We start from the raw sequence: 144,179 nt of genomic DNA, 5'->3' as shown, positions 1-144,179 counted from the left end.
GAGGACTCAATTATTTCCTCCTGGGAGCGCCTGCAGGGCCCTCGCAAAGCCAATCTAATAGGAACTTCTGTAGGTAAATTGTGTGGACAGATGGAAAAAATTGACCTCAAACTCAAGACTGCTTTTTCACAGCAATAACATCATACTATTTCATAAATTATCCTAGTTCCATTGATTTCAGTTTGTATCAGCCAAGAACCTAGCTTAGTGCTTTGAGCAATATCTGAGTGATTTCCTGTGTTAAGATAATGGGCAGGAAAATATAACAGAGTTGTTAATTTCCATGCATTGTAGAAACACAATAGCAGCACAATCATCAGACTAACAGACTGCCTCATGGAATTTCTTGCCACAGGATGTTGTGGATGCTGGAAAATGGCAAAGGCTTGCAAGGGATTGAACAAATTCATTCAAGAAACATCTAATAAAGGCTTTTAAACACAAAGATGGTCCTCTGGCTCAGAAAGTCCCTGAATATAGAATAATTTTGGCAGTTGATTATTCTGGGAATGTATCACTATGCTTGTTCTGTTCTTCAGTATCTACCAGAAGCTATTATCTTTCAGTTGTTGCTGTTTTGCTTTCAAATGATGAGTAAAATCATTTAGAAGTAAGAATTCCGATTATATCTGTCTTTTACTATGAGCTGAAAAGACTTTGTGAGAAGAAAAAAAAAGTTCATTGGGAGACTAAGGAGGCTAAAAGCACAGGATAGCCATTTAAGGGCTTGGTCCAGAGCACAGTTGAAAGGTTTCAAACTCAAAGATATTTCTGGGTCTCTAGTTCCTTAAGATGTTGACATTTTAAGCTCACTGAGATGGTGTGCAGGCCTGGGAAGAGATGCTACCTGGCTGACCCCCTCCCAGCATAATGGTTTAAAAATTAAGTCAACAGGCTTGGACTTCTATATATTGAGGTAAAAGCAAGAAATTTAGTCCTATAGAGGACAACAGCAAATGAAGCCTAGTGGGCTTTTGGTCTGCCCTGATCTGAGCCCACCACACCACCACACAGATAAGGAGCTTGCTTTTCTTCTTCCCTTTTTTTTTTTTAAACTTGATGTTTGGAATTAAAGGAATATAGGGACAGACTTGCTTTATGCCATTCCTCTGATGCTTCCCCCAATGCTCAGCAGCACTCTTCTAGAAAACCATGAAAAAGCCATGAAATTAAAATAAAAATTGCAGGGGAAAGTGATACCATGTCTCAGTTAAATAGTACAAGTTTGTGTACTGTTTTTATATGGTATTCAGTATTTAATGATATAAATTAATGGTTGGGAAATATGCTTCCAGAACCCAACAAAGTGAAACAATAGTTTGGGTTTGGATTGAGCATTTGGCATGGCAAAGATTATACCAATTTTCATTGCTATGAGGTTTGCTTTGATGTAGGGTTTTTTACTAGAAAGCAACTTCTACAAATTTACTTTGTATTACATCATCCTTTGTATCATACCCCTTTCCAAAGACAGCTGATAGTCACTGATCCATATAATGCTAAAACAGGCTACATGTTACAGATCTTTTTCTCAATTTAAATACTACTTCACATCTGGAGTTACTGTTTTCAGGCAACCTGCCCCCTTTCATCTACCCCTACCGAATCTTCTACGAGGTCTAAGAAAACACTAAGCAACAACATTTAAAACAGCTTGTGGTGTGTTACTACTTTTCCTTTTTTGGAAAATTTGCAGGAGGAAATTTTTTATTATTTTCCTCATATTTTCAAAAGAATACATTTTGTAGTCAGTTCTTTACACATCGGGAATAATGCTTTCTCCTATCACTATGTAAAAGTGCAGCTATTTTGAAGGATCCTGAGCAAGCTTCCACCCTGTGCCTCTATCTTATTCAGGCATACCATTTAATATTTTTATTCAGTTCACTGGAAAACTAACATCTGGAAATGTGAGGCAATTAATCCTAATTCAGACTTGAATCTAATTAAAGGGTTTACTTAAACTATTTGCATAAATAGCTAAGTAAAATGTGCTAGTTACAAGCAAAAAATCAGCAATAAACAATGGTTACCATATGCATGATACCACATGTTTTCTTATGGTTATCTAAGACAACCACTGGCAGTTTCCAACTCTTAGGGGTTGACGTGGTTTGGAGCTCACAGCATCAACTCCTTAAATTTTGATATCATCATGGGAGATGGCTTCAATTCTGTTCCTGAATATGGCAAACAATACACTGTGCTAACAATTGCATTCATTCAGAGGACTAATTAATAGACTTGAAAGAGCAATGAATTTTAAGAATTACATTGCAGCCTTCTTTTGGAGAGTTGCAACCTTTATGAATGAGTTGTGCTCAGCATCTCATCTACATTATGTTAGGGGCACTTCATCTAGTTTCGCATGATGATAAAGTTAAGCCATAAATTGTATTCCTCTACAGACAGGTTTTATCTCTCACCAACAAGCAAAAATTTAGAAATTAAAGAAAAAATGAAATCTCAAGAAAACATGCATTTGGGTCCAGACCTGGGTTTAGCTATGTCAATTGCCAACTGAAAAAAAATCAGTGGATCACTAACACTTTGGAAGGCTTCCCTTAAAATTGCACAGATGTTTTTATCTGACTAAATAGAAAGGGTGGTTGAAAGGATGCAGTCTGCGTCTGAACCTACCTTTCAAAATTCCTCATTTTGGAATCAGCAATGGCTGAAATGTTAGAAAGGTAATGAGAAATTAGACTCCATTTGAGACAAATCTAGTTCATGGCAACATTTCCAAGAGCAGAAATATCTTGCTGCCTTTGATAAATGAAAGGTAACCTCCTCCCCCATAAGTGAAGAGGACGCTAAAAGGAGGCAAATATTCATTTACTGCAAAGGAAATGTCTGTGAAAACACAACTTTCTCTTCTTATTTTCTTGAGTAGTTAAACCTTTATTTTTTATTTCTCTAATCTAGCTTCTAATACAGTAGATGGAAAATATTTCACATTATTTAAGTCATAAACCACTAGTTCAGGTGGATTTGATTACCAATTGCAGGAGGTGGCACATTTCCAACATGGTAACAAGTAAACTTACATGCTTGTTACTCATGAATTCTTCATCTTGTGGAATCTTATCATTTGATTTATGGACTGTTTGGGTTTATAGCTTTTAGACTTATGTTCAGGTTTGTTTAGGTTTTGCCTTTTGTACTTTGGCCACTATTTATAAAATCAGAGCTCTAAGTAGGATTTGGGTAGCATATCTGCCACTCTCACAGGGTTGGGGGAAGGTTCCTGAGAGGGCACACGCTTTTCACTTGCAACTTGGAAATGCTATGCTTTTTTCCAGCAAACATCACCAGGAACAGGCAATGAAAAACCAGATGCTACGTGAAGATTTTTCCCAATAAAACCACAGCTGTGGAACAAAGCAAACCTCGAAGAGAAAAAACCACCACTGACACCAAACAGTCTAAAAAATGTTACCCTGAATCCTGTGGTTTCTTGGTAAAATCAGTTCTTAAAAAGCCTCACAAAGTGAATGTCAGACACTTAGATACACCAAATAATTAGTGATGGGATAAACTATAAAAGAATTGCTATATGATTTAGATCAGGCAAACCCTGGAAAGTCTGTGGGCCTGGAGTAAACCTGAGTAGATTTCCCTGAATTCATGGCATCTTCTCAGATCTACTCCAGCTGAGGTCTAGCCGTTTTGTTTATTCAGACATCTTGATGTCTTCCATGACCCTCGTATCTCTCTCTCCTCTTTTGTGCCAAACCAGAATGGTCTCTGCTCTCCTGATCCTATCATTCCAGTCCTGTGACTCCCAGCTGGTTCAGAGTGAAACCATTTCAGATTTCATCCAGTAAGCATAATTCCTTTTCCCACCACCTCAGAAACTAAGGCAAGATGTGATTGTGCTGGTTAACACACAAAAAAAACTTTGCACAGGAGAGAATTATCTTCTTATTACTAACTTTTTGCTTGTTATGAGCATATTGATGTTAGAATGCTTCACTCCCTGACTGAAACTAAAGAGGCAGCAGTGAAAGTGTCTGTGTGTATGTGCATGTGTGATAGGATGTGGGAATACAGGTATTTCTGCTGCAAAACTGGAATAAAGCATTTTATCATAGTCTGAAAACTGCAACTTCAGCTGATAGGCAAAGAGCAAAATAGTAGTCATTCATAACAGAGTATTTTCCCAATGGGAGGACATAGTTAAACACACCATGTGCCCTGTCTAAGCTGGATAGCAGGTAAATCCTGTTACCTGCAGAGCTGAAGTGTTCAGAAAACACTTCTACACAATGTACACTGTTCTCACAGCCGAAGTCCCAGTGTGCTATATTGCTAGAGAGGACAGTGGACGCCCCGCTCTCAGCTGACTCAGCAAGCTGAGAGTGAACTCCGTGTTGAAATGACTACGGTGCTCCCTGTTTGGGTTGGCAGGGAGCAAGACCAGCTTGCAGTTGAGTCTGCCTCCACTTCTGTGATTTTTTTGCATGAATTCCACTTTGTGTTTCTTCTCTAAATGGTAGAATGAAGACTCAGCATAAACTTGTCTCCTCTAGCATTGTTTATTCTGGGGGAAAAAGGATTCTGTTCCCATACTATCTGCATAGATTCAAGCTTAAGAATTGTCTCATAGAACTGCTATGACCCACTTTTAAACTGAGTCATTAAGCACAATGATAACCATATAGTGAATGTTTATATACTGTCATTCACAATGAGATCTAATTTTGATGCTGTCAGTGCTAATACACTGAATATCCAGAATCCTATTGATACTGCTCAAAGCACAAATACCTGCTGTTGTGATTTGACATTTAAATGGACTGGTGAAGCCTCGATTCCTCTGAAATCAAGTAGTCTTGCCATTGATTTCAGCAGAACCAGATTTTTATGCATCACAATGGTAGTTCTTATTATCCTAACACAGACACTTTATTTGCTGTAGGAAAGAAACCCATTTAGTTAAAGTGCAGCTGAACACTTACTGTTATGCTGCAGATGAAAGTAAAAGACCTCTCTCTATAAAAAACTGTGCATTCTTCATCCCTGAAGCCAACATTGACATTAGAGATTCTCATCCCATTATAGTGGCTTGGCTGCTCACCATCTGCTACAGAACTATGGTTAAGTACTCGAGAGCTCCTACACTCCAGGGAAGCAAACACTTACAACGAAGACATTTTTATCCCATTACTCTTCTTTCAAATATGACTCAAACATTTTATGCAGACAATACAATGACCTTTGGGGCATAGAGGCCAGCATAAATGCTGCACTACAAGCCCAGTTTGTAGTTAATTTTACTGGAAAAATGATAAAATTGTATTGTTTTACATGAATTATGGCAATGAGTTACTCAGTGGTGGAATCTACAGACTAGACATCTTGTACTGGGGCTTGTCACACAGCCAGCATAAGCATTATCATCTTTTAAACCAGACTTCATTTCCAATATTATTTTTAGGATAATTTTTTCCCTGTGCTAATTAACTGCATTCACAGTTATACCACTATAAAATACTGCTTAATTTATATTGCTTAATTTTCTTCTCTAAGCATTGCAAACAAGAAAAAATTAGTATATGCACAAAGGAGCTTCCATACTGTTTCCTGATACTCTGACAATTAGTTTTTTGCTTTTGAGTTGTATCCAATGCAGTACTTTTATCATTAGTTGTTTGCATTACAACATAAGATCACCTTACATTAAGATCATCTACTCACTAGCCAAAGACAGTCCCCGTCCTGAAAAGTTCACTGTCATTTGAGAGCAGGGAAAAGACGCTTCCCATAAAATGAATAAAGACAAAATTTCCAGAGGTAGTCATAGGAAATCAGAGAGCCTGGCACACACACATACCTTTAAGAACTTAACCTTGAATTAGTAGGCCCAACTTCCACAGTGCACATGAGAAGATAAATTTAGAAATGTCACTCTTGTATTAGTTGACTCAAGAGCCATCAGCCTAGTTTCCCTAGAATTAGTCACTACCTCCTCTGTATCTGTCCACATTAGGTATTAGCAAGCGGGCAATTACTCTTTTTGATTTCATTGTGTTAGCTTGCTGATGGCCTTTCTGAAGCAGTACAAGAGGAAAGAAAATAAGACATTGACTTCCTGCCTAACAATATGAAGTTGGTTCTTAATTTGTGTCTGCACTTTGAGCAATGCAGAGGGTGCAATCTAAGTATATAGAGAAGGAACAGAACAAACTGGGAAAGGAATAGAAATTTCACTGTATGCTGAAAAGCTGAGCTAGCTGGGCCCATAGGGAAAAGCAAACATTCAAAAGTTGATCAGAAAATACTTGCTTCCTTTTGCTTTTGGAACAGGAGAAGAACCTGGTCTGCCTTTGGCACATATCTAACGCAGTAACGTCTCAATAGCACAGTCATAGATTGCTCCTCAGATAGAATTTTCAGTCCGTCTTATAAGACCAGATACTGAGTCCACATATACATATTGTAACACAGACAGACTAACTCCTTATTCATGAGTAGACATATTAAGAAAACTGTAACTATCTGTAGTGTCAGTTAAAGAAAGATACTAGAATGTGGCCCAAAGTTATCACTAACTATGACTAAAAGGGATTAGGTCAATCCCTGTATTACGGTACAGGTTTGTCAGAGACAATCTGTAGCACGCGGAGTCTTCTCTTTGGATAGCAATAAGGCAGTTTATCCAGAGATGTTCAAAAAAACACATAAATTAGTATCTATGCCCAAAACCTGAGAACCAGACACATGATTCAAAAAGAAAGAAAAATCTTTTATTACCTTCAAATCAGCACTGAAGAAAACCATGGAAAGGGAATAAAAAATTAATGTCATACAATGTGACAAGTTACATTAGAAATGACAGAAAAATTGGTCACCATATAAATTATTTGTTGGATATTCTTTTTTATTCCTGTTCCTTAGATACTGGTTTTGAAATTCTCTTTTGCATATATTATCTCACATTTCTCAGTAGGTACCATGCAAAGTTTCTCTTATAGGACTATTTCAGTTTTGAAGTTTGCACTGCTGTGATAAGTCACAGGAGCCACTGGAAACCTGCCTACCTCCCAGCCCCTAACTGAAATGATTTCTGTAATTAGACATTTTTCCTATATGGCTGTGTCTCTGGGCTGGCAATACAACAAATGGAAAAGGATTTTTGGTACATTTCAGTACTCTGGGTCTGAGCTAGTAAGAGGCCTCAGAAGCAGGGATACACAGTGTGGACACTCCCCAAGAAGTTGAACGTAGCCTATTTCTAACAGGGTCACTGCTAAGCTGCAGCAAAACTGAACTAACTGTGCAGACAGAGTTCCTGGGGAATCTCTGCATTGAGATCTCACAATACCTGCATGATGTCTGTTTTCCATTACCTGACCTATCCTAGTTCCCCATTATCCTGAATAATACACCTGACTGCACATATATGAAAGATTACTCCTTCACACAAATAAAAATGGAAAAGTAAGTAATTCCCCCAAAATTCTTTTCAAAGGTTGTTGTACATGGATGCAGGACACAAAAATTCATATAAAAGACTCTGCTGTATCCCAAGTTCACAGTCTACAGCAGGGAAAAATCTATGTTAATGAAAGATTAAGTTGGTCTTTTTCATATTCTTTCTGAATAATGATAAAAGAAAAAAAATCTGGATAGGAATATAAATGACATCTCTGACAATGCTTGGGAGGTATGTAGTTCACTAGATACTTGAGAGATATATATGCTTTCTGTTAACTTTATGATGATGGGCTGTCTGAACATGCCTACAGTAAGAATAATTGTTCTAGTGATCTTTCAGCATATACGAAGACACGAATCCAAACCAGCTGCCCTGTTCTACATCATGCCATTTATCTTCTCGCTTCCTCTGAAGATACATAGCTGTGGAAGCATCTGATGGAAACAAATTAGATTCTGGTTAACCAATTCAAAGCCTCAGTGCTAAACCTGAATGGTTAATGTCATATCTGAATTTTTGGAAATGACTATTTCCTCTATGGTTTGAACAGATTTTGCGTGATCTCATAACTCTTGTGCTAGAGTAAATAAAACTCCTTTTTGCTCTTCTTTTCCAGTCTTTCAGATATCTATTTCAAATATGCACAGGTATTACATAAAAAACTATCAAAGGTGGGTCTCATTTGTGATTTTCTCTTCTGGTTAACTCTAAGCATGACTTTTCTGAGCTTCTTTAAAGAGAAAACCTCCTGCAGTTTGGGTCCCCTGACATGTGGCCTGTGTCAGGGCCCTGTGTGCACCAATAGGCCTTACTGGTCATGGCCAATCTCACCTGGGACCTCCACCAGCACCCTCTGGCCATGGGCCCAGTGGTTCCATTTAAGCTCAGGACTGGGCTTTCAGTCCTTGTCAGAGCTATATCATATGTGTACCTGTCTCCAGCTCAGCTGGATCTGTTTTGTTGCTGTGGACTTGCCTAGTGATCACTGGACATGACCTGTGGATTGACTTCCCAGCTTGACCTCATCATGACCTTTTCTGGTGATTTGGACTCCTGGTTGACCCCAGTCCCATCCCCAGGCCTGTCTTGTTCACCTCAGTCAGGTACTGTGGGACTAAGCCCTGCCTGGTGAGGCCCCTGCCCTGCCTGCTATGTTACCATGCTTGGCTTCTTGTCCTTTAAGCAGCAGTTGTTCCTTGCTGCTCCCTGACAGCCCATTCCTCAACCTTTTCTAGCTTCCAGAGAAAAAACACAGCTTGAGATGATGGATTTTTTTAAAAATACACTTAAGCATAACAACATACTGTGTGTTTTAACTCAACGCAGAAGCCTTTGCTCTGAGCCCATTGACACAGCTGTGTGAGAGTACTATTATACCCCCTAGCTGTCCAAAACTTATTTTTCTTTTAATAGCTTGTCTTGTTTTTCCTGGGTAGACTCACTATATGCACGCTATTATCCATACAAAAACTTCGCTATTACAGCCTCTTACTGACAGTGTCTTTGTGGATTTTTTTCTGAAAATATGAAGATCTTAATGTCTCAGTTTCTACCTATGACACACAGACAACCCTCCCTTCTGCCACTCCACAATGCAGCTGTCACAGACATTCTCTTAGAAGAGGAGAGGCTGCAAAGCTGCATATGAGATTTTTTCAGTTCCAGTTTACTCTATGCATGAATCATTCTAACTTCTTTAGTTCCACGACTGAAGCCAGACTGAAGCCTTAGTACATGCCTGAAATCAAGAATGGTTTTAGCTATTGCCTTCTGTAGGGATATTCCTTAATGCAGACTTTTGTGCTTTCCTAAACTGGAACCCAACTGATTAAAATTAATTTTTGAAAAGCCAATCATGGTGGAAGGTGTTTTAAAATGGAAGCTGTTTAAGAAGAGAATTAAAAGAATAATTGCTATAATGAAAATTTAACATGTCTGGAAATGACCAAAATTATCACAGCTGTCTTCCATGAGCTTAACTTTCTTCTTTTCTGTTAGTAAAAGCCAAGATGTTAGAGATTTTCCAGCTTTACCATAGAGTGGTGCATTTTTAGATTTGTGGCTAGACTGAGTGATCTTCAGCCAGCATCTGAGCCCACAGTCTTACATTCTAGTTTCTCTTGATTACCACTGCATCATATCTTCTACAAAGTCATCTTTTTTTCAGTCAGTGCTGGATAGCACTTTCTGAAATACCTGTTAACAGCAACAAAGCAAAAAGAAAATTAAGTTGCTATGTCATGAGGGCATCACAGAATGTTATGTAAGATGGCTCCCTCTTAGTTATTGGTTTTATGTCAGTTTTGGCATACACTCAAATGAAATGTTGAAAAGACTAGTTAAGGAGTGAAGAATGTATGCTGTTTGCCTTCATTAATATTCAACCATGGTTTTTAGCTTCATTATGACATACTCTTGTGAATGGCAAACAGCAAAAAACAGTTGCTGTGTCCACTGTGCCATAAAAACTTGCATGGCTCTTCCTTATTAATAGGCTTGGAAGATCTTTTTGATGACATAAAAGCTTTCTGCTCTAAGCCAAGGTGCTTCTAGGAGAGTTGAAAACAAACCTTACTTGTCCTTGTTGCATAACACACTCACTGTCATTATGAGAATGAATAGGAAATTAATTTCACTGAGTTTGGGGCATATAACAAACAGCTGTGCTAGTCCAGCAATACATCAAAACAGGATAAACAGGTTTAGATGAAACAAGACTGTTTATAAATGAAAAATTTGGATTTTATCAATCTCTTTCAAACAAACCAATTTGATATAAACAAGCATAAGCCTTAACTATTACATTTTAAATATTAGTATTATTTGAGGGTTAAAACTTAGATAACATTAATTCCACTCTTTAAACAGCCTATGGCATAGGTTTAACTATCAGTGAATACGCATCTTAAAGTAGACGTAAATTAATAATTTTCAACAATTCTGGTTTTATAACTTTTCTCACAGATCAAAGCCATTATACTAGCATAAGGAAACTGTGAAACAATGTGTTTCATTAAAAATCTTTTATATATCCTACTAATTTCTGTGTATTCACAAAACTACATACTCATTTTTCAAATTCTGGTCAGAGTAAAGGTGACATTCAAATACGTAGGCCTGAAAACCTGAGGCATAATGAATTGGGAGTAGAAGCTGACTGTCAGTGGAAGGCTAGTATCTTCAGAAGTGCTGAGAGTTGTACATCTAGTTTGCTTAAATCCCTTAAAAACCTATCTGATTTCAATGAGATGGCTTCTAGCAAATATTCCAGATTTGGTCTTATGTAAAATGTATGGTTTTTCATAGAATAAATCAGTAATTCACATTTGACTTTTTTGTGACAGGAGATTTAACCTGTAACTCTTTATACATTTTACATAAACAAGACTTGGCCTTGCACTAGGTTAGAATGATGACTTCGAAAGGAAAGCAGAGCTAAAGACACTTGTTACAATGATGATTGTTTTCTTGCACCTTTTCAAAACACTAGCAAAAGACTTTTGAAAGGGCAAATAAATCAGTTTCAGAACTATCAGTGCTGAAAACTTATCCTTTTTCAGAATTACTGCTTTCAAAAAAATTTGCCTAAGGAGGCTTCATGAGAAATCTGAATTATTTTATTAACACTGAAGGATTTACTTGAGAGTAATCCAAAACTAAACATAAGAAGCCTCCAGCATAACATCTTTCCAACTTCCTGACTTCTTTCAGTAACAGCTGTCAAGTGCCATGAACCAGCCATGTTTAGTTTTTAGGCTGGCAAAATATATGTATTAAATATATATAAAATCTGCCAGTCTGGGATACAGGTTGTATAAGACTGAAGAGAAAGCAATTACCTGAATTACGGTATATGTGCAGGATAGAAATGTGGTGAACTACTCTGAATCTCTGGAGGCTTTTGCTGCAGAGGTAGTAGAAATAACTGGATACAATAATTACAACAATACAATAATTCACACCATCCATCACAGCACCAAATAAAAAATTAAATAACAAATTATGTAAACATAGTGTGATGTGCATTGAGGGCATAATCCATTCATTTCAATTAAGGAAGGACTTTTTATTATCTCTGATGGGGATAAAAGTGAATTATGTTGAAAGTAGATCTTGTTTATTTTTGTGTTATAGCTTTCCCTCATAAAAGAAAATGTGAGATAAAATAAAATATGTTAGAAGAGATCAGAAACTGTTGAGTGGAAAGAGATAATGAAATCAAAAGCAAAACAAGGACAAGTGTTCAGGGAGGAAGACATTAACCAGGTCAAAAGCTGCCATGAGTCCAGAATTAAGAAATGAGAGCCCTAACATTTCCCATGAGCATAACTCAGTGAATGGAGAGAAATTAGAGTTGATGCGTGATGGGAGAATAGAAAGAAGGTAGCTGATGAAGAGGATGAGAATATGCTTTTACAATGGAAAAGCTGTAATACTATTTGTGAGATGCAAGAACCAGGTGGAAACGAATTCAGCGAATAAGGTGACAGGATATTAGGACAAGGGAAGTTCTTCTCTCATTACCAGAATAGGAGGAAATTTGCAAGGAGAGTGAAGGCATGAAACCTGAGTGCTGGAAGTGGAAAAAAGACAAAGTTTTCAGCAGTATGAAAAAGGCATATTATAACATACTGGAGAGGGTCCAAAGGAGGGCCACAAAGATCATCAAAGGGCTGGAGAACTTGCCCTGTGAGGACAGACTTAAGGAGTTAAGGTCTTTTCTCCCTGAAGAAGAGAAGGCTCAGGGGGGACCTCATCACCATATTCCAGTACTTAAAGGGCGTCTACAAAGAGGATGAAGGCTTCCTCTTCACAAGGTGCTGCATGAAGACATGGGGCAATGGATACAAGTTGCACCAGGAGAGGTTTCATCTTGATATAAGAAAGAAATTTTTTACATTGAGAACTATCATTCACTGGAACAACCTCCCCAGGGATGTGGTAGAGTCCCTGTCACTGGAGGTTTTCAAGATGCGATTGGACGGGGTGCTAGATAATCTCATCTAGGCTCCCTGTCCCACAGAAGGTTGGGCCAGATGATCTTTCAAGGTCTCTTCCAACCTGGGCTGTTCTATGATTCTGTGAACATCTTTACTAGGATTTACTGACTTTACAATGGTGCAGGCCCCCTATGGAATTCAGATGCTCAACTATGTAAACAGATTCCAAAGAGTCATCTATCCCATCAGATTCAATAGGCAGTAACTGGAGTACTTTGATGGAGATCTGAGGAAGGAATTGAAAACTTGAGAATCAGTAACAGAAGCTTTCTCTTTATTCCCTCCATTGTCTTATGAAACGGTGCTGACCAGCACTGAATTTCCTTTTTAGATTGTGGGCAAGCCTGCACAGCAAATGCACACTAGCAGTGGTTTTCACTGCCAGCTGCCAACCACTGGAATCACCTATAAGTAAACATATGTAGCAGCAGTAAAATCTTTCTAAGCAAGCTTATACAAAAGTGTCACCTTCATTATTCAACATCTCAACAAAAGGCATTGGCAACACTGAAATAGCTGGGTTTATAAAACTGAGATTGAGAGATGAGCTATCTTTATTTGAATGCAGTAATTGCATGGTATTTTAAAAAGGCATTTTTTTTATTTTACCAAAATGCATAGTCCACATTTTTCTTACATGCTGTTATGGGAAGATGACACTTAGCTTTTCTAATAGTCAAACGTGGCTTTGCAGAACAGAACATTGTTAACAATTAAAAATAGTGATTAGAAAAAACTAGAGGGAAGAATTTTAGAATATTTTAAAATGTGGCCCCTCTGTGGTATGTAATTTTATAGAGTTTCAAGGTCTCAAGTAATAGAAAAATCACAGAAAGGTAATACAAGTAATCTGAAATCCACTACATGCAGTTCTATTTTAACTCAGCAATTCACACCAAATTCTTTCACCACATTAAGAATGAATTCAGGAAAATAAATATCCAAGGAGGAATATGGATTTAATTGTTATTGCTGTTACATTGCTAAAATAAAACAGCTGTGATCACACACTCAGATAAAGCCATTGTTCAACAAATATTTTTATTAAACATCTCCGTAGTGAAGATGAGTCCAGCTCCCCAAGAGCAGAGCAGACTGCTTCCTGGACCACCCATTGCTCCCTAGGTAAAACAATTCATCCAGCTGTTGGGGGGGGGGTGGAGGAACTTGATCAGACACACTGGACACTATGGCAGTTATGGAGCAACTCATGTTTGCTCACTGACACACTAAACTATAACAACTGTATTTTAACATTCAAGTAAATAGACCACAATCTTTTTTTAAATCATTAATTTGACTACTAGCTAATGACAGCAACAGTCTTTCTTAAATGGCACCTTCCCAACAATAACAATGACCTGCACAGCCCACAGGAGAGAAGTCTCAGAAAACTAAGGTCAGCTGATTACAGGAGGAAAGGGGTGAAAAGCAGGCACATGGGAAGGTCAGAGGTACAACAGGAGCAGTCAGGAAAATAAATTGGCCATGGTTGTACAGCAAATAAACTGTGTGTCAGAGTTGTGAATAAAATCCAGAAGTCCTGATTTCTTGTCTCTCTGCTCTACTGCCCTAGTTTTAACCAGATCCTCTCTCAAAATTACTTTCTAATATAGACAGTCCAAGAGACTGAAACATTTTTCCTATCTACAAAACAAATGTGGCAAAATGTATATAAAGGTTTCCTTCACACAGTCACTCCACCATTTATGTCATGACCAGAAAGGCTTTGTTAATAAATATTATACACTTCTTCCAGGTCAGCAATCAGAATGTCTGAGTCTGGAGAACTTGTCATTCGTCTGTTTAAGAATTGGTGTCAGGGTATTTTCAAGAATTAGTCAAACTTAAATCTAAGTCACCTTTTACAGGGGTGTTTCCTTCAAGTTCTGCCATCAGTCTGTGTTTGCCAGATGTTGGGGGTATTAGAGGAGTTGTAAATCAGAAGACCTTTTCAAGCACAACATTTATAAATATCCAATATTGGTCAACACTTAGATCACTTTTCTGCTTCAGTAAAATAATAAAAATCTCATACTCAGACCAGATAGAAAATAGCCAAGTAAAATTATGAAGGTTCATACTCATGAGATTTTCTATGTAAAAGAGCTACATAATCTACAGGAGTACATATGTCAAAGACTTAAAATTGTGAAATTGTTTCTAATTTCTAATTGTAAACATGCACTGTTTACCACAGGATGTCCAGTGTAGTTCTTCCAAATGGCTTTTCAGCAAACCAATTAAGCAGCTGGTCTTATCTAAGACTTAAGTGCCAAACGAAAAACAGATTTAGGATGGGCTCCAAATTACTGAAGTCGAGCCATTTCAAAGTGTATTAATCAGGTTTCCTAATAACACATTAGTCACTGAATACAAGTGCTCAGTTTTAATTTAAGGCTTTATCAGCCACTTGGAACATGGAGCCCATGGGTGAAGTCTTCAGTGGTGCAAATCAGAGCGGTTTTCTTGTAATCCACAATTATACAAGTGCAGAACTGGTCTAAATATTTAAGATGCCTATTTTAAATTACCTGATTGTATTTGCATTTCGGTGAGATATCTGTATACTTATTAAATTAATTAAATAAAGAGTTTCTTAGTCTAGAAAGTTTGCTTCATAAAATGTAGGTTTTTCTTCCCCTTTGGCAAATATTGTCTTCCATGGTAGAGGCTTCCCTCTAGTGGACACTTTATCTGATGTTTTATTTGTAAGGTTTTAGTAATCTAATGGGACAGTTGTACAGTACCTCCAATATCAGGTATTTGCTTTCTGATTTAAAATAATTAAAAGGAAATGCCTGACAGAACTTAATTAGTGCCTATACAACGTTTCCTGAGGACCTTTAAAATTATTGCAGCAGTCTCAAGACCAGTTACTTCAAATTGTAATACAGTGTAAAACTGTTTAACAAACTTAGGTATGTAAACAGCAAAATCATGTCCTGAAGAAACTAATTATTGATTCAGTAGTTCAGGGAATAGATACAAGGACAAGAGCAGTGTTGTTCTGTATTGACTGGCTGCTGATTTTACCAAGCTTTTACCAAGCTATCAGTACTGATCTAATTAATCTCCAGTCTGTTTGTGGGGGATACACTTACTGGCTCTTTCAGTATCCTGTTATTTAGAGAAGGGCAATAGATTGATAGCTGACTTGCTGGGTGCACTGGCTTCTTCAAAGCATTTAACTTTAAAAAGATGCACTTGGGGCTCCTATATGGAACAAATAATTAAACGTTTTTGTTCTTTCCTATGGAAGTATGATCACATAATTTACAACTGAGAAACCATCTAAGGATGCCAACTGGCTACATTCTATTTTCATTATTCAGCATGACAACGGGCTGTCTTAGCATGAACTTTCAGCTGTGAATTTTTCTTTCTTCAGAATGTAACATTAAAAGCATTCATAGTAGCAGTAACTCTCATAATGCAAATCTCAGCCCGCTAATTGAGACCACTAACACATTTATTTTGATTTTCAAGTACTTGCCAGGTGATAGTGGTATGTGGTTACTATTATGGTTCTATGGAATTTACTGAGAATCCTAAATTCATTCAAACAAATATGATCTGGGAAGTAGTTTTCTGAGTTTCAGATAGAGTAAGTAGAGGCTTCTTGAAACAGCTTAAAGTTTAATGAAAGTGTATGTTTTTCCCAACACTAAACTTTTCTATTCCAAGTCTCCCAGAGTGCCAAAATCTACTTTTTTCCCCACATGGGCTGTTGACCTGACTATTTCTCATTAATCCTTTAATAAAATTTTGGAGGCCACATGGTAGCCTGTCTGACATTTTCCATCTGTGGGGATTTTAGTAGAATACACTTATTTTCCCAGTTCAATTAGAGGAATCTCATTCCAGCTGAACAGATGCCCACATCACAAAGCAATGTCACAACAGTCTCTTTTTTTGTCAGTTTCTCTAAAGAGAAATCAGTACTTGTTAAGAAAATTTAACAATAATATAACTATATAATACATGCATATATATGCATGCATCCCTTATGAATGAAATTCTTCTGCTCTTTCTAAACATAGACTCCAGTCAAAAAGTCACTGCTTATTTGTAGCTCAGACAAGACTCCCAATGCAGCAAAAACTCAGAAATAAAGTCACTGGGGGGGATTTTCTGCAATCCTTTTATGAAACAGAATTAAACAGGACTTCAGAACTGGGCCCGGTTCAAATAAGATCAAACAGTATGGTGTGCCTAAAGGAGACACAGAGATTTGCAAGGTCCAGTGTATAATTTATAAAAATGTCAGTAATGTCGAATCAAACTTGTCTCAAGTAAAGACGTCAGGGATTTATAAAAGTAATTTACATAACAGAGGTGTTCTTCTAATAGACAGAACCAAAGAATACATATTACATTTGAGAATATTTTAAGGTGGCCTGTTCAGAGAGAAGGCTGCCTAGTATGTGTGATCTGCAGTCAAGGTTTCCCTATACAGAGATTAAGCATGCCAAAAATTACATAATAGAGAAGAACAGAGCATTTAAAAGAAGGGTAGAGCTAAATTCAGTGCTACAGATCATATCAGATATGCACACAAGATTTATTTCTTCACTGTAATTTCAGTGACTGTGCTCAGTTAGACTGCTGGAAATTGTAAACTGAGATAGTGCCAATAATTAACCCCTTCATTAGAAAGAGGTTTAAAACAAGTACTCTCACCCATACTGTTGATTATAGCAAAACTACACAAAATTCTGTTTAAATGTGGAAAACTACATGAGAATCAACAAACAAGTGTGAAACCCGTAAGTGTCTTTTTTTCCTGCAAATAATTAGAAAAAAATAAATTCTTTAAATCCTAGAACTAGTCATATAAAGCTGTAAGTGTGATACATGGGCAATTGATATGAGCAATATTGCAGCACTTAGTATTCTAGCATGGCTTCATCCTCTCAGGGCTCTCTAGAGCACCAACCTCCTTTCAGGACAGCTAAATTACACTAGGTTGAAAAGCTCAGGAGAGGGGAAACATACAAACTAGTCCAGGATTCCTCCCCTTTTCTTTCTCTCACTTCTCCACAAACACTTACAAAGGCAATGTATGCTTGCATGAGCTCCTGAGCAGTGCTGCTGTTTACCTTCATTTTGGCACCTGAGAATAAGGAAGGGAGAGTATCTCTGCTCAAGCAATAGCCATCACTGTTTACATGTATGGTTTTTGTTAATGTTTCTTTTCAAAGGAGGATTTTGTTGAGGAAATTCTCCAGGTTTTTGAACATAACTTACTACCAGCTAGAAAGGAGTGCTTTACACTAGGAATTAGAAAAGCAACGCTTTTCACAAGATAGAGAGCTCACATATATAAGGTAGGGAATATGACAGGGAATTCATAGAAGGAGGGTATTGCTAAGTGCATAAAATAGGGGCCAGGTAGCCTTAAGGCATTAATATTTCCCAAATAGTACTACTATTTAATGTATGACTGAAAGTTGTGGATATGCCTATTAATCCACTTGGAAGAACATTTCTGCATTATCCCAAGTGTTATCAGACACAACCTGAAGAGCATCTGTAAGACTACAAAGAAATGAGAAAAATTTTCTTTCATTAATGTGCCCTCTCCCCAAGAAAACACTGAACTAGTTGAATTAATAAAATGTACCCAATCTGGTAAGAACATTCTGTAACATGTTGTATGCAAGCTGGCTTTAGCTCTTTTTGTTAGTAGGATTAATTTTTAGAAATCTAAGACTTTCATGTTAATCCCAGATAATAGTGCAGTTTGGTACACTAAAATAATCAGATTACAGTGAATGTCAGCACGATTTGATTTTAAATTACGTGAAGCATGTTACTGGAACTATCACCCCCTCATTTTATGAAAGGATGACCTGCAAGAATGTCAGACAGGGTTCACCATGTCTCAACAGCTGCAGACCTCTGCTTCAAGTCATTTTTAAAAATATGGTTGTGTTTATTCAAATACTGACTTTTTGGGTGCAAGTTAGCACAAGAATTTTAAAAGATGTGGGCTTTATCACAACAATGGATGTGCAAATATTATGTAAGAAACTGGTATATAAAATTACCTTCTATACATATACCACTGAGTTACCACCTGCTACAACCAAATATCTGATTTGTGGTTTCAGTTAAAAAAATACTATCCTACCTAGACCTTCCAACTAATTGATTGATGAACCTCCTTTTCACATCTCCCTCGTTCCCCATATCTTTACTCTGATTGGTTGCAGCAGGGCTCATGCCTATTTTATTTCTGGTTAATCTGATTAAGTAAGAACCTGGGATTGTGATGTCAGGGCATTAGCAGAAGGAAGTAATGCTTCCTGTAGGAAGGATGACAATTTTGACCTTTTAGAAGCAGGTCATGATCTGACTGCAAGATGAAAATAGAGCAAGACAAATAATACCAACTCATTCTCCGATAGGATAGTTTAAGTAAGATTATGGCTCGTGGACTGCAGGTAAGAAAGCATAATGCACTCATTTGGTTATTTGATTGAAGGAAGCTTTGGGTGTGGGGCAAGAGGTTAGCTTCAGCAAAAATAGTAGAACGTTAGAAATACTGACTAATGAAAGGCCTTGTTTCTTATATTTACTCAGGAGAAAAACTGGCTTTCAGAACAGAGGCATCTTAACAGACCTAATTTTTTTACAAACTTAGGACATTATTTATTTGATTTTAATGTACCTATATTCATATTCTTTCATTCTGTGCTGATGAAACAATACTTATTTACGAATCTCTTTATTGTACAAAATTGATGTAGTTAATTTTGTTGGTTTTTTCCCCCCTTAAATTCAGAAGCCTACATCAGTAAATGAGCAACAGATGAGACTGAATCTAAATTAAACAACTAATTTCTCAAGTTATAAGCTCATGATTTAAAAATTTAATGACTTTGTGTGATAGTTTAGTAGACTGCTTTATTATAATGGGATGCTGCTGTATTATTTAGCATGTGCCACAAAACAAATGCTTTTTATGAGCCTGTAAGGTATATGCAGCATGTTGCTATGGTGATGTGGTGCTCCAACTGATGCAATCCTTAAGGTTCTGTTCATGAACCTTTCAGCAGACCATAAAAAATGTTTCACACATAGCAACAAACAAGATAGTAATGTAGCAGATATTGTTTGCACAAAATAGTCTCAATGAGCATAGTCGTTAACCAAATAAAGGTACTAAACTGCACTGTTGGAGTAGCTATAAGCAGTGATCACTACGCACACCTGTATGCTTCAAGATTAGCTTTATTCAATAGTTACAGTAACATGGACAAAGCTCATCCCTCACTTGAGCTGAACAAGTTGTGATGCCTCTCATCAAATGCAGCAAGAAGCTAAATTCTGAAGTTTAACTTGCTGTGCGATGAAAGCCCAATTTATAGCTGCAAAAGCAAACTGTAAGGCTGAAGTCCATTAAATATGGCAATCAGTATCATGTTTGGGCAAAAGAAAAACTGCTCAAATCGCAGGTAGGGTAGTTATTGCATTTAAGCTGCAGTTATGCATAACGCAACAGAGGTGGGGCTCTTGCAAAAAAACCCAAACACCAAAATCCAACAATAAAACAACCAACCCACCCTACAGCACTTTTGAAACTGTTTGTCATGTCAGTGACTATACTTAAAGGTGCTTTTTCTGTACTCCAAATGAAAATGATGCTTGTGTGTTCTAGTAGTCTCAAACACTGTCTTTTAACTTTGGCCAATGCTTATCATTAGGTCCTATCATCACTTCTTCTTGTTGACAGAATCCCATATCCTGTGTGTGTATTTTGTCTGTCACCACTAGCAACCTCACACAGGCAGAAATTAGCCCATTTCAAACTGGCCAACTGGGTTAATATAACATGCAAACAACAATAAGCAGTTCCGCACTGCATTAAAGCCTGCTCATAGATGCTAGTGTCTAGCCTGATCTACAGCTGATACCAGTGTAACTGCCAGTATCTCTTCCAAGATTAATAAAGGACAAACAAACTTAATTTAAAAACAATCCTTCACCTAAGCTTTCACTTTGCTGACTTCAGCCACGAAGAAAATAGTAACTAAACCAGGCAAAATAGTACTCCTGACACTCCAAACAGTGCTCAACTGCAAGACTATTCTGTAAGTCTAACTTGGAACATCAAGGCCTATCAATTCTGAGTACTTGCAGAATACAGTTAGTTCAGCCAGGATGAGATTCTATATGCATTGCCTTGTACTATGATAATCTGTTCTTTGAAATTCTTGTTCACACCTGTCTCTCTAGTTTTAACTTTAAATGAAGTAGGCTTTCATGGCCAATTTAAAATAAACAGCAGTAATTGGTTATCTCATTTTTGTGGCTGCTGTGAGTTTTACAAGTAATAACCTACTCCTGTTCCCTACAGTCTATTTTTCATTTCTTCCTAAGCACTCACTTCTCCTATGCCAAAAAAGGAGAATTAAAAACAATTCATCTGCCTAAAGAGTTTGCAGGTGTTAACTTGTTTGTTAGCAATACTTTATGCTGTTACTGCCTAGTTCATAGCTCTGTGCTGTCTATTAGCAAGCCACTGTACTGAGCTCTGTTGAATGCAACTGGTGTGTAGTTAACCTGTTTTGCACTAGTGAAGCTCTGAGCCAGCTTTGTATTTTTCTTTCAATTAGTTCTGTAATTTTTTAACAATAACAGGGCAATATTAGATGTGACAATCTCACTAATTCGAGTTTTTTCTTAACTTATTTCTAATACTTACATATTAGTCCTCTTATTGCCAATTGTTTCTACGTCATTATATTTCTTTCTTGCCTGCTTTTATACCACCACTTCATAAATGAACAAAGACCAAAGCATCCATTATGGTCTTGAAGGGTGGTAGAATCCAAAACCACAATCTGTTTGGGGCCAAAAGACTAGTCAGAAGAGAAGCCCAAATGGAGAACTTCTAGGCATCCAGACACCCCTGGGTGCAACAGCCTGGAGCCAGCATATTGAAGAGAGAACTGTAATTCTGAACCCTGGTGGCAAGTAGCTATGGCCTGTCCCCAACCATGCTGAGGAGCAATTTGCTAGCAGGGCAAACAGCACAACGAGCTGAACTGCAGCACAGCAGGTCTCTGGTTCCCACCTATGGGCACTTCTCTTCCCACTACCATCTCAAAGTTTCTCCTTTGGGGTAAGTCATCTCCCCTGTCCTCTGAGACAGCTGATGGTTGGTATGTGCTTAACTCTTGTCAAAAATTCAGTTGTGAATTCACACTTAGGAGACAGAATTTTCTCTTCTACACAATGGAAAATGATGGTCAATGCAGTGCAGCATCCCAAAGTCACCTGCTGACTGGAGATCAAGCTGTAATCCCAATCTACTTGCCTTAAATTTTAATTTTTGCTTGTCTACCACATGAACAAGCTACCGTGCTCTGCAGAAGGGGGAATGGAGAATACAAGAGGAAGTTTTGTTCTTTTGGGTTTTTCATGAGTTGATGATGGTTGGGAATTTCTTTTATAATGACTGGGACAAAGTAGTTATCTATCCATTCACATCTCAGACAAGCACACTAGCTCCTGAATTATCAGACAGATTGTAAATTGTATTGTTCTATCAAAAAGTTCAAAAACTTTCAGATATATTTTTATTTTGACACATTATTGAGGGGTGTGTGGGCAGAGGAGTCTTTCTCCACATTATCAGACACTGGAAGGTATGGCTCTGTTTTTACTCTTAGAGCTATTTCCCTTTCATTTGCAGATAAGAGATGAAGAAAGTGGCTATAACAAAAATCTATTTTGCATTCCTAAGCATTACGAAGAAGATTTAGAAAGAGTCTTCATTCCTCATGGACTCATCCTGGACAGGTATGAGGGTAAACAACAAAGAGTAGAGACAGTGATGCCAATGATCCATTTCCCTCCAAATGAAAAGACTGAGGCCCTACCCTGCATAGCCCATGAGAAACATGGAAACCCTGCAGCTGTAACACTTGTGTTATGGAGTTTAATACAAAAGGAGTTTTACAGAGAGGATTCCTCTAGATGCCAGTTAAGTTTCCATGTTATCTCAAATATCTTTAAACTTTCCTATCCTGCCTTGTTTAGATATATAGATTAAATCAACAGTATGTCAAGTGGAGTAGGCATCATCTTGTGAACTGCAAATATGTAACTAACTTTCCTGTGTCTTAATGTGGTCACAATTTACTGGTTACAAAAACCTAACAGCAAGATCAAAATTTAATATATGGACAAACAAATATGACATACAAAACAATTTAAAGGATTTGGTTGTTTGGTTTTTTTTTTCCTTCCAGGACAGAACGTTTGGCTAGAGATATCATGCAAGATATGGGAAGCCATCACATTGTTGCTCTCTGTGTCCTTAAAGGAGGCTATAAGTTCTTTGCTGATTTGCTGGACCGTATAAAAGCACTGAATCAAAATGGTGATAAATCTGTGCCTATTACTGTGGATTTTGTTAGAATAAAAAGCTACTGTGTAAGCAACTCTCTTTTCTTTGGAAAATCAACTCTTCCCATAGATTGACATTCTGAATACTGGTAGTTTACATGAAAACTCCACAAAAATTGAGTTTATGCATATATCCTGTTCAAAGCAATTCAATCTATTACACACTGAAAAGCAACTGACTTACCAATCTGCCCCAACAATCAGATGGATATTGTATATTCACTGGAATGAACCTATAGCAGAACACTTAACACAACAAAGCCAGGGTCAGGTCTCCTATGTCCTCCTCTCCAGCCCAAAGCTTCCATACAGGTTCTACTCTGTCTTTACCATGGCACCCTTTGGTGGGAGGGAGTATGGAGAGGAGCTTAGCATCACAGACTTGCTTATTGTCTTTCTCTGCATTATTTTTTTTATTCTGTATAGATAGTAATGGAGAGACTTGTTTTCATAATCTGTGTGTTGGGGAACAGGTAACTTCTGCCTGAACCAATCGTAGTTGGTCCAAGCCAATTACTGTAAAGCAGTGACTTATGCTATTTTTTTCTGGTTTATCTTCTCCCCTCTTTGAAGGCTACAGCTCTGTGCACTGATCAAAATTTACCCCATGCTAAATACAACAGTTTACAATATCCTATAAATTTTTCATGGAATTCTAAAACCAATCTGGGGTAACAAAAATAGCTGAAAGCAATGGTATCTATTCCATGAATATGGATGCACTCTTATTCCATGCAAACATCTGTCTGCACTGACACTTTACTCTCTCCTCTTGCTCTCAGCTACTTAAAAGCTGTTTTACTAAAGGAGTGCTGTGTAAAGCTGCAAGTGTCATTTGATAGGCGAAAAGCAAGAGCAGCACAGCGTTCATACACATACAAGATAACACTTTTGAGCATGTTTTATGTGACTTCCCTCTCTTCTTTCTCCTTCTAGAATGATTTACCTACAGAAGAAATCAGTATTGTTGGTGAGGAACTGTCTACACTAAGTGGGAAGGTATGAATTAGCATCTTCAGCTTTTAAGGGGAAAGAACAGTTCTTGTGTATCTTCCAGGAAGTCCATCTTTATTAAGATATTGATACTACATATTTACAGTCATTTAACTCTGGTTTAAAATGCCATGCTTTGAAACAGTGAGTAATTCCCACTGATCCCAGTGGAAACTTAATGGGATCAGTACTGAATGCTTCTAAAGATCCTATTCTACATTTTATCCCACAGCCCCCAGAAATGAACTATCTTAAACTGACTCATGCAGTATGGTTCTAGAATGCCATTGTTATACATAGAATAATATATAAAACGTGACATAGGTGGCTTTCTCACAGTATTTTATGCTTCCATAAATACTTACAGAAAGACTCTTCAGAAGGCACTAAAATAATGTGAGCAGTTAAGTGACAAGCTCCTTTGAAAATCAATTGCAATTTACCTGTAACTGAAGCTTGTAGTGCAAACTTTTCCTGGCTGTATAATTCACTGAATGTTGCCATGTAAATATTTTCTTTTCTTTCTCTCCCTACATGATCTTCCAGAATGTGTTAGTAGTAGAGGTAAGTAAAGATTGGAGTGTGGGGGGAGGGAACAACATGGACTTTTTTCTCCCCATTTTGCAAGTTAATACCTTTTGCATACAAAACAATTAATTATGTTACTGTGCTGCCACGGTTGCTGACTGGTTTTTATGCTTTAAATTAATCCACTGACAGTGTGGGTTTTTTTCTTTCAGACTTGGAGGATAATATATCTTTTTATCTCTTTCAGGACATTATTGAGACTGGCAGAACAATGAAAGCGCTACTTTCAAAACTAAGAGACAACGAACCAAAGATGGTAAAAGTTGTAAGGTATAATGATATGGCCATTTACTAATGTATTGCTATGAGAAGATACAAAAAAATCATTTAGGTGAATAGTCAGTGTATGCTAGTGGGTGTCTGTTTATTTTTGTTTGAAGTTTGGAGGAAGAGGAAGTAAAAGCAGGAAGCAATCCTTATCCAGCTGGTGAAAAACTAAGTATTTATTAAACTGGAAATTTACATATGCACTACCACCTTCATTGTTAAAGTGAATAAAAAAGGTTTCCTGGCTCTTTTTGCATAGTCCATAAAGTCTGACGGATTCCCTTTTTCTTACCTCCTTATGTTTGAAGGAAATTCAGCTCCTTCCATAGGTTTCATAACACCTTCTCAGTTGCCTCAATACTAGAATGACAACACTCAGAATTTTTCTTAATATCCTCAGCCATACACATTTTCAGAGTCTAAGAGTTTGTCAGCACTTGCAAGATGACTTCAAGTAGCATTCTAGATCTGCTTTTAGATGATCTCTAAAAGGAATTTTTTTTTAATATCCCTGTCTCTGTCAAGTAATCACGATGCTTTGAAAGAACACTTCTTGTTTTATGTACCGGCTATGCTCCTCCTAGTGACTGCCCAGGAAGTTCTCAGTTTCTTCAGAAGCACACAGGAAAAGCAAGAATGGATATGATTTTGTGGAAGAAATCGTAGTGGTGTTGCACAGCTTGTGCTCTTCTCTCTCCCTCCCTGCTAAAATCTTTACATGCCACTTGAACTTGCTTACCTGTCTGTGCTATTCTAGTTTGCTGATACATTGCTACATGAAAAGATAATGATTTGGGATACAGAATTGAAGAGAACTAAATGTAAAACAACAGAGTCGTTTGGACCTTCAGAATGAACCTAGATCAGAGCCTTCGCTTCCTCCTCAATTATAAGGCTACTTCTTTCTGTTACAATAATCTCATTGTTTTAATTTAACTGCATGACTGTAGAAGCTTATGAGGAGGGGTGGGAGAAGTGAAGTATACAGCTTAGAGCAAGACATATTCTAAAAAACATAACCACCTCTGCTCTGCCCTACAGCCTGCTCATTAAAAGGACACATCGAAGTCCAGGTTACAGACCAGACTGTAAGTATTGCTTTTTTCTGGTTGTCCAAAATATGATCTCATAATTTCACTTCATGCAGTAAGTCTGACAACTAGCATATAAGTTTCAGGAAGGCCAAGAGAAATGGGGAGAAAAAAAAAAATGTTTTAAACTGACAACCAGCTGTCCCATGCTGAAACCTCACAATGCCTTTTTTCTTTTTTTCTTTTTTCTCCCCCCCACCCCCCCCCCCCCCACCCCCCAGCTGGTCTGAGTGCAGGTTTGGCGATTTGTTAGCAGATACCAGAAACAGAATCAATCTTAACTTTGTATTGTTTGGCTTTGACCGTAAAAGGCATTTGTTTTGAGTCTGCGTTAAACTTGCCTTGTTTTCAAACTGAAAATCCCTACTGAGTTGCAGTGCATCTACTATTACACTTCTGTAAAATCTCAGTCCTTGTCTCCCTCTCCCAGGACTACTTCCTAAGTAGGTTTTAAATAATTATTTTGTTCTTAAAATGCATTCTCTTAACATTTTAATTGTATTACTTAACTGATGGGGATAGTATAGATTCTAACCTTTGTCATCAATTTACGGCTCTGATTCTTAAAGAAGCATGCTAAGTACCTTGAAAGCAACATGATGTATTTGTTAAGTATTACACTTAAATAGCTGAAGCATTTGTTGAATACAAACTGTGTACTTAAAAGCTATTTACACCACCCAAGTATAAAAAGAATTGTATTTTCTTACAGATATAGGCTTTGAAATTCCAGATAAATTTGTTGTTGGATATGCTCTTGATTATAATGAATACTTCAGAGATCTAAATGTAAGTACATACATGTGTGCCTTGACTGTTACATATATGACTGTTACCACAGGTAAACAGCAAGAATATTAGCTTATACTAGGAGCTTCTCAACAATTAACAAAACTTCAAATCTGACTAGAAACTTCCATTAAAAGGGCAAAAACATTATTAATGTGCCAAGCTGATAATTCAATGTAAATGCGTAAGAACTTGTTTATGCCTCACCTTTTTATGAATCTACTCCACAAGTCTCATGGCCCACCTGTGTTGTAAGATATTTTGAATCCTCCAGGATGGCTGACAGCATACAATCTGCTGGCCCCATCTGAAAAGAAAGTAACTTGTAATTTGGCTTTAATTTGATGTTTGTCTGTCTTAGTGAAATCCTATGTTGCTCTCTTCTAGCCAAGTCTTTAAGATGGCTGTGTGTGGACTGTGTGTGAAGGTTTTTCCTACACTGAGTAACATGTCCATCAGGATCTCTTTTCCTTTATTCCATTGCAGTCTCCTTAGGCTGAACCGAGTAATAGACTTGGAAAGAGCGTAACTGATAGAAAGAGCTGATCTTTTTTTCCCTCCTTAGTTTTCAAAAGTACTTTCTTAAATCTGGTTAAGTGGAAAAGTTTTCCACTTCAAAGTCTTTTTAATAAGACAAACCAGTTCTGTTAAAAGACATATAATGGATCTATGCTATTGCAAAGCAATATGAAAAGGATACAATAATTGAACAAACCTGACCTCTTCAGAATATACAAATGTATAAATTACAGATGAGCTTGGAAGCAATATTCACATCTCAATTTTACTGCAAATAGTAAACTTGCAACCAAACTCACAAACATTACTGTTCTGGTGTGTTTTCCTTACAATGCCACGAATACGACTGAAAATCATTCTTGCATTTTCTTTGAAGGTACAGATTGACTAAAGTTGTACTTTTATTTTTTTAGCACATCTGCATTCTGAAAGAGAAAGCCAAAGAGAAATATAGGATCTGATAACATCAGTCTTCTGCAACAATAGTTCAGTGGCATGTACAGCTGTGTGGATGAATAATAAGTAATCTACTAATTGTGCTCTTTTCACTGGAGAACTACATTTTCTGATGATACTACTCTATTTTTTTTTTCCTGTAGCAATTACGTAAAACAGCTTAAGGGTGAATGAGTTCTGTTCAGGTTTCACTGAAACTTGAACAGAACTCTGGCCATAAAATGGATATTATATTCTCCTGGAATGCAGCCAGGACCTGTACATGTGTATGTAATTATGCTTGGGTTTTAATTTACTACATGAAGTAACACATTATGCATACTGTATATAAACTGCACTTATTTTTACATGTGAGCTTGTGTGTGTAAATATATACAGCAGTACTTTATGTAACAAATTATGTAACAAATAGGATGAATAAGCATTTAAGGGCTTGAGGTTAAGTCAACTCTACAAAGCACATACCACATGGAAAACACATTTGGTTCTTTAGCTTAATGGAACAAAAAAAAGTAAACATTAAGGTAATTACACTGAGATTAGTTCTTATACATTCCATGTAATGTGGGGTGTTGTGTCTTGTTTTTTGAGTGATCCCATGTTGATTGTACCATTGTGGTGTTACCCTGAATGCAGGTTAACGCTCATTACTAGCTGTTAAGACTGGATGATAAACCACTATAGCAGGAAATTGTTTCTGCTACTTGTGTGTCCCTAATGAGAACTGGAAGCTAAATTTTACTGCCCAGAAACTGCGCCAAGCTTAAGGCAGTCTCCGACACCTCACTGCTTCCTACCTGGACTAAATGATTAAACAAACTCTTGAGACCTTGGGTTCTGTTGTTTGTTTTTTTTCTCATTAAGAGTACCGAGCTAGGTGTCTGTGTTCCAAGAAGGTCTGTTGATATCCTTTAGCTTTTAAGAGTCCTGTGCTACAGGTGACTAGGCTTTGACAGGTGCGCCATGCTGCTTTCCGGAGCCCCCCGATAGCTGGAGGCTGTGCTCTGTCATGTTGGCCGCCCCTTAAAGCGATGCTAGCGCCTGTATGAATGGACTGGCAGCTAACGCCGCCGTTCTCCGGGTAAACCTAGGCAGGGGAAGCTGTCGCCGACTGCTCGCCGGCCCTGGGAAGGGACCCCGGCCGCGGCGGCCGTTCCCGCTGAGCCCTCTCCTCAGAGCCCGGAGCGCCCTCGCCTCAGCGCCCGCCTCGGGGCGCCTCACGATCCCCAGCGGCAGCGGGAAAATCGCGCGCAGGCGTCCCGTGAGGGCCCCCTCGCGTGGCCTGCCCATCGCCAATCAGACGGCGGAGCCCGGCGATCTCGCGTGTTGATTGGAGGGACTGGCCGTCGGTCACGGCGCGGGGCGGGGTGTGTGTGTGTTGGCGGGGGGAAGGCGACGGGGAATAGGAAAGTCTGCTCTCGGGTCAGGGGTGTCAAAGATGGCGGCCGCCGAGCGGGAGGACGGGCTGGGAAGGTAGCCGTCGTCCCTGGCCTTTCTTCCGCTGTCCGTGGGTGATGCCCCCGCCCGCAGCGGCGTCCGCAGCCCCCGCTCGCCCCGCCGGCTGCGGGGAAAGCCCGGCAGGAACGCGGCAGGGAGGAGAGCCCTTCCTGGGCCTTGCGGGAGGCCGGGGCGGGGGGGAGCGTCTACAGCGGTCACCTCTCGGCCGGGGGCGGACAGCCGCCGCCGAGCCCTGCCCGGGTCCGCCGGCAGCAGGCCCGGGCGGAGGGGGAGGCGGTGAGCGGTGTGTCAGCGGCCGAGCCGGTGGGGCTGCCGGCGCCCGTTAAGGTTCCGCCTTGTGGAGAAACACGTCCCCGTTGCCCGCGGGGTGCCGGGGTACAGCCTGGGGGTGTCACGGCGGTCCTCTCCGTTTGCTTCTAGAGAGAGCATAAAAGAGAAAGCCAGGCTCCGCTTGAGGGAGTTCGATGTCGGAGACAGATTTTCCCACTTGCCGCTGCCCAAAGCCTCCGTCCTCCTGCCGCTGATGGTGAGGGAGGGGAAGCTGCACTTGCTGCTGACGCTCAGGTCGATGCAGGTGGGTGAGCGGGGGCCGGGGCCCGCCGTGCGCGGAGCCGGGCTCTCGGCGGGATGGCGTACGGGCACATCCTCGCCGGGTTCTCACTCGGGGGCTTGCGCAGGTCCCATCCTCACCACGTCTTCTAGAGCCTGCTTTCCAAACTTCAGTCCAGGCGGCGTGCCGAAGGGTACAAGCAGGTGTTTTTACACGCCGATGAGTCTGGGACTTGGGTGCCAGAAAAACGCTGGATACCCAGAAACCTGTGACAGTAAAAGATGATTTCCAGATCAGAAAAGGAAATTTTGATTGCTTACTATGAGTTAAATAAGAAAACTGACAATGCGGTGCAGCTTTTGTTAAAGTGACTTTTGAATCTGCATTTAATGTTACTCTTCTCTCTCCTTTCATCTATGAAAGGAAAGGCAACAACCTAAGTCCCCCAGAACTCTTCTGCCAGCATTTTGTTTTCTTCTACAACTCTTTGCTTTCCACCCCACCCCCAGCCTGATCATCCGCCTGTATTTAGAGATTATTTACTTGTCTGTTTTTCTGTTGCTGCAAAATGGAAGGTTTTGGGGGTCTTAGAAATTTTAAGACCCTAATAATTACAGTTACTTAGCTGATAAACTGTAAATGGGCTTTTTCTGATCTTTGATGCGCAAGCCTATTACTATAACGTACTTAAGGGTACATTATTTAAATGTGTATTTCAGAAGTTCTTGCTCTTACCTTGAGTGTTTTAATCTCACTGTTCTAGTTGTCGTTCTAGATTCATCCGTCAGTCTCTTATGCAAGCAAGATGATGAAAAATATAAATTTCGAAGTATTAAGGCAGAATGTATGGTATGAATTACACAGTAGTGTACAAGTGATATATGTATTTCTGATAGTGAGTGTTTATGGATTAGTTGGGTATAGGCCCAACTTTTTCGTGTGTAGCTCTTGATAAGGCACGTTTCTTCTGACCTGCAGAAACCTCTTAGCACCATTTCCAGCTTCTTTGACTGGAAAGATAAATCAAACATAAAGTGATACTGCAATATGAACAAGCGTCTGTGTGGATCTAGGAAGAAATGTAAAACTTGGTATGTTTAACAGTAGTACTGCTTTAAATTCTAGCTGAGAAGATCACCAGGGCAAGTGTGTTTTCCAGGAGGGAAAAGTGAAGCAATTGATAAAGATGAAATTGATACTGCTCTCCGAGAAGCTAAAGAAGAAGTGGGACTCCAGCCAGAGAAGGTGGAAGTCATCTGTAGGCTTGTGCCTGGAATTGATAAAGTAAGCAATAAACTAAGCAAGTCAGCATATCATTAGAAAATAAGCTTGGGTTATTTTCTTTTGTAAGGTTAATAGTGACCTTTTCAAACCTGTAACTGTAAATAAGCACCGCTTCTTAGAGCGTGCAGCCTGTGTTGCCAGCAAAGCGAAGGGAAGAGATTCTTGCTTCGCATTTGGTATTTGTGAGACCACATTTGGTGTACCACATCCAGTTCTGGACACACTGGAGTACCAGAAAGACGGTGCTAAGCTGGCGAGAGTTTAGCGGAGAGCCACGAAGATAGTAAGGGGGCTGGAGCACACGGATTATGAGGAGAGGCTGAGAAGTGGGTTTGCTCAGCCTGAAGAAGAGAAAGCTAGTAGGGGATCTAGTTGGTCTCTTCAAGTACCTCCTGGGTGGTTATAGAGAAGATGGCACCAGGTTCTTCTTGAGACAACAGACACAAGCAGCAATAAATGAAATTTTGATGAGATGCAAGGAAAATACTCTTTACCATGAGGTTAGCCAAACACTGGAACAGATTGTCCTGACAGACTGTATAATCTCCATCCCTGGAGATACACAGAACTGATCCAGACAACTCCCTCAGCAGCCTGATGTAACCTCAAAAGTTTTCTCATTCAATATCCTGCTGAAAGCAGGGTTAATTCAGGCAGAAAGGGACCTCTGGAGGTTTTGTGGACTGTGATTCTGTATGGAACTCTAGCAAGGAGACTTCTATTCTGGAGGTGTGGTCTTTGGAGTGTAAGTCACTGTAAATTAACAGGCTGCCAATTTCAATAACAATATTCAGTGTTAATAGGATCAGTTATCCCATAGTAAAGGGGGTTACTGACTTTATTTTTGTTCTTCAGGTAACAGTTTCTCTTTATTAATATGCCTACTGTTTGGGTTTGTATCTGTTAGCCACTTACTGTTAGCAATATCCTCCCCCATTAAAAAACGAAAGAACTAGTTTTAAAATTGTATTGCAAAACGCTTTGTTTCTTAAATTATATTTTCTGTACCGATAACTTTAAAGCCACATAGTTCAAAGGCTATATGTAAAAAGGATCAATTTAGTTTTTATAACTCGTTTTAGTGTTTTCCAGCAAATGGCCTCAGTCAGTAAAAAAGATCATGTGGTTTTGGACCACAAAAATTTTACCCGTCGGATTCTACTTTGTCTTCTCTGTGCGTACATTCCAAGTGATTCTGACTTGGGTGGAGTCTCTCCAGACTGGCATCAAATAGCACAAATGTTGAGTTTTGCTGTTACTGCTTTCCGATGAACAGTGATGCTTTGTTGGTATGCATAAATAGAAGCAGCAACGTATCTTAAAAAATTTTGGTGTCCTCTTTATGCAAGCTACTATTTCAATAGATTTTGCCTCCCTATGGAAGAAGGGATTATATTTAAAATAAAAATGTCCATAAATGAGCCGTTCCAAAAAGTGTATATATTTTGTAACTAAATATACTTTTATCATATTTCTGTATCTGTAGGAAAATATTTCTATATCCTAGGAAAATAGATAGAGAAATATGATAAAGCATAGGTGATTTGGGAAATTTGAATTAATATTGGAACTCACCCAAGTAAATAAGGAAGACTTGTGAGAGAGCATGCATGTTTTTTATTTCTGTAGCAGATTGACAAACCTTTTTAACTGCTATATGATTATACAGGATGAACAGAATATTGTTTATCATGTTTAACAAATATAAAAAGAAAATCTAAAATTGATTAAAATATATTTAAAATCAAATATAAATATCTTGCCATTAGAGGGACTAAATTGCATTACAGTTAAGAATATTTCATAGGTTTCTTGTACTCATTTTGTAACATCTGAAGTGTCTTTATTTTAAAGAACATTCTTTTGCTTGGTACAAACTTAGTGTTTGGGGGGTTTTTGTTGTTTTTTCTTCCTTTTAGATGAATCACTTGGTAACACCAGTTGTAGGATTTATAGAGGATACATTCCAGGCCACTCCTAATCCAGATGAAGTGAGCGATGTTTTTGTTGTGCCATTGGAGTACTTTGTCAAGCCCTTAAATTACAAGACCTTGCCTTATAAAACTTCAACTGGTTACTTAAGTCAGATGCACTGCTTTATATATGATGACCATGAACATAAAATGTCGTTCAAGATATGGGGACTTACTGCACACTTTGCTGTATTTCTTGCTCTTGTAATTTTTGGAAAGAGACCTACCTTTGAAGTTGATTATGATCTTGACGACTTAATTGCATCCTCTGAGAAAAACTTCATGAATTTATATGCATCCTTATACAAAAGAAAGAAGAATAATTTATGACAAACTGGTCTGGCAATTTATATTGAAGGAGGAAAAGGGTTTTTGTTACTTTCCTTTGTACCTATGATTTGTTTGAATGTCACACTTGAACTTTTTCTGAATTGGGGACTTACTAAAATTTATTTTTAAATAATACTTTTTAAGCTGACAAACCGTAACTAGATTCATATAATTTTAAATCTGTTTTAGAGTTGCCACAAGCACATGGTATTTTTGATGGACTTTATATACAGTTTTGGAAGATCTGTTTCAGTTTCTGCCTTTGTTTTGTGTGATCTAAGTCACTTCCTGTGGTTTGCCTTCTGTATAATGAGATAATACTATTTTATCTGATTTTTGTCTGTTTGAATTAGAATGTGAAAACTTTTGGGGGTCTGTCTGTCTGTCTCTCGCTGTGTGGCATACTACGTATGGACAACATAATGCATACAGTCTTTTGTGGTATCTTCAAGCACTTACAAAATGCACAATAAAAATATAAAAGGTGGCAAGTGCTTTCACAATCTTGTTTTGTTTTGGTTGGGCTTGTGGAGGGAAGAGGGAGGTTTAATGAGTTCTATTGCTCTTGCTCAATTTAACATTTCTCACGAGGAAATTCTGTAGGCTATGGAAAACTTAGTATACAGGCAACAGTACTGAACTTTGCTTCTCAGCATCTTGTTAGCATCACTCACTGAGCTCCTATAGGGAGTCATCTTAAGGAAAGAAAAGTAGAGTTTGAGTATTCATGAGGACTAAAATGCTTATCTAGAGTTGAACCTTTACCAGTCAGCCTGGCAATGTCGGATACACGGTGTTCTTTGTGCTGTGAATCCTTGTTTCCTCACTGCTGGTGAACTAGAAGCTTATTCGTAGTGGTCGTGATCTTACTGCCAAATGGTTAAGTTTTTAAAGGCGCACTCGACTTAGGCTGGATTTGAGATGTAGTTTGCAAGTAAACAAGTTACCAGTCCTTAAACGGCTGATCTTCTCTGAGTAAGAAGTGTGAGTTGAAAGCATTCAGTGTCTACCATAATCCTGTGCCCTAGTGCTAGTCTTGAATAAGATGAAGAACACCACTCAGTTGTTCTGGGTGTTTGCACTTTGTGCTCCCCCCCTCCATTCACTAACGGATACAAATGTGATAAAAAAGTTGCTGACAATTCCTATGAACTGTGCTGTAATTGAGCAGAAGTCAGATTTTTACATTAAGCAGCTTTTGTATACTTGAAGTTGGCTGTGACTTCAGCAAAATGCATCCTTTTTACAAATAAATATTTCCCAAGTATGGCTTGAATAGCTAATTATGATTTTCTAGGAAACCAAATTTTGGTTTGTTGTTTTTTTTTTTTTTTTTTAAGCTTCTCCTAATTGCATCCATAACATTCTCCGGCTGCTGTGCTAGGACAGTAGCATTTAGGCACTGAAACACCAGCTTGTGATTGGTTGGTAACAGCAGCATGACCTTTTACTGAAGAAGAGAAAGATGCTGGAGTTGCACTCGGCTGACAGATGTGTACCAAAACAAATCAAGGCTAAAATCAGTGCAAATCTTCTTGCAAGGACTGAGTTTCCCTTTGCCTCCTCTCCCTGCTGTAATTGCGCAATACTTTAGTATTTGTCTCTTCCCAGAGGTAATTCAGTGGTAGGTATTCTACTACAGTATTCTGCCTGAAACATTCTTTATGCTGTGGCATTAAAGAAGTACAAGATTGGCAGTCAGAATACTGGGTTGGAAAAGGCCTCAAGAATTAGCCTCATCTCTTGCCACCTAAAGATGGAATCAGATACGTGATATTCTGATAAATACCTAATTTTTTCTTAAGCTTCCCTGGACAATCCATTGTGGTCCTTTAGCCACGCTTTACAAAGTTTTTAGTTGTACCAAGGAACACTTGATTCTTGTTCTGTACATAGCAGAATGGTGAACAGCTCACTTCCTTAGTTACTTTCTGCACTCCTGAAAACTATATTACTGTGTCTTCCTAAGGCATCTTGAAACTTAATGATCAGATTCCCTCAGGGGTTTTTTTGTCAGTCACTTTTTCTATATGTCTTGTCATTTTTGTTGCTTTCCAGAATCTTGAGTGAACCTTCCTCCCCCATTTTCCCCCCCTATCAAATATGTGATAATCAAACCTGATCTTAGTATTCTAGTTAACCATTTATTTGGGTTGGACAGGACAGGATTACTTCACTGCTCCTTTTTATATATCCCACTGTGATTGCTATTTGTGAAGCAGCATATTGACTCATATTCCACTTCTTCCACTAAAGTTGTCTCATCCTTTTCTGAAAACACCACCAATTGTTCCTGTATTTCTATTTATTGCATTCCATATTTGAACAGTTGATTATTCCTACCAAACATACCACTTTGCACTTGTCCTTATTGAATTACATCCTGATTTTTTCAATGATCTACTAGTGTGTTTTTCAGACATTTCCATTTTGCTGTTATCCTCAAGTTTAATGAATATATTTTCTGTTTCATTTACAACTTAGAGTAAGCACACTCAGAATGGCTCTCTGCAGAATCCCAATTGGTAATTGCCACTTTGACAATGAACTACTAACTACCACGTGTGGTTTTCTAACCAGCTGTGTAACATACTGCTATTGGTTTCATGTAGACCAACCCTTCTTAGGTTGCACAGAGGAACGTTAGGCAGGGCTATATCAAAAACTCGAGTATTTGTAGTTCTCCTTATACACCAAGCCTGCTACCTGCCCCACAGAGGAGGTAAACACATTTGTCAAAAAGTTCATATGAAAAAGACAACAGTTGCTACATATGTTCTTGTTAATTAAAGTACTTACGTAAAGGTTATTTGTTCTGATATCTTCCCAGGAATTGGAACAATTTGTATGAGTTCCCCAGTTCTTTCATAGGGCACTGTTTGCCTTTTCCCAGCCTCTGACAGGGAAGAGGATAAAGTTCCCTAAGTTTCAAAGATAATTGCTAATAATGTTGAGATTGGTTCTTAAGAGAATGGCTGTCACATTGGGACATTTCAAAAGATTTGGCCAGCTTGAACATTTTAGCATATCTAAATACTATCAAACCTTTCATATTCCTACATTAGCTCTTTTGGCGCCTATGTTAATTATACTTGGTATCAGTTGACTTTTTAAGTTTAAAAAGTTCTTTTTTTTGCTAGGATGAAATCCTTGGAGAAGTAGTAGCCACATTTATGAAGAACAGCTTTATTTTTCGTTATTAAACACTTGTGAAATTGTTAAAACATTTTTAAAAGCTTAACTTTAAATCCTTCATCATATTATTCATATCCTCAGTGTTTTCTCTCAATGCTAATGTATGCAGGAAAAGTAACTAATTAAAATAAGAACATTGTTAATTAAAATAGAGCAAAGCAATTAGCCCTTTGATTAGTAAACAAAGCAGGTACCAAGAGACATAATTACTAACTTACTATCCGCCTCTGTTCTCAGCAGACTTTTTTCTTTTTCATCTCTCCACCAGATCTGGCACAGAAATTGTACAAATTGTACAAATTCAAACCTTAGTTTGTTTTTATTTCTCCTTTTTTTAAACGTTATTGTGTAGAACTGTAAGGAAAACAACAAGTTACAGCTGTTGCTCCTTTTAGCTGTTGCTCCTTTTAGCAAATGAAAATCTTGTTGATTTTTGAATCAAATCAACCATTTGAACTACCTGAAAAACAAAACTTACAGAGGTCCAACCAAAAACCCTTGAGTGATTTGCAGTAAAACCACTGGGCCCTCATGCTTCACGTTATGCATCCTACATAATTTTACTGAGATAAGTTTTGAAATTAGGGAAGTACTTTCTTAACTCAAAATACTCGTTCTTTATTTAGATATCCATCTGGGATTTGCCCAAAAAACTTGAGCACAAAAAGAATAGAAGGAAATTTAAGTGCTTGTTACTAAAACTGCAATTCTGCAAGTCCCACATTTACTAATGGGACATTGTTTCCTTGTGCAATCTTTGGATAAAATTCTTCCACAGTTCTTGAGGCAGGAACTAGAATATGACTCCCTCCAACCTAGGCAGCCCTCCTAACCAATCCAGGTCATGTTTGTAGTCTCTTTCCTACTTTTAAGAGGTAAGGAGTGGAAAGTGCCCCAAGCAGAGTATCATGAAGTCTGGCGATACAGGCATTTCTCAGGATACTACCTCTGAAGTATGAGAGAACTGAAAGTGTGTAACCCTCACCCCTCCTGGGTAAGTGCCCTGTGTAGTTAAATAGTGTATTAAAGGGAAGTTGCAACTGCTCTGCATCTCATGTTTTTGAAGCAGAGTGTGACTGTGCGTTGTTTGTGTGAGATCAAACTCATGAAAAGGTGGATCCTCCGCGGAGATGAATCCTTCCCTGCGCCTTGGGCTTCAGGGAAGCTGTGTGAACAAAGGGACCATATCAAAGTGCTCCTGGAGCAAGACGGGAGGGCTCTCCGCAGGCAGACCTATTTCGGAGGCCGTCTTATTATTTGTTCCAGAAACTGCAATTTGTTTCTTCATTATCAATGGGAATGCTCGGCCGGGTTGTTCTTTGCAAACTTTTATGTTGTAGCGTCTGGGATAGGTATCGAATTTACTGACTCCTGATTTGGAGCTGCGGGGAGACTTTCTGTAATGGAGGACGCAGCAAAATTCAAAATTTAAATCTTCTCCTGATTAGGCAAAGTAGCTTTCTGAGTAGCTTTCTGTGAATTTTTTCCTTTTTTCAAAGGGAAAAGATCTAGCAAGTGTGCTGTTCTGAGAATTTCCTATTGGAAAATGCTGTATTCTGCCCTTAAACTGGTTCATGACCTCGGACACTTAGCTCTCCCTTTTACTGTATACAAAAGTTTAAGAATCATAGAATCATAGAATCATTTAGGTTGGGGAAGACCTTCAAGATCATCAAGTCCAACCATCATCCATGCCCACTAAACCATGTTCTGGAGTACCTCGTCTACGCGCTTTTTGAATACCTCCAGGGATGGTGACTCAACCACTTCCCTGGGCAGCCTATTCCAATACGTGAGAACCCTCTCAGTAAAGAAATTTTTCCTAATATCCAACCTAAATCTCCCTTGCCACAACTTGAGGCCATTTCCTCTTGTCCTATCTCCAGCCACCTGACAGAAGAGACCAGCACCCACCTCACTACAACCCCCCTTCAGGCAGTTGTAGAGAGCCATAAGGTCTCCCCTCAGCCTCCTCTTCTCCAGACTAAACAGCCCCAGCTCCCTCAGCCACTCCTCACAAGACTTGTGCTCCAGGCCCCCCACCAACTTGGTTGCCCTTCTCTGGACACGCTCCAGCACCTCAATGTCTTTCCTGTAGTGAGGGGCCAAAAACTGAACACAGTACTCGAGGTGCGGCCTCACCAGTGCCGAATATAGGGGAAAATACAGCATCTAAAAAAGGCCCTGTTTTTGTTCAATGGGACAGGTGCTTTGCAGTTTGACACTGCAGTGTTATAGTGCCTCAGTTCCTTTTCAGATCTGTCTTTAAAGTCATGTAACAAAGCACTTATCAAGGCCTGGGTGTCCCAGTGTTCTCTCTTACTGGTCCTGTGTTATACCTGAATATTATTAAAACAGGTTTGTATCTGCTTTTATTTTGAATGGGGTGATTTAAAGGACTCCTTTACTTCAAATTATTGATTGCAAATGCATGTATGCCTTGTTTGTTGGTATGTGAATATAGCTCCCAATCTGAAAAGGTGTTTTATACATATATATTTACTCTTTGCACTTTTTCTTACAAACAAATCACCAAGACCATTGCTCAGTTAAAAAAAGGTATTAAAAATATATTCCAAATTATATTTTCTAGCTACAGGATAAGTAATGCTAGCATGACAGTAAAATGAGTGCAAAGGCTTGTATCAGAACAAGAAAATTACTGACATGATATAAAGTTAACTAAAAATAAGTGGCATACAGTTTAATGTGAGTTGTTAGTCATTCTTTTAGTTAATGTGCAGTGATTCAGCATTTAACATTTCTATATTTTTGAGTGCTCGAATAATCTGGCTTTTGGTATTTAACAGTTATGTGAACATTTAACATTTTTATGTATTTGATATGTAAATTGGTATTTAACAATTAAAACCATATAAAAAAATAATGAAAATTACTGTAGAAAGGATATAGTGTATATACTAGTTTACAGCACTTCTGCGTGGGGAAAAAACGTAAAATGTTCATTTCATTTCAAGTTCAGTGTACACTGCTCAGTTAAAATGCCTGTCACTTTTGCATAGCTAGAGTTCATGCAGGGTTAAGGCAGTTATAGTTAGATGAGAATGTAAATATTCAAGAAAGGAGATTATTTATATTCAGCCTATGCCTAAATCACATTTATAAAATAGAAAATCTGGGGATGTTTTTGTCTTTTAAGGAAAACCTCATACGACTGCTTACATGTCAATATGTATGTGATGTACCTACAGCGATTCTTTTTTTTGGTAGGTTGCCATAGCAATGCAGTTTTCACAATAGTACATGTTAAACCATCTCCAGTAAAAAAAAAAAAAAAAAAAGTTATAGTAAAAAAGGTCATTAGGTAATCCCTTTGTCCCTCTAATTTTATCTCTTCCCAACATGGAATCTAAGAAATAAGGAAGACAGAAAAAGGAATCACACTTGTTTCTGATTCCTTGCAGAAACTATAATTCTGTAGTCAGAATGCTCACTTAGTGTATGGGATTCTGAGTTTCAACATAGATTTCTTTATGCTTCATGATGTTAATTAAATTTACTATACTATATGGTTGCCTGTTACTTAGTACTTCACATTTAGGGTAGGTTTTGCTTGTTTTTCAAAATGGAAAGTACGTGCGGTAGGAAGGAAAACATCCAAGTAACAATGACACATTAATGAAGAATAATCATCCTGTTTGTCAGAATCTGCTGCAGGGGAAAGGTTGTTCACTGGCTAGCAATAGACTCATTATTTTGGGCACATTTACCTCTTCTCATCCTGAATTCTGTAATCCTTTAGACTGTCCAGTCATGACCATTTATTGACCTATGTCTGTCTTGATCTCCACTCTTATAAAGTACATTTGGACATATATTGCATTCATCCTGCAGCTGCTGCAGTGCTTGACTGCTAGCACAGCTGCTTTAAAATATTTCCATATCTGTTCGTAATGAAGTGCTGGCATGCCCTTTTATGCCTATAGTAAAATCCAGAACTACTGGCAGCAAACAGGAACTGTTCTTCAGAGGAAAGTTAAATTTGTCTTTGAGCCCTGTGGTAGATCATAATGCTCCTCCAGAGCCCCAGTAAGAGTCAGATATCCAGTTGTTGAAATGAATATGAATAATTCCAGGCAAAGAGCTCTGTATATGTTTGAAGGATTAAGGCCATAGTGATGTAAATCTGTATTCAGAGGGATTTGTATATAGAAGCAAACACCTGTAGAAAAGGGGTTGACAAACAGGACATTTAAATAGTGTTTATTTTATTCTCTGTTTTAGAGAAATTAATGAAACTATTTTATTTTTCTAGTAATTTAATTGCTGCAGATCTGTAGCTGACATAAATCACAGTAATTTCATTGACCTTAGCACAGTTGTGCCAAAGTACATGCTCTGAGGCTTTAGTTTATACTGCACACTTACTTTAACTGATAATGTATAGTATCTCGATTATATTTTATCTTGTATCTTTCATTATTTCTTAACATTTGCATAGCAGGTGTTATCAATAGTTCTACTTAATAAATCAGTACTTTCTTTAGAAGCCTAAGCTTGTTTAGAATGTGGTGTTAGTTGTTCTTAAAATATTAGGGTGTAATGCTAAATCTAAGAGCAACATCTTTTTAGATCATCTACAGTAGTGATTTGCAGATATTTATGGGAAACAAACTGAATAAAATGGGAGTACTATAGTTCATTGCCAGGTTTCATTGCTAAAAATGGAAGTCATACAGAATGCATTATTTGTGGATTTCAGCTATTAACTGTTAAATTAGAAATGCAGTAACTGATGAATTAATAACTAATGTAAACAAAGGTCCACCAATGCTTGGAAAACAGAGTACTGTTAACAGAAAGGAAGTCGGTGTTATACAGCTGGCATCAAATTGTTTCTTACTTGAGGAAAAGAAAAAAGGTGTGTGCAGTGGATGGAGCACAGTCTCTACAATCATCGGGCTAAAAACAGCTAAAAGTCAGCTGATCTGATTGAGACCTTTGTATCTGCGAAAGCCTGTTAACCTGGACAGAGCTCTGGAAGGCTGCAAAAAAAGACTGAGAAAAAAATGAGATGATTTGGATGTAAAAGCACAAGAGTTCTGTGATTAAGAAACAGAATCTATATGGTGAGGGGAAATAGCAAGTGGTTGCTCTAGCAGGGGCTGTAGTTAGATCTCCCTTCCAGTAAGGGGAAAAGACCAAAGAATTAGAAAGGTGCCGTGCCTCATGTCAAGGAAGCGATGTGTGCCTGGAGAAAAGAAGGGATGAGCAGCCAGCATCTCAGCGTACCGCCACGAGAGGGTGCCACCTCCCAGGTGCTTCAGAGCAAGCCGGGTTCAGCCTCCAGGCCAGCCCAGGTAACCCTCGGGTAGCAACTGGTTAGAACTACCTTAGACTGGCTCTTGTGTTCCGTGGGGTGGCTAGATACAGGCTTATCCAAACAACAGGATTTACAGGTGTTTAGAATGGGACTATATTCGTGTATCTTCTCAGCATTGCACGACTGACCACATACAACTTTCTGTTTTGCTCACATGATGACATCTGGACCAATGGGTTCACTAAGTAATTCTCCTGGAATGTGTTCTAATGTGCTAGAAATAATGCTATTCTTCCGATTCATTCAGACTGACTGTACATCAATGGCTGCGCAACATTAAGATACACTATAAACCTGGGATTCGTGCTTTTCTTCAAGACTGAATGAATAGCAGATCTCAAATATCCCTAGCCCGCCTTGTTCACTCTGTCTTACTAGTCCATTATATGGCTGTTCAGTGAAGCCATGCAAATTGATAATTGGTTTTCTTAAGACCTAGAAATGAACAAGAAAGAGTGCTCTGCTAGGAAAAAATATTTCTCTCAAGTAGAAGAAAAAATCTCTTTGGTCTGAGAACCATCTTCCAAATATATTCCTGTTATTTAAAACTATAACACTGATTTTAATTATTAGAATTTCCTGTGCTATTTACTCTAGCTTTGACTAAAGATAACTGATTACCGTACTAATTTACGTACTGTATAAAACATTGCTCTGAATTTAAGAGCATCAGTCCAAATAAATGCTCCAGTAAAACTTTACTGAGTAGTGTTGCTTGTTAGATTCTTCTCAGATAGGCCAGATGGGGGCTGGTATCTAATATTGCTAACAGGCCACGTTTAGATACATCCTTTGGTCTTAACTGCCAGTACGGAAGCTGTTCTGACATCCTCCAAGTTGTGTCTTTTACATCTAAACTGGTTATTCACAGATGTCCAAGCTGAAAAGTTTTAGGTGAGCATTTTTACCCGTTTATGTTGTGAGTGTAACATGAAGAAAAAGAAGTGAATTTCAAATTCAAAGAGACAAGCAGGGAAGGATGGAGGATGGTGAATGGGAACAGAAAGAGGGGAAAAAAGTTTCTCAGTTGCTTGAACTATTGATCCTATTTATTAATACATACATTTGTGTCCAGAGGCCCTGCTTAAAATACAAGTGTCCTTCTGCTGAACAAAAGCATAGGAAAACTTTCTGCTCTTGAAGCTTGCTCATTAATAAATGTTAATTTCAGGAAGTGTCTGGCATCAGAGGAGTTCCTCAGCTACATCCACAGAGGCAGAAATGCAGCTGTGTACGTTCTGTTGGCCATTTTGCACTTGGCAACTGCGCAGCCTGCAGCCTGATTACTGTAAATATTAAATATTTCATTTACTTATTAAACATTAAGGCTTATTAAGCAGGACAGACAGATGGTTCACAATTTTGTGTGGTGGGCAGTCATATGGTTCCTGAAGATGTATTGCAGAACTCAGGATGTAAAGACATTTCAGTCACATTTAGGCACTGTGAGTCAGATCTGTATCTGGTGGAAATTACTGCAGTTCCAGAGATACTGATGATTTGTCTACTGTGTGGAGTTGTCCATTAGAAAAGCAGGCATGGTAAATTTAAGCTTTATTCAGTACAAAAAAAAATGTGATTTGTTCAAAAGCTTGAAGAAACTTTCCTTGCTTTCAATAAGACTGATCAGATAAATAGGATCAGAGCTCGTACTGAATTGGTAATCCAAATTTTCTCCCAGGTGCCTGTCAGTATGAGTCCTTTTACACTTGCACAGAAGTCAGTGTCTTTCAGCCATCAGGGACACAGAGTCCTGGGCTACCTTGCAAAGGTAGACAAAGGAGAGGAACACCCATTTCCCTCACACCAGCCTGGGCAGCAAAACTAAAACTCTTCACAATTTCTCATAATATTTCTGAAATTCTTCAGAATAACCTTTGTCTTTTATTTCCACTCTGTGTAATTAAACCTTCTCTGGACTGAATTCCTTCAATTTGGCACCTTCTATTGACTTTCAGGTATGTGTGCCTGAGAACAACAGACTCTGAATCCTTAGGCTTCAAGCTTTCACAGTAGTACAATGGGATGATGCACCTCAAAAACAGTCATAACATATGTCTATTCTCCTAAAGTGAGGGCTGTATCTTAAGTAAATGCTGACTTAGTTCATCCATCATTCTCTGCTTGAATCTGACAGCCCAGAAATGTGATACTGAAATGTTATCTTTTCAGAATACACTATTTAAGCTTGGGGGGGGGGGGATGATTGTTGCTGGGGTTTTGAGGAAGGAGTTGGCACTTACTCTCTATCTATGTGTTTTAAAAGCAGGAAAAATATTAAAGGTAGAATTCTTTCCTTTTTCTAATTTTTAAGAATTTACAATTAAACAGAGCAGAATGTTTAAAACTTTACTAGTTGAATCACTAGGGACTTGAGAGAAAAAATCTCTATTAAAAAAATTTATGTTTAATTTTAGGCATGAACTTATATCCCATTAGAAATACACCAAAGCCAAGAAGAACAAAAGTAAGTGGCTTAAATGCTTTCCTGAATGAGATCCTATATTATATTCTTTCAAATTTCCTATCAGATTCAATATTGGATAAAATTCACCCCGGTGGAAACTATTCTGCACAGAGTAATGCAAACCAGACAAGGGCCACTTAAGTCTCTTCTTAAAATTCCAATGTGGTTTAACTGAACACTTCCCTGGGCTAAATAGGACTTTGTCATAGATCTGATGCTTCTTTCAAGATCAAAAATCAGTCTGGGCACTACCAGGATGTGACAGGGATGAAAATAATGATGATGATGCTAACAGTTAAAGTCTATCAGGTGCTCTGTTAGGACTATGGCATGTACCTTTGTGCTTTGTTTTGTTATTTCTCATCCATCTTCCTTCTGGTTTATGCCTTACTTACCTGGGCTCTATTTATTGCTATTGTTAAGACCCTCACAATATGTTCTGACAGATAAATATACAGTAGGTAAAAGATGGAACATGAAAATAGATGTTCTAAAACATAAAAAAAACCATTGGTGCTAGATGATTGCAGGTGGATGTTACCTGTTCTTTATATTGCATTTAGGACCTCAACCTGCAGTAATCTCAACAACTTTCTAATACGGGACCCTTCTGTTTTATCTATTCTTTTCCTTGGTGCTTTGTGTTTTGAGGGAGGTATTGGAACAGTTATTGCTTTATGAAGCAACATTACATTCCTTTTGTAGTGACGGCAATTAAAACTTAGTTGTGACCTGAGCATTCACTTAGATATGTCAATTATTTCAGAGCCCATAGATCTTTGGTGAGTTGTGCTATCTGAGTAACTTAAGTTGCTATGCTACATATTTCTAAAAAAGCATGCGTTACCAAAACCTGCTGATTTAAAGACAACCTCAGGCTGGTTGTCATATTTGATTGTGCTAGTTCTTTGTGTGAAAACACAGTGGCAAGCAAGTAGTTTACTGTGTATTTATCCACAAACTGTCCTCTTTTCCTTTAATTATAGTAGAACTAGAAGCCAATTCTGGAAAGGTGACCTAATCAGCTGACCTCAAGGGGAGAATGGGGAGGAGTCAGAGGAAAAGGAAGATGACAATGACTTGACCTGGATTTCTGCCCTGTCAGAAGCAGCTACACTCCTGTAACTATTGCAGTTGAGGTGCTCAGGAGTGGTGAGCAGTACTGTGTGGTACCTCATTTTCATCATTGCCTGGTTGGGAGGGGAGGAGGAGAGGCAAACAGGTGGGGGACAGATTCATTTGCACGTATACTCAAAACGCTTTGTGCTGAGGTAAAGATGACGCAGAGGACATGAGCTGCTGCTGCATACAGATATGTTTATTAAGTTAATTGAGTTGTCATGACAACTACTTCATCTAAACTGCTACAGTGTTTAGGTTGTCATTGGCACCTGATGACTCTACACAAACCATTATACTTTCCAACAAAATCAGCAAACTGTGTTCAGTCTACTTAAACCTAGTGTTAAAGAATGTAGTTTTAAATGTTAAAAAAAAGAAAAAAAAAAAAACAGAAAAAAGGACTTACTTCTTAATAGTAGGTCACCACAGCTTAATTTTAGTGACTTCAGCTTTAGGCTGGAAGCACTCTTCTGGCTCATCCAAAAGAGCTGGCATTTCATCTTGTAACCCACAAAATATGAAACAACAGTTGTTCAGAACCTACAAAAGAAGCCAATAAAGAATCGTAAGAGACTGATGCTCAGAAGAGCCTCTGAGTATATAATGTAGATGACTGACTGCTCAATGTTAAATACACCGTAACCTGAAGAAAAGATAGAGCATTTTAAATTTGAGTAAAGAAATAAAATACTATCATTTTTCACATGAAGTGAATATTGTGTCATTTACAGGGAGCTAGGATTCGTTGTGATAATGCTTACCACTGAACAAAGTGCAACTGGAATATCCCTGTCCTAGCAAATCTAGCAAGTGTTCACAGCTAGAAATCCACGTTCCTTGGCATGACTGGCACGTCTGCAGTTAAGAGTCCAGAGCTAGACAGCATGCAAAAATAGGTGCTCGTGGGGATGCTCCTCTTGTTAAGCTCAGAAGCAAAGGGCACAAGTTATGGCAGTGATTTTCACTTTAGAGCATCCTTGCCTTTGGGAGTGCACCTTACTGAGGCTCGTCCCCTTGAGTTTGAAATCTCAGTATTGACTGATGGGAAAGTATCTGGAAGGTAGAGGCAGAGTTGCAGCATCAGGCCCAGTCCTGGCTGAAGGGTACCTTTGTAACTGCAGAGAGGAGGAAAATATTTAACAGCAGGAATCCCATACCTTTGCTTGTCCTCAGCTTGGCACATAAGGTGACATATCTTATGGAAGAGGGTCTGTGGTACGGCATGGGAAATGAAAAGGTCTGGGAAAGAGATCATTGAGTGATAAAGTATGGAAACTGTTCCTCTAAGCTCTTGTTGCATGGACATTTATTTTCCTATAGTTGACACTCTGGGGCGTTTTAAGTCCCAGCAGTTCCCTGGTGTGTCTCACAGTGTGGCCACATAAGCCGCTGGGCCAGCCCAGCTGAGGAGGCAACACCTTGCAGCAGGTTGTGGGAATGAGCAGCGAGCAGCTGAACATGGAGTAAGCGAGAATACCCTAAACTGCTGGAAACTTTGTCTTCATGAGTTGCAGCTTTATTTATAGTTAGTTAGTTCCTGACAGCTAATCTTCCATAAGTCTTTGTGGACTAATAATGTGCTCTTTTCCTACCCAGCTGTGAGGCACAATGTGTTGGGCTGGTTGAAAAAGAGATTTACCTCACAGACTGGGTGATCTGTGGATGTGAAAAATCCGTTACAGCAGCTCAGATGATAGGAAGTTAACTGAGCGAGGCATAATATCGATCACAGGTATAAATCAATAAGAGGAGGACTGGAAGTTGTGACTTAGGGGTTGTTTTAAGCTCTGTCACTCATTAGCAGCATATGCATGTTGTGTAGGTTGATACAGGCATCATGAATACACTGGATGGTGTGTTACAAGATCTACTGCACAAGCACTTCCTTCCTAGATGGCACAATTCAAAGGAGAGAGCAATGATAAAGGGGAGTTACTATCAGAATGCATCATTAACCATATCCTGTAATTCTATCAAGGACCATGTATGTTCAGGGTAAGGATATGCTGCTATTAGGCTGGACTAACCTTTCAGAATGGCTTTTTTCCTGATGAAGGTATCTCCTGTTCTCCATCCTGGCAAAGAAACCAGCTCCTGGCTGAGGTGCTCAAGCAGAAAAATCAGAGCCTGGCAGGCACCTATTCCTTCTGGGGCCATTCTGTCTCTTGTGCAGCAATACTGTATGATGGGGCTAATGTACTGTCACTGTTTTTGACATTGATGTGTCTATGTCACAGTTTCCCAATTAAAGGCCTCTTAATTTCCTCTAATTTTACTGATGAAAATGATCTCTTCCCTTTTAACTTCAGTCGTTCCATTTCTGATGTTGCTCACCAGCAGCATGGGCTGTGATCACCGTAACTATCCGTCAGAATCTTTGCTAAAGTTCTTGGCAGTTCCCTCCAAAATCTGACAAGACTTGGCTCTGTATTTTTATTTGAGGAGGGCTTTGGTCACTAAATTCATGGCTGCCTAGTCATCCAGGAAGCTTGCTGATAGGTGTTCTGTTCAATTGCTTCTGTATAACATTTGAAGTCTCCTGCAGAGGTCAGTCTTGGCAGTCATGAAGCTGGAGCATCACTAAAAGAAGTATTGTTCTGTGTCCCTGATGGTTCTCACCCACAGTACTTCAGACCACTGAGCACTCATCCTGCTATGTAAAAGATTTCTTGCCTGCCTTAAAGGAATGTTTTATTTGGATAGGGCATGCATTTTCAAAAGTAACTCATGAACCTTTTTTTAACAGCCTCACATGGATTTCTGTTTTGATGTGCTTGCTTCCCATGAAATGATACCAGATTTTTGCTTAGGTGTGTCTGTAGGGCACTGCCTTCTCTCTTCCTTTGTTCGTGTTCCTACCCACACTTCTCTCAAAATATAGCAAGTTCAACACCCCCACTCTGCACCCCCCACCCCCTCCTTGTTAAAATTTATTGCAATAAGAGAAAAATCCTACACTGTTGACTTTCTGGAGCACTGTTCATCTTTTCTGAACCTAGCTAATAATTGTGGATAGGTTCTTGCTCCTCTTTTAGCTTGATTAACCCAACAGTAGCTTTATCTTTTCTAAACTGGAGAAATTAAACCCTCTAGTTAAAGACTTGAAAGTAGTTTAGGTCTCTTGCATCTTCCTACTAAGGAGGTGACTTCTAGGTGACTAGAGTCTGGCCTCTTATTTGAAAAATTCCCTTTTTCATAATCTTTTGGGAGTACACATGCCTGACGATCCCACTGATTTCAAGGTCTCTGAGGAAACTTGGGTGACATTCAGCAGAAGTAATTCTGACGCTGCAGCTTAACCAAGATAGTATTGGTATTTGGATCTGATTCAGTAACACAATCCCCCTTCTCCTCTACGTCAGATTCCAGATACTATTCAGCATCTCTACATTTGAAGACAGATGCTGGCTGGTTACCTACCATGAAAGGACATTGCTTACCTCATAGTTAAAATATCAAGCAGAAAAGTTTCTGTTTATTTTTTTGATGAAACAAAAAAAAGGAAGAGATTTTCTATTTGTATAGTGCAAAATACTCATTTCCCTAGAAACCTCAATTTCTTTTGTCCTGACTTCACTCTACAAGTTAGCCCTTCCTGACTTTTATTTTTAACTGTAGATGTCGACTGCATTTTGAATTATTCTTCAAAGAGTAAGGCAAATGCCAGCACTCGTGTAGTCCACCTTGTACTGTGATTCCACAAAGTGACTCTTGGCTGCATTCCAAACTCTTGCCTAAAATGGTTTCCAGTTTTAATTTAAATCATCCATCAACCAGCTAGACTTTAGATACAAAATTATCTCAGAGCGAAGGGCAATCAAACTGCATGTTCGGGAAGTAGTTGTGGCCCTTCCATTTTATCCTGAAAGAAAAAGATTTATCCAGAGTGCCCAAATTTTCTTGCAGTTTTTCTTAGACTGGACAAAAGAACAAGCAAATGATTGTTTACACGGATATCTAATTGTGTTAGGTCGTACAGGGAGATAGCTGGTATGATCTAAAGCTTCCACATAAAAGGCCATTTCGTCAGGACTTTGAAGCCTTTTAACAATGTCTCAAAAAGAAATTTTTGAAATGCACAGCAATCACAATCATGCAATGTGATTACAATATGCTAGTAAGCAGTCCCCACTTTGACACCTTAATTGGGACTTCATGGTCTAATGTCCACTGTGGCCAAGTTCTACAATTCATATTTAAATACCTTCTCTGAATACTTATTCCTTATAGTTTGCAAGTTATCAAAATTAGAATTCATCTGCACAGTTTCTAGAAGGAGAAAAATATGAATGCTTCCCTTATGCAACAATATGTTGTCTACCTTGAGTCTACAGCCACGTCCTACCCTGCTACTAAGATGTCTCTTACCGCACAGGCTTGGTATCAGTGAAAGAAGTTTGAGAAAGCTGTATGGGCTCTCGACTCCCAACTTTTTTTCCCCCAGAAGTTCCAAATGCGCTTATAACCGTCGAGTCCATTTGACCAGATCCGATTTCTCAAAAGACTGGAGCACTGAAGAATCATTTGTCTTGGTTGCAACTATGAAGGTTTGCTATGTAAGGTTTACATTAATTTTGTCTCCAGAAATCACCTTTATCTAACATTTAGCTGATTATTATTGAGAAGCACACTGGAAATTAAGCCAATGCTTCTTTAAAGCCCCTAAAAACCAGAATTGCATAGTCAGTCCTCTTCTGTAATAACAATGGTATCAGCAAATGCAGACTACAATACTTCTTTTTCAGTTATCCTCCAGTACCCTGAAATACAGCTACAGATGCAATAAATGTCATAAAACTAGAATGCTTACTTTAGTGCTATTATAAATATTGGCTACAGTGCCATTATCAATAGCATAAGCTTACCTAAAGTACTTCACTAGTATGCTTAACTGTAGACTAAGGAACTACTTCTCTAGGTGGAAAAAGCAGGAAGATTTTTCAGGCCTGTTTCCTAATTTATCAGTTTACCTGTTAAAATTACTACAAAAGAAGACAGCTGTCTTTTTGGTTGTGTTGTGGGTTAACTCCAACAGGCAGATAAGCCTCACACAGCTGCTCGCTCTCTCACCTGCAGTGGGATGGGGGAGAGAATTGGAAGGGCAAAATTGAGAAAACTCGTGGGTTGAGATAAAGACAGATTAATAAGTGAAGCAAAGCTTCCTGTGCAAGCAAAGCAAAATAAGGACTTTATTCACTACTTCCCAGGCAGGCAGATGTTTAGCCATTTCCAGGAAAGCAGGGCCTCAGCTGTAGCCCCGAATGTCCCCCCTCCCTCCTTCTTTCCCCCAGCTTTTACTGCTCAGCACAATGTCATATGGTATAGGATACCCCTTTCATCACTTGGGGGCAGCTGTCCCAGCTGTGTCCCCTCACAACTTCTTGTGCCCCCCACAGCGTACTTGCTGCTGGGCCAGTGTGAGAAACAGAGGAGGCCTTGAAGCTCTGTAAGCACTGCTCAGCAATACCTAAAACATTGGTGTGTTATCAGCACTGTTGTGGTCACAAATCCAAAACACAGCATCATATGATCTGCTGTGAAGAAAATTAACTCCATCCCAGCAAAAAAGAATACCGGTTCTAAACCTTGCCTACAAACTCAAATGCTTTTATTCAGTGGAAAACCCTGGTTTTGCCAGTCCAAGTGAGATCTAACCTAGCAGCTTTGTAATGAACAGTTCCATTAGCATCTTAAGAGTGCTCAGAGTAAACCAATCTCCTAATAAGCTGGCATTTATGTTTTTTGTTATGGGTATTTTTTTTTTCTCGGGAGAGTAGAAGAGAACACAGCAGCACAGTCAGTGGGTTTATTAAAATCAATGAGTTAGAAAGCAGTAACTAGCTATGGAGCTGAGGAAAAGAGACCATTAATAGACCATGATAAAACACTCCATAGAAAACACAATTATGCTAAAGAGCATCCTGTTCCTTTCTTCAAAAGGCCCATCACAGAGGGCACAACCAGACTGGTACTGAAAGCTGCATCAAGACTTTGTGAGGGAAAAGGACAGTTCTTTGTATTGTAAACCCTACAGAAATTCTGTGCTGTGACAGAGCTCTCACGAGAGCTGTAAATTAGTATAATGCCTTCAAGTTTAAATTCAAGCTAGAAGCATCACTGCTTCCAGAGCAGCAACCTTTGTCACATGCTCTTGGACTACAACTTCAGCAATATGCAAAACAGAGCTCAGCATAGTAAACCTAAAAGCTCACTTTCGTTTCCTTGAATAGATTTAGGAGCTACCTGTATTACACATATAAATACTTAACAAGAAAAAAACCAAGAGCCACAGAAAGGTAAAATATCTTGGTAATTTGTCAGGGTAACTTTGACCAAAAATACAATGCATTATTAGATGTAATCAGTCTGGAAGATGACACCCACAGACAGATGTTCCTGATGATATTGGGCACTGTATTGTAAGAGTGGATAACAACTGGATATATATCCAGTATAACAACAGGATATGCTTTTCAAACTTATTCTCAGTATTCATTGAATTCTCATTCTTCTGTACACTTCAGCTCTGTTGTAAAGTTCAGAGACATTTTTTCACAAGCTTCTAACAAGTTACTCTGATCCATAATTACTGAGACCAAATTGAGTCAAAATGCCAAGCGGGATTACTCTTTCTCAGTGCCTGGAGTCACACAGAATGAGTAACTATATAAAGCAACGAGTGCATCCCCAGATATATAACAATCCAGTTACTGACCACAGTACTTTTAACAGGAGATTTAACATGTGCAATAATTTTTGATTTTTGCTATTAATTACCTTAAAAAACAAGGTATGAATAATGTCTTGAACCTGTTGGAATTCAGGGATGGCATTGTAATATCCTAAAAAAGTCTAAGGGTACTTAGCGCTTGCACCATACTACAAGTGACCTGTAAGTGTGTATTACTAGTTATTATTCATATGAGGTAAAAATGATTCACCTTAAGTTTTACAAAGAGGGAAACAAGTAATAAAGAGTTGAAATGATGGAGTTGGGACAGTATAGCCAGTCTGCTTGTCTTGAGTGATGCTTTTAAGCAATGACAGTACTAATGTACTCACCTCCTGTAACTTTGCTCTTTGTGTTTTACTCTCCATCTCTGTAATTATTTTCTGACTTTTTTTCTTCATTTCTCAAAGTTGAGTCCAAAAAGGAAACATACAGCTTCAATTTTACTATCAAAAATAATATAATAGTATTTTTTTTCGGTGTAAAAAAATACTTGGAGCTTTCAAAAAACACAATGGAAGTGTTAGAATGTACAGACAGCAGACGAAGATACTGAACAGTATTTTTTTCATTATACCATGTATTCAGTTAGCCAAGCAAATGGATAGTATGGCTCTAAAAATAAATATATAAATGAAGCTTTGTTAAAAGGGCTTATTTTGGTCTGTCCGTGTTTATTGACGACTATCATCACCATGAAGTAAAGATTTCACAATCCATTTAAATTTTTTTAAATTGTATTATTTCTTGATCATCAATAATGTTATCCATTTACTTAATTTCTATTGTACCCATCACTGAATTGTCTGAGCACAATTTCTGTACAAGATGAATAGTAAAGTAATGAATGAACACAATAACTGGTCAGTCAACAGGATAAGTCCTATTGGCATATATCGGCCTTGCCAAATACTGTGTGAATGCTTTGATTTCTTTTCCTCTTTAATTTAAAACACAACACATTTTCATTACTCCTGATGTTTCTAAGGAGTTTTAAACTGGTTCTATCTACTGAAGGGAAATGTACAGTTCTTCTCAGTGCCTATAAACAGAGAATTGCTTCATTGCTTCTATGATTCTTACATTACTCCACCAGTAAGAGAAAGCCCCTGGCTAAGATAAAATAAATTATCTCAATGTGAATTAACCTTAGAAAATAGAGGTCTCCTTTGTTTTTAAAAAGCCCAAACAAATAAATCTAGCCTACTATACTCTTAAGAGATTCCTTTGGAAATGTCCTTCTTTGTTAATACATTCTACGCACGGATACAGGGGGGAAAAGTCACTAAAACCATTTTCCTATTGATAAGAGATGATGTGGACTATAGGTTATAACAACCACTGAAATAGGTATTCTGAACATGCTCTCACAACATAATACATAAGGTGCATCAACTGTCAAGCAATATGGATGTTTTATAGCACACAAAGCTGTAAGGGGAAAATGTTGAATAAGATTGAAAAGTTAAGAGAGTCCTGAGGATTTGTTTTCTGTCCCTGCACTAAACAGAATTTTGTAACAGCAGACTGTAAAGAAAACAGTGTTTTGGAACTCAGCGTATTAAAAGCTGCCCTGTTTATGCATTAAAGCAGCCAGAACATATATCAATATGATTTTACTAATGTAATTTATAAGTATTAGAAAAATACATCATTTTGCTTAAAAATATTTTTAATACTTTAATCTCTAAGACAAAATGTGATTTATGCCACAGAGAAAATTACTGAGATAAAAAATGCAGTATTATCCATTCTAACTGAGGGTTTGGTTTTGCCACTTATGTGTTACTTCCTTTGAGCAATGTGATTAGCTGTTACTCAGTCTTAAATGTTGGTCCTGCTAAGAAGGGAAACAGATACAATGACATCAAGTCCTTCTTGAACACAAACCTCATTGTTCTTCTTCCAAAAAACCCTTATACGAAGCACATAACAGGGATCTAATATAGTTCTTTTCCAGAAAGGTCCAAGGGTTATTTGGTTTGGTTTAGTTTGTTTTTTTTATCTCTACACAGAATCAAACCTTGCATTTAACTTGTCTACTTTAGTTTTTGATTGACGTTCCATGTGGTTTCTTTTTCCAGTAACAACTTCGATTTCTTCAGCTATCTTACTCCAAAAGTATGGTGATACTACAATTAGATTTATCCTGAATGGCTGCTCCCTTCTATGAAATTCAGGCATGAGTCCTCAAAACAGTATCTGTGAAGAAGGCTGTTTTGTCCCAGATATAGTCATACATGGGTTCTTCCACTGAACAAATGATTATGTTCTGAAAATAAGGGATCTGAATCAGGAAGAGATGTTGACTGTAACTGCCAGCATTTATCCACAAGTACACTGTTCCGTTTCCCTTCTTTTCTATATAGCATTTTTAAAAATCACTGTTGCAAAGCATAGATATCACCAACTTGACCAGCAGATAAAGATGGTGACGGAAGAACTCTTAATTACTTTTTGTTCAGGATCTCACAGTATGTTCATTAATATTGTTACTACTTGACTACACCCATCAAATCGAGTCCTATGTTTTCACTTTTACAGGTCTAATCCACCAGCCACTGAAGACAATGGAAAGCCACCATTAGAATGTTTTTCTTGAAGTCTTAGGTGATATAAATGGCCACCCCAAGCCTATGTCTAGAGTAGTTAAATTTACAGTCAACTGTAAGTATAAATCCTGCTTTTACATCTTAGTGTAAGCTTCTGTACTGCATCATCTCATATTCTTAAAGAAGTGGTTATGAATTAAATCAAACCAATGGAATCAGGATTATGCAAAAATACCTGATACATGTTACCTCCATTGCCACAACTGAAGTGTGCAATTACTGGTTCTACCATAAGCAAGACATTATGTTTCTACAAAACGGCCATCCTTCAATCATTTTGACTTGCAAACAGTACATGGTTAAATCACTTAGGATACATTACTTTTGGTTCAGGACCAAGGAAGAATAGAGATAGCTTTAAATCATTATGAATAGGGTCAATCAGAAAACTCCCAAGTCATCATCATAAAACAGGACTGCAAAACAAACCAATGCAAAACAAATGCAGTTTAAAGGTCCAGATGAACTTCTTTGGATGTTTCAGACTACTGGAGTGATGCGAGTGAGCTGCCCCAGAGCCTCTTCATTATTCTGGATGTCACTTAGTTGACATATGCTATCTGCTTTACTTTCCCCAGTCATTCTCCACTTTACCGTGCATTTGAGTTATAACTGTAATAAGATGCCAGCTGAGTGAATCATTTGGAGTCAAATGCATGTTATTCTTTATTCAGCTGCTGCCCGCCTGGTCATGCATTCAAATGGCCAGATCTAAAGTGACAGAACTTTGTATTCCCTATTACAGCACTGAATTAGCCAAGTATAGGGAACAGGGAAGGGAATATTCACGGTATTACCAGGGCAGCAAGGGGCTAAAAAAGGTTCCTGACCTTTAAAACGGTTAGATCCCTCCACAAGCTGTTACTTAGAATGAAGCGGATGGCATCACTTTAATACGTAACACAGAAAATTCTTGATGGTGTTAATGAGCTGGTTTTGAATCTTTGTCCAAAACATATCTTAAGGACAACGTAAGAGGTGTTTGAGGCATCAGGCTTCACTTTTGATAAAATCAGTTTTAACTTCTTGAGATAATGAAGCCAGTGAAGCTTCCCTGTGGCTAGTACTCCTCCTTTGCTCCTAACATGTATTTGTTTACTGCTTCATTTTTGACAGGCTTAGATGACAAATTCTAAGAAACGGGCTTTAAAAAATATTTTGTCTGCAAACTTTTTACAGACTAGGCAGAAAAAAACCCAAAGTGTTACATATTAAGTACAAAGAAATACAAAACCTCTGTCTATATCTCACCTCATTCATTAATGTGAACAAAAATGTTTTACCCCCTTACTCATTATAGCTAAGACGTTTCCAAGTTTTTTTGCTTCCTCTAAATACAATACACTAAATACATAATCCAAGATAAAATCAATGCGTATTGTGAAATTAAGGAATATTGATGAACTCAAGACTGCAACAAATCTACAGCCCAAAGAGATGGTGGTGATAATCCCTACCATGGGTCAGAAAGGTCCTGAAACTTCTTAAGAATTCAGTTGCTGCAGGGCGTCGATGGAAGAACTGTGTCCACAAAGAGGTCTGCAGGAACGCTCGCTATACACACAGCACGCTGCAATGAATTTTGACTCCATAAATACATGCATAATTTTAGGCATGTAAGAAGTGGGTTTATTCAGGCCAAGGGGCCATCAACAAACTGGTGCAGGCATCTAATACTGAACTCAACAGACAAAATTTAGACACCCATAGAACCACAGTTAGCAATCCCCCAAAATCCACGTTCAACTGTCATAGATGAGGCTGCAGGCACCCACCCTCATTAACACAGAGCTAAGTGGCTGATGCCTGAGCCTGGTTAGGGCCCCCAAACCAGGCCAGTCCCAGGAAGCTCCAGCTGGTAGATGTCTTGGAGCACACCCTGGCCTCGCACTAAGGCATTAAGCTCCCTGCAGAAACCAGCAAACACCGGCATCGATCACTGGGAAGAGACCTGTTGTATAAAGGCTTAAATGTGCACTACAGCAGGGTCTCAAGCTTGGGTCTCTTGCTTGCAAGTGCGTCTGTCAGTCGTGAGGCAGCTGCCTGCCTGAGTGATCTTCCTGATGCTAAGAGTGTTCGCTTCGTTGGCCCCGAACAGCTTCAGGACGGAGAATGGGTAAGGAACGACTTTGCACACCTGGTTTCCCAGCGATGATCGAGACCTGGGCACCTGAAGTGGAGATTTAAGCCATGATGCCATTAGGTGTGGAGGGAGGTCAGTCTGATTAGACGCCCTACCACGCGGCCCCAGCTCGTGCACCAAGTTCCTCGGGGGCTTTGGGCTGTGCCCAGGCCTAAGATGAAAGTATGAGGGGGAGATTTTTCGGCTTTGCCTCGCAGGGGTGTGGAAGCACCTCCAGCACCGGACCCCTGCTCGGTGGGGACGAGAGCGAGAGGTGGGGCCGTGGCCGCAGGCTCCTACCTGCGGCTTCAAGGCCCTTCGCTCCGGTTGGCGGGCCCAGCCCGTGAGGAGAGGAGCCAGGCCGCCCCCAGCCTCCGCAGCCCCTCACGCAGGAGGGAGCGCGGGGCCCGCCCGAGGCCGCCTCAGGGGAGCGCCGGCCCCGCCCGGCCTCCAGGTGCGATTTTCGGCACGGCGGCGGCCCCGGGCGCTCCCCTCACGACGCCACCGGCGCCCTCGTCCCGCTCCGGCGGCCGCGCAAGAGCAGGGGACCGGCGAGGGGCGCCGCTGGGCCGCCTCCCGCCGCGCCGGGGCGGCGGATGGCGCTGCGCAGCTAGTCGGTGCATTGCGGCGGGCGGGCGGGCGGACCGCCCGACCGACCGACCGCCGTGCCGCTCCGCGCCGCGCCTCTCCCGCGGCCATTCCACACGGCGGCACCGCGCCTCGCACAGGAGCAGCCGGCGGGAGCCGCGCCGCCGCAGCCCCGCCATGGCCAAGGAGGGAGCGCAGCGAGCGGAGGAGACGGAGCAGATGATCGAGAAGGAGGGCGGCAAGGAAGCCGCCGAGGGCAGCGCCGCCGGCAGCCTGCGGGCTGGGGACACGAAGGAGATGAGAGCCGTGGTGCTGTCCGCCTTCGGGGGGCTCAACAAGCTCCGCGTGTCCAAGAAAGCCATGCCGGAGCCGCAGGAGGGGGAGCTGAAGATCCGCGTCAAAGCCTGGTCCAGTATCGCCTCTCGCCCTCTCCTTCCCTCCGGCGGCGGTTGAGGGGGGGCGGGCGGGGTGCGGGTCCCCCTCGGGCGGCCGGGGGGGGGGGGGGGGCTGCCCCACGCCCGCCCGCCCGCGTCGGGCCCCTCGCCTCTCCCCGCGTTGGCGGCTCTGCCCTGCGGCGGGGCTCTGCCCTGGCCTCGGAGGGGGCCGGGGGGGGGGGGGACGGGACGGCGGGCGGAGGCTCCCGGCGGGCCGGGGTGCGGGTGCGAGCCCCGCAGCCTCCCCTCCCGCCGCCCGGGGCGGGCGGTTGTTGTACTAACTTCCCTCACTTGTGGCTTCCCCCCCGGCCCGGTGGGGAGCCCCTCTCCGAGCTGCCTCTGCAGCTTCCTGCCCCGCCGCCGCCGGCCGTTCCCCGCGGCAGCACCCGGGAAACCCACCGCGGGGTCGGGGCTCGGCTCCGAGTCACTCGGTACCGGGCGGGCGTGGAGCGGAGACGGGGGTTCGTGTGCTGTCAGCAGCAGCTATGAAGGGGGGGAAAAAAAAAAAAAAAAAAAAAAAAAATCGTCGTTGATATTCACGGTACCAGCAGGGAGAAATGGGGGGGGGGGGGGGGGGGGGCGGGAACTGGCCAACTGTGTTCAGGGTTTTGTTGTTTTCTCTCTGGGAAATGTGGATGCCAGCTTGCGTGTGTTGCTCAGCACCAGTCCCTCTCCCTTCTGATACTAGCTGTTATTTTTCTCCTGGGAATCACTTGCTTCAGTCATCGTAATTTTTCCTCGGAGCTGGTGTGAGAGTGTAGCTGGAGCTGAGGATAACTTACCAGCGTTTAATTCCTGTGCCCAGCTGACAAGTGGCTAGTGATCTGGTAGCATCCTGAAACGAGCTTTCCTAGAAGACTAATATTTTTTTCCTTCCAGACAATTGGAGCAGACTGTTCTTCCTAGATAGCCGGTTCTCAGTGCACATGTTCCTTCATGAAAATAGGATTGTTTTTGTAAGTGGCAGAAGCAATGTTAGGACCTTCCTACACAACCTGATATGTACCAAAGACCAAATGAATTTTGCCTAGGCAGGGATTTATCTTTTGTTGTCCTCTTCTGCTATGTGAAAACATGGTGCTTCTGGAAGATAAATTCCAAGGTGAAGGCCAAGTTGTTTATTTTAGAAGTAACTTGCATTAAAAATGATACTGGTATGGGTCAGTGAGCTTGTTTTGAACCATGTATGCGGTGGATGTGCCTCAAATCTTGGAATGCCCCGGTAGGTTAATGTAGCTGAATGTCTTGGCCTGTTTGGACACTGGGGCTTTCCATCCTGAACTTAAGGGGGATCATAAGGTTTGTGACCTATGCGAGTATTCCCCCCCCCCCCCCAAGGTGTTGCCCATGAAAAAGGGTGATATCCATCAATCTGAATCATGACTAATAAATGAAGGGCTGAGATTTTATTGCATTCTCATTTGTTTATTTTTTTCTTTACTAGGCACAATGGGAAATGCAAGAAATTCCATGCTAGGTGAATATAAGAAATAATGGTAGCATAGTAGTTGCTGGGTAGCTCATTTTGCTATGAAGCAGGGCTGTAATTACATTTGAGGATGGACTGTGTCGTTTTCCAAGTGACTTTTCTTCAGCTGTTGAGTTAACAAAAGTTAACATGCAAAAAAATTGTTCTGAGCTCATTGACATATTCCTTTAAATGCCCAAGGGGTTTACAGCATTCTCCAGTACCTGTATGAATTCCACTTTCATCAAAGCAGTAGATATGAGTGTATCACAGATAGGAAGTTACCTGCAAAAGAACGCTTGGCTGTAAAATAGAAATTGTCAGCTCTGCTACTACTACAGTTGCTTTCCAGGGTTGCATTATCAGTAGTGAGCTGTGTGATTTGCATGCTTGCTCTTTGACATCCGGAGACCCACTCAACTGCTTCATAGTTACTGCCAGGTTGCACAATACCATGTGTGTTTTGGAAGCTTCCCTTCATGCCAGAGGAGCCTGTAGGCTGTATAGTGTCTGCTTGTCATTCCTGGCTGGAAATGGCCATAGGGCTGAAATGTGATCAGGTCACCAAAGTGTGCTTCCAAACAAGGCAAAATCAATTTGCTGATCTTCTTGACCTGAGTCTGTAAATACAGAAGATTGATCAGGATGATGATGGACTTGCGGTCTGGTCTGGGAGACTGAGTGAGAAAAATGTTTGTTGGCTTTGGCCAGTGTAGAATGCACACGTTAATGCATGCGGTGCTGAAAATGCCAAAGATGGGCTGCTCCAGTAAGACATATTGATGACAGAAGAATGTTTTTAGTTGAATCGGTTTTGCAGTTGACCATCATTATAGATGATGATTATTTTTTCTCCATCAACTTGTGGAGAAAAATAATCTTTGTTTTAAGAAGAATGTGTGCATGCATGATAAATAGTATATATCAGTAAAAAGTGCAAGTTCTATGTGGTCTCTGCATTCACTAGGGGATGAAACCAGTTGAATCATATGTATACACCAGTTAAATCATATGTATACGTTTTGTAGTATGGTACTATAAATGGAGGAGATGGAGGATATGTTGCTATTAGCACTAAGCCAGATGAATAATTCTTTTGAAGGTCTGGAATATCAATGATCCAATTGAAAATGTGTCAGCTGAGATGAGTCATGTGTTAGCCTCATTCAGTGACTAAGAAATGGAACAGCCATCGATGTCCAAGCTGAGTCACAGCTTCTGCATATTTCCTGAAATTATTTTTGATTGATAATGACAGAGCAGTTGAAGTCGCTGTATTTGTTGGTACTGTAATTTGCAGTCTGCAGAACACTAGTATACATATTGTTTAAAAGATTAGACAAGTAGCTAGAACAAACTGAGGCAGTAGTTGAGATAGGTTGTGTGAATAAGGAATGGTGTCCTGTAATTGTCTCCCTTTATTTTTCTTTTCTCTGTTCTAATTATTTCTGCCTTGTGCTGCTATACATGTGTGTCATGAGGAACGAGGCAGAAGTGACCCTTCTGCCTCTGTGACTGTGAGATAACAGCACTTTAAAAGAGCTGGTAGCAAATAAAAGAAATCCTAAGTATAGCAGAGTAGCAGACAGTGCATCAATTTTGTTCTTAAAGGAAGTCTTGTTCATGTACTGTGGGTGTTTCTGGATAAAAAAGCATAAGATCTGATAATTTTAAACCTTTCCACTTTTTTTTTTAAAAGATTGTCAGGCAATTTGCTGTCCAGGGGTGAGAGAAAGGACTTTAAGAATATAAAACTCTGTGGTCCTCTTATTTTCTCTCTTGTATTTCATTAACTTCAGTAAATAATTTCAGTGGAGTCTTACAGTGAAGTAAGAAGGACAGATCAAAAGCAGCACCTCTCTAAACCAAAGTGAAGGATGGTCTGCATGATTTGGTGTTTTGCAGTGGAAGGTATCAGGCATCCTTGAGCGGATGGGGCAGAGCAAGGAGAACCAAGTTGCTAGTCTGATGGTGAAAGAAGTCTAGAATACAGCTTTCTGTCTGCTGGACTTTCCACACATAAAAATGTGGCAAAGCTAAACCACAAGTATAGAAAATAATATTCGAGATCCTCAAAACTGGGGTTAAGGCAGAGAATTGCAGACTTGGAAAGTCAGATTCAAAGATACTTACATGTTTGATAAACTCAGTCTCCAGAGATGCACAGGTAATTCAGTTTATGCAGTTCACGCCAATATCCCTGCTATTTCCCGGAAAGGTTCCTGCAGAACCCCTATGTCAGTGTGTTGATCTTGGTAATTCATATCCTTCCCTATCTTCATTTGCATTCAGCTTTTGATTTAGGATTAAAAACACATGACTGCAAGAAATTCTGCACTTTTTATCACTGGATCACTTTGCATTTATACTTCTCCTTCTGCATTTGCCCTTAAAGTTCAGGAGTCACTTTCTCTGGCTACACACCAGAACAGGCTGTGCTGGTTTGTACTGATACAAAAAATGAATTGTGCTTATTCTCTAAAACCACCACTCTTCATGAGACATATTTTCTTGTTATGTTCTGTGCAGCCAAACTTCCCTTTTCTTGTGTCTGCTGTAGGTTGAATCTCAATGAAGCACTTGATAAGGTTGGGTGTCTTGGAGGTAGTTACTGAACTAGCCATTCATCTTTGGGCCCTCTAGGTTATTCAAAAGGAAAAAAAAAAATTGCTGGTTTTACCACACAACATAATTGTTCAAATTTGGCAGGTAAAATAAAAGAACTTATTTCTGTCCTTATTTGAAAGTGGAGAAGAATGGGAACAAATGCTTGTATGAGAGTAACAGGGATGTGACAACATGTAGGCATATAGGAGATCAAAGATGGAGCGAATGAAGAAGAAACTCTCTGGAAAGTGACTAGAAATGATTAGAAATGCGGATCAACACTATATTCCAGCTAGTAATTAAAATCATAAAAACATGTGACTTAGGTATTATGGACCTGTTCTAGTATTGTCTTGTAAGTTCATTGTAATAGAGATGAACTCTCTATTTTATTTAATATTGCTGCCTTTTATTGAGGATGAAGACAGACGAAAGAGGAATGGAACTAGAACAGAACTGAATTGCTAGTATTATGTAGTTAGATGCAAAACTGAATATGTGCCCTTTCAAAAATTGTCTGTCAAGTTACTTCGTAAGAATTAGTATTACTAGAAAGAGCTGCAATAATGTATTTGTAATCATATGTCATTATCAAATAACTATGGTCTTTGCCATATCCATCTGTCTGCTTGTTGCCTAGTTGTTATGATGTCATGGTGCATATTCCTACGCAGGTTCCTGCATCACAGTTCTACCTCCAGCTGCCCTTTCTTGCAGGAATGTAGAAAAAGTTAACATTCTGTAAAATGCTCACAGTGTGGAAAGATGTATTCAAAAGATCATCACTGAAGTTAATGTACACAGACAATGGTTGCCACCATGTGTGTTGTGGGGTTTTTGGGTTTGTGGTGTTTTGGTTTGGTGGGGTTTTTTTGTTGGGTTTTTTCTTTTTTTCTTTTTTTTTTTTTCTCTCCTGCCAAATGATGACTGCCTTGTGGGCATTATGTTATTTGGAATTTCTCTTTCATTATCAACATTACAGTGGTGATATAGGAGGTGGTCTTAGCCACTGGATAAGAAGTGGCCTTTCCAAAATCATTTCAAAGCTCCCAACTTAATTGTGCCAAACCCCTCCTAACCTTCCATATGCTTAATGTTATGAGCTTTGTCTATGAGCATGTTGAGGGTTTTTTTGGTTTGTTCTTTTTATTTTTAATTTTTCTCCTGAGTTTGTCAAACTAGACTGTCAAAAGCCATGTTTTTCAAAAATAATTTGTAATCTTGCTTTTACAGAGCTAAAAGTTGTGGGTTTGGGTTGCTCTTAAACCCTCCACCACAATTACAAATATTTACATTTGGTGAAATCCGCCCCCCCCGCCACTGACCTACATCTCATGAATACTGTCTTGTCTTTGTGCTTATGCTCTGTGTCTAATCTGTCTTTTTGTTTTTTGGGTCTGTTCAGTCTGTTTGTGTCTTGACTAGTATCTGACTAAAGCTCTATCTTATAAATACTTGTGCACATCAGTAATTTTATGTATGCAAGCAGCTTCTGGTATCATATGTGTGAGTACGACTCACTGTGCGTAGCTTTCTAGAGTCGGGGGAGTTAGTATGCAGTAATTTTGGCTAACAATAAATACAGGGCTGTGTTTTGGAACAATGGATTAATGCTGAAGCATATTGTAGCTAGTTATGAGTTTTAGACATTTTAACTATGTATGGCATTTGTGCCAGTAATCAGTATATGCACATAGTAGATAAACGGTACCGTTTTTGCTTGGTTTTTTTGTGGCTGCCTAGAAACCCACAGAATTTTACTTAATAAAATTGGATAGCATATAAAAGACAAAGCAAAGATGCTTCAAGACTTTTGCAAAACTGAGACTACAGGGCAACACGTATATTTTTTCTGAGCGGCAACCCTGCAGGCTCCAAAGACCCAAATAACCTTTGCAAAACTGTACAAAAGTGATCCAGGAGGAACAGTTTTAAAACAACAGCCTATCTGATAACTTAATAAGTTCGTGTCAAAGTTTGGACTCCTGCCTGGGACGAACACAAGATTCTTTCCTGGAGTCACATCAGAGGTTAGGACAGTTACATCAGGTTGCTCTTGGACCAGAACTTCTGTAGTGTGTGAGGTTTGGGGGTTTCTTCTTAAATTGAACTGGGTTTACTTGTCAGCTAGTAATGCATTCATAGAAATCTTAATGTTTCACTGTATTGAATTTTTAAATGCCCTTAGTGAATTTCTCTGTGTGACTCCCAAACAGTCTTGTAAGCTTTGGGGCTAATGACAGATGTGGTTGCCTTGCATGTGTACTCTTCTGCCTAAGGCCTGTACAGCAAGCACAGTGTGAAGTCAGTCCGTGCCACGCATGAAGGATGAGAATGTCTGCTGGGTCCCTCTTACTCTGTGGAGCCCAGCTTTTTAATGCTGCCCTGAAGTTTTCTGGCTTTCCCATCACTCAGGTCAAGTTTTCCTCTTCTGCTCTGATCTATGGTAACAGTCTTGATGTTATTTTTTACCTGTGTTTTACAGTGGTTTGAACTTTATTGATTTGATGGTGCGACAGGGGAATATCGACAACCCTCCTAAGACGCCACTTGTCCCTGGGTTTGAATGCTCTGGAATTGTAGAAGCTCTTGGAGATAGCGTGAAAGGATTTGAGGTAATACTTCCTTTATTTTCAGAACAAGACTAAATAATCACCAGTTCACTGAGTATGTTGTCCCTAATCCCTTCTGGTCTGCCAGTGACAGCAGCCTTCACCACCCTATTGAGATTTGAAAGGTCAATTTTTCCTTGCTGCTTCCCAAGCATGAGAATGACCTCTTGAATTACTTTCTAAAGCCACCACTGTCATCTCCTTCTAATCCTTCCAGAAAAGTCACTTGTGCCATGTGCATATCCTATTGGCTAAATAGGAACTGGAAGGCATGACTGATGTGCTTTAAGAAAGTGCAAGAAATTGAGTTAAGTTTCTTGTCTTGGCCGTGTTTGCTATCATTGTTGCTCTGTTTGTCAAAGCCCGTGCGCTGCTGATTCTAATTCCAACTTTTGACCTTGAGTTAGTGAGACCCTCATCTGCAACAGGCATTGCTTCTTACAGCCATGTGCATTCATGAGGTGCAGATAGAATTGGGACCCTGATTCTGGGTATGTGACTTATTCTGATCACTCAGGAAAAGGATCTATTTCACTTAACAGAATAGCGATAAATGAACAAATAGTTAATGTATATAATAAAGCTTTCATAACTGGTTGGCATTATGTAGTCTTTGGTATCTCTTATCACATATAAGCAGCATTCTGTCCTACCTTCTATTCTGTTATTGATGTGAAACATATGTGTTCCCTCCAATCTTGCACTTTATTTCCTAAATATAGAAAAACTTTGAATTAAAATCTGAGTTAATGCATGTCGATCCTATCTTAGTTATTTGCTGAGTCAGTCATGTCATCAAGTAATTGCATTTTCCGAATTCTTACTGTATCTTGACCTTAAGGCAACTACCTAAAATGTTTTTATTTCAAGGTAACATTTTTGCTCTTCTAGAAGAGCTGTAAAATTTCTCAGTTGAGTGAAGATAATGGCCAATTTAGTTTCTAGTAGGGTCTCAGTGATGAGCCCTTCTTAGGACATTTTTCTACCTTCCCTTTCCTGCCCCATCTCTGCCTTGAAACAAGTCATAATCTTCCAATGTTTTTTTTTGACAAACTGAACAATAACTTTGCTGTTTGAAAAACTCTACTGCTTCAGTTGTTCTGCTCTAGTATCTGTGTTTTATAGTTACGCTCCATATTGAAGAATAATCTATGAAAGGAGTGTAGACAGTATCTGCTCTAGATCAGCATTCTCAGTTTAAAAGTTCTTGCTATTTTTAAAGGGCATTATGAGGCTACAGCATATGGTTCTTGTTGGAATAACTGTGCACCTGACTGAATATACTGGATCTCTTTTAAAGTTATATCTTTGTTCTGACTATAGAACATGTTTGTGCTCTGGTGTACTCCCTGAAATTGAAACAAGCCGTGGTGTTTCATTTTTTGCATATAATCTGCATAGCCATGGTAGTATTTGAGTGATCTAGAAGAAGGGTCGACACTCAGAATAACCGCTATGCGCAGGTATGAACCCATCAACCAGAGAACATACCATGAAGAAGATACAAGAATGTTCTGTCAGTTTCTTTATGGATTTCTTGCACAGAATAGGAGCATGCCAGATGCTTCTTGTCTCCTTGACATATGCTGCTACCACTGTCCATAGCAATGGCAGGAATGGCAAAGATTGCACCCTATGTCTTCTGACCTTCTTTCCCTTTGTTGCTGTCTTCCAGTTCAAGTCACGTTAAAGTCGTGGGCATTTCATGCTCTGGAAGAAGTGTCTTAGTCAGGCCCTTAGTCTGTACTACCTGAGCTACTACACCCAAGATATTGCCAGGATTTATTGTCTTCATTTGCTGTGATTGCATTATCGTATGACAAATGACAGCATTGAATGGCAGTCCATTTTTACAGCAATGTGTAAGAACATACTTTATATTGAAAAAAAGCCTTTTTTATGGAATAATGGTGTAATGCCTATTCCTTCTCCCGTTAAAAGAAAAAGCTGATTTCTACAGAGCTCAAATGCACCAGGCCTGATCTCTCTGTAGTTGTGGGGATGATTCTCAGGAGCTAAGGCCTAATCTGACATGATGACTAGGCTCTGTATAGTGTTTGTGTTAAAATATGGTATTTATTGTTACTAAGAAATCCCTTGAGAATCACCAAGAGGGACTTCTCTGCATTCTTTTTGGTAATTGCTTATGTTTGTTTGCAAGGATATAGGACGTGTTAACATCTTCACTAATCCTGTCAGACTTTAGGTTTTAGAAGCTTCTCTGACAGCAAAGGGGAACCACAGACTGGTTACCAGGCAGGCATTGTTAATTTGAATGTGTTTTCAAAAGGAGGAGGCATTTTGGTGAGGTTGGAATGACAGTTCTGTTTCAGCATCCTCATTCTAAAAGACAAACCTTTCAGAACTGTCAGCAGCACCTTAGCTCTTAGCAAACCCACAATATCCCAAAGCCAAAGTGATGACAAGTACTTGGGAGACCAAAATGTGCTTGTGCTATAAATGTTTGCCTGAAGGTAAAAGTGTTGTGCTTTATTCCATTGCTGTGGAATATAGTTGAAATTATCCAAGAACAACCTGTAGTATTTCTAAAGCATTAGTGGGTATTAGTAGAATGTAAGATAGGGAATATCAGTCAGATAAGCAAAGGTATTTTAGAGGGACAGCTGCTGTTAGTTTTAGTTAAAACATGAAGTCCTGAAGTTTGATGCTATTAATGCCTTATACTGTGGCTCCATTGAAGAGCTCCTTTCATGGTTAAGGATGCTATTTTTGTTGGTGTATTATAGAAAGGCAAAGAGGTCTAGGGCAAGGTAAAAGATGCATAGGCGCTGCTGGTGACAAGCCATTATCGAGAGTTTGTAAGAGTTGTGCCTTTGAAGGTTTTAATATACACTGGCCAAACTTTTGCTTACTGTGGCTCTCCCTAGTAGCCCCTGCAGACCAATTTCTACTTTTACGTGAGTGTTGCTTTCCAAGTCTGGTTGTACCCCTGCAGGAGCCTCAGAGCTCCAGTTGCCTTGTTATTTTTCTTGTCCATCTGTGGGGAGTCACTATCTCCATTTTAAAAACCTGAAGCTGCAATGAAGGCCATCATACAAACACATGAATTTGATGGGCCTCAACCTCTGAAAGGTTCCTAGGAGCAACCAACTGTATCTAATACTAATAATAAAATAGTTAATAATAAAATATTTTTCTCCATAGTGAACTACCCTTTCACTACTATGTATCTTCCAAACAAATTGAGTAGAGGAACATTGCGTTCAAAGAGAATATTTAATTGCTCCTTTAAATCCTGTCAAATTCACTTTGTAGGCTTAGTAGTGCCTCAGAATCCAGAGGTATGTTTTTGATGTTTAAGGTGCCTCATTTGAAGTTGCAGGGTCAAATTCTGCTCTGATACATGGCTGTAGAAATTACAATCATGGAAATTTATTGCTAGGATCAGTTATTAAGACATTAAAAATGGAGAGTGGATACAGATGGTGTTATCTTCTAAATGAGTCGTATCCAAACCGTTTCATGTGCTCTCTCTGTCAGAGTACAAGGCCTCCCCTTCTCAATCCACAGAGAGGAAAAGTAGCTGTGAATTAGTGTGAAGACTGAGAAAGCAAAGTGAAAATTATCTTGGATGTAATCTTGTTTATTCCACGCATCTCACCAATATCATTAGAATGTTTTTTCCTTTTTTTTTTTTCTGTAAGCAAATTTCCTGGTTATTAGTAAGAATGCTGTTTTCATTGTTTACAGCCCCATTTGTTATTTAGGAGCTCTGCTAGCAAAGGATGATCTGTATTAGTGATGATGGAAGACTGTTCTGTCAGAGAAGCAGCGTAGCAAAAAAGAATAGGTGGCTTTAACTTTGTTTGGATATTTTTGTTAAATTCAACTTTTAAAATGAATACAATTTAAAAAAATGGCAAAAGGCCAAAGCTGAGAAGTGTAACTGCTATCTTGCCAAAGATGTGAGCACCGTTATCTTCACAGTCAGTGACCCACAGCTTGAACAGGAGAGTTGCGGATCTTGCCAGTTGCTCTCTACAGTCTCAACTGCAGCCATATCCTCAACATTGTTTTCTTCCTTGTTTGTAGATTGGAGACAGAGTCATGGCTTTTGTAAACTACAATGCATGGGCTGAAGTAGTATGTACCCCAGTAGAATTTGTCTACAAGATTCCAGATGACATGAGTTTTTCTGAAGCTGCTGCGTTTCCCATGAACTTTGTAACTGCCTACATGATGCTCTTTGAAGTTGCTAACCTAAGAGAAGGCATGTCTGTGCTGGTTCACTCGGCAGGAGGTGGGGTGGTAAGTTGGAACTTTTCTTACTTTCCTGTCACCGAGTAACTGAAGCAGTCTGATGCATGTCGATCTCTGAAATGAGCCAGACCCTGCAGTTTGATTCGATATCAGACTTCCCTACGTGAGGGATTGCAGTGGGGGGAACTGCAGCTTGTTTTCCCATCAAAAGGCTGATGTGAATGGTTGGCAGGAGCTTTTGGTGAAATAAAAATGTTCTGACAATAAACTCTACCCAAAAAAACCCTAATTGGTTGTCAGAGATCAAGGAGCAAGTGTTGTCCTGAACACTGCATTCCTGAACTTAGGCATCTTGTACTTTTTCTATGTAAAAGAAGGCTGTAACAAAAGGAATAAATAAGTTGACTCCCCGCACAAGGTATTTGTAGGTAACCATAATCCTCCTTGCAGTAAATGGCCCTCTTGGAATACTGCAAATACGGTGTGCGAGTGTGTGTGATGCTTTCTCTGTGAAAGACTTCTTTTTCTCCTTCCCCCTTTGTCTTAGAGGGATTGAAAGCAATGAAAAGCATTATCATGCCAACTCTGAGGAAAATACACAAATGCTGAATTTGAGTCAGTGGTGGCTGTTGCATGTTGTAGTTTGGATCATTAATAAGGAGGTGGTGTGTGGCATAGGCAAAGCCACAGTAGGATGAATTCAGTGGAATACCAGGCCACACAATGAAATGAAAAAACAGCATTTTGTGTTACCAGTTCCTTGAGCTATCTTATAGGAAAATCTCTCTCCTTTGGAAAATATTTACGCTTGTGCAAAAATATTAAGATACTGACAGGGGAGTTTGTTTGCTTTTGAAATTATGCAGTCCTTTTCCATAAGACAGGCTTCACAACCTAAGAACATTAGCAGAGCTCAGCCTTTCAAATTGGAGTACCTCTTCTGTTTTCCTGTTATGCCTTATTTATGCTAAATTAATATTCTGTTGTCTACTGAGGTCTGGTGGGCAGCCCCAAACACCTTATCCCTAATTCTTTGCCCTTAGACCTTCTTTCAGGTTCTCATATAAAAGAAGGCTGTAATCAAAGGAATAAATTCATGAGTTCCCTTTACAAAGTATTTTTAGGTAACGATAATCCTACTTGCAGTAAATGGTCCTCTTGGAATACTTCTGTAAACGAACGGAATTTATAATCGTATTATGCTTTGGCACAGTGCAACCTAGAGTGTTATGGCTGATTTTATTGTTCTTTTAATATTAAATCTTTTCATGTGGAATTCAGGACTGTTAAAGCAACATGAGGCCACACATTCAGGGGGACAGCATATTCTGCAGGAATTGAAGGCTCAGCTTTAGCTCTAAGGCCATTTGCCCAGCTGACGCTATACAGACCCAAGCTAACTATACAGAATTAGCAAAACGCCCAGAAGCAATCCCTGTGCATATGCATGTATCTAGAGAAAATGAACTCCTTCTCCTTATTAAGATAAAGTGTACTTGCTAAATTTCTTTCTTTCTTTCTTTCTCTCTTCCTCTTTCTAACCTCACTCGCCTCTGTTATTCCTTTCTAAAGTACTGTTAATGCTCTACCAACTCTCACATAGTCTTCTTCACTAGTGCCCAGCCTCTGTGCTGGGCTGTTCCTGCAAGGAGCTGCTGGCTTTCTCTTAGCGCAGACGCTCAATTTGCTGCTTTTGACTGGTCCTCTGCTGTGGCTGCTTGTGGACCTTCTCTGAGAGAAGCTAAAGGAAGGATGGGTTCTTGTTCGCTGCCAGGAGAGCAAGGAGAAAACAGATCCGCCACCTGCTAAGTAGTTAAATAGAACAGAGTTTCCAAGGGAAAGACCAGAGATGTGGGAAGAACAGCCAAGTTGGCCCACGACTGACAAAGGTCTGTGTGTGATCCAGGAGGGACTGTACGTAAGAGGGAGACAGGGCTGGGTGGCCTGCAAGACAGGATGCTGATCGCTGTGTCACAGGGGAGAGTGCCTCGCGCAGCCTGTTGTTCCTTGTAAGGGAAGAGCATGTATAGCTAGAATTGGAAAGGAAAGACTTCCCATTGCTTGGTAGGTCTTACAGGTAAAATATCACTCTGAACATGCATGGAATTTTTTCTTTTCTGCTAACTAGACATAAAAATTTCAGAGGGGTCTGCATTACTCTTTAAGCTGCTCTAATAATCTGTCTGTTAGTCCTTTGAAAACTTTTAACAGCCTCAATCGAACAAGTCATTCTCACAAAGTTCTTTGTTAATAAACCAGAAAACTGGCACTGAAATTGCTATGGGAAGAGGTATTTTTTTGTGCTGTTGCTTTAATAGATAGAAGGCCCATTCCCACTTTCAGCAAGTGGGAAACCTGTTCAGTTTGTTTCTAAATGTCATAGAAATTCCAGAACACTTTAATGAGACAATAGGCTCCCTGTGGGCCTAGAAGTTTGTAATTGTTCCTTTCTCATTATGCAGGATCATTATTTTAGCTGCTTCAGGCAGTTTATGAAAAAGAACTTGTTGCTTCAGAAACGTTTGTGAGGTTCTTTGTTCTGGTTCCCCAGTCCCTCTTAGGAGGATCCCGCAGCTTTTTCAATAAATTGAGTCACGGAAAATTCTCTGGTACCTTTACTTACCTATTGCCTCAGTTTATTTATGTGGCCTTATTTTTGTTTATAGATATTTTTGGTAGTGAGGTAGCTATAGCAATTGTGTTTCCATCTGTGCCTGGGGTATGATTAGTATGTGACAGTATCCTTTAATGTCTGACAGGATGCTTTAGATAAGTCAGTTTACTTATTTCCAGAAGTTCCAGGGGACATCAGAAGATGATGTAGAGAAAAAGGAAATGTACCAAGATAACATCTTGAAAAAACTCTCGTGTACCTGTCTCCCTGTTACAGAGACTTGAATCCTGTTCCATGTACCAAAGGAGTACCTTCCCTGCCACCCATTCAGCCAAAAGGTCAGGGCATCATGCCATCTTCCCTGTTCACGGTAGGAAACACAGCTCATTGTAGGGAAGCACCTTGTCTCTCTGAACCAGGAGGAGAGAGGTGGACACTCACAAACTCTGCTTCTGACACTGTTGGTGTATTATAGACCTCTACCTGAAGAGGAGGACCTGCTGCAGTGCTTAGAAAGGGTGGTTTGAAAGGAGAGGTTGTATTTGCCTTTTTTTTTTTTTTTTTTTTTTTTTCGTATGGCTGGCTTGTTGATTTTGATTGTTTGGTAAGGTTGTTTTGGGGGTTGTTTTGGTTTTCCTGTCTCATCTTCCCTCTTGAGATAGGGGCAGTTAAGAGAGACTGAGACTCTCAGCCTGGACGGTGAAGTAGGCTGGAGAAATTTTAGGGGCCTTCTAGGAAGGCATGGTACAGGCTCATAGTTGCATTGCATGATTCAATCAGATTTTGATGAGGAATTCATACCTTGAAAAGCATTCTGTTGTCATTGCTCAAGCTGCTACTGACCAAGATCTATCAAGGACAATAGTTGTCATATGCTCCCTTTCAGGCCTCTGCTTGGCAGGATGCTTAACACTTCTGCTAAACCATTATATGGAGTAGCAGGGCAGTTCAATAATTAACAGAAGATATAATTGTGTAATACAAATAGAGTTTAAATGCTTAAAGCTATGGAAATGTTTAAGTGTCCTTCTGAACTGATCCTAAAATAAGGAGAAAGTCAGCTAACACTGAACTTCAAAAACTTCCTGTTATCCATACTCAGAAATTAATGCTCAGAAACATGAGTTTGCAAGAACATATGACTTACTGTAGGACATATATTGGCCTATCTTAACTGTAAAACGCTGTAATTAATGTTTGAAATGACGGTAAGACAATGGTAGAGTAGCTCCCTTCACAAATACACTCCCACATCTTTTTTTCAAGTGAAGCAATGTGGCGACTGAAGAAAATACACTGAGAAAACTGAGCAGAGCATGCACCCTGCTGGGACTGCTCTGCTGTATGAAGCAATTAGTTCTTTAAAATGAAAACTGTTTAAGTCAGTGCATTTGGTGCAAGTCACAGCACCGGCTTGTATGAGATTATGAAGTTGCTCTTAAAATTACTAATGTAAACTTGTAAACTGTATCCTGGATTAGTTGAATTAGTATAAATACAGGACTGTTGTATTAAAAAAACCCAACCAAATAAAAAAAAAAAAGGAGGGGGCAAAGAAAACTTCAGCTCTTTTCTTCTAGCTTTAAGAAATCCAGTCTCTATCTCTATAATATCCACCTGGAAAATGAATTCTTTCAGGGATTTAGGTTTGTGAGAGACAGCCATTGTGCCCATTTGCTTATTAGTTTACTCTTTAAGTACTTCCTAGTCTGAATATTTAGAGCACAAAAGTTCGGTCATTTACCAAGATTATATAAACACTTCAATTTCATTACTTAGCCCCTCAGACGCAAGGCAGAATTATTTGCCAATTCTTTAGCATTTCAATCTTACAGATGCTAAAATTAAGCTGCCTTTCATGCAGAAGCATCAATTGCTATCCTGAAGCTGTGATCTGACCTTCCCTTTCAGGCTCAGCAGCAGAGGAAGTGCAGGGTAAGTTACAGATGCAGCGCTCATGTTTGAATTTGAAGGGTAAATCTGACTTGGCAACAGATTTAGGTCATCTTGGCAGGATTGGTTACTGCTTGGCAGGAACACTCTTTTTTTATTGTGTCTCCCCTGCATAAATTGCAAATATTTGAGGATGTGTTCCAAACTGAATCACTGAAGTGGTGATATTTTATCTGACAAAGAACTGGCACTCCTTAGTAAATCTAGTCACCTGCTATCACAGGCAGTATATAGGAACCCTTTCAAGAGAATCATCAAATTTCTTCTTAAAAAAATACCTATGTGTTTATCCCTTCAAATTCTCTCTGCTCTGTCTTGCTCAGTGAGAAATCTTTCTCAATTTCCAGACTTTATTTGTGGCCAGTTAATGCATCTTTGTTCTTCTGCTGGTGTTGTCCATTAATTAAAATTTGCTATTCTTTCCTCTTGGGGCACTTCTTTCACATCTTTTTGGTTTGATGTATATGTGTTTACGGCTAGAACAAGCTCAGAATCAAATCTCTCCTTGGCCTGTATTTTTCAGGCTGAAAGCAGGTTTGTTCATCCCCCTTTTTTTGTAAGGTCAGATGTCTGTTTCCTTGGTCGTCCTACAGACACTAATCCAGGCAGATACATACGTGTTTCCTGGGCTCTGAGCTGTTGGCAGCAAAGCAGCAGTAAGCTGGTATGAAAGTGGGAGCCTTTTAAAATAAGTCTCACAGCATCCCTGATCCTTTTAAACATTGTATGGGTAGACTGCATTTAGGTCTGTCTGCACCTAGCAGGTTGGTATCACAGTAAACAGCACTCTTGTGTTTGAGTCAGTCCTTCTTGAATGTGAATAATTAGAATTTACTCCGCTCTTCTGATGGTCCTGGCCAGCGTACTGTACAATGGCATTAATACTTCCCACTTTGCTGAAATCTTTACCTGATACCTCCCTGGACTGCACTTGCTATTTTTATATTAGCAGTTCATAGCTGTTCTGCATTTGATTAAGTGCTTTCCTCTTATTTCATCTCCAGCAGCCAAGGAAGGGAATAAATCAGCTCACGCAGAGCTCTGTGTAACCAAGTCTAGGCTGCTTTAAGCACCGAAGCTATCTCACTTAGAGCCAGACAGGGTATCTGGATGCTGAGCTGCCCCGTGCCACTGAGAGCCTCTAAAGCAACGGATGTGCTCCCTCAGCAGCTCCGGAGAGTCCCAGTGCCATGCCTGAGTCCATTTCCAGACACTGCCTCAGAGCATAATCTGTTAATCAAACACAAAAGCCTGGCGAGTCATACACAAAAAGCAGTTTCCCTGACCAAAGCAGGCTGCAGTCTCTGAAGGCCTTTCTTTTTGCCTGTCGCAGAGGACATGTCCTTTCCCTGAATCCCCTGCAGAGTCATGGCACAGGCGGGCAGTGCTTAACTCTTCCTTGGCTGTTCGACCTTTTCAGGTGGAGCTTGCATCCTCTGGGCAAGGATCTCGGCTGGGGTATGTTGTCGCAGCTCCATTAAACTGAAGAGGGTATATACCAGATGGAGAGCCAGCTCTGAGTTTTGGATGCGCCTCAGCCACACAGTTTTGTGAGGGGGTAGGAAAAAAACGCACCCTGCTAATTGTTGCAGAAACAAAGAGATTTTGAGGATAAAAGAGATCATTATTTCACGGTGACTGTTCCCCTCCCTCTACTCCAAAAGTTACTTGCGGTGCACTGAGTGTAGCAGATGCTGCCTTACCCTTGTTCAAGAATCACGTTTCAGTTTGTCCACTCTGCAATGTTCACCTTAGTGTTTGGTTTCCAATTTCCTCTGCCATAACTGGAAAAATGACACCTTCAGGAGGTGGTGTGTTGTGTATCTGACTTCTCCTAACACAGAGAAATGCCAGGACATTAGTAGATGTCTTCTCTTGCAGTTTTCTTACTATGTTTGTGTACCTCATACCACCTTCAGAGCTGGTTATGTGGCATCAAAGCATTCTGGAAATGTGGATTCTTTTCACGTTTGCTTCCAGACAGGTTTCTTGTGCAAGATTGTCTGAATAATTTTTTTAAAATGCCAGAGCACCTTCGGGCTGCAAAAATGTATCATAGAAATGATAATTTCAACTATGCTATTGGTTCTAATATATTTAGTTTTGCAGGGTGGTATCTTTTAGATGGTTTGTTCTTTCCTGCTATAATGCTGGCCTCAGTTTACATAATAGCAAAAAAGGTGCTTTCTTGAAAGTATACTGACCTATAACTGCTGTAATTCAGTGCACAGCTTGCACATCAGACTGAAGTCTGGCCTGTGCCATTTGGTCAGACTCTTTAGGAAATCCACTAACTTACACCCCTTATTTCATCCAGTGTTAGTATTAATAAGCTAATTAGATTAGTAAGTTTTCTTCTATTCATGCTTTCTGTATTGAGTTTTAAATGTTAATGACTTTTTTCACTTTGAAATTGTTTAAATTCACAGAACAGTCTATTTCGTTTTTGCTTCTTGAAAAATACACTTTTCTGGTTTTATGTGATTATCTCAGTATGAGAAGTTTCCAGTCCTGCAGGTTCAAAGTTGGGTTTTAAAGGAAAGGAATGTAAAGAAATCTCAATCTTTTTACTGGATCTAAAACTACTATAAGAATATCCATTTATAATAAACTCTGTAATAATCATATATGTAGATTAGGTTCAACATACTGGTTTTATAAATTGACAGGATACATTGAAAAGGAATCCATCAAACAGACTTTGAAGCTAAAGAGACGTAAGACTTCTATGCCAAATCCATTATTAGGAGACATGCTTCATTTCCACAGAATGCTTTAACTCAAGTTATTCATTCCTTTGAGGACTCGCCATGTGGAGTTCTGCATGATAAGTAGTATATAAAATATATGTATTTTAGAGGAGATTAATTCCATTTTAAGGGAATATTTTGTAACCGTGTCTATCCCTGCAGTGAAGGAATTGATTTTTTTTTTTTTTTTTAAAGACTGTTAAGTCCTGCTAAAGGTAAAATTAATTGTCCAAGTGAGAATTTTTTTTTGCCACTTATTAATTTTCCTGGCTTCAGGAAGCAAGAATCTAGTCAGTGCTTATATGTAGAAATTTGTATCGTGTATGAAAAATCAGGTGTGTGGAAAATTTTATTTTCATTTTTCAAATCATGCCTACCTAATTAGACACCTTCTTGGAAGGTTTTAGAGTTCATACACTTTTTCTAATAACATGGTGCCTGCTTTCATATCCATGTGGTCTCCACAGTGAAAGCTGGTAGCAGAGATGATGTGGTTTTGTCTGGGCAGGGAAGAGACAGAAAGCCCTCGTCTCTGTCTACCACAAAGCAGGTTTTAGAAGGGGAATGGCTTTGGCGTCCAAAAGACAAGAGAGGGCTCGTGTGCCCCTGTGATCTGAACATCGGGGCCTCACATACTTGCAATTAACATGTATAGCCCTTTAAACACTAGCTACTAATCCAGAGGTAGCTAGATGACTTGAGGTATTAGAAAAAAGAGTGACTTGCGTAGCCACAGTGCTGTTTTGGAGCTTAGTCGAATTCCACAGAAATTAGTGAAATGTTTGAGTTCATAGGTTGAGTTCAATTCTCCTGTTTTGGTGGGGAAAGCCAGAAAAGTCCAATATCAGCCTTTATTCCTAGATTTCTGAGATAGAAATACTAAGAATACTTTGCACAAAAATAACCACAAGTCAGCATCAAATTAAGATCTTCAGAAAGCTGTAGAAGAATGTTTCGTGGGATTGCCTCAAAATACTTCAGTGATGATGTTTGTCCAATTATAAAAAGTACTGGTCATATGAGTCAGTTTTAGGCTTTAAATATCTACAGAAAGCTGGAAAATATTCTGATCTGGGATTTTAGATGAGCTTATCTCTATGGGGGGAGGGAGAGGTGTACTAACAAGTTTGAGTCAGGAGGAAAATAGGTTATGCACATCCTGGGGTTTTTGTGCATTTCTCCTATTCATATGACTGTCAGTTTGTTAAATGCTAATCATCTTCTGCAGGATAAAAATCCATGTATTTTCTACTCTAGTATTTGACCTTTTAAACATTCAGTGGTTTTGGTTCAGGAGATACTCATTATCCCACGTCTTCCCAAGTTAGATTGAAAATGCAGAAAACTAATTAGAGAATAGATCAATAATGTCAGAATTTCACTCAACTACCATACATTATAAAATACTGACTTACCTAAGTCGCTGTGGGTGATGGTTTTCTGGGAGACACAGAAAGTGAGAAAAGAGGATTGCTAGTGAAAATGACTGAGAAAAGGAGATACAAAATCCAGATTAATTTTTGTCTTGTAATTTTATGTTACAATATTTGTGGAGGCTAAAACCTGGGCTTCAGAATGAGATGGTAAGTAATAAAGAAGTAAAGTATGAGAAGAGTGAAATGTTTTCTGCCCCCCAAGACTTTACATCTTGAGATGAGACCCTTCAGGAATGGATTTTCCTATGATTTCTAAGAGATTAGGGATTCCAATCTGGGAAAATGGTGGATGATTCTAAAAAGAAAAGGTCATTCATGTTTGGTATTGGATTACCATGCCATGAATCAGCATTCCTACCTGGGTCCTGCTGTAAGTTTCTCTGAGCTGTTGTTGGACAGGTTGTTCAATTTGCTGTGCTATTCTATTTCTCATCTGTAAAGAATGAGAATGCATCCCTTCTTCTGCTCTCTTCTCTGTGTCTGTTGGTACCTGTCCAAAGGTACATGTAAACTGTGCCTTGCTGTGTAGCTGTTTACTAATCCAGTAAGAAACCAATCTGAAACTCCTGGATGCCACCATATATAAATAATAATACTGTCCTCTCTTGTGATGTTCAGCTCAGAGGGTTGTCACTAGCAATTACATTCAGCATTATATGTGAGGATGCCAAGACCCCCCAGGGTATGCAGGGTTATCTAATTGTTCTACTGTAAATAAAACCCAAGCACTGATTACTGGTATTTACATACTAATGATCAGGGTTTCTGGTTGGAATGAACAGAAATTTGTTTATCCATGGATTATTTTACTGGTCATGCATACAGTTTACAAATGACAATCTTTTGGCTGTAAATGTAAGTAAGAATCTGCTCAATTCCGTCAGACACTGTTTTTAGAATGGCAGTGCTGTTTCTTGCTTCTGGGCATATCCCTGTAACCATGCTAGCTCCAGTGGAGTAATGTGGTTACAACAAGAGGCAGGATGTGGCTACCAAAAGTCTGTCTTCCATTTGTTAGTGTGTTAAGAGTAAAACAAAACCCAGGGTTGTAAAAAGATGACCCGTTAGGATCTTTTTTGAAATCTAGATGGCTCAGCATTTACGCAGTACTTCCCTTCTCTCAGCCTCATGAAGTTAGAGGTTAAAGCTTAGAGAAGTTAAAGCCTTGTGGGGCTCAAAGCTGGAAAGTCGAAGTACAGACATTTGAATGCACAAATTCTCTAACGCCTCAAGTCCTACCTAAACACTGACATAGCATTTCTTTGACTCCACTGGGTTCCTGCCGAGACGCAGGAGGGATATACTAGGAGAATGACTTTCTTATACATGCTCTAGGCCATTTTATCCCCTTTGCCGTTCATAAGTTTTGAGGTTGGGGCACTGGCCTAAGCAGACCTGTTAGTGTGACTCAAGGCTATTCCTGCATTTTGAATAATCAGTAATAATTATTCTTATTTATAAGAGGTAAACCAGATTTGCTTTACTATGCAGTATTTGTTATACCAACTTGCTGTCTCCCACTGAAACAAGAAAATGTGATCGCTTAGGAATGGTAGACTACAGTCCTGGGACTGACTACGCTAGACCTTCTGTACTAGGACAGCAAAAACCTGAAGCATAAAAGCTGTATCTGAGTACCAGAGGAGCTAAGTACTTTCACATTTTCTGCCAGAAATTCTGTTCTGGCATCAGGTGCTGCAAGACCTTCCCCGTGAGCAGAGAGGATTTGAATTGCGTGCAGAAGCAGTCAACACTGTTTGGAGGTAGGAAGTGCAGAGAGGACTGCTGACATTACTCAAGGGACTCTGGAGGAAATGCACGTAGGATGCAAGTAGCAAATGAGAAGTATTTCTCTAGCACTCTTTGAGTAATCATTTTTGGTGGTCCTTGTAAATTAATGTTGTTTCCCTTAAATTACACTGCCATTGTTAAAAGATCAAGGAGAACTCTTTTCCAATACAATTTTAGATATGTTAAATTACTTTTATCCCTGCAGTTGCTTTGTCTTCAGAATATCCTTTTGAATAAGTGTATTTTTTTCCTGTGGCTGAACTCCATTGCACTGGCAAGAAATTCGTTTGGGAAGTCCTTGCACATGTTTGGTCTTGGATTTTGCTGTGTCATGAGTGAATTGGCAGCTGCAAAGTCTGTCAACCAATTTCCATGTCGGTGAACTAACATAATAATGTGTTTGCAGGGTCAAGCTGTTGCTCAGCTCTGTTCAACTATTCCCAATGTTACTGTTTTTGGAACAGCTTCATCTTTCAAACATGAAGCAATCAAAGACTCAGTAACTCACCTGTTTGACAGAAATGCAGACTATGTTCAAGAAGTAAAAAGGTAATCTTTTATTTTCCTGAGTAAGGGTATCTGTCTTCCTCCTATATTCCCGAGTAAGGGTATACTGTAAGTATAGTATCTGGCAAAATACTATGAAAGACACTGGACTGATCATATTTATGGGAAGAGATTATATTTGTGAATTTGGGAACTGTCGTTTATTCCAGATATTCCATCTGTCCACTACAAGGGACAAGATAGCAAGCATCTCCTTATTTCTTTAAGCAACATAAGCTTTGTTAGTCCATGTTCATACTTGGACATCTGTTGCCAGCCAAGTAAACTAAGTGAAAAAGAATAAAGGTCTTAACAGAAGGATGTACTTGGCTATTATCTGCATATGTAGTAGCTCACTGTAATGCACCAAATAAGATATTTTCAGTGGCTCTAAGTTATGCAGGTTTTGGAGTTCTCTGGTGTGTTTCTGTCTGCCTGGGTTTTTATCCTCTGCCAGGGATTGATATCGGAGCACGTAATGTCTGTTTTAATTTCAGATCCTTAGATTTTGTTTGTTTGCATTCAGATTAGAATCATCCTCTTGCCTTTTGAAGTCATCATGTGTGTTTCTACTTACATGCTTTCAAATACTTTGTTTTCCAGTTTGTCTGGTTTTAGATATTGATGTTGATACAGGTGGCAAAATGTTAGAATTGATAAGAAAATCTTAGTAAAAAATGTTTTTTTGATTTTTACTAGTCAGATAAGAATAATGTTTTCCCTTCATCTTGTATTTGTCAAAATACTAGATTATGTAGCTGGGCATAAACCAAGAAATTTCTCAAAGGGGCACCCCAAGGTAGTACAATTGACAGGCTTCATGTCAAAGTTGTGCATTCCTCAGTGACATGCAAAGTCTCAGAAGGTCTCTTGGTACGAGGGTTACTAGCCCTCAAAGAGGGCCTTCAGTATATAGCAGACTGGTCTGAGCTGTTAGCAATCCAGACTGGTGTTGGAGCAGAAAGCAGGGTGTCTTGCTACTGTTTCTGGAGCGCTCCCAAGGGTTTAAGAGAACATTTGAAATGATCCATCACAAAGGACGTTTTCTATCAAAGGAAAATTTTTCTGTATGGGAAGTTTCACTAAAAAAGATAGGGCTTGTCCAGCAGATGACACCCCTGCCATTTTCTTGCAGCTCTGAATTGCAGCACATTTCTTCAGCCCTTTGATAGCCTTTCTCTTGGGGAAGTATACATACCTAAATGTTTTGCTGCCCCTGGAAAATTGCTGTAGTGAGGTGAAGACTGAATTCTAGCAATCTCCACTCTACAAACATTGATTCAGCAAGAAAGAACACTTGAAAACACTAATCCGAGTTCAGCACCAACCTTAATCCTAGCTCTTGGCAGGGGCAGCAGCAGATCTGGTCTAAGTGGTTATGTGATATGGGAGCAGATACAACAGAAATCAGTGCTTAAAAAAAGGAATAAAGCCCCTTTAACTTCTGATAACTTTGATTGCAGATAAAGGCTGCTTCTGCCCTTCATCAGAACAGTTCTTTTTTGAGACAGTTCCCTGACACCCCCCCTGATTCTGTGTAACACACTGTAACTACTGAAATCAAAAGGAGATCTGGTTACGAAGGGATGGAGTTCTGCTCTGTTAAGTCTGTTAAAAACCCTTTTGGTGATCCTGCATTTTCACATACTTTTTCACCTTGCAACAGACCAATGAGGCAGAGAACCAGTGGGTACAAAAGATAAAATGTAGATGCAACAAGCTAGTTTGTGCTTCTTTCCTGATATAGAGGTGTGTAGTATTAGCACAATTGATAGTCCTGATTAAAAGTCAGAATTGGCACCCTGTAGAATATGCCAATACTCTGATTTGTTGCTCAGATCTGTGTATTTTCACTTTGCATTGAAAAAAAAAAAAGAAAAAAAAAAGTACAGTGGGAATTCTGAGAATGCTGTAAAGACAAATTGTCTTTTGAAAGAGGCAGTGGGGGGAACAGTGTAATTGTTTGGTTTGCTGTACATTAGCTGTATACTATGTTCTGCTTAAAATGTTTGGCTGGCCAACAGGGAAGATGTCTAGTCTGCATTTGCCTGCTGCACACGGGGTCAGGGGGAGCCCTAAGGGAAGGGGAAGGCTCTACATTTCTTGAGAGTTTGTGAGCAGGAAAGGGTGGGCACAGGGTTGAGAAAGGATAGTGGTAGGAACCTGCTTTATTGCAGGTGACTGGGGTATTCCAGGGAAGAGCTTTCATCAGGGAGCAGTCAAAAAAACCCCAAACAAACGAAAAAAAACCAACCCAAAACCCCAAACAAATGAACAACCACACAAAAAAAAAAAAAGCAACCCCAAACCAAAAACCCAGAGGTGATATGAATGTGGAAATGTTCCTAGGGGATAAGCAATCAGTTCAACCGTGGAAGCCACCAAAAGCTGTTTGATTGCAAAGTCATTATTCATTTACAGTGAAAGCTCATCCACTGGCCTGAATATTAACAATTTATTACCCCACATACGGCAGCAGTACCAGAGTAAAGTTGTCCGATTTTGTTGCTGTTTGTAACCAGTGGATGTCTGAGTATCACCTTTGTTTTGTGAGGAAACAGAAAGATGCATTACAAGCCATAAAGCTTTACCTCTTTCCTGACTGCTCATTGCAGTTATACCACTGCAGAAGGCATGGTCATCAGGAGCTAATTGATGCTCCTGCCGATTTGATGCTATTGATTGCCCCTTAAACCTTTGATAGTCTTCAGGTTGCAAGTTTCTTGTAGTGTCTGTACCAGTTATTTGCATAATTGTTTAAGAGTATTAATCAAGAATTTACTACTGCTTGGGCTGTTTACTTGGTTAGGAGGTAGGATATTAGACTTAGATCAAACCAGTGATATGATTTTGCAGGCTGGTGTTTTGCCAGAAAAAAAAGAACTATATCAGGGTATTTGGGTGTATTTTTTTTCTTCTTCAGATCATATTGACATTGCATTCATAAAGCTATTTATTGGAAAATTATAAATATGCAGACTATTTATTGAAACAGTATAAATACTTTCTGCTTTCTATAATATGGCCTGATTGTATCCTTAGAGCTGGATTTCTAGCTCTTGGTGACTTCTCTTTCTGCTTGATTTCACTCTGCTGGCATCTAGTTGATACAAAGTCTGAAACAGAAGACTAAATAACTTTACAAGGACATAATTTTATCTGAGAAGAGCTAAGATAGGAAGATCTGTTTCCTTACAAATTTAGAAAAAGAATATAAGCTGTGAATAACAAAAATGTCCTTGTTCTCTATGACATTCACTGACCCAGAAAAATGTTCTCTGACACTTGCATTCACTCAGAAAGAACTTTATCAACTGTTTTTTGGTAATATAATTTTACTGAAAGCCCTCAAGAAGGGGGAACAAGATGGTTTCCCACTCTTCTAAGCCTGAAAGGTGTGTGTTGGCTAGCCCAACAAACTCACATTCCAGCACTGAATGAGTTTGAATTGTCTTTTGATGAGGAGAAAGTTTTCACGTAGTCAAAGCCTCAGGCTTAGAGTCCTTTCTAAAGTACCTGGAACGTGTTAGTATTATGTTAACAATCAGCCTGTATCATGCTGGCTGACCAGTCCTATGGATCTTATTTGAAAGTGACATTTCTTTCTTGCTTTTCAGAATCTCGACAGATGGAGTAGATATTGTTTTGGACTGTCTTTGTGGAGAAAATACTGGGAAAGGCCTCAGTCTTCTCAAACCACTTGGGACTTACATTTTATATGGTGAGTGGAAAAAGCCAGGTACATATTTCAAAACTAAAGCTTTGCAATGCCTAAAATCTCTTAAAATCACCCATGCCACTTCTTCCAGAACTGGAGGCCACCATGTTATACTTTCTCAATTTGACTGTTTCCAATCAAGGATTTTAGTGAAGCTGAGCATGGACTAAATTATTGAGAAACAATAGGTAATACAAAGAAGCCCTTAAAAAGAAAAAAATTAAAATCCAAAAGTGAAATGAACATATGTTTCAGATTGTTAAACATTGTTGGGTGATACAGGAGAAGTGTAGGAGAAGGCTTGGATCTCATTCTACACACCATAGGAATCACAGTGTGGCCAAGGAAACTGTAATATAGTTCTTGGGGGAGGGAAGCTTGGAGGAAGATTTCAGGAAGAATGCTATTGTTTTTATTTGACATGACTTTGAGGAATTCAAGCCCAGGCTTCTGTTCAAAAATTTCCATTCATGTACATGGACTGCTCCACATACTGAGTGAACATGTCTGTCTTGAAGTTCTGTGATGTTGCCATGTTGTATGTTGATAAGCAGGCCAAGCTTCTGTAGGAGGACAGCTGAAGGGATTGCTAAACTTCTGAAATGAAGAATATATCTGTATCGCAGTGGAAGGTGCAGTGGCATCATGGATAAGCATACCAGCTTCCTTGGACTTTTGCCTAGCTAGCAGGGTGGCAATAACGAATGGGTTGTCACTTGGATATCTGCTTGGACTGTAGAAGCCAAGCTGGTTGCCTGTTTGGAAATAAGTTCCTGCCAGTGAATTGTCATTACGTTTGTTAACAGGTTGTAGTGTATAATGTATGTATGTTCACACATGTAGTGGTCAGAAAAATGTGTCATTACAGATACAGAGAAAGGACACCTCTGTGGTCATTGCTGCTAAATAAGTGTGTTGGAGATAAATGGCATTTTACTGCAGAGAAGAAGAGCTATAGAAGAGTTTTGGTGTCAAGATGCCTCATAGCACTTAATGTGTTCCTGGAAGATTTGATAGATTGTTTTTGTCATCTCAGAATACCTATAAACTTGTAGGGCTCAGTCACCTTGGCCCTTTGTTATTTATTCCCAAAGTATAAGGATGTCTGCTAGTCCCTTTTAAACGTAGGGGAATTTTTTTTCTTAAATATGAATTTTTGGAAATTATTTTATATATAATAAATGGTCTGCTTGTCAGCATGTAATAAGTTGTGTGTGAATGTACTCATCTTTTACAGGTTCATCTAACATGGTTACTGGAGAGACAAAAAGCTTCTTCAGTTTTGCAAAATCAGTAAGTGTCCCAGTACTGTGATTCTGCTCTTTCCTCTAACTTCAGTCTTTTCTGTAGCATTTTCATCTTTATCATTCTTACTCATCTCCACTAAGTTGTTAGTTCTGATATTGCTAAAGAGAGCGTTTTTTCTGACTGCAGTGTGGTCTGATGTGTTTTCTTCTGATACAACAGCTGGACAGGAATTGGATCTGTGTGCAGTGCATATTTAAATTGTTGGCTATCAGACATATATCTCTGATGCAGCTAAGTTTAAAGTTAGACTGCATTATTTATTTACTTATGGCAGAATATCATATCGATGGGTATGGATAACTGTACCCTGCAGGTTTCTCATATCTGAAAACAGTCAGGACAGTGCAGTGAATTAAAGGAGATCTATCTCTTAAGATGAGGCTTGTGTCCAGTCATTTCCAGCTTTTCAGAAGTTAGTTCCACACAGAAATGCATTTTTCGGTTCTCCATGTTCATTCAAAGTGATATCAAAGAGGTGATGTTGCATTTGTTTCCTAATTGATGATGTCAACAAATCCAAAAGTCAAATGTTAAAATTTTTTTCTTCAGCCTACTACAACAAAAATCTGCTCAGAAATCCTAGTGACTGAAAAGGGGACAAATAGATCAAATAAACTGCTAGCGATAAATAAGTTAACCAGGAGTGAAAGTGATGCCTTCAGACAAGAAAAACAGAGGGAGAAGCCTTGACTGAAGATCTGTCATATGATCTTTCTGCCCAGAGCTCATTTACAGCTTCCAGCAACAACCCTTTCCCAGGAGAAATTAGCTTCAGACGTCTCTGTGTAGTTGAAAACAAGATAAATCAAAGACTGTAGCAAGAAGCTGTTCTTTGCCTCCTACGTTTTCATAATGGTTGCAGTGGCACAATCTTTGTTATTGTCATGTGTTGGTGAACTAAAACAAGATAATCTTTACTATGCAGCCTTTTTACTGTTAATATAAACATATCCAGATGTATATAATTTGTAGGGTAGGTTGGCCCAACAAAAGCAATTTTAACTGAAATGTTCCTCAGATAGTACTGGTAGTTGACTGAATAAATATGAATAAATAGAATTAATAAAAAAATAGTATGTCAAATTTTGTATAAAAGTATAACTAGTTTCTTTATGTAATTTTGCTGCAAAATTAATCAAAATTGTATGAAAATTTTAATTAAAAATTGACCCATTCAAATAAAACTTGCTAGGAAGTGGGATCTCAGTCTCAAGGATGCTCTTGGGCTAAATGAAATAAAATAATTTCATTAGATATTACGAGGCTTGCTCAAATATCACAAACATAATGGGTGGATAGTAGATGGAAATGGATAAGCAGTGCATCGTTTTCTTGTTTCTGAAAGAAGAGTAACAGTCAAGAGTTGCTTGCGAAAGTTTGGGAAGCTTGCATGGCTCTCTTGAGATAACAAAGAAGGATAGCAGAAGTAAGGAGGGGGGTCCAAATTCCTTACTTCTAGACCCATGTCCTAAAGCCAGATCTGTTCACTGTGCTTCTAACACCCTAATCTCATGCAACAGAAGTCTGTGTTTTATTTCCACATGTCAGTCAGCTGCATACTTTTTTGCCTCTTCCTTAAATAAAATCCTTACTGCTGCTCTTGGCTGTTGCTTCAGATCTGACAGATGAGTCGTGTATCACACCTGCCCAGACATTTTTCTTGTGAACTTTCCTGTACGTTTCTTGAAAAATGTTTTTCTAATCCTGCTGTTGTTTATTGCTTTCCAGTGGTGGCAGGTTGAGAAAGTAAATCCTATCAAGCTGTATGAGGAAAACAAAGTCATTGCTGGATTTTCCCTGTTGAACCTACTTTTCAAACAGAATCGAGGTGGCCTGATCAAGGGTGTGATGGACAAACTCCTAAATCTATACAGCAGTAAGAAGATCAAGCCTGTGGTTGATTCATTATGGGCTTTGGAAGAGGTAGGAGCAAAATTTCTTTCCCCATTTTGAAATTTCTGGAATAGATGCACTTCTAGATGCAAAATTAGATTTAAATATGTTTTCTAGTTATTGTATTCTGCTTTTTAGTTTGTGCACAAGTTGTCTCCTGAGCCCCTGCTGTTCAGAAACTCCATGATCCAGAATTATTCATGCATTTCTCTCATAAATATTTCTGGAGTTTTCAAATGCTCTGTGCAAAGTTCTTGAAAATACTAATAATGAATGTGGTTTTTCAATCTTAGAAAATTGTTTCTGTTTTGTAAGTGCATGCAATGTGACTAACAAGTGCAGCGTGAAATGCAGACATCATAATTGAAAACAACTTAAAATCTATTCTGAGGAAAAGATCTAATAAATATAACACTGAAACTAAAGCTTAATTGTGCTAGCACACCTTGGAAGCTTGGAGATTTTCAGGAAGTTACTGAAAATGTATCACAGGTAGTCAAATCAGAAATCACTTTTAATCCAAGTTATATTTGTGGAGTGTGGGGGTTTTGGTTCTGTTTTTCCTTCTAATTGCTCAGCTATCCTTAAAGACATGTAAAGAAACTAATCTGATCATAGCCTGGGCAATTATAAGCCCCTTGACCAGAGCACTGTTTCTGAGACCTTTATACTTAGGATGCTGATAAATGAACATATGTATTTTTGGAGGTGTGAACAGACATTAACATATAAAGAAACAGCATGATTATAGTAGCACCGCCAGATTAAGATTTGTGTTCTATGTGTTTGTGAAGTGCACTGAGCCTGACACATCACTTAAGGTGCATGATCTGTAAGAGCTCTGCTGAACGTGGATTGTGATTGTATCATTGTGCAGTTGCTATTCAGAAGGTCCTGCGACAAAATTCTGTCTGTCCGAACACATTAGCTGGTATGACCATGCATCCACGAGGAAATGGTAACCATCAGACTTAATACATTAATAATATTGTATTTTATTAAGATTTTGGACGCCCTGTGGGCAGGGTTTTGAGCCCAGCGCGTTGTTCATTATTCAGGTGGCCTTATAGCACCACCATAGTCATGGACACAGGTAAGATATCTTGGGTTGCATGGTGGGACTCCACAGCCTATGGCAGTTCTTGGAGCAAGATGCTTTGCATGTTCACTGGGGCTTGTACGTGCCCGGGCCAGGTTGTATGACAAGGCAGGTACTGCCTTAGGCTGTGCCAATGTGGGACCTATCTGTCTCTTCATGCTATCACTACATCTGCCCCAGTGTACCCCAACATGCCACTGTATGGGGTACAGCAGATGCAAACGGTCCAGCACAATATGGGTTCCATTTGTTCCTCTCCAGCAAAAAAGAGAGGAATGACAATTTCCCCAGGAATCTCCTCCTGTTTCTCTAAAGTGTCTACCTGAGGCCACACTGTCACTGATAGCAACTCAGTAATACCTCAGGGTTTTACCAGTCAGTGGCATGGGAGTGGCTAATTCTCACCATCGAACTGCTTAAGGGAAATCAGATGTTGCGATAAAGAGCAGCTGGCTAGGGCAAGACAAAATCCTCTGCTGTTGTCTGAGAGGGAGGGCCCTGTGAAGAACAGTGTAAAGTAGAAATGTGATCAGATTTAGGTTTTTGATGTGGGGCTTTTTACTTAATTATTAAATAAGCTTACAAAGTATTTTAAAAATTTAAGTGGCACAAGTCTCTAGGTAGGCATTCTGCAGTTTCTTTGTTCGTGTAAATACATACTTTTCATGTATTGGTGAGTAAGAAAAGGATAATTTAAAATAGTAACAATAGCTTAAAAAAAAATCTTGATTGAGGACATAACATGAAAAATTACACATGGTAGGCTGATCTTAATAGTCAACATGATGGGAATTTGTTGGGAGACTTCTGTTTGATAACATTACATCTAACATTTGGCAGTAACATGCACCATCCCTATCGGTAGATTGTGAAATGTGTAAATACATCTGTTGAAAAGCACAGTCTAGAAAACTACAGCTCATTTATCACGCCTGCTCACTTTCCGTGAGCTATCTGGTAATTTACGAGGGAAATGTCTGGCTAGTATCTTCGGGGATATAACAGTGCTGGAGGTGTCCTTAATCGATTGCAAAGTATTACTGAAATATTACTCATTCAGGGCATTATCATTTGGGGGATATGTTTTTGTGGGTATAAAAATAACTTAGGGCTGACTCTCAAGTTAATATGATACACAGAAAAATGTGTCATAATTGAGCACTAAATGGAACCAGACTGAAGAAGGGTTGGTATGTATTTTTGTTCTGTTTTGGGAGGTTTCTTTTTTTAACTCCCTAGCTCTAACATCTTCCCCCCTTCAGAGTTTGATATTTGATTGCTTTTCATTTCCTGTTGAGTAAGCCTCATTTTCTCCAAATGTCCACTTCCGTTTGACCGTTCTCAGTAGTCTTCATTAGAGACTAAACCGGTATGACTAATTTTTACCATTGATGTTTCCTGCGGAAATTTCCTGACCCGTAAGAGCATTGAGAATAAATACGTTTAACTAGAAAGTGGCAGAAAGGTGGACTCCCTGCATCCATTTGAAAATGAATGATTGAATAGTTTTCTATGGAAGAATATCACCCTCTCCAGAGGCTCACGGGAGAATCCATTTTTCCTCTGACTAGTAATTCTGCCATAGAGATGAGCTTGAATCCAGTAAATGACATTCAAAATGAAAATATTTTAAGGAAGAAATCTCAGAGGAGTCTAACCATGGGACACCTTTCCAAATGTTTAAGTACTTGACTGTATCATCACATTCATAAAAGTTTTGATCTATATATGAAAGGCATATCCCCAACATACCCCTTCATCTTGCTTTATTCACTCTGCATCTGTTTCCATGTATTCCTTCTTTGTGCAAAAATCAATTCACAAATTAATGCAGATTCTCTAAAGACAATATGGAAGACACCTGGTTTTCTTCCAAAACTGTAGTACAGTACAAATACTTATCTTTTCTGTCCTGTTTCTGTTGCAATAGCCATCTATGTATCAGAGCTGATAAGCATCTTTGCAATCTTGGGAGACAATGAGTTATATTTACAGTGGTATTTCCCCTTTGCTGCTTAAGTCTGGCTGCTACAGGACCACTTCCTTGCATGATAACCCCAAAATTGAGGGCTTTATGTTCTAGTGCTTGTGAGAACAGCCAGAGAAAGGTCTTGTGTCTGTTTTAATAGTCTCTGAACTGTCTAAAAAAGATTTCATTGTTCTAAAAGCCTCATATGGTTCCTTGAACAGCATTTGTTTCTTAATACTTTCTGCAAGAGTACAGCTTGAATTTAGAGGAAAGTACTGATTAGAGAATATTGTAATTGCAGTGAGATTTTGCATTTTACAGTGTTTCAAGTGGCAGTAATACAGGGTTTAGAGAAAGTTATTAGATTCCTATTTGTCTATCACATAGTGTATGTTAAGTGATGTCTAGTTGATTGTTGAATGATATTCAAGATAGGAGTGTTCAGAAATTATTAGACAGACTTAGCTTGATACTATTCCTGTTGAACAATGAAGGTTTGTCTGAGTGTCAATGAGATCATTCTAATTAGGATAGAATCCCTTCTGGTGTTCTGTTTTCTTTGGTTTAGGGCCTCATCCATAGGCCATGGAAGTCAGTGGAAGGACTCCTGGTTTCACTGGCCTTTGTTTTGGGATGATTGCCCTGCCTCTTCAGTACAAGCTGCTTAAACACATTTACCAACTGACTGAAGAGAGAGTGGGACAGAATTTATTCAGGATGGTAATTTAAAAGCGACTTCGTTTTCTTCAGTGCCTCAGATTATTGCTGACACAAGGGAGATCAGGATTGAGACTATTGGCTACTGCTGTGGAGCAAAACTACTTGTATTGCTGTGTTATCTGTTGGTGTTGGCTTGGGAAGGGTAATTTTTATCTCAAATTTACATCCATAAATCCTAGTAAAGTCAAGTCTGTTCTCAAGTAGGCCATTAGAGGCATTTTATGACATTAATGTAAGAAAGATTTAACTAAGACAGTAAGAAAATCCATAGATACTTTAAAATGGAAATCTAACTGGGGAATTATTTATCATGAGATAAGTGAAGTCATACAATAAATTAGCTGCTGTTGAGATGTCTCGCTATTTTGCAGCTATTTGTTTATGCGTTCAAGTGTTTAAAAGACAAGATAATTTGTAGATGGTGCATGCTTAAAATACTGTTCTGTAGTAAAAAGCTGATTGTCTAGTAAGATTGCATTTCATTACAAATAGAGTTTAAAACGGAATTAGTATTCAGTGAATATTTGTTGAGCTTTGTGGTTGTTTCTTTGCTAGTAACTACTTATCTAATCCTTAATTTGCAGTTAGTCACTCTTCTTCATTCTGATTAATTTGTAGTGCGCGTTTATGCATTGGCATTCTCCTGAGGGTCTGTGAATCTTTGGCTTGATACAGTAGACTATTCTAGATTATTAAGCAGGATGAAAACTGAAGGTTCTCAAAACCTAGTGTGTTGAATAAAAATGTAGACATTGCACTTCTCTATTAAAATTCTGTTTTCTTCAGCTTTTTATAATTGGAAAAGAAAATATATACTCAAGGTAGAACAGGTTATTGACATAGAAGTTATATAGACCTTCTTTAGTGATTTACGGCAGTTAAAGGTAGCACTGACAGCATGTAAAACAAAACTCACAAATTCTTGCATGTGAACTGCCAGTCAGGAAAGTGACAGTGCAGAATATGGTCCATATCATCAAAGTATCTGTAGGCCCCTTTCCCTCACGCTAGCCTACCTGTTTCAAAAAGGACTCAGCATGTCAAAGTTTTCAGACTTGGGCTATTTTGGTCCATATGGGTGACCAGTGAGACTATAGAAAAACTCCCGACTACAGATCTGTGTTGTGTACCAAAGGATTCATTGCGTTCTTGTCTCTCAGATGATTTAAAGGAGTGCACTGTTAGGTAGTAATAATGGTATCAAAGACCGGTACTGCCTTAGGGCCAGTAAGAATGAAGAAGATCCTGAAACCTGTGGAATAGAGTTGCTACTTATTCTTAAAAAGTAAAAGGATAATCTGATAATATTACAAGATCAGGCAGGTACTTACAGTAGGCACTAAACATCACCCCGTGTCATTGTTTTGTTGTGAGAACGCAGTAGTGTCTTCGGCAGCTCCTTCCTTAGCAAATACTAATGCAACAACCGTAGCCCAGATCCAGGAATATACTGTGGCACTCAGCTGCGATTGAAATCAGTGGAATCAAGGCACTAAATACACATATGGATCAAGCCCCGTGGTTCTTGATGTGAGTATCAGAGGACTCTAATGACTGTGCCTCATGGTCAATGCATAGAATATTTTTGACTGGAAAGTGCCCTGCACCTTCATTTAGTTTGAAAGGATCACTGCACAATCAGGCGCTTTTTTTTTTTTTTTTTTTTCTGAATAATTGAGTGATGTTGCAGGTCTAGCTGTAAATACAATTTTTATATAAGTGAGATTTCCTTGTCTTGAAGCCAGAGCTTTTCCCTGTAGTAAATTGCTAAGGAAAAACCAAGCTGTGTTTAAGAACCTAAACCTAAAGGAGTACAGTGCAACTGATTACATTATAGTAACATTATAGAATACCTGCTGATGCAGTAATTTCCTTTAAAAGAAACGTTTGCTCATATGTTGCTGTTCTCACATACTTTCTGTTCTCTGCGTTAGCTTTCTATGTTATTAGCATGCAAAGGAAAACAGTGGAGACCTTACATATAAGACCACAGCCTTATCAAGTTGCAATCCAGTGATGAGAACTGGACGAAGGAACACTTCCCATACAGAATTTATAGCATGTTTTGGGGAGGGCAAAGCCATCACAGTATGTCTGGTTTTAGCACTGTTCTGTGTGGCTTCAAAGGATTTGGGTACTGTAAAACTGTGTTCTTCCACTGAACTCATTCTCTTGTACAGATTACCATCTCAGTGCATGCCTTCAGGTATCAATGATACCAACATTATTTGGGGTGGGGGCAAGGGAAATCTCAAACCCATGATAGCAGAATAATAGCAGTGAACCCCCTAAAGCAGAGACTTTAATTTCGTCAAAAGCTATTCATGCCTTTCACTGTTCTTAGCTTTAGGGCAAAAAGCCTTTCATGTATCACTATAGTAAGGCATAGAGAAAATTGACCCATTAGTTACTTTTAACATAGTAAGGGGGCAATCTAATAATATCAGATCAGGCTGGTACCTTGTTATGAATACTAAATACCATATTGTATCTATTCTTTTTTAGTGATAATATAATAATGGCATGTGCAGGTTTTTATCTTTTCTGCTTGATGAAAACTAATTTTTCAGATGAACAAACTATACCTTTTTTGAAGTCAAGTGACTTCCATAGCATTTAGAACCTGTATTTGTTCTTCAAGGTATGCAGAATAATCTAGAGTAACATGATAAAAGTGGAAGTTCATTTATAACCAAAGTAATGACCCACCGTGAAATACTGAAGAAAGTAATTTTTTCATAAGCATAGAACAATTTACTTTGCAGTATTATATTGTAGAAAGAGGGAAACGTAACTCATTCTGTGAAAACTCCTGCGAGCATATTGGTGTTTCCTTTGCTATGATTGCTCCTCTAGCATTACAATGCAGAGTCCACTTGTTTTGATGCTGCGAATATTTCTGTGACGGTACTTCATTTGCAGTTGTTCATGAACTGCTTTCCTGATTTACAGGTATTAGCTCTGCATATATACTGTCCTGTGATACTGCCTTAGAACTCTCTCTTTGTTCTTCCGATGTATGAGATTCTGTTCCCTTTGAATGTATAAAACAAACATCTGTAGTTCAAAGTAAATTTAAATGTTTTATCTGTACATCACTGTTGTTTCTTTGTATACAAACAAGTCTAACACAAATTTAATGCAAGCTTCATGCAGATATCAAAGCGTACAAAAATGCAAGGAGCTATGTCTTACTGATGTAACAGGTTTCAAAATAGAGATGTGGGGAAAGCAGACAGAGAAGCAAAACCTGAATAATTCAGGGTAGCTTGCTTCTCTGTTCACAATCAAATTATACACAGTTATAGGCCAAAATATCTTTCAATTTTGGGAAGAGTAAGGGGAAAGCTGTTCCACTTGAATTTTAGCTCACCAACATTAAATGCAATGAACACAAGTTCTAAATGAATGAAAATTGAGCCATGAGTAAGGTGATTTTAAATGAAGACTTTGCAAAGAATTTTTCCCAAGATGCTTATCTGAAGTAAATTTTAATTAAAACTCAAAATAATTTCAGTGCTATATGCTTAGAGGAATAAAACATACCTTGAAAGTACTGGAGATTAATTAGGTATTGCAGTTTTTTTCCTTCTAAAACATTGTGCATACCTGATTATGGGATCTTTGCTGCTTTTACATGAGTTCCTTCTAAATGCATATATAATTTCATTTATGTTTCTTCCCCATTTAATGCTGTTTAACAGGACTTCATATTACTTCATCATTCGTTCTACCCTTCCTACCTGCGTCAGCAAGTGATGGCATAACCCGGTAGTCTTTTTGGCTTTGCACACTGTTGATGGCAATGTAATGTGATTATGATTTTATTAAAAGTAAGCTAGAAAGAAGCAAGACAAGACTTGGATACAGGCACTGTGTCTCCGTAATAAGGCCTCAGGTACATGACACTAGCTATGATTACCACAAAATCAGGTTGGGTAAATGAGCTGGTTTAGGAAACTCAGACTTCACTTGTTAAGTCTGTTAAGTATGTAAGCAGAAGTCAATTATTTTCAATTGCTATATATTATTCATAAACACTGCATGAAATTTAAGCTACATGAATGGAATTTAATTAAACAAGTAATTCATTTCAGCTCTGTTCTTTGTTTTATTTTGTTTACAGCTTCTGAAATTTAGCTTGTTTTGTCTAGCCTGCCAGTTGAATACCTGTGTTAAACAATTTTGCCATCTAGAGTCTTCAGAATGCTCCTTTGTGCGTGCTGAGAATATTCATGCTATAATACTCATTTAATAGATAAATAACAAAAGAGACTGTGGATATCTTCACTTGCCTGGTGCCACGCAGCATGTTAGTGGAAAGATCATGGATCAGCCTGAAAATCTTTTAATTTCCAGTTCTGGCCTCTAACAGCCAAGCCCCTGGGCTGTGTCTCAGCATCTGTGTGAGCCTTTGTGATTCAGTGCATTTATTGGGGGCTCTAATCTCAGAATGGTATGTGTTCTACCAAATTCAGTAAGCTGTTTCATTTCAGGGGAATGGTATCTTAATGTTTTGGAATGAAGTAGCAGACATGGAAAAGTATTTTGGCAATATTTCTGATGAACATTGATTCTGTGTTCAAATGTTGCTGTTACAAAAGTTAGAAGCTGGCTAGTGTGAGACTAAACCTCTCTCAGTTAACATAGATACAGCCTGCAGCTACAGCACTTTTCTAATCTACTTAGTAAGCACTCTGCTAAGAATTAATTAGTTATGGAGATCCACAGGCAGAAAATACTTTTCTAGAAGGCATGAGACACTGGAAGTTGAAAGTGCAGTGGTGAGTCATGGTACGTGTTTCTGGGTCAGGACAGATTGTCATTTCTATTTGCCCTTGTGTGCCACAGAGATAATAGCTTTCTGTAACTGCAGGCCAAAGGAAAACAACATGTAGACTTGGTTCCTGATGGATAATGTGAGGGCCGGGGGAAATAGGCAGAAAAGTAATACAGGAAGCATTGATAGATTCCACTCAAGAAAGTGTGCACTAGTAAAGATAAACTAGTCACATGCTTCCAGCTAATTAAATTAGCAACAGGAGATTATATATGGGAAAAACTGGTTTGTCATTTATTAGAAAAAATTAGAACAAACCTGTTACATGGAGCAAGCTGCTGATTAATTACTGTGAAGAAGCAGTATTTTACAGGAGTAGTCTGCTTACTGAAATGTATTAGCTGGCTTTTAAGTAATAAATTGGCACATGTTCCTTATGTATTGAACTGATATGGTGATACTGTACCTGTGGAAGAAAATAACCAGAGACCTAGTTAGGGAAAGCTTTACCAAGGCAGAGGGGATATACTTTAGGCATCAAGGACACCTTTGAAAACACCAATGTGTGCATAACTCCAGGAGACAGAGTATACTCTGTTTCTTCTATGTCTATCTTGAATGTTTGACTCTAACACATGTGTTTTACACTTCATTTTTACTGTTTGTGTCACAGAATTTAAGCTGTTCTCAAGAGTCAGGAAAACAGGATTTCATGGAGTCATTTCCCTATTCAAAAATAATTTCTAGACGCTTCATGAAGTATTAGACACCAAAAGCTACTTGCTTTTATACCCTTGATCCAGACATGCTTCAATCCATTCCTTTATTTCTACCTGATAATGCAATGAAACATCTGCCTGTCTTCTCCCAGTCTTGCATGCAGGTTGATGAAATATATGCCAATACATTACATCCACCAGCAGAAATAATTTCAAATGGATTCTAACAGTTTATTTCCTGTTCCACAGAGTTGGTAGTACCACTAACTGGCAAGGAATTCTTAAGATTTAGAAGAGTGAGTGTTTTCTGTCACTCAGAGGAATAACTATTGGATGCCATAAATGAAAAACACTAGATAAATAGCAGGTACTAAAGGGAAAATATTAGAAACTAAGTTTTCGAAGACACATTTAGATGTTATTTCATTCTTGTGTTGTGCACTATTAATGTGCGTAGTTTAAGCCAAAGAGCCTCTGAATGGAACCTAGGATTTTCCTGTGTGTCAAAAAATTCCACTCATGCTTCTTTGTTAATTAGTCGACTGGTTGGAAAGAAAGCTTTCAGTTGTTCAAGTTGAACTGCCAGGGAGATTTCTCACTGGTAATGTGAGAAATTCAGCTTTTCTCCCAGTGTGTCCTGAAGGTTTGTGTTAACAATTCTTAGTGATTGTTTTCATTCTCTCGGAAACTTTTTTTTGGTACCAGTTCAAATTTAAAATGACCTATTTTCCTAGGTGCTAAGGATTTAAAAAAAACAAAAACCAAAAAACAAAAAAAACCCCACCAGAAATAATAAAGCCTACTTGGTGCTGCTGAGAGTTGTCATCCTTATATGTCTGGCACAATACAGAATACAAATAATTCAGATTCCTCCTGCCTTTGAAACCTTTTCATTTTCAGGCTGGGAAGAGATTCCTGATGATATGGGGTGAGCTTTTGGCCTCTGATTTGCAAAAAACCAGACTAGTTATTGGGGGTTTCTTCTGGCTGTAATCTAGGAGTCTAATACTTCATTAATCAATGAATGTCTAGAAAGCTGTCTAAGGAGTCACTGAAAAGAATTAAAAGGGGAGTGAGAGATAAGAATAAGGGAAATATCTCTATATATTTAAATGTGCTAGGTCCATTTTGTCTAAATGATGCTACATTGGCAGCATTGGTCCCTGTGGCTATCTTCCATGACTGACAGTGAGCAGAAAGGTCAACAGAGCAGAAGGGAATGAGGTGCTTTCAGAGACTGGAAAATTACTGTGGTGAGAAACATCAGTAGATACTATGCCTTCAGCATTTCTGCTTTTTGGGATTTTGGGTGCTTGGTCTATAAAGAGATAACATTGACATAAGCTTTTAGCTACAGTAGAAGGATGTTTAGTTGTTAGTAGACACAGAACTCTGGTAAATGAAATGAGTTGGACCTTCTTGGTCTTAGAAATGCCTTTCTGAAATGAACATTCTAGCTCTTCTCCTGGGATCATCTTATCAGTGTAACAATAGCCAAAGAAAAAATAAATTATTAGTTCTGTCAGCAAAACCAAGTTTGTTTCTTGGCAACTAATCATGTTGGTGACTAGTTTTGGCAGACTGGTAGAATTTTTGGAAATCTCAGCAGCAGTAGCAAAAAATTCATCTCCTGGGTGGTTGTTTTCTTTTTTTTTTTTTTTTTTTTTAATTTTCCGTACTACTAGTGTAATTAGGTTACTGGATTCTCTTTATTGCAAAGATGACACAAGTTTTGTGTGCTATTTCATACAACTTTGCCAATATCCCAAAAAAAGCACTTATTAATGTCTTACCTAGAAGACTTGTAGATAAGATAATTTTGTAGTTTTATGTAGATAATCTTCTACACATTAACCAGATGGTCCATTGCTGGTATTGATTGTTATTAGGAAGGACGGTTCAATATTAAACTTCATAAGTCAACATATTCCAGTGTTTGAGTCCTGCCTTACACACCTTGAGATTCATTACTGGATCATCACAACATGGACCAATTCATTACTCTGTAGAGAGCAAGAGAATGAATATCCCAGTCAGTGGAAACTAGCATCTTCCAGGCTGTGCTTTAAGCCCACTCTTGGGATTCGCCAAGAGACTCATGCGCTTTCCCCAAGGGCTGTGAAAGTTGGTGACGGGCACTTAGTCAGTAGTAGCAGCAGCACACACTATGTACAGCTCTGTTCTGATGCCACCTGATTATGAGGCTGTTCTGATTTGGAATTATTTTTTTATATTATCCAAAATTCCCTGTTGTGATTTTTAAAGTCTTAAAGCTTTAAGATTTTATAACATTTTACAACATTAATGCATAGTATGATTAAATTCTCCTTTTCTAAGTATAGTGGGGAACTTTAGTTGGAAGCAAGTTTACTTTTCTGGTTTACATAATTTTACCCTGAACAAAATGCAATGATTGTATCCAAAATAACACTTTATTTTAGCGCATAACAATAATTAATCAAGATAAATGTTCTTACCTAATGAAAATGGCTCATAGATTCTTTTCAATCGTTTTAAACACAGATGAGTTTTAAAAGCAAAATTACTCTTGGGCATAAAGACATCTCTTAGCATAATATAATCCAAATTTAATGTGATAATTGAGAGTCTTATGTGGTATTGAAGTTTAGTAATGATATTATTGCTCATTACAGATAATGATATAAATTAACACCAAGGCAGCAAAGCAGATATATTGTCAATACTAAAAGCTTCCTCTATATACTAGCCTGCTGTGAATGATTGAATACAAAGATATTTTGGAGGGCAAATCTGTATGTTACAGTCACTGACTTACAGAAAACAATACTAAAAGGAAGCAACGCAATTCAAGATTTTCAAATGAGCAGCTCATTTTACTGAATATGCTAGTTTGAATATCAAAGTTCAAGCTTTGAATGTGGTATTAAAGTGCACGTTTGAAAACATAGGCCATATCTGTAAGAAATAAACCTTCGCACATCACAGACAGCTCCAAATCTTTGTTTAAATGCATAAATGCATTTAGTTTAGTAGAATAAAGATTGTTTAAAAGTGAATTCCTTACCATCACCAAATACCAACAACCCTGAGAATAACTGAGTTTTTTCTGTTGTGTGCTATGGTTGTGTCCTGGGTAAAATATCTTAAAGATCTTCAACCTTCCTGATGAAAAAGGGCGTAACCTTTGAATTCTTTAGCAGAAGTAACACAATGCTGTATCTTTTCCTTCAATTTAAAGTAAACATCCAGCGTAATTCTAAGAGTTCCTACAGTTAAGCCTACAGTAGCCTAGAGCTAGCAAAATGTGTGTTATTAAAGTTCTTGCCTATTTTCCTGAATTACTGTAGCTGGTATACATGCCGTTTCCTTTTTTGGTGCATCTACACATGCATGTTTAATTGAATTAGATTAGGAACTCTCTCAGCTGAATCAGTGACTTTCTGTCACATGAACACTTCTGCTTTGGCTCCCTGCTACCAAGTACATAGCAATTTGATTTCAGTCGATACAACATAATGCTAAGCTGAATGACTATTCCACGTGAGCATTAAACTTGTTGTAAACTAAATCAACTTTTATAGCAATCACATTGGTACAATATTTATGTGGCGTTAAGATCTTAATATGGGCTTAGAATTTTAACAGTGCCAGGAGAAATTTTAAGTAATAAAGCAAATAGGACTGCAGAATCTATTGTAAAACTGTCAACTAGCAAACAAGATAAATTCAAATACCTTTCATCTTACCTAGATGAATGATTTCAATCTTACTGTAAACTGATTTAGCTCAAACTGAGGATAAGCATGAATCATACTCTTTAACATTACAACTGTATTCCAATTTAATGTATCAGTGGTTTTTGTTTAAGTACAATTTTAATGAAGTTAAAGTGGCACCCAATGGTAGGATCTGACTTAGAGAGCCTTTTGAATAATCAAAAAATATGATGATGACTTATGAATAATTAGATTTGCAATCCCCATGGTACTACGTTCTGAAACAAAAAAAAATTATACAAGAAATCAAAGGAGAAATATTTCCTCATTTGGATCTTTAGAGACCTTTGGGATTTACCTTGATGAGTTTCAAGAATTTATGTGATTGGTTTACTGATTAGGGATGGATTTTATTGGAGAGAATTGATTGTTACAAGAGAACATGGAGATTTTTTTCAAAGACACGGTATTAATGTGCTCTTGTAATTGAATCCTAGTAGGTGGATTTGTATAGGAAGCTTCTCAGACTTTGGAAGTTGTAGTGCCAAGGCTTTTTAATGATTATGTCTTTACTATCTGGAAGACTGAATGTTTACTGTATTTTGTAACCAGTTAAGTTTGGTTCCCATGGTTTGGAATAGTGGTTCTAGAATAGAGCACAATTTCTTCTCCATAGTAGTAATAAAGGAAGACTTAAAGTTCCTTGAAATAAGCAGACAGGTAGTACAGGAATTTCTAATTTTTTATTACTGATTTTAAGATCCCTTATTGTGAAATAAATAGCTCAAAATGGAGGTCAAGGAAGAGTCTGAGGATTATGTGATAGAAGGTCTTTGAGACTAAAAATACTTGACTCACTTGAATTGTTTAGAAAATATGATGAAAAATTACATTGGCAGAAGTCATGTTGGTCACAGGTTTTGTGCCTGACTTCCAAAAAAATCACCTGCCATTTGGGAAAGGTAGCGGAAGAAGCACATGTTTTCATGAGGCAGGATCTTATTACAAGGTTCAAGTAGAAGAAAGCAAGGCACAGTCAGCAACCCTTACTAGTGCAAGACAAAGAAGAAAGGACGCAACAGGGAAGGTTAGAGGAGAAAAAAGGGGAACTACTGTCACGCAGGTTGTAGTGCTTTAAGTCTGGATTTAAAAGTGTTGGTGAGAAATACTGAAAAAATCAGTGCTGCTGGTAAGCTATGGAGAAGTCTCCAATAGTGAGACTGTAGAAATTATTTTTTTGTTACTGAATGATGGTTCTGGTGGATTAGAGAACTGGAACAAACCTGAAAGACAAAAGAGGTGGGAGTGATATAGGCCATCAGCATGGAGTGCTGGTCAAATAATATGAGATACAAAAAATACGAGGTAAAAAAGGACCTTCCTTTTGGAAAGTTTTCTGCAGTTTTGCAGCTTCCTAAAACAAAGCAAATCCTCTCCAGTGAGGGGGACACAGAGAAATATCTCCTTTATGTCAAATAAACTGTTTTGTTGCCAATAAACAGAAATTTCAATAAACAGGTACTGATGAAATTTTGGGAAAGAGCAAGAAAGTAACCACGTGTGGGTTTTTTTGGTTTTGTCATATCCAGAACCCTTTGGAAGGGCTTTTGGTCTAAACATACAACTGTAAAAAAGAACAGCTGTTCTTTCACTATAATAGTAAAAAAGCGATAGTACAAATGATCTTCTACCCATGCACTCAAACCTAAATGGTGTGTGTAGGTCTGCATCCTGGAAGGGGGCAGAGTAACCTGTACTAATAACACATAGGAGTTAAATGTCCATCTTTATTTATGCCTCAAATGTCAATGTACCTGGGTGAGCTCAGGTTGCATCATCCCTAATTTGATGGCATTTGGAGCATATGAACAGTCGTATGAGGTCAGAACAGGGTTTCATCTACACCAATATTCGTATTCTAACATGACAAGGATTTTTGGTTAAGGAGACTATAAAAGAAACAGCGTATAGAGCAGGCACTTTGAGCTTTCTGGAATAATTTTCTTACATTTGACTCTGAACACTGAAGGCGTGGTATGGTTTAAAGGGCCACCTCAGTGATGTACTAGCACACAGCAGTATTCCTATGGACTACGTAAATACTGTGTGTTACCATAAAGACAAAGAAAGCAAGGCATGTAATTAAAAGGTTTTGTACATAGCCATACAGGGAAGCAGTGTTAAATCCACAAATAATATCCACGGGTACTGTCACTGTGAAGGTTTAACACTGCCATTATTGTAAAGCCTGCTGTGCCTGGAAACCTCAGGAATCAGGGCCCCATCGTCCCAAGTGTTGCTCAGATGAAGCAGAGTCCCTGCAGAAAACAGCCTAGTCTTTGCTATTTCATTTATTTTCTGGTGTAACTGCATACACGTACAAAAACCGTGGTAGAATTGGCACTGATTCTTGATAAATGCATGTTCAAGAATCACCTAATATTTTGCAAGCTGGTGTGTTGCGTTCCTCCCTACCCCCTCGAAGTGGCAATGTTTGTGTCCATTTGCCCAGAGGCAGAATTAAGACATGGATTGACTTGGAACACCTTGAAGCTAGTTAGCTTGGAGGCAATTCAGAATATGGTGTCAAAGATTCTTCTGTCTTTAGATAGTGGCCTGCAAGTGTCTAAATGGTCTGTGTGAAAGGCTGTGGTTCTGGAAGTATTTCAGACTTGGAGTTCTCATATGGCTGTGAAACAATATAGTTCCAGAAAGGCTGTCTGATCTTTCACTTGTGTGTCAAGAGGGATGTCTGTTTGCCAGATTCCCACAGAGAAGTAACCAGACAGGATTGCTGCTGCAAGGCTGTGCAGAGGAGATCAACAACGTTCACCTTCTACAGTCTAGGCATTATAATTAGAAAGACAACAATACAACACTACACAAAGCAGTATGCTTGTAATTAAGTTTGCATGTTCTGGGGGTGGAGGAGGGGGAGAGTTTAATGACACTGCAACTATTAGAGTATGCTTATGTGAAAGAGAACAAATAAGACATACTTGTGGGTTGGTGCAGTTTTTTCTCTAAACATTTTTTCAAAGAGATCACAAGGCAACATTGCTGAGGCAAGAGTATAAAAACTGATGTCATGGAGCTTGATAGTCAATAACATAAAATGTCTTTTTTTTTTTTAATTGCACAGTGATGAATGTAATAAAGTTTATTTCCTGCCATAAATTGTTATAACAGATTGTGATGGAATACAGGAATACACCAAACTGAACATTATATATGAATTCAATTTAGGCAGGAGACTGCTGCATCTTAACCAAATACAGCGTGCCTGTTTCTTTTGCCTGCAACTGCCAAAACTCCTTTGCAGCCAAAGGAGTTTTCCCCAGTGTAAGAGCTCCTGCTGCAGACCAAACCAGACTCACTAGAGTGGAATCTGAGCCAGTACGCTTTTGAATACCCCCAGGTTCAGGAGTGTCTGGGGCATCCCTGTGTGCACGGTTGGCTGCAACTTACTCTAAGATGCATTGTTGCTCAGAACGGAGAAAGGTAACCATAAAGGTGACCAGTTCGGAGCTCCTCTACTTGTGGCTTTGATGTGCTTGAAGCCATCTTCCTAGTATAAATTGGGCCCATGCTGTTTCTACCAGCATTCCCAGAGACTCAGACAGCAGCTGAGAGTCAGTGGCATGTAGTGGCAACCAGAGTGTGATGTACGAGGGACCCCCCTTGGGTCAGTGGATTTGAGGAATGCTTTAACTATATCGCCATAGTTCTGTATCCCTTCCACCCAACGCTGTGCTTGTCTTCAGACTGGTTAATCTCAGTATAGAGTCAATATGATTGTAACGTGCTGTCGACTAGCCAGACTGCTTGTAGAAGATTTGGGTCCAGGAGTTCTGGCTTTATTGCTGCTCTAAAAGAAATTCCAGCACAGGATCCTTAAAGCTTCATCCTGATTCACAAGATGAGGCTTTTCTGCTTGAGTGTGTTCCAGGGATTTCTTCACCAAATCTCTACCCTTCAGAAACAACCCTTGACTTTGAAAGTAATAAGGTAATTATTTCCCATATTAGTACAGAAAAAATTCCCTTTTTCTTCAAGCTTATGTTAATAACAAGTCATAATGAGAAAAGCTGTGCTGTGCCAGTTTAAATCAAAAATAGCTTTCCTTCTCGCTCTGTGCAGGTTTTTCTAAGATAATACACATAGACTTACAAAGATGTTCTTGCCGTAGCACTTCGCTTGCAACCAAAACGCTAGTCTTTAACTGTGGAAGTGCTGAATACCCCTGAGCTGTCCTAACTTGCTGGAATTGTCTTGTGTTGATGGATCAAATTTCAAGGTCTTTTCTCCTCTTTTACCATGTAGGAAAACTCCCACCAAATGGATAATCTAGGCACTGCTGTTTAGTATTTCTAAATAGTTAATTTGATATTGGTTCTGCCTCTTTTCTGTGTTATCCCTGTTAACTCCGTGAGTAAAAGCTGGCAAGATTTGGCTCAGCTATTCTGTAATTACAAGGCTTTAAATCTCTTTTTCTTTGAATTTTACTGAGGCAAAACAGATACTCATTGACGTCAGCAGGAGCTTATAGGAATAAGGGAAGAGTGAAAACAGCACAGTTCTGCAGCTGTAGCTCTCCATCTAAAAGATGTATAACTTAATAGGTATCTTCAGTAGCCGAGGGAGGACTCAGAGTCAGAATTTGCCTGTAGCGTCAGTTTTTATTCCTTTGACATTTTTCTCATCTTGGGTCTGGTTTTAGTCTTGCTGCCATGGCAACATACAGCGAGGCTAAAAGCTATTCTGGAGAAAAGGTCTTTCCTCGCTGACAGGCAGCAGAAGGGAATAGAGGCCAGAGCTACTGTTTGCAGCTGCGAATAGCAATGGAGGAATGAAAGAGATTTTAAAAGTACCTTCTGTTTGAATGTGTGCAGGCAAAACTATTGGTACAAAAGTTCAGCGTAACAGAGCATAAACAGGTGAGTTGGATAAAGTAATTTTTTATTTCAGATTGATACTAGCAGGGTGACATGACATGTTAGCTTCCCAGTAAGGAAATAGACTCCATGACCCAAGTTACTTTCCTACTCCTGTGCCTGAAATACTCTAATCAGCTCAAAATCATTGCTAATGATACTGACTTTTTAACACTTTAGCAGTTGATTTTGATTGTATCTATCTTTTCCCCATGCACTTTTTTTTTCAGTGGGTGTTCATGAAAATTGGGCCCCAGACACCCTGAGTTTGATGCGTCTTCTTGCATATCCTCAGTGCTTGATTTCTGCACGTTAAGAGCTGGCTGTATTCACCATGGGCAGGAACAGAGCCTATTCAAAATCCTGTAAATATTATGCTGCTTTTCCATCTGTCTTGCAAGATGCTGCGTACCCTCAGCCTCTAGGAGAACAAAGAGAGTTTGAGAGGTCTCTTCAGAATTAGTGGTGTAGGTAAGAGAGGAGAATCCAGGCCAATTGCAGATGCAGGTTTACCAGCCTCCCATATACCGAGCTCCCATGCAAACAAATAATTGGAGGATTTTGTCACAGCAGTTAGGTGAATTAAATACTAGAAGCACTTTTCTGCTGGCTATTCTGCTACACGGTGCAAGGAAAATATTCCTATCATGAATGCACATCATTCCCATGGAAGTGTATTGTGGTCAATACAGGTTATTCCATTGCTCTCAAGGGAAATAACCCCTACCAGCAAAAGGATGGTTTTATCCAAATAACTGTGTCTGTGGTAGGGTAATTATCAGTAATTACGCCCAGGTAAACAGCTTTTCTACAAAAGCTTGTAAAGAAGACTTAGCCTGAGAGAGGAAGGTATTGCAAACTCATTTAAAAAAAAAAAAAAAAAAAAAAAAGCTTCATAAAAAAATTCAGCATGTTTCCCAATGAAATATTACTCCACTGAATCATATTGCATAAACATGAGAGAGACATTTCAAGATCAGGGAGGAGGAAATATACCAGCAAAACAATAGGACTGAATTTTGACAGATGTGACTTTTGAGAGTAGAAGGACACAGTCATTAGTGCGAAGGAGCCCAGTGACTGCTCACTGTGTGTGTGTCACAGGCTATCAAGGGAGCCCGTGTCCTGTCCCTTCTCTTAGCCCAAGCCACATTAACAGGGCTGTGGCAAATGTAGCCTAAAAGGGAGATTTACTTTTGCTCTGTACTTCCCATGCCCTAGCGCCCTGGCAAAATCTGCAGGGAGTATACCGGTTCACTTCCCTCAGAGCTGCCAGCAAGTTAAGAAACTGTTATCCTTGGTTTCTTGAGCTTCCTCCCTTCCACAGACCAAAGCTAAACAGACATAATCCAGAAGACAGACTACATGATTTTTTTTTTGTTTTGGATGGAGTGCTGTGTTCAGTTTTAAAAGTCATAAATGCCAATGACATGAAAGAAAACTCTTCTGGTCTGAGAAGAGCATCTGCAATTATAATGCAGCTCACAATTCATATTAAAGACATCATCGCTTTGTGATAGACCACAGCAGTGAGTCTGATAATAAAAATGATGTTGCCTTATAGCACTAATGGAAGCTATAGTATTAAAGCTTTGCTTGTGTGGCATCTCAGCTAGAACAGACTGCAGTATGCATCTTTTTCTTCATTACTGCATACAAATGATGCTTAAATATTATTGATATTAGTGTTTGTAATTCTAATGGAGATAGCTCTGGGCTCATTGAAATAGTGTCTGTTATGAACAGCAACAGAACAGAACCAGCCCTAGAATGAAAAACGGGCAAGTTTTTAATTCAGATTATTCTTTCATAAATCTGAACAAGATTTGGATCATTACCTGTGACACTTGGGTTGCCAAAGTAACCTTGACTAGTCAGCTGATGTTTGCATACCGCGTGATACGATCACCATGGAGATCCTGTCCATGTGATTTTGCAGACATGATGCAGATGCAGGCTTCTCAGACACACGACAGTGAGCAAGAGAGGAATTAATTATTGGTAAGGAGTGCTCTTGCAGACAGCTCGTGTCTCTGTCAGAGAGAGCCTGCACAGGAGTAATGCAGAAGCTAAACTTCTCTTTATTTTAGCTGCATATAGAGGACTAGGGCAAGGGTAATAGGAGGAAGCTCGCTTAGCTTTCATGAGGAAAATACTGAGTTCTCCTTATGGAAAGCTCATGCTCTGCCAAGATTGGAGGAGTGGTCAGAAAGTGCTGACTTGTGTGAAAACCATGTTTGAAGGATAATACTCATTTACAGAACATATGTTCGAATAATTGAAGCCTATTGAACACTACTAGTATTTCTTTATCAACTGAGACTTTTATTCTCCCCCAATACCTGCTCTTCTCCTTCACATGCAACCTAATGATGTCAGGGAAGTTACACTAGTGGAACAGGGAGTGAAATTTGTTTGTATACACAGAATATTCTAAATTCTCCTCAAAAAGTAGCGGTCATGCTGTGCGCTTTCCTTTCCAGTGTCTACTGAACCTCATAGTAGCACCATGAAGTAGATTTTGGACCTGTTCTGTACAACAGTACCAAACCAAAGACCATGCTGAGTGTTAGAAAGATCCCATGAGATAAATATTTGTCTTTTCCAACCTATTTCTGAACCAAGGCTTCTAACTTTAGGTTCTAGCACATGCCTGTATGCTTAGAAAATTATCTAAATCCCTTTGCTAGTTTCTGCTTTTCTTGTATTTGGCATCTACATTCCTGCTATTTCCTTCTCTCCTGAACTTGAAAGTTCTTTTATTGATGATACAGTTAAACAAACAAAACTTTTGAGAAGACACATGATTCTGTTTCTGGTGGTTAAGCACGCTAAATAGGTGCTCCCTCCTTTCTCCCCGTATTCTTTGGAGAACAGAAGTAAGAGAGCCTCAGGATAAAGCTATTTTGCTGTTGCAAAATGCTTTGTTCCACCTATTTTACTTACATATGAAATTGGCTGTACAATAACGGATGGTTAAAAGGTGCTGTTACTATTTCTGTGTGCTACAGCTGTGATTAGGAGGCTTGGCTATGTTCAGGTGGGGGTTCTTTTGACGTGATACACACACCCCTAAGAAGACACAGTCCCTGCTTCAAAAACTGTCCAAGAGCATCACGCGGTATGAGCCAGTAAGTGAGGGAGCATGGGGTAACTGTTCCATGACTATGGCAGCTACTTCTCAAATAATCAGCTGTTTTCAGCCTCCCATAGAGACAGCAAAAGAGACTTAGGAAGAATTTGAGGGGTGTAGTGACATTGCCATTTGGGGCATTACTGTAAAGAATCATTAAAGCACCAGCTTTGGAGAGGTCTTTGTTGGACTTTCTCTTATGTGTGAATGCAGCACAGGAAAAGTCATGTGGGTGCTTAAAATAAGACAGAGTAAAAGTGCTCATAGGAGGTGATGTGGGCAGAAGAGACTTGGGTTGATGGCCACATGCAGAGAGTAAGTATTGCTACTTATGTCTTTGCTTTTAGTCTGAAGAATCAGCTGAAGGATTAGAGGGAAGGGATATAGCTGGAAAAGTAAGACTTCGGGGTGATCTTTGCAGCGCAGGTTACAATGGACGAGGGGATTATTTAATGGCTAGATGGGAACAGTCTTGACATGCTGGAAGGCTTGGACCTTTTCAGTGTGTAAACAGAGGACAAAAGGTGATGCTTTGAAATGATGTGTGAAAATAAACAGCAATATTGAACCTAAAGGTGTAGAACTAATTAGAAGGAAAAATTACAGTTGTAGACCATAAATGAAATTGATGCTCTCTTCCACTGTGCCCATCTGGAGGTGAGGGACTTTCCCTTTATTTGGGTGCTGATCACCTTTTTGACAACATGTGATGATACAGCATTAGAACGATTGGGGGCTTTGACAGATTACACTGAGATAATTGAACTAATTTCACTTCTGACTTGGATTAAATTTGTAACCTTGGCATAAGATTATTCAGCCTTTCATACTATGGCCTAATTTACCAAAAAGGGGAATGAAGGATTCCTTTACCGTAAGCAGAAATCCTTTCATATACCTTAGGGAAACCCACTATCAGCAGAGGGGCCCAAGAAAAGAAAGTACACAGTCCTCTGCCACCATCCAATAAACCTGCCTTAGCTGAGAGTGAGGGAGTAAAGAAGTCTGCAAAAATGAAACTGTAATCTGTAGATGGCAGTATGTCCAACAAACTGGATTCAACCTCATGGATTTAAAAGAATATCCACTCTTCTATTGCACCAGTATCTTTCAATTCCTTTTTTTTGTTTTCTGGAGTAAACATATAACTTTACTAAAAAAAAAGTTTATAAGATTCATTATATTACTGAGCTAAACAGCTTCACGTAGGATGATGAAAGCATTATGTTTTGACATTTCCACTAGGAAGTTTCTCCATGGCATGTTGCCTTCATTGTTTCTCTCTGTTAAACATCCATATTACTAAGATGGGCCTAAAGCCCCCAATGTGTTATATTGGCATAGCGAGCATTTTAGTGTTCCAACTTCACAGTCTCTCTTATTTTACTCCTGAGGTTGGCTCCTTATAAGAGCCAAATACAGAAATGGATCATTATGTTTAAAATAATATCCAAAGGCTTGAAAGTAGCATCCATTTCTTAGGCAGGCTGCATTTATCTTTCACACTGTGAAATGGTGCAACAGATAATTAGTAATACATTTTCTATTTAACTTTTCCCATATTTATAAAGCAGTAGACTGTTTTTGCTATATTTTAACAACAAAATTAAGTTCCAGAGACAACTGAATGTCAGCAAGCATTTATGAATACCTCAGCAGAGATTACTGTTGGCTCTTGGTTTCAAATGCAGAACAGCCAACAAATTAGTTAGAAGTAAAATGGGTAAATAAGCAGAGGCTTGACTATAGCAATACAAAGTTGGAGCATAATTGTTTGTTTCAGGCATATATTATTTATAAAGGGTCAGACTTATATCCAGGAAAACATGTCTATTCAGGAACTTTCCAAAGTAATCATGGTCTCAGTACAGATTTCAAGCTTGTTCTGTAATGGGATTCCAAGATTAAATCATAAGATATCTTCTGTAAGGCACTGCACTCCTCACTTTGTCTCACTTCAGTTGCAGGCTTCAGCAAATTGAAGGATCAGTGCCATAACTACCAGGACAGTAGAGGTGGAGACCTGAAATGAATGACTTAAGATGAAAAGCCAGACAAGAAATCTGTCCCAGTTACTAATTTCACCTGTGGAAAAATTAGTGCTAAAAACAAACAAGAAAAATCCAAGGACAACGTAGGAAAAACACTAGGACTAAGGCAGGTGTACAAGATGTATTTCAGGAAAAAAAGTCTTTTAGTCAATTTAAAATGGACTGTTTTTACACACCCCCATCAAAAGCTATAGAAAACCAGTGTAATCAGAAGCTAGCTGCAAATACCCAAATGTAATGTCATAATCTGATAGCATGTTACTTGCTCTGTTTGGAATACACCTTCTTTTTCGTGATTTTAGGTTTGTAGAAACTATTTGAGTAAAAAAATGTGTGTGGCTGCTATTTTTAATTTCAGTATGAAGATCTTTTTTCCCGGTCTGAGTGGTTACAGGTATGCTTAATTTTGTGCTCTTTCTGCTTTTTTTACGTACACTTCTCACATAGAAATGTATTACAAATTAGTCAGGAGTGCTGACAGAGTACTTCATTAAACTTATGTAAGTCATTTGTGGATATAATGTGATTCCTTAAAGTTGGTTTCTTAGTTTAGTACTCTGCTATTATTACTACTTTACTATTTTAGAAATGCTAGTAAGAAACCAAAATAATTTTTGTTTTTCTCTTTTTTTTTAATGCAAGCTTGTACTTTATTTTAAATTAGTCTTGCTGTCAGCTCACTGATGACAGAATGACTACAATAAAATCATACCATGTTCCCAGTGCATACTCTGCTGGTGTATTCAGTAGAGGAAAATAATTTATGGCTGTTATCATAGAGTATTCTCTTTTGCTTTTAGTGAAATAAAAAGTTTGCAAATCATATGGTCTACCATGAAGTACTAGCTAAAGAAATATGGAAATCTGTCTTTTCTATTAGAGATACCATATCAATTTAGCATATCATTGCTACAAGGAACAGGAAATCTTTTGTATTTATAATACCATGCTATTTTTCTTTAACGATATCTAGAGCTAATGTGATACTACTAAATTAGCTGTTTTGTTAAATTGAGACTAAATAGGTATCTCTGTGAACTACAGCCTAGTTGAAAACATTCTCTTTGCTGCAGTGACAACTTAATTTTTTTACAAAAAGATACCATTTTAAAATTTCACAGACAAACTTCAAAAATTATTTATTTTTTGTGTCTTCTTTTTTGGCTTATTCGGTAATAGGTAGCATCAAGACCTAAGTGTCAGTAATTTCAAGGTACATAATCAGTCTTTCTAAAATTATGTCAAATTTCCCAAATCCAATAGAATTAGCAACACCGAACGAATCATTTTAGCAGCCTACTCCATTGGAAAGATATCTTTAAAAAAACCTACAAAGTAAAGACCAGACTAATCTTTTCCCCATCACAAAGCACAGAAATAAACACTCACCCAAACCACGCAAACAGAATACCCCAAAATACACACACCTGTTTAGTCCAAGCATTGTCCTAAAATGTGCTGAGATTTTCGTCTTGATTTCTTTGTGTTGCTCTTGTATGAACTGGACAAGATTATAATATTCAATAGTTCTAATTTTTTAATCAGTGAAGGAAGGTTGAGCAGAATGTTGCATGCCATTACCCCAAGTGTGGCATCATTTCTGAATTTGCAAACAACTATTGGCACAGCCAGTTATTGTCAAAGTTCTCATTGGAAGGAAGAAGTATGGAGCTTTCTTAATCCAGGTTTTAAAAATCTGTTAGACCCACATGGAATTCCAGACTTATCCATCATTAGAATTTCCAAAATCCTATTCTTCACTGTATATCATTACCTGCATTGTATTTGAAAGCCTGTAGAGCTCAGATGTTTGAAAGTAGGAAGACAAGGCAGATATCTGTCCCTTGAATCTAGAACCCAGTGTGTCTGGTCAACTTGCTTTTTCTTTGCTTTTCTGTTTTAGTTTGTATGTAGACTTTTAAAAATACTAACTTTTTGCAATACTTACCTGTATAAAAATTGTTAGAGGGAGGCCTTGTTACAGCTTGTTTTTGGAGACAGAGAAGATATAGTCTGGTAGGAGATGAAAGTATTAAACAATATTCTGGAAGTTACCATTGTTGGTCAAGGTAAGTGCCTCGGCTTGATTTTGAGAAGATTTGAGGCTGGAGAAGATGAGCCTGTTTGAAGCAGTTTAAAGAGGACACAATATCCAAAGTTCTTGATACTTTTGAGGAGTACCCCAAGAGAGATACTACAGTGGTATTGGAGAGGATTCAGTACAGCTGTCAAACTTTATACTTCCAGAGAACACAGCTGTCTAGAGAAACCTCTTCTAGAACATTCTCTGACCGGTAACATGAAGGCGTTTCTGCCCTTACTCTCCTACCAAGGTCTATTGACAGTAATTGTTGCTCTTCACAGTATGATACATGATACAGATGGACAGAAATGGCTCTGATCCAAGAGAAGCTCTGAGATCCCGACCATAACAAGCCCTCAGGAAAATATACTTGAATAGGCTTTTTCAGAAAAAAAAGCTGCCGCCGTTGCCAGCTTTGTGATTTTTTTATCCTGTGCTTATATGAAGACTTCTTTGAAGAATTCTGTTGGTAGCATAACACCTCTTTAAATGTGCAAGTATGTGTTAATAGATTAAAATTTTCTAAAAAATGTTAAAGCTGCTAAATTTTGCCTATAATGCTGACACAGTGCAATGGTTCTGTACATTCCCAATTAAGCTCTATGCATTTTATATTCCTTGCCTCTCTGCTTGGGTCCAGCAGAGTGGTATGAGGAAGGAGCTCATAGAAGGCTTAGGAAATCTGCAGCACTTGGGGATTTATGATGGAGAATGAGAATCTGAATATTTCTCACAGGGCATGGTAAGCATGACTTGTAAAGGACCTTGAGGTACATTGGTTTTGTCTTTCTAGACCATGTTTTTTGTTTTACAGATTACCTCATTATTGCGCAGGTCGTCTTAATTTCCAGATATACTGTCATTACTGAAAAACCCTTGAACGAGGATATGTGATAACATATCCATGACTGTACCATTTGTAGAGCTGAAAGGAATGGGAGAAATATACTTGTTCAAAATTGTTTCTCCAATTATAAAAACACATTCCCTAAAGCAAATGCAAATAGTTGCAAACTGAGTTAGAAAGGTCCTTTTCCTGTGTTTGTTATCATTTTCCACTAGACTGAACAAATAGGGGAAGATGGTTCTACTCTACAGTATGCTTAAAAACAATATGTCAAACTAAAATACAAATTAATGCAAGTGAGCTTGAGGCAGAAGGCAAACTTGGGATTCCTTTTATTTCTCCTTTGCTATTAATCATTTTCCTCTACTGCTGCCTAGGAGTGCCTATGTCGGATTCATCAGACAGCGCATGGCTGTGCAGCATTCTGGGCCTTTCTTGTTTTTCAGTAACTGGTTTGCCAACTTTCTTTACATAAATAACATGGAAAGTGGAAGCATTTTCCAGTTGTTCACTAATGTGTAAAAATAGTTCTGATTCCAGTGCAGAGCTCTGTGATACATACTGTGTCAATTTGGGGGCTCTCAAGGCTAAAATTAGCATTAGTTTAGACACACACCCTCTAAGGGCTGAGCTATACTGAAAGCAAACAAAGGCCAACAGAATTTTTGTCCTTCATTGCAATGGAAACTATATTAGTAAACACTTCTTTGCATTATTTCCAATCCAAGAGCCCTCTGCTGATAATACTGCACAACAAGAAATTCAGTTAACTCATTATAAACCAAAGTACATCAGATCCGTTTACTTGGATTTTAGCTGACAAATATAAGTAGCAGCCAATATAGTATAATTGGTGAAAAGTAATTTAGGGACACAATTCTGTAAGAAGAGGGAAGCCTTTTTGATCCTTGCTACTTGAAGGGATATTTATTTTGAATCAAACTTCAACCACTTCAGAGAACCTCCAATAAATTCCAGGATTTCCACATGCCTCACTGTACTACCAGTTAAGCCTGGGTCTGATGATAACCAAGTGCAGCGTGATTCTCTGTCTTCATTGGTAACATGCAAACACTCAGGCACAGACTTAGCAGAAGGTCCGTACCACACTCTGCGAAAGGCAGACTATGCAGCACTTAAAAGTTCACATGAAAAAGTAAATGTTTTTATATAGTCTGCATAGAACAACTTAAGCCTTAACCATACTTGCATAGCAGAAAAAGGTTTTTAATGCTTTCTGCCCTCTATAGTATAGGAGGGAATGGTTTCAATATTCAGGCACCTTGGGAAACGAGTAGTTGCAGTCTTGGTTGAATAAGTGGACTGTTAGCAGCCATGAACATAAAAATTACTCATTTATAAAATAGCTCATGGTCTCTTAACTCAGACATCATGTACTGAATGGCATTGCACTAGTACAGAATTTGACTAACTGGGTAGGTAAGTTGCAAATAACACTAAAATACACAGATGTTGTATCAGCTCTTCAAACTTTTTTCCAAATTTTTTATGTATTTTAATAGCTCCATCTGGATTCCATAGCCACTATTACTGTTATAAGTTTTATTGTTCCCTTTGCCTCTGCCTGCTGTTTGCATTTGCAAGCTACTTACAAGTGTCCTGGAAACAACTCCTGAACCTTTCTCCAGAGTCTTAAATTTGATACTGTGCATGTGAAAAATGCAGGGAAAGCACATTTTCTCAAACTTGTCTTGCTAAATATGATATGGTACAAATTAAAATAAATGTTGCATACCCTGCTTTCCACATGATGTTCTGGTAATAAATTTCAATGGATGGGCAAATGTGTTTGCTTATTTCTCCAATTCTGTCACATCTATGTTGGTTATTTATGCCATGCTACAGAGACTCCTAAAAGCTTGATTTGGGTAATAAGAGTCATAAAAAAATAATACCGCTGCTGCTTCTTCAGAGTCTTTGTTGGATATTCTTAAAGGAATATTGTCCATAGTGCAGGACAAGTCTTATAGGATAGTAAGGTATTGTTTATGCTGTAAGGTAACTTCATAAAAGTTACTGTGATTTTGTGGACTACATTTAGAGGTTAACTTTCTATCCAGTGGGATTCATAAGATTGTCTTTTCCAAGGTTAAGTTACAATTATGCTCTAAGTTAGAAAGTCATTGTGTTTTGCAGTGCAATTTTTCTTTTGTTCTAACAGATTTTTATTTTTTTAAGTCTGGTATTTACTAATTGAGGGAACCACTTTGCAAAATTAGGGTTGTAATATTGAGTTCACTGCAGTCAGCTTTCAAAATAAGGCCGACAGATGGTAAAGACATTTTGTGCCCAGCATCCATTAAATTTAATTGGAAGTTGAAAGCTGTATTCGCTCAGTATCTTTAAAAATCTCATACCTCCTTCTGTATTAGACATTCAGTCATTATCTTAGGTGGCTGGACCCCGATTCAGGCTTTAAAATGTACTGTGGGACCCACCTGTTCCCAAGTCAGCATATTGTTTCAACCTTCTATGCCATTATTCTTAAAATATTCAATAAAACTATGTCGCAGATGGTAGATCCTATTAACATAAAACTCCTTGTCTCAACATATCCCGTTATGCCGGCAAAGAATAGGGTGATGAGGATATGAAGCAGCCTTTATGTGTACATTTTCAGTTCCTCAAGTTTCCCACCATGAAAGTGAGGAAACTGTTGACATCTTCCAATTTTTGGTGATTTAATAGTGGTCTTCATGCTGCGCATCGAACATTCAGTGCAACACACACACAATTTCAGTTCATCAACACTGAGCTCTCATAGGCTGAAACTTCATACATCAAAATAAGCTCCTCTCCAGTGCACTAGTAAGAAGAGGTTTTTGTTCCTTTCTCTCACGTGCTAATTGCAGCCAGCTGTTAAATATCAAGTCTTAGTGGTATCTGTAGGACACTACTTACTTAGAATTAGAAAAAAGAAGGAAAGAAATACTTGCTTATACAGCGAGAACCACAGTATTGCATTAATCGCAGCCACTGCCTGGATACAGCATTCCCTCTATGGGAACGCAAAAGAAATTAATTGAAAAATATCATAGGTCAATTAGAAAAACATTTCATATTTTCAGTGAAAGTAGGGTTTCTTGACAGATAATTCTGCAAAGAGAAAATCTAATGAACAACCTGTCAGGATTAATCCCTGAGCCTATATTTCTCTCTGCACCTCAGCTAACCATTACGTTTGTACTGCATTAACATTACGTGCGTATTATGCTTTTCAGAAACTGTCATCAAGACTCGCATCTCATTTTGGCAAACACAATGCAAAAATCAGGCCCTACAAATTCACTAAAAAATGTTTAGCTACTAATTTTGTTTCAAGCAGCTATTTGAATGACCTTGCACATAGCATGCCTTAAATATATTGCTGGTTTTGGAAGGAAGGAATTCAGGCTTCTCTTAGTGTGTGCCTGAAAACGATCAACAGGTTATCTTTCTTTCAGGTGAAGGAGGCCATGCAGAGAATCCATGACCGAGGAAATATAGGAAAACTAATTCTGGATGTGGAGAAAGCACCCACTCCCCTGGTGAGTGCAAAGCACTACATACATGGTGTACAGTCACACAAGTTAAAGCATGGTAGTGACTTTTGGAGACATGTTGCTTACGATTTTTTTTTTTTTACTAATAATCATAATTTATATATTTAACCCAAAGTGAAATATAATTGTAATTCCTAGAGTCCCAGCAGTTACTTTTCTATACTCAATGGCTATCTGCCTCTCCAAAAATGTGTCTGCAAGTCTTAGATCAGGGTAAAACTGCCACATCTATTTCTGTCCCTGTGATGGAAAACAATAGGCATTTCACATAATACAAAATTCCTGTTTTAGTAAGAATAAGTTGATTGAACAGAAAAAGACACAGTCAATATTACTTCAATGTACAAACTTAGAAGTGCTTTCTGATTCCCATATAAAAGTCGGAGTATACCCTTAGTAGGAATTTCTTTTACTTTTTTTTATAAAATATGAAGTATAATATCTAAATACTTCCTTCTAGAAACATTCTGAAGGAAGATAGTTGCGATGGCGCTCTGGTCCACTGGATTTGGAGCACTGAACGTGGTACTGAAACATTACAGAGAGCAGTAGTAAATGAAAGTCAGGCTCATGCCTAAACATTCACTGATGATGTAGGAAAGAGCAGTAAAGAAGATAATGAAAAACTGACTTCAGATCAATACTGATGTATAAAGTTTGCTTTCAGACCTGAGATATCTCCTGTTTCAAAAGGACAGAAAAGAACCTGGAATTAACAGTTAAGCTCTTACTCGCGCTTACTCTAAAATTGGCCCCAAATCTTGTACAGAATTGCTGCAAGGAAAAGGAAGGTTTTTGGGACCTCACAGATGGAAATTGGGCATTAGCTGAACTGCATCTTAAAACTGTAAACAATAATCCATAACACAACATTAATACATTTATTCTGTATGTTCTCTTGATATTGTATATTCACAATAGCCTTTGGTTAGATGGTGAGAACAAATTTGATACACTTTCAAGGAAGGGTGTTAATTAAAAAATATGGGTAACTTCAGAGCATTGCTTTTCTCCATTAAAATTAGGTTGTATTTGAGATTTTTATTTCCAGCAGAGGCTAGTAATCAAACAGGGGAGGCACAATGTCACTGCATTTCTCTTTAAAAGTAAATGGGTCCCTTGCTTAGTTGGTTTTGAAATAGTTATAAGATAATACAAGAATCTTCTTGTGTCCTAAGAGAGGTTATGCTGGTGTATAAGAGGATTGAGTTATACTAGTATATGCTGTTAAACACTACCACCTGTCCAGTTAACCAGACTCTTGTTCTGCCCCCAGAGACAAGTCAAACTGAGAAGGTGAAGTACAGGAGAGTCTTGCGCCTTTACACAGCTTGTAATAAATATTCCCATATGAAAAAAACATGATGTGCTCCTTAAATGCTATCCTGAACTACAAATTTCTGCAATTGCCTACTACCTGTACAGACATCTTCAGTAAAATACGGAAATGCAGTTTCTGCCCACTCCTTTATGATCCAAGATTTGCACTCTGTCATGGGTATATTCTGCCAGCATCTACATATCCACTGCTCTATAAAGTTTCATTGTTTTTTATGTAAAACAGTTGCACTCCGAGTTTTCCTGACACTATGCCTCATACGGGACCAGATACCATCCGTTAGCTGGTGTTAAAGAATAGTGTTTCTGGAAGAGCAGATACGGGAGGGGTTGTAAACCAGAGGTCTCGCACATTCTGTAAACTTCCTACGCAGCTGTATTTCCTATCTGAGAGCCTTAATACCCGTTTGCTACAAGTGCACAGATCAGAGTCTGCTTGTGCAACTGTCCTACAAAGCAGCTTTCTGTCACGTAATTCAGCTGTAAGCCATGAGGGAACAGTTCACAATTTTAGCTGGAAGTGGTGTGGTGCCAAAAAAAGTTTTGCAGACAGAATGTTTATTTTCATGTTGCACCCATGTCTTCTTTCATTTTTAAAGTCACTTTCTCAAATGAATCAAACTGAAACAAGAATGAATGAAACAACGTGAAAGGTGCTCTGATGTCCTTCATCTTTCGTCCTACAGATGGCCAACGACAGCACAGAGACAAGTGAAGCTGGAGAAGAGGAAGAAGACCATGAAGGGGACAACGAGAATAAAGAGCGCATGCCATTCATCCAGTAACAGCCAGAGGTGGTGGATGCAGAAAGATTGATGAAGTAGAAGGGAACAAGACTGGGAAATCTATTCTGTGCATCAGTGAACAAATGCTGTAGTACAGTGTGTGTTGTATTTGTCTGCAGTCAGCTGAGCTATGAGCTGTTGATCATTGTTGTTTTGAACTCAAGTGCCATTCTCATCCAGTGCAGTATTATGACATTCCTGTGTAATACCCGGTTTCCCTGTAGGAGTCCCATGGATTTTTCTGTTCCAGTTTAAAAGCCTTATTAACTTACTGTGTAATTTTAGATGGGCATCTTTCTCATGCAAATTCCAACATTTTGCATAAAGTTATTTGGGGGTTTGGGCTTTTTTTGCAAGTTGGAAACAGTAACAAAAAAAATTTCCCCACTTGCTGTCTGGAAGATTCTAGTAACTGGAGGGAGGATTTTAAGTTTGTGGATTTTCAGTGTTAAAATAGTTTCCCTTTTATGAACCACAGATAAAAGTTGCAAAAAAGATAAGTTTTCCTTTTCCTCAGTCACGCTTTATCATTTTATAAGCAATCCTATCTTCATGTTCAAAAATACCTCATTTAGAATTGTGGAATCTGAAATTGTGCAAGAAATCATTAATTGAGAGACTTCGATTCGTATTGTATAATCACATTAGTCATCAACACCAGTAATTAAACACTTCATTCAGAGTGCCAACTATCATGCTTTCCTGTTGATCTGAGCTATTACCCCATACGTTACAGGCAAAGAAAAAGGTCAGTGAGCCACTCTTTTTAGACCCAGAACTTTAATTGCCTGTAGCAATTAGCATCGTTATTGACAGATCAACATCTTCTGCTAAGGACATACTGACTCATCTGTGTCCGAAATCCAAACCAATTTTAAATTTCATTTTTAAATTGTATTGGTAAGGATCACTCATGAGTATGTGGAAAGAAATTTGTTGACGGAGTTTACTGCTCTGAAATCGCTAATGTGTTGGTCAACTATCAAGCTGGAGCTGAACTCCTACAGAAGTTAACCCTGCTAAAAATGAGTTTTAGGCCTTAATTCCATCAGAAATTATGCACAGGGATAACTTTATCTAGGTGAGTAGTTCTGTCAAAAGCTCTGCTCCATATGTACAGTTATGTTTGTAATTATTTGCAGGATCAAGTATTCAAAGACCAGCTAGTCTTATCTACCTCCCACTCGTGGAAACTATAAGTAAACATGACAAAAGTAAATATTTTTTTTCCATGTCTTTCACCTATCCAAGCAGCAGCTACTCAGGTCCTCAATTGTCTTGTTAAAACAATTATTTTAAAATTACTGCAATCACCTACAGTAGAGATGCTAAAGGAATGTCAGAGACCTTGCGTAATGCCATATATCTTTGAATTAATATATTTTTTTCAAAAGAAAGTATTTCTCCAGGCATGGCTAGTTGTTCACCTAAATCTGCAAGTATCCTGTAGTGATAGAAGTTAAAAATTAATACAGAAGAGTGGAGAGGGAGGACTTCTCAGGTTCTTCTCAATGTGAAAGGACTTGTGGGTCTGGATGACTTTTATGTGTGGTTTTAGAAGATTCTCTCTTGTTTTTTCTGTTTGTTTCATCTTGCTGCCTGAGTATTAATGTCCATCTCTTTACACTGTACTCATGAAGTTGCTGTTCTAATACCAGATAATTGTGCAGAATGTTCATTCTGAAGGAGTTTCCCTTGGGTTAGACAAATTCAAAAATAATGAGAAGAAATAACTGGAGAAAAATGCCAAAAAAGCTTTTGAAATATTAATTGAACCAGAACTTTAGTTTTCTCTATAAGTTGATATAGAACTTCACTATAGCTGATTTTCTTTTCAGGCTGGACTTGCCTACACTTCCAGTGCCATATCAGGCCCAAGCAGGGACTTTATCCACAGAAAAAATACATGTTCAGTGAAAGTTTTCCATTTATTGGGCTTGCCAATTGGGCTTTTAATAAAGGCCATTAAGTTTTCACGACTCATAAGCTGACAATGGTAGGAAACATGCCCAATTTTGTTTTGCAGTTAGTGTAATGATGTTGTCCTGCAACAAACCTTAACATAACTAGGAATTTTGATTTGACGCCAAAGTGAGCAATATTGCTGGTGACCTTCGAGCTGGCAGTAAAGTGGCATTCTCAAGGCCTTAAATTAGTAGGGCAAGCAGAATAGCAAATCCGTTCTTCTGTTATAAACCGCAGTATGGTTGGCTCTACAGTTAAATTACCCTTCAAGACAAATAAAGATGGGTGATCTTGGTCATGGCCACAGACGCCATAGGGACAACAATCAAATGAGATAATTTTGGCTAGTTCTTTCTGGTTTTGTTAGCAAGGCAAAAATACTCTTCATGCTAATTCATGCCAATTTTAGGGCCATTTTCTGATCAGCAGAATATCAGGTAATTGCAGTGAGTACAAAGGAATACTTCTGGATCTACCCAAGTACAACATAGATGAGCATTACTATCAGCAAGCTAAACTCTGCTCTGTGTTTTACTGGTATTAATATGGTATATATGAAGGTTACTACTGAGGTTAATGGAAATTTTTCAGGTATCTGTTCTGGAAGCAGGATTTGTGCTAGCAGAATTTGGCCCACAAGCCCAAAGTACCTTTTAGAATACCACAAACAGTAGTATCGCGTCTGAAATGGTAGAGGTCAAGCTATACAAAATGATGATGCAGAGACTTGTTACTGACCAAGTCTTACTGTAGTAGCAATGAAGGTTTGTGCTTACTACTGACAGTGTTGTTTAAACAACTCTAAGATAATTGGACAGTTTCTTCAAGTGAAACAAATTATTTCTCAATTTGCCTTAAAGGAACTGTGAAAGCTTCTCTTTAACTTAAGCCTGATTGAAGTGAACTGAAACACTGTTTAATTGTATTTGTTGCTTTAGAGCTTTTGTTATATTGTGCCTACAAAGCAAATTATGTTTACATAAAAATATAAATAAAATATTGAGCATAGCATTATCCTTGGCTTACATGTTTTATTCTAATATTACGGTCACGTTAGGGAACTGACTTGGAATTGGTTAAGAGGAAAACTTGAGGTCTTATTTTCCATTTTGGTCACTGAGGGATATACAAAGAATTCTTTTTTATTATTATTACAGAGTACCTCAAGGTTATTAAAATGGCTAAGTGTGCTTCTTTATAGAAAATTAACAATTTAGATGGTATAAAATGTTGAATATTACAGTCTAAGAAATTCAAAACATTATATAAGCACCATTCATGAAGTGTTCAGGGAAATGTATTTTGATACGGATAGAAACTCGTTTCCAGAATTTTAGCACTCAGATTGCACTGGGAGATGGATTGACACACAAGTTATCCTCAGAGAGACAGTTCCTTTCAGAAATGAACATACTGCAAGGGAATAATCTTACAATGGGATCCAAAACAGCCACCACCAAATTAGCTAATAGAAAGCAGAAGGACACGATTGAATCTAAAATCCCACTCTCCCTGGGTCTTGGTCTTAACTCAGGGCTGCAAGGAGGCTTACACCTTTTCTTTCAAAGAACTGATTATGGTTACCAAACCTTACAGGTCATCTCAAGCCTTGTACTTGAGTACATGGCTTTAAAGGTCTCCCTGCATGAAAGGAAGAAATGGTTCAATGAACTTCAGTTTAATATCTAAACAAAGGGGAAATGTTAGCTTTGGTTCATTCCAGTCATGCAGGACATGTTCTAAAGCCTGTAATGTCCCTGGAAAAATCTCACTTCAATAGTTACTGCATCTGCTCTATAATCTAAAAGCTCATATGAATACTTGCTGATAGTGAAGAGGAGCAGAGTAAATTTCTGCCTCTGTTTTTAAGTCTTAATAAGCAAATAATGATCAGTGCATCCCTAATCATAGGGTCAGGATAAGGCTGAAAGCAAACAGCCATAGCCTTTTGAAACTCTCCGTGATTACGAATAAAGCTCTGCCTTCTACCAGCTTTCCCACTGGGCCATCTACTTGACTGTCTTACAGTCTAACACACACAGGCTGCTACCAGGGATGCAGCAGGCTGCCTTTGTGTGGCCAGATAAAATGCAAAAATCATCCTAGGATACTGAATATCTTTAGGTCTCACCTCATCCTCCATTTTCCTGTTATTTTCTGTGAGCTTAGTGATGAATCCTGGCTGGCTTTTTTCAGAAAAGATTCTTCTACTATGGCCATGATTGCCTGCACACAACACGCTTAAAACCTCCAGTTCCTGAAGAGCCATGCAGGAGTTTTATCCCTGGCAGCACCTAAGTCCCTTGGTGTGAGCTAGTGTTTTGTTTCACTGCAGAAAGAGCCAAAACAATCAACACATTATAATTGCTATCTGCATCAAGGCACCTTTTTTCCAAGTAATTTGTAACATCCAGGCAAACATCCTAATGTTCTCCTTTGAGAGAACAAGTTTGAGTATAAATGCAAATGTAGCTTTATCTCCTCAGTCTGAGCTGTCATGCTGATTGATTGTGCTCAGTTGATCCTAACTAACTAAGCCATTCCTTTCATGTTTACCTGGCCTATCTCTATCAACTACCTCTGCAGCAAATGGCATGGTTTTCTGAACATTGCCTTGATCTTTGCTATTTGTAACAATGCTGTGTTGGGCACCTCACCACCAGTATGCTCTGTAGAAACTGGAAAGTGTGAGAACAGTGGAGATGATGAAGTTAGAAGATGAATGTATGAATACAAATGAATCATGTATGTCTCTGCCCAAGAGTAACAAGTGAGTAGAATTTGCAGCATGTTATCTGTTGATTTATTTGTATGCTTGAAAGGGAGGCAGTGGGGTGGTTTGTTACAGGTGTGGGGTTTAGTTACTGCCCAGACTGTTACACTCCAGTGTGGCAGCCTCTAAGGCTTTCTGGTCTTGCTCTGTTATTTACCATGTCGCCAGAAACCTGACTCACTCACTTCAGATAAAGTGTTCAGTACTCAGAGTTCAGTTTAGCACCTGTCTCTCTGTATGAAGCCGTGCATGTTTACCAGGTTGCAGAACAGCCCATCAGCATGGACCTGGGAGGTAAACGGGGCAGCTGCACCATTGCTTCCTACCCCAGCCAGCCAGACCTATGCAAAGCTGAAAAAGGGAAGGTTCAAAAGATGCTGCTTTTTACTGTATAAAGGGGTGCCTGACACTGACACTGCTGTTGCTGAAGTCAATATCCTCCTTGGAGCTACTTTAACAGCCCCCTACCTCTCACCAGGCTTGACATAGGGGTTGCAGCCTTTCTCTGCAGGGTTTCTAGAGTCCCTGCAATGCTCAATAATCATTGTTGTTCTCTGGTAGCGCTTCAGGAAAATTAATTTTTTACCTCCTGAAGAATACTGGGTCATGTCCACTTTCATCCCCCACAGAAAGTGACAGACAAACTCCTAGTGGACTTAACACAGGTAGATTAACCCTTCACATATGGGAACCGTTCTTTTCTTCTGCAGGCATTATGGGCAAGATGAAAAAAAAAGGGCCAGGAACAAATATTGACAGCCTTCATAGTGATTGGCCTGTCTCTCAAAAATTCAAACACCTGCCATCATATAAGATCAGCTTTCATTTAGAAAGGAACAGTCTTCACAGTTGTTGGTAAAAGCTTTAAAACTGACTCAACTGAAACATAATCTAAAAGGAAGACTCTTTAATCTTGCAGCTTCTAAACCCTCATGATGTTTAATGCTTGGTACAGACATCAGTAGACAAAGTTGCAAACTGCGCAGCCAGGGATTAAATGAACGGGCTAAGAGATGCCACTGGCACTTGTTAGTGTAGGAACAGCAGCTGCCAGCTATAAAAAAGGGAAGAGAGTTGTGGTTTGGGTGGATGGGGTCTGTGACTGAGGGAGGGCTGCAGGGGTGGGGCCCTGCTTGTTTTCCTTCTGAAATTAGAAGGGCTTTGATCTGTCTGGAAGAGCTTTTTTTTTTCCTTGCATAGCGACCATGCTGAGATGCTACAATTAGCCCAAAAGAACTGAGAAAAAGAGTAGGGAACTGTTCCACCGTGAGGGCTGAGGGAACTGGAGGTGAGCGCTTCTCTCGGGGCAGGTTTGCTCTTAGAGCTACAGCTGTGAGGTGCTTGTGCCACCCATGCCCACAGCTCCTGCAAGCTGCGGTGCCCACCAGGCACAGGGGCTCTCTGCCTGTCCCAGGTCCAAGGCGCAGCTGCCGTCAATCAGCCTCCTGCTACCTGCAGCCCTGCTGGAAGCAGCTTTGCCTCTGCAACCGCCAGAACTGGAAATGTGCTGTGTTCTGCTAGCCGTTAGCTGTGTCCCTGCCAGACATCATTTTGCTGATAAGCTGCAGGTTGCAGTACAAACCATTCTGTGCTCTTCTGCTGGGTAATCTTTGAAAATACATTTCCCACATGGAGAGATGTGTTTCACTACGTAGTGCAGCAGTAAGCGATGCAGCATCTTAGCAGCCCCAGAACAACAGAGTGAGATGGTAGGTATGCGAGATGCATTATTTATGATAAGGATTTCTGTACTGTCCCTGAAATGGCTGGCCAGGTGATAAGCTAAAAACCAAACAGTATTTGTAAAGGCTGGTGGGTGAAGTTAGCTGAACTGTGACTGAGGTGTCTTCTGGTGATACAGGCATCACGTGGCCTGGAGGATGTGTCATATCAATAGTATTCTCCAGAGGCTGCTAAGAGAAAACATTTCTTTTGTTGCTAACACAGAAGAGAGATGATAAGTAAAGTGTTTTTCTTTTCTAAGCCAGTTTGCTTTGGCAGACTGTTGTTCTGTTTCTCTGCTACCGTTTTTTTTTCCTTCTAGTGTCTGCATTTTATATTAGGAATATTTTCCCACTGTTTAAAAAAAAAAAAAAAAAAAAAAGTCGAACCAAGTCTCCTGTGACTTGCCAAGTATCTCATTGGTTGTATAAAAGCATCCCTTTGAGTTCCTGGACCATTTCTATTGTAGACAGGAAAAATGAAATTAGGCGACTTGTCCAATGCCATAATACTGCCATTTAGTTTAAGGACTTACAGTTCTCCGGCATTTAATTCTCCACTTACTGAAGGAATCCTGATTAAACTTAGCAGCTGAGCTGGAAGTTTTGCCTCCATGGCTGAAACCTGTGTCTCGGATCATACTTGCTCCAGAGCAACGGATATGCACAGAACCTTACGCTGCATGCCCGCAGCTGAGCTGGAAGTTTTGCCTCCATGGCTGAAACCTGTGTCTCAGATCGTACTTGCTCCAGAGCAATGGATATGCACAGAACCTTACGCTGCATGCCCGCAGCTGAGACCATGTCAGCAAAGCCCCATAGAAATACATGCAGTTGAGAGACAATAGTCTAAATTTTCCTTGCTTTCTCATCAAATAGGGTGGCTCAGAGCCTGAACCAACACTGAATGTGGCCATTATAAGCATTTTCTACTATTTTCTTGATCATCCTCTCCACACATCTCTGAGTAATTGCCTCTGGTAGGGCATCACAGGGAAAGGAGCAACCTGGATCCCCAAACCCAGCCTTTTTGAACAAGCAGTCCCTGGATTCAGATGAGACTGCAGATCCAGCCATTCTGGCTCATCCTCACCTCATGAGTGGAACTGGGATTGCTCCATCTGAGGATCAGATGGGAAATGGTGTTGCATACTGGGCTGTAAAAACAAATGCCATAATAAAGTCTGATTGCCAAGTGATGTTGGACCCGTACATCAGTGGTGTGTTTATGCAGTGTGTCACTAGAGAGAGGCAGTACTCGGAGACTCAGCGTAGGCATGCGACAGGAGATTTACAGAAGGAATTGTCTTTAAGGTCTCACTTGAATGACCAGTCTGCAACCGCTCACCTAAACGTAGTAGATGCCATTGGCTGTTCTGCGTGACACCTGCTCTAACCAGTTCTCACAGTTCACATACTAAATGTTAGTCTCATTTCAATATTGTCTTTCTTGCAGCACATTCCCTGGCATTGTAGGTTAATTTAATAAAGCATACATAATATGATTCATATGAGATTTTTGATCTGCGTTGTGTTCAACATGTCAGCGATTTATAAAGTTATTACACAGTGTTCTGTTTGCTAATCATCAAGCAAAACAGGATAATAAGAGGATAATTATTGCAAGCTTCCTTCCTATTCCCATTAAGATGGTAAACTCAACTCAAACTGGAATCTCACAGGAGTTTTACCACTGGCTTTGACAGGGACAGCATCAAGCTGATTGGTCCCCTAAAGGAACCTAATCATAGCTGCAGTATTAAAAATTCAGGGAGTAATATTTATTTCCATGTTGTAACTTATTTGATGGGGAAAAATGACAGGATTCTTTTTTTTAATCCTTACTCAATTCTCCATATCAAAATACACTATATACATTGCCAAACCCAATTATCTTTCTTGAGGTTGCAGTATTGGTTTATACTGGTTTTATGGAGCCACTGGAGCAAGTAAATTAAGTACAAAATGGAAAATCCTTGCACAGAGAATACAGCTGCTCCTCTGCATTTGCAGCTGTGCTGCTTCTGACACTCCAGGGGACATGTGGCCCTCCGCTCTACCGGGGGCAGCATGGAAAGGCCAGCCAAGCTCCTGCATCAAGTGCCAGGTTGTATAAGAAGCTTGGATATGCAAAGCAAGCACTTGTCTTACAGGTCCTGCATTGAGAGATGAATTTGCTAGCCTTTCTTGAGAACAGCTGTTTTGTTTCCTGGTCACATTAGATCCCTTGCAAAGGGACTGCCTTGATAGAGACCATTCATTGCTTGAAACCTGGGGAGCATCTACATCAAGTAGCAGTGTGCAGCACCAAATTCTTCAAACTAATGGAGACCCAAGCTGTTAAGTCTACGTAGCAGCATAAGGCACTGCGCAAACCTGCCAGCTATCTGGAAGCAGTCAGTCTTGCCACCTCAGCAGGCTGGACTAGCTCAGATCTAGCGCTGTGCAAATATTACTGGCTCATTTGTACATATCCAGCTTTGGCAACCTGGCACCACTTTTCTTCTGCATAGGGAGGTGGTCTCAGACTGTTTTGCCATTAATTATCAGAGAAGGAGCAAAGGCTGTTGGCCTACTGTAGGCAAAACCCCGCTGCCTTTACTGAGAATTTAACTCACAGGAACTTCCCCTTTCCTATTTCTGTGGGCTGAGAGCCTTCCAGTAACATGCAAGTCAGTTGGGCAAGGGAGAGCACAGGGCTTGATAAAGCCATAAAAAAGCAGCTCTCTCCACTGTTTGATTGCCAAGCACATGCGAGAGGGGAGGAACCACGGCACATGGCTGCAACCTGAGCCTGTGCTTGCCAGCACTGCACTGCAGCTGTGTACAGCTCCCAGTTGCTGCAAGAAGAGCACAGGGCAAGGAGCAAGGTAAAGCATAAGATTTGGCAGGTACACGTTAGCTGCACACCTCCCTGTCAGCGCGGAACCTGGCCCTGCAGGGAGAGGTGTAAGAACTGCAAAGAAGATTTGTCCTGTGGCTGGGGAGGCACCAACCATGAATATGGGCAGTGAATGTTAAATCCAGGCAAACCTAACCTTTTGTTCTCCCACTGCAATGAAGTGGTATCAAACACCTGTGATTCTGAGATTCAAAGATCTTTAGAAGATTAATCAGCCAATTTAATCAGTCAGATGCCCATGTAACTTGTGGAATCATGTCACCTTGTTATATGAAGCAAATTTAATCCAGGCAGAGCCCATAGCATTGTTTTAGGAAACAATATTGGCAAAGCCAGGACAACTGATCTCCCATTCCTTTTGAAAGCCCTATTGTACAAACATGTTTGACCTGCTGCGTGTCTGTCTGCAACTGCTCTTCCTACAGTAATGAAGCATCTAGAAAATATATGATCAGAGTGAGCATGATCCTCTACTGGGTAACACTGGTGTAAGGCCATACAACAAAGTGGATTTACCCTGAGAATTAAGCAGACAGAGGAGAGCCTGGTCTTTTCTCTTTTACTTTGATGGATAAGCAACATAAAATCGGTGCACTCCTAATCATTCCTAGGGCACTTAAGACATCTGCTGGAAATGAGAATAAACTGCAGTAAAAATGTACATGACAGAATGAATAATGAAATAATGAAAAATTCTGTGAAGTTTATGTTTACGCAGTGTCTAAATTACTTGGCTAATGCCAGAATATTTTCCATTTGAAAGTATTATTTGAAAATATTTGAATAAATAGCCTGTTTATTCCTGCTGTTCTAGTTGCCACTGAAGAATCAAATTTCAGTTTCAAAAAAACTTCAAGTCTGAATACAGTCTTTGAACTCTGTTCTTCCCTGATGTGTAAGGTCACACAACAGACATGCCTGCACAGTATGTAGCATCATGTGCTGGGACTAAAGTGCAGGCCAGGTTTCAGGCTGTGGATGGTTGTAAGCATCAGCTGCCTTTGCAGTTGCATACAGGGGATCACACAAATCTCTCTTTTCCTCTTTACTTAAAAATCTTGTTTACAAATGTCTTGCTTACAAATCACGTTGTGACTCCAAGTCCTCTTTAAAAAGCTTCCCAGAACATTGTATATTTTGTCAGGGTGTGTGGCCCTGCCACTTGCACATCCCCAGCTGCTTAATCCCACACTATAAAGCCACAGCTCAGGTTCTCTGGCTGCACCTGGCTTGTGGGGTCGTGGCGCAGGGACAGGATGCTGCACTGGGCTGGAAACACATGGGAGATGGGCAATGATCCAGGAGTCTGACATGAGGTTCACACATAGCCCAAGCAGCACACGTAGAGGTACATGTCTTACAGCATCCCCCAACTCTACCAGAGGAATCTAATTTTTCACGAAGAAAAAAAGATGAGAAGTGGGGATTTGTATACCCCTTCTCAGGACCAACAGCCACTTTTAGCTAGTTATAATGTTACAACATTAATTTCTTCAGTTCTGAAGGATGCTATGTCGAGACCCATAATCCCTGCTCCTGAAATCTCCCTAAAATGCAGATGAGTCCACCCTTTCAGGTATAACTGCAGCCACCTTCTTGCTGGTTCCTTCAGCTTTTAATTTAAAAACTCTGGGGTTCTCCCAAACATGTAGCGTAGGAGTTGGAATGTCCTGCAATTTCTGAAGCAGACTAGTCCTACTCATTAAATATTGTAGACAGTGCAGTGAGTACATTTTATATAGACATTAACAAGCTGGCTTGATACTAGATAGCTTGAGTTCTATCAGCAAACAAGCTACAGAACATATCAGAAAAGATAGGTGAATGTATGTTTTGCTAGTCAGCATTGAAAGCCATGCTAGTGTGGCTACAATACCCACCCATGACATGTACTAAGATTTCAAATACTTAAAGACAGCGGCTAACAGGAAAGGCAGATGCTGTGCTACCTTGTCATGGTTCTTTCTGCCCAAGCTAGAATTCAACAGGGAAAAGCAACCAAGACTTCAAAAAAGCCCTCACAGATTTCTGTGTTGTAATCGGGAGAATTTTAGGGACAGCGTTTGAAGCGACATCTAATACAGTAACAGCATGTAACTCCTCTGTATATCATCAAAACAACGTTAAGGGTAGGAGAGCTGAAGATGGGATGGGAGGGGATGTTATACTATTGACCTTTCACAAGAGGGCAGCATTCCCAGAAACAAATGTTACTTCTCAATAGACATACTGGGCTGTTAGTGAAAATTGCGCTGATACAGGTTATTTTTCCTTTTCCACTCTCAGCATCCTTGTGTGAGCTTCTCCCAGTATGTGGTGTGTGGTTTGCACTTTCATCCCATCATGGGGGCAGAGACATGCATAGTCTACGGTGGTAGGGCTTGTTGCAGCATTTGTCTCTGCCCCAATTGCCCCTTCCCCAGCCTCCAGCAAGGCAGGGCCACTTCCCGCCGCCTGCAGAGACAAGCAGACATCTCCCAAGCATTAGGTACTATTTTTCCTTCCTGACCAGGCAGCTAAAAACTTCCTTTACATTTTAAAGAACGGTGTTTTATTTGGACTACGTCACATGTTTTCCAACGCTGGGGCCTGGTGCGTGAGCTGATCGTGCCTGTGCATGGGGGTAGGGCTGCTTCTAAGCCATGGTAAAGCAGGGCCAGCTGTTTGCAGATCCCGTGACAGCCTTGAACTGCAGAGCCGTGGCTTGGCTTCTTGCCCCAAGCCAGGCTGGCAGCCCCCAGCTGAAGCATCTCCCTGTCAGCGGGCAGCCACACCAGCCGGGTGGGAGCAGCGGCGCTGGGAGTGCCTCTGAGAGCACCTCTGCAGAAGGGCCACGGCGCAGGAGTTAGGGACCTCAGAGGTCGTATGGCCATACGTGAGGTGGGAACTTGAGTTTCTGGGTTGGCAAAGCGGAAGGCCTCAGCCCCTGAGCAGAACCTTCGAGTCCTGGGTGAAGTGCAGCCAGCAAAGGGAGACGTGACCATGCTCCTGAGAAGGTCCGATTTTCCATCTGGTATAGGAAAATCCTACAAATATCTACACAAGCCAAAACGTAATCCTCGCTCTGGCCGACCCTACTGGCAGTATGCAAAGCTGCACTGTTTGTAACCTGCTATGAACCTGTGAATGTGCAATTCAGACTGTCTGGAGAGCTTCACAGTGCCTAAATCAAGGCTTTGTCCAAATCATTTTGTCTGGCACATGTAAGGATGAGCAGAACCTATTAAGATCATGTTAATGTGACGCTGGAAAACCTCATATTAGGGAGACTGTGATGATAAAAAATAAAATATTTAAAGAGAGAAATTAAATGGTCAGGATGTTTTCAGATCATTTCCAGGAAGAAAAAAAGGCAGTAAACATTACAGGAGAAAAATTAGCACAACAGGTAATTTGTGTTTACAAAAGAAAGAGAGAGACATTCTCACACACATCCCGAGGGCTAAACAAGCTGAGCTGCTGCCAGTAATTCCCAACATGGAAACTTTGCCAAGTCCGCAGGAGTAGCATTTTAAAAGACCCCATTCAACTCTTCTATTTGCACCTGGACTGCAAAGAAACTGCTTTAAATTTTCTCCTAAAGTCCCTTATCTTTAGAGATGACACAGTCAGCTGATTTGTAAAGTCTCTGTTTTGAGGGGGATTATGGTTTGCTCTCTTTGCACATTTCACATAGCCATCAAAACATTCATCTCTAAATAAATAGCTATTTCTTTGGAGTCCTTCCTGCCTAAAGAAATAGGCAATGACAGTCAGTAAAACACTCAGTAGCTACTTATTTTTACAGCTAAAGGCCTGAAGTAAAAAGGATTTGGCAACTGTGCCATTCCTTTGAGATATCTGAACACAGTAAGCAGGCAACTTTATTAGTGCAGAGCGGCATTGGATAGGTAACCAAAAAAAGAGTGCAATGGCTTTGCTAACATTGCTTCATGTAGATTTGGTGAATCTTTTCTAAATTCTGAATTTCTTCTGACTTTGATAAGCAGTATTTTCTCAGCTTTACAACCTATAATCTATATTCCCTGCCATTACAAGAGAATGAAAGGAGTACAGGTGAGATAGTTTGGTCACATAGGAAAGATAATGATATTTGCCTTAAATATGTGTGATAGATGCAAGACAAGCCTTTCTGCTGCCTCTTGCAAATTGTTTACTCTCCTCTCTGCTTGCTAAGACCCAGCCGTGAGATGCTTTGTGACAAAGACCCCAGATCAGAGATACAAAAAGCACTTATTCCATAACCTCAAAATACTGCCCTGATTCATCTTTTCAGTACACATACATTATTTATATCTCCAATTTCTTCATTTTTTTGAAGCTTGTATTTACAGCATGGGAATTGAAAAACACCAGACCTGTAGGTAGTAACAGCTAGCTTTGGAACGGAAAAATACCACCTCGAGAAGCTTATTTATTGATCAATCCCATTATCAGTGCCATAGTGCAAAGGTGAGGCACGCATTTGGGGTAGCAGCATCACTTAATCTAAAGAAGACATGAATGCCCTCATTTCAACACTCAGTGACATTCAGTGCAGGTCACTGGTGGGCAGTCTGGTTTTGCAATAAACCTGGAACCTCCTTTGTTTCTAATGGACAGAGCAGATCGCTTGTAGCCAGAAAATTTCCTTTCAAAAGAGGAAATTAGCATGACAGGAAAAAACCTGAACTGATTGCAAACCCCCAAAATATTATTAATAAGTTTCACAAAACCTCACATACCATAAGGTTAGCCCTGCCCTTTTCTAAACATACAGTTTGTACAAATTTCCCCAAAATAACTTTGGTATTGGGATGTCAGCCATAATCCTGCCTCATACCTGGTTGGACTGCAATCAAATCCTTAAGAAAGACTGCAAGACTTTTCAAGGCCAAAGAAACCAAGCATACAGTAATTTTCCATGCACGACATAATCTATGACTAGCAGAACTTGCAAAATTTGTTACATTTACTTGAAACAAATGAAAATCAACCAGTGGATCCCATTTACCAATTGAGACAGTCATAAAGACTGATGCATCCTTTGTGTTATCTACTTTTGTTGGCTATACTGGCTCTTCAGATTGCCCCACTTGAAATTCCTTAGCCTGGCAACAGCTCTGATCAGTTTTCATTTTCCCTTTATACTCTAAGTAGAAGGGGCAAATAATTACCCACATACAAGCTTTTTTTTTTCAAATCCTATGCTGAACTGAATTTTCCAGAACTGAAATGCTGGGGGAAAAAAAAAAAAAGTTTTCCGTGATTTCATGAGGAAATACAGCCCATCAGTTTCCCATTTGGACAAAGATGCCACAACACAATTAGCTCTGAAGCATGGAGGGCACTGTAGGTCTCAGTAAAACATAGCCAGTCTACTAGGAACATGTGAGCAGTCTGCTTTTCAACAGACTGAAGCACTAATTTTCTTTAAAGATTTTTTTTACAAGTAGTGTTTTTAGCTCTACTACCTCAGGAGGTAAGTAAAGGACATGATCCCCCGACATAGGATCTTAACCCTATGTAACCCTTCTGCAGCCAGACCTACTTCAGGATCTCAGCCCAGCATCCAGTCCTCATCTCACATCAACTTCTCATACTCTGTGCCCAATTGCATGTTCTTTCCACAAACCCAGTGATGGCTGAGAATGGAGAGGAAAAAACAGCTGTATGAAGAGTTTTTCTGAGCTAGTTTACAGGAGCATATAAAGGTAGAACTGTCTCTGAGGGGAATAGACTTTTTACCTTGAAGAGCCTCTGTGGAGAAGCTGAAATAAACCTTTTGCCAAAGGATGCTTATGCTCTGAATGCTTTGGTTGTCTGAAAGCAAACAGAATGAGGTGGAGAGACAGGAGCCAAAAACCCAGGTGCCTGCGCATAACAGCAGCTATGGCTTTTGCAAGATGTTTCTTATCAAACAAAGCACTTCAAGAGTGCTTTGAAGTGAACTAAGCTCTTCAAGAGAAACCACGATTTTGTCTGTACACAGAAGTTCTACTACTCTGGTGTAAATAAAAAAAGCACAATCCCATCCTAGTCTGGGTGCAGCTAGAAAGGTATTTGTATAATACATTCTGATATGGAAAGAGGAATAATTTATCCCAGGAAAAATTACTTCTATACATATATAACTGTGTTCACTCTCTGGGCTGTGTAACGTTACTATAACTATGCTAGTAAAAGAAAAATTACAACTCTAAATGACATTGTAATGCTGGTTTCAAGACGATACACAGACCAGGTACTCACTTCAGTGAGACTCTAGGCCTCCTATGTGGTTCCATTTCCTGCTTCCTCACAGTAGCACTGGGAGTTTACGTCTTCTCAGCAGTATTTTGACTCTTCTCTGACTCTCCTGCCCACACACTGTATACAAGAAGTTAAACTTGCTTCCTCAGTTGCTATAGATTAGTCATAAGTGTGAAACCTATTTCTCAGGTACTCTAGACAAATTCTAGACAAACAAGCCCCTATACCCTTTTGGTCAGCTGCAAGGACAGCTTTGTGATTCAGGTTTTAGGAGTGAAGTCCAGCTGAGCTACTCACAGACTGGTAAAATGGTCAGAGAGACTACTGAATGAGGTGGATGAAGCTTTCAAAATAGAGTTTCAGTCTGTTCTTAAAAGGACATAACATGGCATACTCCAAAAAGCACAAGTTTTTACTCAGGCTCTTGGCCAAGAACTCTCAGAATACCAAATCTGTGTTTTCTTTATACCTCCATTTCTAGTGATTTGTGTGCTTGCCTCAGTAGAGTACAAATCTTTTTCTGTCAGACTCATTTCACAGGAAGAAAAGAAAGCCTGTGTTAGAAAACTCAAGTTCCTAGGAGCAGGAACAAATACATTCTGGTACTGAGCCCTTAAACACACACACACAAATTCTTTCTGACCCCAGCTACTGGTCCTGCCTCTCTCAAAGCCTGTGGGACAGCTAAGCTCCACATGAAAAAGCTCCAGGGGTTTACAGCTCCCTTACCAAGGTAGCCCAAAATTAGCACTAGTTTAATATGTCAGGCTACAAGCTGCAGTGGTTCAGGATCAGCTCCATGTGCAATTCCACAACCTCTGAGAAGGCACCAAGTGAAAAACTAACTGGAGGCAGTTATTGATTCAGCTGTCTGCTATTAATTAACTTATATTGATGCCCCAATATCACTAGGATAAAATATGGATCAACCCTGAACTTAGGGTTAGTTCTAAATGACAGATTAAATTTTGAACTAGACCCTTGCAAAGCTCCTTGTTTTCCTCTCCGACAGCTCACATTTCAGTTTCTGGTGTGCCAGTTGGAATGACAGTCCTTTCCACATTTAACTGTGTACTGAAATGTGCAGCTGTGCGAGTGATTTGTTAGACAGTTCTGGGTGGGTGGGACCCTGTAATAACCATCTCTGGTGTGCTACGCTCTGTAGTAGCATTGAGGACTTAACATTGTTGATCCAGAGGTTTCCCTACACAATGTAACATACTCCAATATTTTGAAGCAGGACCACTGAAACTAAGTTTTATTATCTCAGGATGCATTTATGAAAAGTTTATTAAGTAATGATTAATAGATGCTTACCAGTTATAGATTATTAGAATACAGTTAGTTGTTTAAAGGTATCCAAAACAGATGGTGTACGTGTGTTTTACATTATAAGTACTGAATTGCTTTTAGACTGTATGTGGGGGTTGGAAAAAGCCCGTATGCAGTCATGTAGTGTGACAGCATGTCCCTAAATTTCAGCTTTCATTTAATAAAGTAATAAGTCTCTTGCTGTTACAGTTCCGAAAAAAATCTGGCACTGTGAGCAGAATGTAACCAAGGCAGAGATGGCAAAGAGATGTCTGGAACAACAGCTCTGAATGGCATGAACTGCGCCTGTCAGCACCCCATCACCCAATGATAACTTCGGTGTCAACATTTTAAACAAACCCTCTCTTACTCGGGGTGGGGGGGAAGGAAAAAAAAAAAAAAAAAGAGTGTGATGGATGGGCACATTATTGTGACAATTTCAGTTGTCCACCAAAATCAGTGAGAGGTTCTAGCACTTACAGCAATCCCAGTTAAAAGGCAGCCCCACAAAACTGAACAGAGCCCAAGGGCAAATGGAAGAGATCCAAATGCAGAGAGCTCTCCAGAGTCCAGAGAGACACTGTCCTACTTCAAGCATCTTGTGCTTTACTCTTCCTCTGACCATATAGTCAGGACTTGGGAACCTTTAGAAGAGTATCACTATCTTTTGTTCCCTTGACTAGACCCTGCTGATAGCACATAACTGTTCTTAATCAGAAATGCAGTCATATCTATTAGGCATTTATTAACTATTCATAAAATAATAAATGCACATCTTGCATAATGTGATCTCAATGTATATAGACTCTGTGTGTGTGTAGCTGCAGTGTTTGCATTTACTGAGGGGGTGACATTCTTTTTTTGTTTCAGTGTAAATAAGATGATGACCATTGTCATGACTTAACCAGCCTGGGACAGAGCCATGCTAGGTGAGCCTATTACATTTGTAGAAATTGTTTGGCCACCTCTCCTTGAGGCTGGCATTGCACAATGTGTTTTTGAGCATCCATCTTCTCTTCCATACATTTTGGCTTCAAAGTTAAAACAGGAGATATGGCACTTACTAGCGGCAATCAGTGCACTGTTCAGTGCTGGTCCAGCCTCTGTAAAAGCAACCTGTCCCAGCTAAACTCAAAATGGAAACAGGAATTTCAGATGAGATGTGAGAACAAGGGAGTGCCTTATGCTACAGCCAGCTTAAGTTTTAAACACATTTCGTAAGCAAGGAGTACAGCCAACCCTATCACTACACTTTTATAAAACTGACCTCAGTCAGTCCCTACTGAGATGTGTCTATGTCACTTGCTCTCGTAGCTGCTAAACAAGAAACTTCAAGAGATTCTCTTAAGTTTTTAAAGAGAGACATGGCACAAACTGGACTTATGATTTTTCTACTCATAAGCATACTACTGCTGGATCAGACCATCAGCCAGGCTTCCAAATTCAAAGCCAGGAAGCACAGCAAACGTAGAGTGAAAGGTACTGGGGTTTAACTGGGAGGAGGGATAGAAGCTTATCGACTACACAAGTTTACTATGTACTTAAATAACATTGCATGAACCAGAAACTAACATTAAACAAATGCTTATTGACAAAAGACATTCCAGCCTCTATTATATCCATCTTTAAAATATTTTTATGTGAGTTAGCAAAGCCAAGGTGCCAGAATGAGTTATGGAAATAGAGCTGTGTAACAGTTGTAAATATTTTGCTCTGTTATGCCTATTCATCTCTGTCAACATTATTTAGGACTCACAGGTACAGCTGAGCAAGGACTCTGGCCGATCATTCTTAGTTACATAGTTAGATTGACTAAGATTAGAAGAATGGAAATTTATGTACATATGGTAGAAAAGAGCAGAATAAAACATTCCATCTCCCAAGAGTTATTATTCAGAGTTTGGTACCATTTCCTAATTTTAACAGAATGTCTGTCTAATATTTGTGGAATATTGCTTTACTTGTGTGAAAAGTACTGTGAAATGGCAAGTCAAACTAATGAAAAAGAATTAGCAGAAAAAGATGAAGCATAAATTCCCAGAGCAAAGCTTACAGAGCAAATACAAAACCGCTGAATGTTGTTTGGAAATGTCTGTGTATTTAATTTAAAGACTTATTTCTAATAAAAGAGGGTATGATGGAGGTTACACTAATGGCAAATATTTAAATTCCTAGTCAATGAAAAAACCGCAGCTTTGATAAAGCCATTGTACAACATGATTACACAGCTCTGGAGCTATACAGTTATATATACTTCCTTCTCCTTTTGAATCTCTGTGGTTTTAAGCTTGGTGTCTTAACGACAGGCTGCTTATACACTTGTTTTGCCAGCACATTTGTCTGTCAACCTTCCACTAATAACTTTTGAACCTGAAAACAATTTGGCAGAAGAATGGAGTTCCTGAGGATAAATTTCCCAATATTTTATGGAGGAGAAAAAAAAAAAAAAAAAAAAAATCTGCATTAGTGTCCCACTATGAAAAGGTTGCACCAGGAGCTCGGCTTGTTCTCTTTTTTGCCTCCAGGAAGCAGAGGAACACGGAGGGGCTCTTGTGAACTGGGACTGGCAGGGAGTAACATGGATTGGGGAACTGGGAGTCCTGCCTTGGGGAATGAGGGAGTCATGAAGGACAGCTGGGGTTATCCCCACAGGCAGTAGGGAATATGGAGAAGAGATGAGCTTTCTGGGGTGCTGCTGCAGGATTAGGTGATGTAACACAGATCTGTAGGAACTGTGGTTTTGTTAGTTCTGCTACATGTGAAAGAACTTATTTATTCCTCATGTTCATTACTGTGGCTTCTGAAGGTCTGGTTACTGCTGCAGTCATATTGTCATCTTGTGCAATGGAAACATGCCTGCTAGCTGTTTGATGGTGATGGAATATGATAATGATTAAGTAAAAAGAATGGAAAAGAGGACACGAAAATGGAGTTATGTGCAAATCAGCTTCTTTTCTTGTCCCACCATCTTCTTGGTGCTTTTGCAAGTGCTACAAAAGGTGATTCAGCCTGAATTTGTGTGACTGAAGTCACCAGGCCCTCTCTGTACTGACAGAGAGAGGAAGGCTCCTCTTGGGGAGGGAAATTGCAGCTCAGCAAGCTTGTCCGCATTCAGACTATGAAGTTGGATTATATTAGTTGTTCCTCACTGTGTTAAAACAAGAATTGTGTGAAACTTTCATGCTCACAGAAATAACATTTCTTTGAATAAACACAACTTGTGTCCTGCTATTATTTGTATGTCATATATATACACCACGGTGTACAGGTTCAAAAGTAAATAAGCAAGTTTTGCTGTAAATTAGATACTGGCATGCTAAATAACGATTAGCTGCAACAATCCATGGTTTTCAAACAGTTACTAGGATACAGTCCAACTGAAAATGAGGTTCAAACTATGAGGGTGAAAGGTAAAGGTGCATTCCTCCTGTTTTTTATAGGAACCCTACAGGAGTCCTTTCATTAAGGAAAAATCTTTAAAAGAAATCAAAACATATCTCAGCAATGCAGAAACCCATGATATTTTGAACCAGCTTTTAACACATAATTTTTAAAATATATATTTGTGTGTGTGTATCTGTTAATTTCTCTATATTTCTTTTATTCAAGAAAAAGATGACCTAAAGACCCAGATTGACAAATTGTGGCGAGAAGTAAATGCTCTGAAAGAAATGCAAGCACTTCAGACAGGTAAAGCAGCTTACACTGGTCAATGGCTTCCAAAAGTTATCCCTGCCTTTCCTCTCTCCTTCACACCCATCCTTTTCTTTAATGGGGATTTGTGACTGAGAAATAAAACACCTTGAGGGCATGGTATGCCATAGCTGTAATGGTGAGACCAGTGTTGAAGGAAGCATTCAAGTAAAATCAAGTCTGAACTAATGGCGTACAAGTGACAATTCTTCACTAAGAGCAAGAACTAATCTGGAGCAAGAACTACTTTTGTCTTTGCTATGCACAACCCCAAGCTGTGATTTTTAGGTATAATCAAAGGCAACACAATGAGGGTTGCTGGGTTTGGGAGTTTAGGTGGTCAATGAGTTAGGCCCCCAGCTTTGATATGAACAGGGGCTCACAAGGCAAAAATATTCATGGAAAAGGTTGAGAATACCCCAAAGGGAAGCTAAAAGGACTGAGCCTTTTTAAAGGGTGCAGTTTGCGACATTCAAATGTGAATGTTGCCATGAAACTTCAAAGTAATACCCAGTGTGAGTTCAGAAATATCCTGTATCAAATGTGCAGAGTCCTTTAAGTATTTAAATAGCCAGATGGAAATTTCCAAACAAAACAAGAAGGGTAAATACACATGCACCAACTAGACAGTTGTGCTTTTTCACAGTTGTTGACACGAAACTTGGCATTTAAACATGTACAAGAGGACACTACAGAGGAAATTACATCATTCACATGAAACAGAACGTATTTTCCTTAGGGATGGTAATATCTGGGTTGCCCTGTTTTACATCTCGGGTTACATAGAGCTTTTTGAGCTTTACAAAATATTTTTATTTTAGATTTCTTATAAGAAGACTTTAGAGGTTTCTTAAAAGAGGCAGCCTGTCCTAGACAAGTAACTCTTGTTTAAAAGTAATTCTTGTATTGCTTCCAGAAGGAGCTTGAGAGTAATCATGCACTGGCTTAGAAAAGAAACCAGAGCCGGGAGATTTTCTATCCTCAAAACTTATTCTGAGCTATATTCTAAATTCAGAACCCACACTGTTCAACTGGATTCTAAATTTGGCAAAAAGAGATCTATCACCCCTCTAGCTCTGACTGCATTTATTATTGACCTTGTGATACTTGAAAAAGGAGCTGCTTTTTTAGCTTATGGACATTTCCAAGACACACATTACAATCTGATTTCTTCTTTTGCTTGAATTTCCTAGGTCTCCTTTCTATATACCACGAAATGTTGCTACATGCCTTTTAGCAGCACATACTTTCTCCCTAAAAAGGACCAGTCTCCATCATTACTGCAGCATTGTTGAAGTAGATAAGGTCTCTCTGACCTTTCCCATGAATATAAATTTGTTAAAGAATTCAACATTTAGCAAATATGTTCATTACGTTTCTTTGGCCATTAGCAGTTGGAAAGGTTAAAATTTGAAGGATAAGCCCTAATATAAAATGATGACCCTGAAAATGCAGCTAAGGAATGCAATGAATACTACAACTGGAAATACTAAAAAATTGAAACATACAGGATATGGTCCAAAGTGGATTTCCATATCCTGTTGATCAGATACATAATTACTTTTTTACAAGAACAGATGACAGGAATTAGAAACAGATTATAGAAAACATCAGGACAGAAGATGTTCATATTGTTTCACGATAATATTTCTAATATAAGTACAAGATGAGTTTAAGCAATAAATGAAATAATCTGGAAGTAGTCGCATGCAGGATTCTAAAAATAATTGTTACCGGAGTTTATTAAAGGCCTTTGCTACCTTCTGCAGCCGAGAAGGAACACTCCTTCATGGAGAGTTCTCTTCTTGCAAGTATTTTCCTTAGGAGAATCAGTTTTTCACATATCTGCATTAGGAGAGCTGGAAACCAAATTTTAAGGAGTCACTCCTGCAAGCCTGCCCACACAGACCTTGGACTGGAAGAAGTCTGACAGCAGTTCTGCAAGGCAATTCCAGTTACAGAGCATATGCCAAATGAACGTTCTAGTATATTTGGACTTTACATCAAGACTTCCCTGGTATGTTCCAGTAGAACTAAAAGCAAACAGATTTATAAATGCAAATGTTTAGATTATTTAACTCAGATTGTCATGCAAGCTCAGTAATAAGTGTACACTTTTTGAAAGTGTTTATAGATTGAAGGCACTTTATCTCATTTGAATTTAGAGTTTGAAGGGATAGACTTTTCTGGAAAGACCAGAAACTAAGAACTGAAGAGGTGAATGTGTACTCTTCTGCAGGTGAAAATATACTTTTATCAATCATCCAGACAGAGATTTGTGTTATAAATTTCAAAACAATATTTTTCACATGAGCAGGACACATTTAAAATAGCACTTTTCTGTCCTGCCTTTGTTTGCTAGGATCTAGGCTTAGTTAATTCATAAAACTTTACTTTTCTTTGGCACTTAAACATCATAAATATGAAAAGACCTTTAGATCTCTCTCTCTGTCTCTACTATGAAGCCAAGTATAGATTTCCTGATGACAAACTCACATCTGCAAACAATACAAACATCCATACCTCATCCATTCCACCAGTTTTAAGACTGATGAAATAAGGTAAAAATGTGTGAAGGCAGGACTATTTGCTAAAAGGCGATGTAAGATATACTGACAACAGGCCTGGGTTATATTTTAGCATTCTGAAACAGCAAAATAAAAAAAATCCTTGAGAGAATTACATTGCTGGAGGGAATCTGGGGCTCAAGATCATGCCAGAGGTTTATCAGCATAAACACAGGAAAGAATCTCCAAAGCACTTCATGGTGTTAAGATCACAGCTCTGTCTGGCCTTCCTTTTCTCTGGAGCAGCTGTAAGAGCATGCTCTGCTTTTGGCCATCCCTTGTAGTCCTAGGTGCTTTGCAGAGTGCCTGTGAGCAGTCTGTTCAGATTCCCCAAAGGCACGCCAACATGCTGGCTGCATACAAGGTCCTACAGGGAACAGGATGAATAGCAGGAAAGTCTGATCTTACTGCTACTTTCAGGCCCACTCTGTGGAGGCAAGACCCTTTCACTTGCTGAGGGACTCGTCTGCTTAATTCCCAACATACCTTTAGAAGATTACCATTTTAGGAAACATTATTCAAAGCTATAGCCCAAGCTTTTACTGAACATGCAAACCAATATCTATTCACAGTTTGTCTTCGTGGGACAAAGGCCCATAAGAAGTGCTACCTCGTATCAGAAGGCACCAAACATTTTCATGAAGCCAACGAAGACTGCATAGCCAAGGGAGGGACACTGGCTATCCCAAGGAATAATGATGAAACAAACACTCTTCGAGATTATGGCAAGAAAAGTATGCCTAGAGTGTCTGAGTTTTGGTTGGGTGTCAATGACATGATAAATGAAGGGAAATTTGTTGATGTCAATGGCATGGCTCTACAGTACTTCAATTGGGATCGTGCCCAACCAAATGGGGGGAAGCGCGAAAACTGTGTCTTTTTTTCTCAATCATCACAAGGCAAGTGGGTGGATGAAGTCTGTCGTACTGCCAAAAGATATATTTGTGAATTTCTGATCCCATAATTACATACACAAATGACCACGACTATGTTTTGGGTTATCAACATGTAGTTTTGATTGTTAGTAACCCCTCCCACTTAGACAGTGGCGAGTTAAAAATATCCATCTCCTGCATTGTACTCACTCTTTCCTGAAACAGAAGTTTTCTCTATTAATTTATTTTCTATTCAGATGCTAAAAATGTTATGTTTAGTGAGTGGTCTCATTATGAACAGGAATATATTGTAAGTTCTGACCTACGTTGTTTCATATTTTGGCATGTTATTTCAGCCTGATGTTCGGGTTGCTGGAATTCACCTCCTATTTCTGTACTTTGTATCTCTATGGTAGGATAGTATTGAACTCAGAATTCTAGTGAATTTATTGAAAGTTTACAAAAGATTGCTGTATTGTGACATGTGCCAATATGAGGTGTAGGGATCCTTTCAGTTCCAGTGCTTAAGAGGGACTTTGGGACTATGTGAGCTCCGGTGAAAAATGGCCATCATCCTTACAGAATTTAACAGGATGGATCTGTGACCAAGATTTTTACCTATGGATTAAGAAAGCCAAATAAAACAGAAAAATCTGATGTTAATTTTTGAACTACATGGAGTTAAAAGTGATAAACTGCTAGAAAATGGGGGAAGTAGCTGTTATAAAACATCAGTTAGTCTAAACATGTTTGGTTCTAAATGTCTCAGTTATGGTTAAATATTAGATGTCATTTGGAACATTCCCATAGAAGAAATCAGCCTGAGACTAGATCATACCTCTACTATGTAACGCCTTAAGATGTGCAAAAGCCTTCTCTCCTGCAGGATCAGAGAGAGGCTTTGTAATTCAGACAGTAACACTGCCTGAAAGCACAAGCAGAGAGGAAGGATCCCCTTTCTGGGCACAACATCACACCTCATTCACCTCTTTCCACATGGCTTGCAGTACACCTGATTGGCACAAAGGAGTGGGCCCAAACCACAGCTCATTTAGCCACACGCAAATTTTCCCAATTTAACTCCTGACATTTGAAAATGAAGTAAAATGCGCTGGTTATTTTTTGCTGTTCTTAACCTCACGATAGAGATTTGCCTTCATGTTATAAATAGCAGTTTCTCTCTTGTGTAAAGGAATTTCATTTAGATATTTAAATATATTGCTGCTTGGAGGCTAATTCCTACTTTTTATCTTTCAGTTGTGCAAGATTTTCTTAAATTATGCAATAAATTTATGATTACTGGTATTTAATTGTAGTATTGTTTTTGACAGCTTATGCTTCCATGTGAAGGCCATTCTTTGCTAGGACTTTTGTTTAGGATTCAAAAGGGGTACCATCTTTGGGCACATTATACTATACTTTTTATTTTTACTAGTGTACCTACATGCCACAGGACAAAATTTGGATCCCTGCTTGCCTAAGTTCTGTATGAGATGCAACTGTTCAACGCACCACTGTAATGTGTTATACTTAATTTAATTTTCCAACACTTAATGTTTTTGTAAAATTGGCCTGATTCTGAATTCTCTCACTTAGCTGCTGAGTTAAAATAAAGGGGCAAAAAGTTCCCAAATATCTCCAATTTTCTTTCAAAATCTACCAACCTTTGCTAAGGTTGGGATCAATACTACTTTTACCTACATTTTAACATGATTAAAAGTCTGCAGTAA

At 39.2% G+C, this 144,179-nt stretch overlaps 4 protein-coding genes across 4 annotated transcripts; all 4 read left to right on the top strand.

Moving 5' to 3' along the window:
• The first annotated feature begins 18,734 nt into the window (after nucleotides 1-18,734).
• LOC115346134 (hypoxanthine-guanine phosphoribosyltransferase-like) lies at nucleotides 18,735-28,399 on the top strand. The gene is made up of 9 exons (XM_030025836.2): nucleotides 18,735-18,890; nucleotides 22,148-22,254; nucleotides 22,707-22,890; nucleotides 23,800-23,862; nucleotides 24,403-24,420; nucleotides 24,632-24,714; nucleotides 25,753-25,799; nucleotides 26,515-26,591; nucleotides 27,524-28,399. Exons 1-9 carry the CDS (start codon nucleotides 18,873-18,875, stop codon nucleotides 27,569-27,571), a joined length of 645 nt encoding a protein of 214 aa, XP_029881696.1. The 5' UTR covers nucleotides 18,735-18,872; the 3' UTR covers nucleotides 27,572-28,399.
• A 556-nt stretch (nucleotides 28,400-28,955) lies between these two features.
• Nucleotides 28,956-33,648, top strand: NUDT7 (nudix hydrolase 7). Its single transcript, XM_030025835.1, has 4 exons — nucleotides 28,956-29,039; nucleotides 29,445-29,598; nucleotides 30,700-30,858; nucleotides 32,778-33,648. The coding sequence occupies exons 1-4, from the start codon at nucleotides 29,005-29,007 to the stop codon at nucleotides 33,159-33,161; spliced, it is 732 nt and encodes a 243-aa protein (XP_029881695.1). The 5' UTR covers nucleotides 28,956-29,004; the 3' UTR covers nucleotides 33,162-33,648.
• Nucleotides 33,649-57,301: 23,653 nt separating this feature from the next.
• On the top strand, nucleotides 57,302-121,390 carry VAT1L (vesicle amine transport 1 like). Its single transcript, XM_030025982.2, has 9 exons — nucleotides 57,302-57,748; nucleotides 64,336-64,465; nucleotides 68,516-68,731; nucleotides 79,634-79,776; nucleotides 83,391-83,494; nucleotides 84,729-84,784; nucleotides 86,528-86,722; nucleotides 116,190-116,273; nucleotides 118,313-121,390. Exons 1-9 carry the CDS (start codon nucleotides 57,519-57,521, stop codon nucleotides 118,409-118,411), a joined length of 1,257 nt encoding a protein of 418 aa, XP_029881842.1. The 5' UTR covers nucleotides 57,302-57,518; the 3' UTR covers nucleotides 118,412-121,390.
• A 15,188-nt stretch (nucleotides 121,391-136,578) lies between these two features.
• CLEC3A (C-type lectin domain family 3 member A) lies at nucleotides 136,579-143,047 on the top strand. Its single transcript, XM_030025818.1, has 3 exons — nucleotides 136,579-136,793; nucleotides 138,924-139,004; nucleotides 142,147-143,047. Exons 1-3 carry the CDS (start codon nucleotides 136,610-136,612, stop codon nucleotides 142,536-142,538), a joined length of 657 nt encoding a protein of 218 aa, XP_029881678.1. The 5' UTR covers nucleotides 136,579-136,609; the 3' UTR covers nucleotides 142,539-143,047.
• Nucleotides 143,048-144,179: the final 1,132 nt, after the last annotated feature.

This window comes from Aquila chrysaetos, chromosome 9 (assembly GCF_900496995.4).
Source record: "Aquila chrysaetos chrysaetos chromosome 9, bAquChr1.4, whole genome shotgun sequence".
NCBI lineage: Eukaryota > Metazoa > Chordata > Aves > Accipitriformes > Accipitridae > Aquila > Aquila chrysaetos.
This window is presented reverse-complemented; position numbering and strand designations above follow the sequence as displayed.

Bases quoted from the DNA above. Each gene is read 5' to 3' on its own strand.
- NUDT7 (XM_030025835.1), top strand. From the start codon at position 29,005: ATGGCGGCCGCCGAGCGGGAGGACGGGCTGGGAAG. The intron at 29,040-29,444 runs GTAGCCGTCGTC...GTTTGCTTCTAG, and splicing joins CGGGAGGACGGGCTGGGAAG to AGAGAGCATAAAAGAGAAAG. The intron at 30,859-32,777 runs GTAAGCAATAAA...TCTTCCTTTTAG, and splicing joins TTGTGCCTGGAATTGATAAA to ATGAATCACTTGGTAACACC.
- VAT1L (XM_030025982.2), top strand. From the start codon at position 57,519: ATGGCCAAGGAGGGAGCGCAGCGAGCGGAGGAGACGGAGCAGATGATC. The intron at 68,732-79,633 runs GTAAGTTGGAAC...ATGTGTTTGCAG, and splicing joins ACTCGGCAGGAGGTGGGGTG to GGTCAAGCTGTTGCTCAGCT. The intron at 84,785-86,527 runs GTAAGTGTCCCA...ATTGCTTTCCAG, and splicing joins TCTTCAGTTTTGCAAAATCA to TGGTGGCAGGTTGAGAAAGT.
- CLEC3A (XM_030025818.1), top strand. From the start codon at position 136,610: ATGTCACTTGCTCTCGTAGCTGCTAAACAAGAAACTTCAAGAGATTCT. The intron at 136,794-138,923 runs GTACTGGGGTTT...CTTTTATTCAAG, and splicing joins CAGCAAACGTAGAGTGAAAG to AAAAAGATGACCTAAAGACC. The intron at 139,005-142,146 runs GTAAAGCAGCTT...ATCTATTCACAG, and splicing joins AATGCAAGCACTTCAGACAG to TTTGTCTTCGTGGGACAAAG.
- LOC115346134 (XM_030025836.2), top strand. The intron at 24,715-25,752 runs GTATAATGATAT...TCTGCCCTACAG, and splicing joins AAGATGGTAAAAGTTGTAAG to CCTGCTCATTAAAAGGACAC. The intron at 26,592-27,523 runs GTAAGTACATAC...TTATTTTTTTAG, and splicing joins AATACTTCAGAGATCTAAAT to CACATCTGCATTCTGAAAGA.